The 144,179-nt window shown below is 40.8% G+C and overlaps 6 protein-coding genes and 3 long non-coding RNA genes across 16 annotated transcripts; 4 read left to right on the top strand and 5 right to left on the bottom strand.

Moving 5' to 3' along the window:
• Positions 1 to 5,140: 5,140 nt before the first annotated feature.
• On the bottom strand, positions 5,141 to 6,270 carry LOC147144743 (uncharacterized). Its single transcript, XR_015087585.1, has 3 exons — positions 5,702 to 6,270; positions 5,433 to 5,559; positions 5,141 to 5,330 (listed from the first exon to the last, which is right to left on the bottom strand). It is a non-coding gene; the product is annotated as an uncharacterized LOC147144743 (long non-coding RNA).
• Positions 6,271 to 13,043: 6,773 nt separating this feature from the next.
• On the bottom strand, positions 13,044 to 16,362 carry kcne4 (potassium voltage-gated channel, Isk-related family, member 4). Its single transcript, XM_086035498.1, has 2 exons — positions 15,055 to 16,362; positions 13,044 to 14,510 (listed from the first exon to the last, which is right to left on the bottom strand). The coding sequence occupies exon 2, from the start codon at positions 14,481 to 14,483 to the stop codon at positions 13,953 to 13,955; it is 531 nt and encodes a 176-aa protein (XP_085891624.1). The 5' UTR covers positions 14,484 to 14,510; positions 15,055 to 16,362; the 3' UTR covers positions 13,044 to 13,952.
• Positions 16,363 to 16,516: 154 nt separating this feature from the next.
• On the bottom strand, positions 16,517 to 38,424 carry acsl3a (acyl-CoA synthetase long chain family member 3a). 3 transcript variants are annotated; one of them, XM_086035491.1, is made up of 15 exons: positions 38,407 to 38,424; positions 32,667 to 33,086; positions 30,912 to 31,089; positions 28,118 to 28,227; positions 27,772 to 27,910; positions 26,247 to 26,397; positions 25,589 to 25,712; positions 23,657 to 23,728; positions 21,760 to 21,899; positions 20,566 to 20,738; positions 19,977 to 20,051; positions 18,972 to 19,160; positions 18,269 to 18,383; positions 17,943 to 18,100; positions 16,517 to 17,862 (listed from the first exon to the last, which is right to left on the bottom strand). In XM_086035491.1, exons 2-15 carry the CDS (start codon positions 33,039 to 33,041, stop codon positions 17,705 to 17,707), a joined length of 2,157 nt encoding a protein of 718 aa, XP_085891617.1. In that variant the 5' UTR covers positions 33,042 to 33,086; positions 38,407 to 38,424; the 3' UTR covers positions 16,517 to 17,704. The 3 variants fall into 3 exon arrangements, with proteins under 3 accessions (XP_085891617.1, XP_085891616.1, XP_085891615.1); XM_086035490.1 differs by lacking the exon at positions 38,407 to 38,424 and adding an exon at positions 37,463 to 37,658; XM_086035489.1 differs by lacking the exon at positions 38,407 to 38,424 and adding an exon at positions 33,257 to 34,200.
• On the top strand, positions 37,579 to 56,341 carry farsb (phenylalanyl-tRNA synthetase subunit beta). 3 transcript variants are annotated; one of them, XM_086035486.1, is made up of 18 exons: positions 37,579 to 37,826; positions 38,818 to 38,873; positions 39,290 to 39,444; positions 39,548 to 39,620; positions 39,712 to 39,827; positions 40,920 to 41,070; positions 41,148 to 41,256; positions 42,745 to 42,815; positions 42,892 to 42,953; positions 43,927 to 43,978; positions 44,070 to 44,131; positions 44,299 to 44,506; positions 46,943 to 47,023; positions 47,103 to 47,195; positions 47,299 to 47,416; positions 47,764 to 47,916; positions 54,855 to 55,002; positions 55,312 to 56,341. In XM_086035486.1, the coding sequence occupies exons 1-18, from the start codon at positions 37,790 to 37,792 to the stop codon at positions 56,069 to 56,071; spliced, it is 2,505 nt and encodes an 834-aa protein (XP_085891612.1). In that variant the 5' UTR covers positions 37,579 to 37,789; the 3' UTR covers positions 56,072 to 56,341. The 3 variants fall into 3 exon arrangements, with proteins under 3 accessions (XP_085891612.1, XP_085891611.1, XP_085891614.1); XM_086035485.1 differs by lacking the exon at positions 37,579 to 37,826 and adding an exon at positions 38,085 to 38,219; XM_086035488.1 differs by lacking the exon at positions 37,579 to 37,826 and adding an exon at positions 38,085 to 38,219 and having other exon boundaries at positions 54,855 to 55,020; positions 55,312 to 55,460.
• Positions 56,342 to 57,274: 933 nt separating this feature from the next.
• On the bottom strand, positions 57,275 to 70,911 carry sgpp2 (sphingosine-1-phosphate phosphatase 2). 2 transcript variants are annotated; one of them, XM_086035494.1, is made up of 5 exons: positions 70,552 to 70,908; positions 67,699 to 67,860; positions 60,639 to 60,818; positions 59,132 to 59,221; positions 57,278 to 57,938 (listed from the first exon to the last, which is right to left on the bottom strand). In XM_086035494.1, exons 1-5 carry the CDS (start codon positions 70,774 to 70,776, stop codon positions 57,396 to 57,398), a joined length of 1,200 nt encoding a protein of 399 aa, XP_085891620.1. In that variant the 5' UTR covers positions 70,777 to 70,908; the 3' UTR covers positions 57,278 to 57,395. The 2 variants fall into 2 exon arrangements, with proteins under 2 accessions (XP_085891621.1, XP_085891620.1); XM_086035495.1 differs by lacking the exon at positions 67,699 to 67,860 and having other exon boundaries at positions 57,275 to 57,938; positions 70,552 to 70,911.
• On the top strand, positions 70,689 to 77,537 carry rnf228 (ring finger protein 228). The gene is made up of 3 exons (XM_086035497.1): positions 70,689 to 71,019; positions 72,145 to 72,212; positions 74,934 to 77,537. The coding sequence occupies exon 3, from the start codon at positions 75,358 to 75,360 to the stop codon at positions 76,123 to 76,125; it is 768 nt and encodes a 255-aa protein (XP_085891623.1). The 5' UTR covers positions 70,689 to 71,019; positions 72,145 to 72,212; positions 74,934 to 75,357; the 3' UTR covers positions 76,126 to 77,537.
• A 3,361-nt stretch (positions 77,538 to 80,898) lies between these two features.
• pax3b (paired box 3b) lies at positions 80,899 to 107,085 on the top strand. Of its 2 annotated transcripts, none has more exons than XM_086035493.1 (9): positions 80,899 to 81,232; positions 81,479 to 81,714; positions 81,825 to 81,882; positions 82,104 to 82,247; positions 96,849 to 97,048; positions 98,042 to 98,207; positions 98,298 to 98,506; positions 101,172 to 101,456; positions 104,177 to 107,085. In XM_086035493.1, the coding sequence occupies exons 1-9, from the start codon at positions 81,148 to 81,150 to the stop codon at positions 104,192 to 104,194; spliced, it is 1,401 nt and encodes a 466-aa protein (XP_085891619.1). In that variant the 5' UTR covers positions 80,899 to 81,147; the 3' UTR covers positions 104,195 to 107,085. The 2 variants fall into 2 exon arrangements, with proteins under 2 accessions (XP_085891619.1, XP_085891618.1); XM_086035492.1 differs by having other exon boundaries at positions 101,172 to 101,451.
• LOC147144750 (uncharacterized) lies at positions 93,969 to 112,651 on the bottom strand. The gene is made up of 3 exons (XR_015087433.1): positions 112,544 to 112,651; positions 107,818 to 107,940; positions 93,969 to 94,101 (listed from the first exon to the last, which is right to left on the bottom strand). It is a non-coding gene; the product is annotated as an uncharacterized LOC147144750 (long non-coding RNA).
• Positions 112,652 to 112,689: 38 nt separating this feature from the next.
• On the top strand, positions 112,690 to 120,516 carry LOC147144751 (uncharacterized). 2 transcript variants are annotated; one of them, XR_015087379.1, is made up of 3 exons: positions 112,690 to 112,785; positions 114,565 to 114,730; positions 120,347 to 120,516. It is a non-coding gene; the product is annotated as an uncharacterized LOC147144751 (long non-coding RNA). The 2 variants fall into 2 exon arrangements; XR_015087380.1 differs by lacking the exon at positions 112,690 to 112,785 and adding an exon at positions 113,032 to 113,174.
• Positions 120,517 to 144,179: the final 23,663 nt, after the last annotated feature.

Genomic DNA, 144,179 nt, shown 5'->3' on the forward strand with positions numbered 1-144,179 from the left:
TAAGATGAGAGCTTTGTTGTTGAGTGAGCGGGTGTTAAAGAGAGCCAGTTTGAGGATATGCTGCTGTACGAGTGGGCGAAGATTTGGGTTTGGCATTTCAAATTATTTTCTCTCATTATTGTAGGGGCGGAAAGGTCTGGCTGTGATGACGGATTGAATGGAGTAGATGGTAGCAGGAGGGGGCAGTGACAGTCACAGCTTGTGACGGGGGGCTCCGATAGGGGGAAGTGCTGTGGGGTGGTAGAGTGGAGGAGGAGGAATAAGATACAGGTGTGTGACTTGTAGATAGTCATGTGGAGTGATGAGCAGCATGCTGGATATTTGATGCCAGTATGCTGCTGCCCAGCTTGTTGGGGTGAAAACCGTCCACCTTTAAGAGGGACGGGCGGTCCCAAAATAAATTAAAATTGTCAATGAATCCCACACTGTGTGTCCTGCAGGCGGTTTGGAGCAAGGTGTGCAGGCTGAGGATGCGGCTAAAAATGCCCATACCCATGAATTATTTTTTTATTTATTTAGTGTATTTCAGTGGTGTAGGAGTTCAAGATCTGCGTGTTGGCTAATGTTAGCCCAGTCATCATGTCATGCGGGCGTCTGCCAGCTTTTAGCAGCAAGCAGCAACAGAGAGATACAGACACACGCAGCCGTGCACACATATAAAGAATTCCTGATTACCTGTGTCTCATTTTCATGACCTCGACCGTATGCTGGCATCCTACCACATCACAGACAGGAAGAATTTCTTCAGATTTGATTTTTTTAGTAAAGAGTAATGAGAATAGTGAGGGGAAATGAACCAAAGTAAAAGTACACATTTAAGTTAGGAAAAGTAGCCAGAAATATTAATAACAAAGTCAAGTACAGATTTGTGAAAACTTTTCTTAAGTACAGCAAATGTTTTTTGTACTCTGTTACATTGCAAGACTGAGTAATTGTGATTCAACAGTGACTCACCATCAACAACTTAACTGAGCAGGGGCTGAGAAACTCAGTGTGGGGATGGTTATTATGTAAATAAGCCACTTTGTGACACCACAAATTGGAACAGCTCGTTCAAAAACACATTTTCAGTAACAGGCAGACAAAAAAAGATTTACTTACTTTGCTTAATTTCACACTTATTGAGCGGGCAGGGAGTCCAGAGCCTCAACTACTTGTGTACAAGCAATTAAAAGTCAAATTTGACCCTTTAAAATACATAACCCAGTCAGCCTAATTCCACTCTCCCGCATGACACTCATCCTCCTCCACACACTCACATTGCTATGTGCACGTCAAGCTGGAGCTGTCCGGCTAATTGCTTGTGGCTGTGCCTGTGGCGGGATTACTGGTAAACAGAAATCAATTAACAAGTCACTTCCACTCACACTGCCTGCGCAATAGAAGTCATCGGCCTCTTCTCTGCTCATTGAAGGATTTTTTCAAGACACTCCTAAATGTCTTTCCCACGCTGACATCCATTTCCGTCCGGGAAGTGGTGCATTCACTGCCACTTTATGACCCATTCTCATTACAATGTCTGTTGGACTTCCACCATCTGACAATATTGAATTAGAAAATTGTTTCTTCTGTTTAGCAATAGGGGTGTAATGGGAGGAACACCGAAAAATCCATCCATACCTGTTCTTCAGCAATTGTTGTCATTAGGATGACTTAAATGTATTTTTCAATGGCAGTGGAAACAGTGTCCTCTGTTGCCAGGAAGAATTTGGATACAGATGTTGAACTGGATCTAATTATGTGGTGACGGAGTACCAGATGTGGCGGGTGAGTTTATGTTGGAGCACTATCTACATATAAACTCTCATCTCTCCAGATGGAGAGCACTGGGCTCTCCTCTCCTTGCTGCTACATGATGTGCGTTTGTCCCCTGGCAATTGGCCAGCTGCTCTCCATTCATTATCATCGGGCTTGACAGCCAATAATTCTGTTCCTTAACGCAGGTTTTCGGAGGCCTGGCAACCATAACGTTCAAGGAGGTGAGTAGAGGCTGTGAAAGGGTCTGAAGCATTTGACGTCACACTCTTCTCTTTTCTGTGTGCGTGTGTGTGAATGTGTGTGCGGGAAAAGGTGTGTGCATCCCTTTTTGCTCTTTTGTGAAATGTGAGCTGTGAAAACAGATTTGGTAAGAGACAGATCATTTCTCATCCACCTAGGAGGACAAGGAAAGGGGTAACAAAGTGCACGTGTCACTCTTGCCTAAAACTATATATATTTTTAAACATGGTTTTCAGTTTCCCTCCAGTATGTCTTAAAAGGAAGAATGAGTGCAAAATGGGCTAGACGGTGGATCTGAACAATTTCTTTTAAATGTAGCGATTTTGAACATTTGATCAAGTTCATCTTGTGTAACTGCACTCTCAACATCCATTTACATGTTGTTTCGTTGTTCTAATGAAGAGAAGACATCATCCTTGCAGGAATAACTGATTTGTGAGCATGACTCACTTGCTGAGACTTTGTGAGGCGAATACAGCGCTTCCAATCAGAGCACTTTGGTTGTTTTTGAAAAATGAACTTGGCTAGCCCATTCATCCTCCAGAAGCGGCCAACCACTCAAAGGCAGAGAGCCGCAATTTTGACTGCGTTACTGCAAAAAGCCACGGGATACACATAAGCATATATATACCCTCTGACCTGCATTATCATCTATGGTGGGTGATGACTAATAGTATCTTTAATTGTCCCTTAAACTGGCGAGCCTCATGAGCCCAGCGGTTTCTAAGTACCCAGCGAGAGACAGGAAGCAGTACTAAGACTGTGGCTGACTGCTGCATCCATCCTGTCATCCAGTGGCCAGACAGCTTCAGGAAGCGCAGCCACCATGACTCATAGGTCATATTGTGCATACTGTTTATGAACAGTAAAGTTCAGGGCATTGCGTAGGCAGTGGCACTGTGTCAAATGTGTACATGCATGTACGAGAATCCCATTTGTACCCAAGTACAATACATTATGTAAATTAGGCTCTATGTCTGTGTTGCTTGAAAAGCACACTCCTCTGGGAGGAGTTCTGTGACAATAATAAGCTTTCTGCCATCTATCTATATCCTATTATCCCTATGCGCTAGGGAGGTGACTTCAGTCAAAGGCAGACTAGACGCTGGACTAGTCGCCCATACATCACAAGGCAGATGCTTGGGTTTATTGCACCAGCTGCTCTTCTATAACCATCATTAGCCTGCAGCTTGAAGTATTTAAGGCAGGTGTCACCGGAGTGGTGCCCGCGGGCAGGTACCCTGGTCACCAGCCAATCGCAGGGCACATACAGACAAACAACCATTCAAGGCAAGGCAAGAGAAAGGTCTGGCTATTTTTGGTAGCATGTTTTACTGAAGGGCGGCACAGTGCTCGACTGGCTAGCACGTCCGCCTCACGGTGCAGAGGTCGTGGGTAGCTGAGTAAAATTAGGAAAGGAAGGCAGTGTGCGAAGGCAAACTAAAAAATACACGTAAAGGTTTTTATTTTATGTTGTCATTTCACCCTTATTGATCCAGGTAAGGTCCGCTGATAGTGTAGTGGTACACACGCCCGAGTTGTGTGCGGGCAGCGTGGGATCGATTCCCGCTCAGTGACAGTGTCTATGTGTGCCCTGCGACTGGCTGGCGACCAGTTCGGAGTGTAGTCTGCCTTCGCCCATTGACGGCTGGGATAGGCTCCAGCAACTCCCCGCGACCCTGTTTCGGATAAGCGGTTTGGAAGATGACATGACATGATCCAGGTAAGGCAATTGAGAATAGATTCTCAATTTCGTCACTGTCCTGTGAAAAACACTTATCTCCAATTTTGGAAACTTTTTTAATTTTCACTTTAATGCGATGTCTGTAACGCGGGAACATGATTCAGGTAAAAATAAGAAAATGAAAAAAAAAATGGAGATGCGTGTTTTTTACATGACAGCGACGATTTAATAAAGGCCGGTGTCGATTATTAATTTTCAACAATTTTGATCGTTGATGTCATCATGAAGAGTGGACTAATCTTGGCAGCCCTAAATAGAGATAGGCAACCTTTCATGTTCACATTCACATTGTCAGTGAGTGACAACTGAATCCAACTCACCTGCACGGAAGTGAGGTGAGTGACCCACTACACCATCAGTGATTGTACTCGCTGCAGGTTATCGTAACCTTATTGTAGTCATTACGTCCCATGGTTTAGGCTCTGGTTCTTTGTGTTCTGAACTCAATGATATAATGAACATTGGAAAGACACTTTGTTCCCAGTACTAACTGACACCACCAGGATGATATCAGTATCCTTCTGCCACAGAGATGTTTTAATGTAGCATCAAACCTGCATCTTCTGACTTTGAGGCTGAATTTGTAGTCTTGCAAATACTGGTGAATGCACAAAATATTTGAAATCTCTCACATCATATCCCTTCTTTTCCCCAGACAAGGGCTCAGTCTATCAATATGAGATTATATGCAGTTACAGCCTGTGCTCCACTTGCTTCTGAGTCTATGAACTCCCCCCCCCATTTCATATCACTATATGGATAGCTATCACTGTGAATACTGAAAAAGAACGGAGAGGGGATAAGTAATTTAAAAAAAAAAAAAAGATCTCCCTTGTCACACTTTAAAGCTGCATTTCAGATGATGTCTCACATTCTCATATCAAAATTGCTGTCGCGCACACGGCTGTGGTACAACACATTCATTGCAGAAAGTGTTTTATTAGCGTTGCCGGCACCAGAACGAGACCCAGTATTTTTTGTGTAAAGTCATATTGATGCCCACAAAAAAAAAAAAAAAGACAGACAACTCAAGAGAAAAATGACTGCAATTATAGTTAGTCACACTGAAGGGACATAGAAGAGCAAGGAGGGGTGTGTGTCTGTGAATGGTGGTGTGTGAGTGCAGGAGAAGTGTACGTGTGTATGCGAAAGGCGCATGACTCACTTACAAATATAAGAGTACCGTTCACTTAACTTGCATTGAATAGAACTTTTATTGACATTGTTTCACTGCATTTAGATTGCATTGTATTTTTCCCATCATTCAGTTGTAAATATAGAAATGAACACTTTTTTTTTTCTTGTGCTTCAAGAGCTTTTGGTTCGGCTAGTAAGCACTTCTCACAGTCATGCTATTTGGAACATTTAAAGAGGTGATAAAATGACTCAAATGTTTTATCCATGCCTAAAATTCTTGGTGGCACCAATGTGTTTCCCCTTGTGTGATGGTGCTACTGGTAGCGCCTTGCCAGCTGTCCCAGCCGGACCGATTGCATCCTCCAATGTCGCCACGACAATGGTGGTTCCCACCTTGGTCTTAGCATCCACCATGGCCCTGTATTCTTCATTCTTCATCGTCAATCCCCACCTAAAAGATTAATATATTGTACAAACAACAAATAAATTGTGAAACCCAAAATAAAAATGGCCATCCATGTGGATGTAGTTCCGGCCTTGAAACTTGGCTCACCATCCTTTGTTCGAGTGTCATCAAAAACCAGCATCTCCAAAACGGGTCGCGACCAGTCAACCAACCACATGTGGAACGACAAGCTGTGCTGTGCGTGGTGATTCACTGCAGGTGGGTGGAGCTCTCACTGGGCATGTCCAGAATAGTTGCTTGATTAAAATTGCATCCCTTATGTGGTCTAATTTTGGAAACAAACCTACGTCCCCGATCAATACAAACGCTCACTCAAACGTACACGAACGTACACACACGCGAACGCATGCACACACCAGCTGAGTTGGAGTTGGCCTGTCACTAGGTTCGGCCTCAACAGGACTTCACACTGGTGCACAGCTGGTATCCATGGAGATCAGAGATGGCTCTCAGGCTGGATAAGCCCCTGTGGAGCAGTTTGCTTGTGTTGTGTGATTGGGCGTCAGACGCATGCGAGGCATGAGGTGCCACACGTGCTTAATGCTTTCAAAGATCGACTGAGCCTTTTTTTGTTTGCTTTGGTGATGTACAGTACAGATGATTGATAGATGAGGTCAAACAGAGGTCTCAGTGGACTGTGGTGTATGTGAGGATGATATTATGAGTAGGGAGCGGGTGGAAGAGACCGTCGTGAGGAGGAGGAGGCATTCACCGGTGAGCCGAGGAATAAAGGTCAGTTGCAGCAAAACAGAATTTGTGTGGGAATGAAAGGGAGGCCAGAGGAATGGTACAAGGAGCATGGGTGGTGAATGTACAGGAGAACTTGGGACCAACCATTCATAGCAAAGGGGAGTGTCGAAGAGATCATATAGACAGAATAGCGTGGGTGTAGGGCAAAGTGGCCGGTTATTTGTGACAGACGGCACCACCTACAGTGAAAGGAAGGACGGTAGTGAGAGCAGCCATGTTGTATGCTTTGGGGACGTAGGACGGACAAGAAGACAGGAGACACAGCGGAAGGTGGCAGAGTTGAATATGCTAATATTGTCTTGGATGTTGACAATGATGGATGATTATCAGGAATGACCTTCAGAGGGACAGCACAGACTGCTAGCTTTGGAGACAAAACGAGTTGATATTGACAGGCAGCAAGTGGTCGAGTTAATGCGTCACATGGACATGTGCATGCTGTGTTGCCGGTTGGCAACTGAGGACAGATGCCATTTACTGCAGATAAAGGACAGGGAGAGCAGTAGAAACAGGAAGTCAGCAAATGCAATACACACAAGAAGGAACTCTTACTCAGAAAATATCACTGACACTGAGAATGAGTAGTTCTTTTTGAAATAAGGGCAATTGTATTAGTGAGAAGAGAGCAAGGAGCCATTTTTTTTTCTCTCTATTGAAAGTTCAGTGTCTCAATTGCACAAATGAAAAATGTCACGGTCAACTTGTCTTACCTCCTGTCTGTCTTGACTAATACAAAGCTCATACTGCACAGTCTGTGTTTTGATTTGCAGACGTTGCACGACGAACAAAACTTTATCAATTCACATATGATAAAAGTGTATTTTCTCTCTAGCCTGAATACAATGGCGCTTAATCCATTTTCATTTGCATTGTTGAGCAGAGAAGATGACAGAGTTCAACACAGAAAGAGCAATCCAGACAATTTTCAAATCAGACTCGATGGTGATTCCAGCAGATAAGATGGATAGGTGCCACTTTTGAAGGTGCAAATGTCTAGTCGTGCCTGTTTATTTTGCCTCTTTTTGGGTGGAGCCGATATTTCAATTGCATTTATAGAGAACAAAGATGATTGTTATTCATTGTCGATAGAAACCACGAATGAGTAACTGAAACTTTCACGTCCCATCCCACTCCCACAGAGAAAATCCCATCCCATCCCAATCCTGGACCATAATAAAAAAATTTTTTTTAAATCTTGTCCCGTCCTACCGTAATGAAAACAACTCTCATCCCGTCCTGCTCCTCATTCAGCATGAATCCCACTCCTGTCCTGCTCCCATTATGGAGGTGAACTACAAATAAAATAATAATAATAATAATAATAATAATAAATAATATAATAAATAATGTTGCATTTTACTCATTGATTGAACAGTCTGTCACCCCCTTTCTCCCCATGGACTCTCACTATTTCATGCAAAATTTTTCCATACTGAATAATCCCGCTCCCAATGCTCCCATGAACTTTTTATCCTGCACCATCACAATCCCGTGATTAAAGGTAAAATTGACTCCCATCCCGTAGGAATTCCCCCAGAAATGTCAGCCTCTGTTGCAGTGATTCTCAACCAGTGTGCCATGACACATTAGTGTGCTGTAAGTATGCCGCGGGAAAAAATGTAAATTATTTAGACAAAAATATGTTATTTTCAAATAATTTTTGGGGTAATTTGTTAATTTATGTATGCCTCACACATATAGCAAAAAGGCCAACAAGTTAAATGCTCTTCCACTAGAGTTAAAGGTACATACATTTTTTTCAGAGCTGGATGTTCCTGTCAATTGTGCGCATCATCATCAAGCAGTTCACAGCACATGGCGATATAGCCATATAGAGAAAAAATGCTGAAAGATCTCAATGAAGAATTGCTCAAATGATAAAGAGACTTGAACCACTTCCACACAAATTCAAGACACATGGCCCAAGAGTGTCTGCTGCCATTTGAATGAAAAGGGACGCCATGGTAGGAGACCCAGGAAGACCCTGCAGCTGACAAAGTCACATAAAAAAGCCAAATCAGAGTTTGCCAACACTTACCTGAAGAAGTTCAAATTCATCTGGAAGAATGTCCTGTGGACAGACGACACCAAAGGCGGATTCTTCGGTAAAGCACATCAACAAAAATGAAAGGCCTTTAAAATGAAGAACACGGTCACTACAGGTAAACATGGTGGTGGTTCATTGATGTTTTAGGCTTGCTTTGCTGCTTCTGGTACCGGAAACCTTCGCTGTGTGAATGGCATCATGAAATCTGAAGATTACCATGGCCCAGTATCAGAAAGCTCGGTCTCCATTAGATGAGAGTTGGCTTCTTTTTTTTCCTCTTTTTTTTCTCCACTGCCAACAGAAGAAATAAACAAAGAATTTATAATTGCTAAATAATTCTGGGAGAAGTGGTGCATTATCTGACAGGAGCACAGGGATGCCAATCTTTTTGGCCATGACTGTATGATGTGCTGAGGTATCACAAATATATAAGCTGTTATATACTTGCTTTAAATTACATGTTGAAAAAGTGCTGGCATTGCCACAGACAATGTTTTATCTCATTACCAAAAAGAGATACAGTCTGGATCCACCACTTTGAAAACATGCTTTAATATTTCAGATGATTTACTTCATCCTTTTACAAATGTGGGAGCAGAGACGACAGGCACACACGCATGCACTCTGTGGAGACGTTTTTCATTGGTTATAAATAATCTTGGACACTAACTCCCTAGTGACTGAGATAAACTTTGATAGTCTACTTCCTGCTTGGTGCTAATGAGGCGGATGGTGATCACATAACATTATTCTCTTTTTAATGAGATATGCAGGTTATATTGCTAATCTGCAATGTAATGTGAGAAAGTGCTAAGAAAACTACTGACATCCTTCCCAGCAATTACTTGCAAGGGAAGTGGCTAGTATCTACGAAAACCAAAGTGCATTTCAAAACTCAGCAAAAGAGAGTATTTCACAGAATGTAACGTGTAGGTCAATTTCAGAGCAAAGTTTGTCTTTCTCTTTTGCTAAGTAAGGAGAATAAGGGCCCAGTGCAAGTATACTGTAACGCAAAGTTTTCTCTCTTTTGGCATTTTGGGGCAGTTAGAAATGGCCGTTTGCGTCGCTGTGGGACCGAACACAGCCGACTTAACTCCCGGCTAATCGAAGCGGGTCCCCTCCTTTCCTTAATAAAAAAAAAGCAAACAGGTCAAATCATTTGTGTATGACTTTAAAGGGGCCATGTGGAAAATGTACTTTTAAGTATCTGAATACAAATAGTTGGGTCTCTGGAGCTCTTGCCTGCCTACCAGGTGTGATATTAATAAACCAGGGAAAACGTTGGTAATTTCCTGTGGGATTTTGTTTAAAATTATGAGCAAATTAGGTCACGTTTCAACGGTTTCCTCTGTAGGTTTCACTGTATATGGGTGGCAACTCTTGCATCACTGCTGGAAGTTCTAGTAACAGGCCCAAAGCGATAGCAGTTACAATGCATAATTCACCTTAAGCATCAATTTTTGTATTTATTATGCAGGTGTGTTTGTTTACAGCCAATAGATGACCATGTTGCGTTCGCTATAAAAGATTAACACAGTACACTGAGCATATTTCCACTCAGTGTCCTGAATGTGTAACCACAGTGTTTGCTTCTTTTGCCCATCTTGACAGTGAACTATGGTCGAGCTCATTAGTAAGCAAAGAAAAATTGGCAGGAAGGAGCGACACCTCCCACAGACTTATTAAGCTCCAGACACAATGCCAAACAAATCTGCAATCAAGTATTTTCAGGCCTGGATCGGATTAATTACAACTAGTCACTCAGTCCCACCTTTGCACTAGTCCGATTCTGTTATAAAATGGACAGCTCATGCAGTGGGTGGCTTTTTATAAAAGGACTTCATTCCTTATGTGTCTGGAACAATCACAGCCGACAAAAAGTTGCAATTCAACCAAAATACCCACAATTTACCATTGTTCTGATGTATTAGTATTCATGGCCATTCAATCAATACCTTCACACTTTTATTCATATAGAACCAGTGCTAAAAGTGGGTACCGGCGCTTCTCAATTTTGGCCTCTAGTGTGCTGGGACTTTTTACGTCGTACCGAGACTTCACATGAGCCTGCAGTATCCTTTCTTGTTCTGTTTATGTCTTGTGCTTAATGATAATCATCAGAGCTGGTCAGTCCGTCCCGGACGGACACCCATTTTTGGGGCGGTGGATGGGGGGTAACACGTTTGAAAAAAAGCGGCGGACTAAGCAAGGGCGGAAGTGGATTTTAGTCCCGCCCCCTAATCGGCCCTCGCGCGTGTGACGTGATCGCGAGGTGGCCAAAGTTCATCTCAACCTACTCGGCCAATGGCTTCTTTAGGCTCCTTTTGATGAAATGATTTTATTTTTAATTATGAACATGAGAAAGCGTCGTGCGATTTGAAGAAGTGGGTCACAGAAGCATCCTAGCTGAGTTTGTGCGGGATGCGGTGTACACCGTGGGCTGGTCGCCAGTCAACGGCAGGGCGTCACCATTCATGATACTTTTAATCTTTTGAAATGTGGGCTTCAACAACTTAAAAAAAAAAAGATTTATTATATAAGCTCACATTACCCCTGAGGGAGAAAAGAAGCAAAAGCTTATAAAGTGAACCCTTAACAGAAAGAAATTGTTCTGTGTGCATGTCGTGTCTGTATGCGTGTGCATTTGTGTGTGTGTGTTGCCCACCGATTCACACTGGGGGATACTAATAACAACAAGAATTCTGTGCCACGGTGTAGGAGTAGCTCTGCGTGTTCAGTTAGCTTCATTACTCTCATCCTTCTTGGCCTTGTGCACTTCGGCCAGAGAAAAACTCTTGGACTCTCTGTCCTTAATTGGCCAATGTTGCACACACATCCACACACGCAAGCCCCCACACGCACGCACACATACGCACTCTTACAACTGTTATTGGACAATAAGAAGACACGGCCGTGCACATATATTCTTCCTGCTACAAACTCAACAGTGCATCACCCTTAGCTTCCTTGCAGAGAATGATTTAATGTTGGTGTGTGAAGGGGTGTGCGTGCGTGTGTGTTCTGCGTGAATTATTCAGCGGTGTTTATGTTGAAGAGGAAATAGATTCTGAATGCTCCGGGAGGTCTAGATCTGCACCACGCTGCCTGGGTGCCTAAAAGAGGCATAGAACAAGAGAGATTCCTCTTCTTTGCTTCTCTTAGTGTGATCAACTTGTCCGATTGTAATGACATAAGACAGGTGACAGGAGGAAGAAATTCATATGGCTGATGGGTACAAATCAGTTTTTTGATAAAGGAATGAATTTGTTCATCCTGTCTCAAGGTTCATATTAGCACAGCAAATACAGCAAAGTGGGAGTTTACCATCGAGTCAAGTCAGATGTGAACTATAAATGTTTTTTACCAGAGGTGGGCATTCTGTCTGATCGACGATCCGTCACTGAAGGGCGCCAATTTTGTTGACGTTAGATGATAGATGGGACAATCTCATGATCTCATGAAAATCTCATGAATGAATTTGTTGTTGGTCTCAGCCTGACTAACACAATTCTCTCTTTGATGCATACCGCCACCTGCTGTACATATACATATATACGTCAATGCAGTCTGGGTCGCGTTTCCGTCTCTTGTCAGCAAAACGGGCGTCCATCAATGATGGACTGTGAGGGCTGTTCGGATTTAACCAGGTCAGTGTTGATTACACAGACGGACAAAAATCCACTTCCATCTGTTGTGCTTGGTCGGTCTATTTTTTTTAAGGTTCCCATCTTTCATTTATCGCCTACAAAATGGGTGTCCGTCATAGGCAGACAGACGGACCAGTCCGTCACATAGGCGTAATACCCAGCTCTGCAAATGGCATCGTGAAATGTCAAATGTATGTGAGTGTAAAGCTGTTTGAGCAGCAAGCTGACAAATTATGATGTACATAGTGCAATCCATTTACCATTTTAATCAAATCAGTTCAGATAATGGATGGATGGATGGATGGATTTTTCATCTGTTGGACCTTTTTTTTCCAGATTGACCATTGACGGACTGTCGGACCATTGATGTTTACTGACGGAAGCACGGTTAAAATAACATGACGGACTGACGCACTGACCGACAGACAATTCCAGTTTGGTTCAGCTTGAAAAATAGACAGAGTAATAGACAAGTATGGATGGCCCCCTGTGGCCGGCCCATGGCGACGGGTATGGTGGCACCTCTTAGAATGGAGAATCCTGCGTTATTGAAGTTGGTAGTGGTGCAAAACTGCACTGCAGGCTTACCTTATATCACTGATTGGAAAGGGTAAAATGATATTGGTAACACTAACACCACTTAGTATGAGGCAATCATATATACCGTACATCTCTACATCACTACAAACTACAACAAGAATATTGCAAAATAAAATCATTTCATCAAATGAAAACATCTTTTAAAGTTATTTTAAAAAGATCTATCTATCTATCTATCTATCCATCTATCTATCTATCTATCTATCTATCTATCTATCTATCTATCCATCTATCTATCTATCTATCTATCTATCTTTGTAAAGGCGGTGTAAACCGTTTATTATTATGTTCAGTACATTCAGTTCTTTATAAATGCTTTGCGACGTGCATTTCTTCTCTACTTTGCATGGATTAATGACGTGTGGAAGAGTTCCAAAAATAACATGGACACAATAATTTCTTCCTTCTCATTTGACCCTCATTCTTGTTACTTGGTTCATTGAATAACCACTACACGACTGCCCCCTATTGGTACCCATGGTGTATAACAACAAAACGAGAGCAATAGACCTCAGACAAGCTGTACTGTATAAAGTCAATCATGAATTTTTCTCCCTACCTCTTAAATTAAGTATTACATTGTGATAAATGCTAACATTCACAATGTGCACTAGTGATCATGCATATTTACAACAAGAATTATCAGAGCGCATATCAGAAAGTTAAAATATACATTTAATGACAGACAGACAGACAGACAGGTCTATTCTTTCAAGTGCGTTCCAGGTGCATTTCATCACTAGAGCATAATAGAGAAAAGGAAGAAAAATCAGTTTCAGTTCATTGAGCCAAAAGATGGCCGGTAGCATATCCCGCAGGATGAGTCATCAGCCCAATCTAGAGGGGTTTGCATAAAGTCTTCAGAAAATAATAGAATGCTGTGTATCACAAGTGAAATGGCATTTCAGTAAGCACAGCAGAATTGCTTGGATTGTTTTTTCCGTACTTAGTATTGTTGTGCCAAGTCGGGTATTGCATACAATTGACATTAAAATTGGATTCCTAATTTATTATTTTGGCACTGGAGTACATTACAGAGTCTTTACTTTTTTGCTTTTACTTAAAGGGGAAGTGAACTGTTTTTCAAGAGTATGTTCTATGCAAGCCCACTAGTTGAAACAAGGCATTCTGATGAATATAGCGTTTGTGGAATAAGAGTTCATCCACACGGCTGACCTGTTTTCTGAAGCTGAGCCGTGATTGGTTACCTGAGCCCTGAGCAGGTGTGATGTCATTTTGTCATCAATGGTGAGATGGCTAATCAGGGGTGGATTTTGCTGCTCAACTCATATTCCACAAACGCAATATTAATCGGAATGCCGTGTTTCAACTAGTGGGCCTACCGGGAACACAAACACATACTAACCAAATATGTTTGGGTTGATTTCTTCTTAGTACTTGACTTGAATCAGAAGTCCCCCTTTTACCAGCGTCTTTGTATGGACACAGATATCTGCCCTTCCTCTGAAGTAAGTGTGAGTTTTGAACATCATTTGCCTAAGGTTGTCGTCTTGCGCCACTGAGTCGTGAGAGGGCTTGTGAGATCCTTCCTTTCCGTCCTTTTCAGCCGGAGTCCTCCCCACTGTTCTCCACTGCCCCCTTGTGGGTCTCATCCGAACCCTCCCCGGTGCCGCTGTCCGACTCCTCCTCCTCGATGGCCAAGCGCGTGTCCGCGGAGGAGCACAGAGAGCTGACGCTGCTTTGCTCCGTGCAGAGCGCGCACGCGAGCGGAGAGGGCAGCGCGCTCTCGTGGCGAAGATGTCCGAAGGGGTTGCCGTGGTTACCAGAGAACGGCAAAGCCAGGTTCAACGAGCGCACTCCTGTGTCGGCCTCCCCCGAGAAGGAGAGGCTGTGCTTCTTCAGGAGCGCGCCCCACTCACGTTTCTCCTCTTCGTGGACGAGGCGCGTGAAGATGTTGGTCCTCCTCTTCTCCTTCCTCTTCGAGTGGAAGTAGCCCAGCATGATGCCACAGAGGAAGACTCCGTAGAAAGAGATGACGATTAAAATGTATAAGTAGGCGTTCCCGTTGCTTTGCGCCACCTGTGCGTGAAGGGAGTGTGTGGAAGACTGCGTGGAATTCTCCAGGTGCTCCATCTTGTCACAGAGGCGTCGGTTGGTAAACTAGAGAGAAAATGAAATCCATTTGGATATATGAATTTTTGACCCGCAAATATGAAAAAAAAAAAAAAAAATTCTAATAATATTTATATAGCGATTGTGTCCATTTTTTGGAGACAGTAAATAAGGTTTATTAGCTGACGCAAATACACGCACACAAACACACACATATATACATACACACACACATATATACATACACACACACACATATATATATATAATGTGTGTGTGTAGGTGTGTGTGTAACCCATGTAAACAGACATTCATGCACAATTGTGCACTTCATATTCTGTAGTAAATATGAAGTACATAAAGAAAACTATTTGATGGATCACACATGGATCTTAAATCATCTGTTGTTGACCTTTATAATAACTTTACCATATCTGTTTTAAATACAGCATTCAGTTTCATTTGCTCATAGGTAGGCTATTTGTGCGGAGTAAAACTTGCCAGTATTTATAAGTGTCAATAGAGTATAGATTCTTTTTCATATGACCAATATCAATGAGTTTTAAAAATTTAAGATGAATTATTAACTCACCGAAACGAGGGATCAAATTTCATGAGCCTTGAACGACCAGCGTGTAATTTCTTGGAGCTCCTCTGGAGTTTGGCAGATGTTCTCCAAGGATTAAATTATATATACAGAGTCGCCACCCCCTACCCTAACTGTGAGTCACGTGGAGAGGGCTGACTGTAACAAGGCTTATATCTGTGCCTGTGGAAAGCTTAACAAAACACAACATGTCGTCTAACTTAAACAGCTTTTAGAAAAAGAAAACATCCACTATCGATCCACAACTTTCTAGTGCGAGACAAAGATATTTTCAGAATCATTATTTTTGGCTGTACAAGGGTGGAAGACATAAGAAACAGGTCTCAGTACAGTGCAGTGCTACACTACTGACGACCACAAAGGAAATGCATTGTTAAATGAATACAACTCTTAAGGAAAACATAATTTTTAAAGTGTGAAACCTAAATCTTTGATTCTGTAGCAATGACAATTTGGACAATAATGTGAACCAACACACACAATGTATTGTCATTTGTATGAGTTGTCTTTTAAAATGAAATGGGGATTCTTTCAGCATATGCAGAAAATTCTTCATTTTATATAACAATCATGATACACAATTGTTTTAGATTTGAGCTTTGCAAATTTTTTTCCCCCTTAAATCTAATCACCATTTTCAAACGACATTTTATGTTTACTTGGGTTATCTTTGACTGATATTTACATTTCTTTGGTTAAACATTAGTGGGGAAACTATGTTAAAAAGTAAGACATTGAGAAGGATGCCCTCCTCAAATTTCAAATACTACTGCAAACACTTTTTCACAGCACTGTGGGAGGAAGTCAGCATACTCAGCCTGGTTCCATCCTAAGCAAAAATATTATTCTCTGGTGACTTTTTGGTTCATTCACACGATAAGAAGTAAAAGGCTATAATTCTACTTTGAAGGCTCTAGTGCAGGGATAAGCAACTTAACTGAGGGGGTCACAAGTTTTCAGCAGCGCTACTTTTGGGGAGGGCACATAGGTCCACGCACTTCCAGACCAGATGCAGCCCATTACAAAAATGCCATTTTCAATCTCTTGGCTATATTGTTTTATATTGTTTATATTTGTTAACCCCCTCAAAAAAAACAAAAAAGCTTGATAAACCTTCAATATGTGCTTTAGACAAAAATGGGGTTGGCTCCTCCAAAATCCAGCCCACAATAAAACAAATACGTAAATCAGTGGATGCCAAACCGCAAGTATGCATAGGTCCACTGCAGCAGAGGAAACATGTTATGTAATTTCCCAGACAAAATTTGGGCGGAAAATTAATCAGTGTGCGCACGGACCACATGCGGTTGCCCATTCCTGTTACTATGGAATATAAATCAGTATTCGGTACACTGTAAATTCAACTTCAACTTGTTCATCTCCCAAATGCTTCCCACTGAAAATGTCCAATGGCTAAAAAAGCAGGTTGTCACATTATTACGCTGAGTAGTCGGAATATGTTTATTTCCTTTGGACTTTTACAAAGAAAAAAGGAAATTATAAAGTAAATACAGATTATTCTCACGAGCCACGTCTCCATTTACAGTAGCATATCGTGATAAAGATACTCTGTAATTTTATTACGTTTCATTACATTATATTCCATCCTGCAGCACAGCTAGAAAAAAAAAAGAAAAACTCATAAAAGGTTATAAAACTTTATCATGTTCCCTAGTACATGTACTGGTTAAGTTTAAGTCTCAGACTGGCCTTAGCTTATACTGGAGTCATTGTCTTCTTATAAAAAAGAAAAAAAAACGAGGGTGTGTTAAAAAGGGTTAATTCCTGGTGTTTAAAACATTTTCTGTAATCAAACGCCTTTCTTGGCTATGAATTAGACCTTTTCATGTTTGCACTGTTCATCAAAATGACGCTGGTTACAGAATACTGGAATACACATAAACAAATGAATTCTGGAGTGTGTGTTCGGAACACTGGAAAAGTACACTCTGTTATAGTACAATAGCTGACCAGACTAAACAGTCCATCTGTTTCCTACTTTGAAATAATCCCATTAGGTGCAAACTACTGCACTTCATACACATTCATAACAACGTGCTATTAAACAGTGCAATTATTCAGTGCTTTTGGAATCTATGTGCTAAACATGCTTGACGACAATACCATCATTGAGTTTGAACGCGTGAAATCAATATTCAGGCCAAAAGAACAAAAGACCTAAGCGTCTCCTGACCTGCAGGACAGACAAAATTATAATCATTCTGCGATTCCCAAAAAAGACGAATGTACAATCCTGTGCCAAAAATAAACAAAGCGTGCAATCAAATGCAATCGAAAGCTTCTTGCTGTGGAACTCGAGCGAGTTCAGCAGACAGCAACATCTTAGCGCAGCACAGTTTGTTTCATAACTCGCATCTGAAACAATAAAACACTTGACACGAAGGTCGTACACATGGACAAGAGAGGAAAAGGCAGCAGTAGACAAGTCGTTTGCACTTCCTGGAAACTTCATGTCTATAGTAGTATGCAATCACTCTGCTTGAGCTCAGCTAAAAATTCAAGTAGGCGTAATCAAAGTGGAGCTGGGGAGAGAGTCCAAAGATAAAACACAACCCATGTATTTTGGTACTTTGCACATTTCTACTTTGTGCATGAACTGCCATGGTCCATGACATCATTTCCCATTGTACATCCTTGCAATCTCATTCCGGTAATGGATTTCCAGCTCCCTTCGCTTGAGCTTGAATGCATCAGTCACTAGTCCCATTTCAGGAGTCCACATGTCTGGACTCAGATGGATCTTGCGAGGAATCTCAAAGCGTTCGAGTTGGGCTGAACGACGAAATATGGCTATTATCAGCACACCCCCGCAGGAGAAAAGAAAAATGATTCTGGATCACAAGTCTTCCTACCTGCTAGAGCGGCCTCGGTGACGACCTTGAGCACCAGCTCTTCCATCACCTTGTTTTTACAAAGCTCCTCGTGTGAGCCGCTGATGCCATATTGGTCAGCCAGATCTTGCAGCTGCTTCTGGTTGGGCACCACAAAGGCAATCACGTATGTCTGATCACTGCAGTGGGAGAACAAGTCAAACTCTCCATTGAGTCTCCTATTTTAATGCTTATGTGACAGAAAAAAAAAAACACCTTACAAGCATGGCTCAATACTGCACCTCTAAATGTGCTACCATACAGTATAATGCTGCGTGTTGGTGTACAAACGATGCATCGCAGCTCACCTTCTGGCATAGGCACAGATGTTGTCAACCAGAGCACAATTCTTTAATCCAGCTTCCACTTTCCCCAAGGGGACGTATTCTCCTATCAGCAGCTTCACAAGGTCTTTCTTACGATCTGGAATGACAGGTAAGACAGCTAGTGTTGTAACACCGCATGTGCAAGGACGCTGGCATGTATATCTCATGGTCAAGTCATCCATTATTTTCCTGTCCTTTTCAAATCCTTATTCAATCTAAAAGTGCTTTTTTTCGTGGCCATTATTTTCCTGTCCCTTTCAAATCCTTATTCAATCTAAAAGTACTTTTTTTCGTGGCCTAAAATTCAGAGAATGAATGGCTGGATAAAAACACCGAATATAGTACAAAACGTTTGTTTTGCCGCAGCGCCAGTAAACAGCTGCGACCAATTCTGGAACAAACAGACTTTGACAACTACTGTACAAAGGAAAGCTTTGAGTGCACTGTTTTCTGTCCGTTAAACCTGAGTCCAATGGTTCCGGATCCATTAAGTCAAGCTTATACATTGTAAATCTATATGATTATTACCAGTAGTAGTAAGTACCATGGTATTATTGTAACTAGTTGGCCTGATTTGCCAAGGTGGTTTTCAATAGGGCACAAGGCAAATCAAATGAGTCATTTACCACTAAAAGACAACTTGGAAAAAAAATCCAGTTCAATTTATACCTTCCTTTTATCTCACCAATGATCTTGAGGCATCCGTCTTCATGAAATTCTCCAATGTCCCCAGTGCAGAACCATCGTTGGCCATTCTCATCCACAAAGAAATCACTCTGGTCACCCTGGTTCTTATAATATCCCATAGTTACGTTGGGTCCACCAATTAGAATCTCTCCTCGTGGGTATGGCTTGTCAATGTGAAGGTAGCCCCCTGACAACACAATGTAAAAGTTATATGTTTGTGAATGAATTACATATATAATGACAACATACCGGGATGTAAAATCCTTCCCGTAAAATCAAGTGAGCCATAGACTCAGCTTTCTTTTAATTTTTGTTATCAGTATTTAGCAACAGTATTATAATACCCGACGCAAAATGTGTTCCATTTTCGACAGGAATGGGAAAGATAAGGTTCAAGGATTTTCTCACAGGGTACGAATTACATTTATATTTGAGGCCCACATTTTAGGGTAGGCTTTTGGAACGCTGAATTGATGCAAAATGAACGTAAGAAAAACGTGTCGCAAAAATGCAAGTTGTACAATCATCCTGGACAGATAAATAAAAGTAATCAATGATGGCTCAATATTGCCCACAGTGGAACCGCTGAAGTCAAACACAATCTGTTCTGCGATGTCCAACTAATTGAGAATGATTTTTTGTTGCAAACATAAAACCTTTACCACAGCCAATGTTTTGCAACATTTTCCATTTTAACATCTGTCACAAAATGAGCTACATGTATATTGGAAATCTTTACTGTTCAACCTGGACGTTTTTGTGCGACTGTAGGGGCATTTTTTTTTTCAAATTAATTTGGTCAAATCCAAGTTGTTTGACCCACAAGGTATTTGACTTTGGGAGAGTCCACTTTATTGCCATGTGGAGAGTTTGGCAACTCCTGACCACAATTTGCGTGTGATCCATGTGAGATGGAAGAAAGGCCAGAGACATTGTACATGTGCGTGTTGGCGGGTCCGGGAGGGGTTATTGGGGATTTTCTGACCCATACAGCCTCACTCACCCTCTACCCAGTCTTTGAGCTTGATCTCACAGCACACGAGCGGCCCTCCCACTCGCCCAGAGCTGTAATCCCACACTGAAAGAGATAAAATACACACACGTAGACACAATCAGGAAGCGCACGCGCATCAAGTAACAAGCTTTAATACCATAGCGACATGACCCGTTGGCCCTATGGTAGCGCCATCCCAGAGGAATGTCCAAACCAGTGGGCTGCAGGCTGATTTGTGGTTACAGTCCGTCTGGGAAAAGCTAGTCATATTTCAATCTGCGATTTCAAAATAAATTGGTAGGGAAGACATTCAAAAGGATGAGTCACAACTGGATGACAGAATTTGCTTTGTGTCACTGAATACAATATGCACATTATGCCGATATGCGCAGTGTCAACTGTGGAAATTGTTCATTAGTCATGTAAACCCAATTCCAATGAGGGTGGGAAGTTGTGTTTTTAAATGAATTGTATTCTGTGATTTTTCATGTTTGACAACGTCCCGAAATATTTAAAGACCATTTTTTATTCTCATGCAGCATGTATGTTTACCTGTGATACGACCAGCTTCACAGCTTTCAGTTTCTATTTTGCTTACCCTCGCAAACTGTTCCAGCCCCACAGGTCTCTGTCAGGCCATATCCTTGACCCACGGAGCAGCAGAAACACACATTCATGAAGCGTTGGGTGGCAGCGGAGAGTGGGGCTCCACCCGAAAATAACACGCGTACACGACCTCCGAGTAGAGCACGAACCTTTCTGAAGACCAATCTAAATGGGCACATGAGAAAATTGTTTGTAAACATATACTAAAAGTATGTATTGTTAGTATGTAGTAGGGACGGACCGATTATCGGCCGGGCCGATTATCTGCATCGATATTTGGCTTTTTGACAAACATCGGCATCAGCCTCTTTTAAAACTCTGCAGGCCGATAATAAATCAATTTAAAACTGTGGATATCAAAACAAAGATATGTGAAAGTTTAACATTGCTGTCATTTTGAAATTTTCATTTACTGTCGAAAACTACATGGAGCTATTGTTTTAAGTTTTCCTTTATCATTTTTAAGACATGCTGACAATCCTTGGTGCTCCTTGAACCTTTTGTTAGAATTTTATAACAGAGATGTAGACTGTCAAAAATTTCTAGTAATAATGATTTTTTTAATAAAGACATTACAACAAAGTTGAGTACATTTTTCTTTAGATTTTGACTCCAATAATTTCCCTTTTCACTGAAAATGAATATCGGCTCCAAATGTCGGGTTATCGGCCTCCTTGACTTCTAATCTAATAATCGGTATTGGTATCGGCCCTGAAAAAAGCATATCGGTCTATCTCTAGTATGTAGCATTGCCATTGAAATGCACTGTGATGCTTCCTATAAGGTAACATCTTAGTATGACACAAAGCAGTTTTAAAACGCTGCAAAGAACTAGCATCAGGTAAAAGTGAACATCACCATCTTTGTGGAGGCAGAATTTTTGACATGGCTCTCATAGTATTTCATGCTGCACAAGTATCAAATAAAGCGACCAGTGAGACTAAACTATACATTACGCTGGTCAACAGTAACTTTTCATCACTCTGTGTCCCTAAGTGTATATTTAAAAAATGGGTTTTCTTTTTTCTAGCACATCAGGATTTTGAGATATTTTACATTTTTCGTTTTGAAAATTGACCTACAGTATAAAACCTTGTGCAATATGGATTCTGATGAAAAAAAATGTGTGAACAATTGTTGGCCAGTGTCATTAGAATGCCGTGCTTCTAAAGAAACGCATACATACATGTCACACAGAGGTGTGCTGTGACCTTTGGCGAGCTGATCCAATTTGTAGTTGTAGGCAAGAGTGAAGAGTGTTTGCTGGACAAAGTTCATCTCCTCAACCTTGGCCATCACATTCTTATAAATGCGATCCATGATCTCCTGTCATCAGGCGGTATATGGATGGAGTTGAGACAGTGACAATAAGAGATGTGATGAGTGCTTATGACCATGAGTTAGTGTGAGAACAATACAGAAAAAAATATGCCCTAAAAAAAAAAAAAAAGACAAAACGTCTGGTCCTTATGGGTTATGACAAGGATGGGCAACTAGGGCCCACAGTTTGATTAATAAATACACTTCTTGAAAAACATACAAACAAAAAAAAAAAAAATCTATTTTTGGGGGGCAGGGGGGAATTAGAAACATGTTTCCTCTGCTAGAGTGGACCACTACATACGTCGCAGATTCTCATATACGCTTATTTATTTCAATATGTTTTTCTATACATGTTTTTCCTTTTGATTTTTTTTTTGGGGGGGAGAAGAGTTTTTCAAGGTGAATGTATATTGGAGGTTTATCAGTGAATTTTGAAGAATTTTTGGGTTTAACCTCTCCACGAATAAAATGACAGTACATGTCAGTGGATTTCAATTGTATGTGGATTTTCACTATTTGTAGGCCGGCGTTGTCCCTACGCCGCCAGACTAGCGGGCGTCCACTGAGTTTTAAGTTCATCATCATCTACCATTAAATGGCAAACATGGTTTAGTTGTGCTTGCATCTGGTCTTATCCTGCCCTGTACTACAACGTGAGTAGGGCTGATAATTTTTCTGGTGGATTTGGAATGACAAGCAGTACCAACATAGTACCTGTGAGTCGATTTTTGTGAAAAAATGAGTTCTTGCACTCAATGTTGGTGTGCTGTTCAGCAGTTTTGAGCCATCCCTAATTGAAAAAAACCCCAAGACAAATCATGTTATGTGGTTATTTTTTGAATGTCCATGCATCAGGTTAGGACGTGTGTGGTGCTATGTGTGCCCTACACCCCGTAGCACTGATGAAAAACTGTGGCCCCGTGCATCATATAAGTTGCCAATCCCTGGGTTAGTATGTCTGTTTGCCTGCAAAGCAATGGCAGTGGGAGAGGAAGTGCGCGCAGCATCCGTCGTCATATCACGGCTAACAATTTCGTATGAGTCTTTGTGAGGATGCGTGTGAGCAAGAGTGCATTTCGTGGGGATGACCACACGGGGCTTTCTCACGTTCTGTTCACAGCTGTGAATGGTTCCAGAGACTGGGGGCCTCTGCCCTTTGCTCTGCGACCACTGGGAGATGGGGGTTGGGAGGGTTTGTTGTATATATGAGTGTGCTGAGACAGAAAGAATACAGTGGGGAAAAGCATGTCGCCTGGAACTTGCCTGTGTGTAGAAATTCTATTGAAATTACCCATCCGTCTTTTGCTATATGGCTTATAGTGTTCAGGGACATGGAAGACCTCGAGTCTAGCCCAGCTAACTTCAGGCAAAAGCTCAACAACACCTTGGATTGGTCGTCAGTCAATCAAGGGCATTCACAGACATAGTAACCATTCGCACTCAAATTCATGTCATCACTGATGTTGGAACTGAATCCGTACTCTCTGCATGTAAGAATTATGACTGAAATCAGGTACCAGCAAGATACCATCTGCTCCATTGGCAATTTTTAATATGAAAGTCTGGAATTACAGAATTAGAGGCAAATGTCGCAACTGCTTATGTAATTGTGCTTGTAAAATCAAATTACAGTAGTTAGCTTTTAATCACCTGTCAAAAAAATACAGTGGATTTTGAATCTCACACACAAGATTGCCGGACTGGTAATAATTCAGCTTTACTTGCATTATACGGAATATGACAAGGTGTTGTGCACTTACAGGGACAGCTGCCATTATAGTGGGCTGCAGGATGGTGATATCTCCTTTGGTGCCTTTCTTGATCTTAGCTGACTGAGATAAAAAAAAAAAAGTACATATGTTAAACGTTCTAAACACACATGAACATGCCACTATGAAGAAAGAGGCTGCCAGTTTAGTGCATCATTTTTTTCATGTAAAAATCCTGCCAAGGCTTGTTGTGCTGCTGTATTTTCTGCCAGCTATGGCAGTCTTTTAAACTGTACATATTAATATATAGACATTTTCGGGACAATTAGCAACACCCTTTAGTTCACCCCAAATTGTAATTATTCATCTAATAAAGACATTTTGTTATGATACCAAGTTTGTTGGAAAATCTCAAAGCAACCTGTGATCGAGCACGCAAAGTTTAAAGCACTATGACAGAGGTGTCAAACTCAAGGCCCAGCGGCCATATCCGGCCCGCTAAATAAATTTATGAGGCCCACTAAAGAACTACTTCCTAAAGAACTACTTTCTTGCTCAAATTTGGACCTAAATGACAAATTTCACACTGAGATATTGCAATCATTTTTTGTTACCAAACCCCTTTTCAAAATGTAGTCATCCATAAGCTTCTTGCACTTATCAGCTGGTATTTTCTCTCACACTTCCTTTGCAAATTCTTCAAATTCTTGAATATTTCCAGGGTTCTTTTCCCCAATGGCAGATTGCCACTCATACCAAAGATTTTGAATCAGATTTAACAGGACTCTCACTGCTGGCCATTTCAAAACAGTCAATTTTTCCTTTTTAACGATTCCCGCATGCTTTTGAATGTAAGCTTTGGGTCTTTGTCTTGCTGGAGGACCCACGATCTTCGACTCAAACCAAGATTTTGACACTGAGTAGGACATGTCGCTCTTGAATGTCTTGATAATCCTCTGGTTTCATGATTCGCGTGTTACGATCAAGGCCTCCAGTGCCAGATGTAGCAAAGCAGCCCCAGAGCATTATGGATCCTCCACCATGTTTAACTGCTGGGAGGTTCTTGACAGTCCCATGCTTGTAAAACCTCTTAATGATATTATAAACTGTTGAAACAGTGATACCAAGGTCTTTGGTGATGGCTTTATACCCTTTGGAGGTCTTGTGTTTGCGAATTATCGGACCTCTGATGTCCTCGGACAGCTCCTTTGTCTTCACCGTTGTGATAAAGGAAAAGGGGATAACGCGGGGCGTTGTAAAACATGAAAGTCATCATTCACTGATTAATTTATCTCACATGGGCACAGACAATTTATAATAGGATTTTCTGTTGTGATTTACCCAAGGTGAGTCACAATGTCCATGCTGATTTACAGGAAAGGGTGACACAGCACATTTTAAGTGTTCATTTTTTTCCTCCCATTGATTATTATTGTAAACTGTTGTTTAACATTTGCTCTTTTGCATAAAACACAAGGTCTCTATAGAAAAGAAAATGTTTCACTTGATTCATTTTTTTCTGAAGATATTCCACTTTGTGCACTTTAACTTCATGGGTGCCAATAATGGTGAGCAGGACTTTATGCAGCCATAACAGCCCTCTGAGAGAAACCATAACTACCATGTGGCCCGGAACAAATACATTTTTGGACACCCCTGACCTATGGGATGGACAAGATGGAGCTGGGCCCCTCTTTACATTACAGTACATTAGTGACTCTGACCTCACAGGAGCGCAATTTGTTTTTGTTCTAAAGTGGAGTCTTGCTCCAAATGTTCTTCCATTTGCAGTTCCTGAAAGTAGAGCAGCCACGTGTCTTCATACTTTATGTCCATTTAGTGTATAGTGTACATATGTTGAAACTAAGCTGATCTTTCATGACAAGTTGCAGGAAATAACCACCAAATATGATCTTTTAAAAAAGCAATTTTTTTCTCATTAAAAGTTGATAAATGATCAAAATATGTGACAAGTGACCATACCTGGTCAGACAGAGTCTGAGGTGAAGAATAGCCAATCCTACAACCGTGAGAAATGCAAACAAGCTCGGCACTCAGCTCCAGTACATGGGCAAGAGGAAGGTAGCCAATGTAAGTGTCTTTCTCACTGTAAACAGACCAATATTCAGCCCAAGTTGTTCTGTCTGTTAATAACACATGCCAAAACATATTGGACCAGTGAGGCATTTACATTTTCTGTAGACTAAAAGCATTTGGGTTTGATATCCAAAAGATGAATATGAGACAAGAGATCAAAATTTCTGGCCGTGAAAAAAACATCGGTCTATCTCTAATCCAAATATGAACCTGTATCATGTTGTGATACTTTCTGGTAACATGAAAAATCGGCAGGTTGAAAAAAATTGTGTGTAACAGACACAAATACCTGAAAATAAAAGCTTAAATGTTGATCTCTTGTCTCATATTCATCGCTTCATGTCAACCACAGATGTTTTCATTCGAAAGCAAATATGAAGGACTTCGCCTCTCTGTTTCAATACTCTTTTTGGGGAACAGGGGAGTGTATATGAGAATGTCCAGAGTAATAGCAAGCAAGGAATGAGTGTCTTAACTGACTGTCATGGGCAATCGCACTAAGACGGTATTGAAACCAAACATAACAGTATATAAAACTGTGCACCTTAGGTTAGGTATCCGTTCAGCCAGTCCCGTGGTGGCCGCAATGATGTTGCTATGGGAGATCATCGCACCTTTGGGAATACCTGTGGATCCACTTGTGTACATGATGACCGCAATGTCGGAAGCGATAGGCGGATTTTGCTCACAAAGTGCTGAAACACAAACATAACATTAATATTCAAAGGATGTTTAAAGGTATATTAAAAAATTGTATATTAAAAACTCCTTGGATGCATGAGCACATCTTGAAGAGATTCTTTATTCTTTTGACACTGTGGTTAATACTAAGTCAGTCTTCAATAAACATACTCTGAGCTGTATTTTCTAGGTAAGATTATTCCACATCACAGCAACCTAACCAGGCTGCATCGGGCTCAACTGCTTAAAAAAAAAAAAGGTGTGACAGGTTTCTAAAATTCTACATCCAGTGCATATCCTTACCTTTAGCTGAAATAGGAAATGGCATGATGAATGTCACAACAACCAAGCCCAAATACTGTTATATCAGGTTTAAATTTTCAAGATTTTGAGATTTTACTTGAAGGAATCTTAAAAACAACAGGCCTTTGTTTCCTACTTACTTTTTTTTGTTGTAAAACATGCCAGAATGGATGAAATAATAAGAAACCAATAATGAAGGGCACTTTACCCAAAGGCAAGGATGAGTCGGATGTGAAAACGCATGTCAACACTCTGGGAAATGGAAAATCCAACAATTCCTATGAATCTTGTCAAACACCTCTAATTTGATTGCAATTTGATATACAAACCAAAATTATACGTAAGCACAGCTGGCCATAAAGAAAAAGCCAGATGAAAGAGAGTGAGGTTCTGTTTTTCCCTCAGACTGACATGTAGGCGTTAATGCTCGAAAATTGATGTCATGTGAAGTTCACAGTCCAGAGTGTAAACATAACTGCCCTCCCATCCTGTGCTCCATCTACACTGAATCTAATTCCTCCTATTCTCTATACTACACAGCTAAACCGAATTGCCCCTATTCCCCATAATACATAAGCATAACAGCGCTAATCCACTGGGATGCCTACAAAAAAAAAAAATACAACTGCAAGAGGGAACATATTCCTTAGCCATCTATATCGCTTGTAATGTGACACAGATGTGTACACTTCCTAATTCACATGACCAACTGGGACAGATACCAGTCCACACCAAGCTCAACCCCCATTTTAGGCTAGCTGTTTTAAAAGGAGCGGTAAAGTGTATGTATGTCAGTCATAAAAAATAATAATAATAATTTATATTTGAAAGCAGACACAAGGAAAGCGTACTAAGCAAAACTGGGACTATAACTAGATTAGATATGCTTGTGGTATTGGTCTTTGCTGGAATTGCAAAATGAATCTGTAAAGGGAATTTAGTCCGGGATTAGTGTCAACCAATAAAAAACATGAAATAGGAGTGCAGGAGAGATGCCAGTGATTTGACTTCATAATATCAATAGGGAGGTTGACACTACAAATAAATATTCTACTACAAGAAAAGTGTTCAGCCTGACTACTTACCGTTTTCTGTTCTGAGGCCAAGCCTCTGCACATCGGCCATATTGTGGATACTAATGCCACTGGGATAGCCGGGCCATGAGGTCAGAGTGTTGTCCACTAATATGATGCACTGCAGCTTTGGAACTTGAACTAGAATGGCCTGTCACACATGGTTAAAGTTATATTGTATTCGGAATAGGGTTCAGAGAGCAATGCATTGGGAGATGTTCCTGTAATGTTGGAAAAGAGACATGCTCGTATACAGTATACTTTACAAAAGTAAATTTTAACAGGGGCATTTTGTTTGTGTCCTGCATCACTCTACCACGCATTGCCTGAACGAGTGATTTTGGTGCTGTCTTCTAACCTTGAGTCTGGTCTCTAGGAGCTTTCTGCTGGTGATGATGTGAGTAATTTCTGTCTCATTCAGTCCGTGAGCAATGGCTCGACCCCCCAGTGTTGAATAGAAAGTAGCCACTGCAAACAAATTTCCAAAAACAACAACACAATAACTCAATAATAAAATATTCTAATAGAACAATTGCTATCAACCAAACTTCAGCAAGCTCTTTCAAAGTAGTGTAGAGTGGAACACTGTACCGGTAATAGTGCAAAAGCCTCCATAATGCCCGATTTCAAAAGTTGACTGATGACTACTGTGCTGCATGCATCTATCTATGTATCTATGTATCTATGTATGTATCTGTTACGTATGTATGTATTTATGTATGTATGTTACGTATGTATGTATATATTTTGATATCGCAAAGGATATACAGTAATCATAGGGACAACAGAGAGGGCGAGAGAGAGAGAGAGAGAGACAAGAGTGTGTTAATGGCCCTAAGGCTAACACTGAGATTTCAGGGACGGGGCTTGATGACATCACAGTCTTGCGTCATGGAGCAACAGTAATATTTCCTGCTGTGTGACATTGTGTATGAGGCCATGACACCTCCAGCCGTGAGATCTAGATTCAAAGCAGCATGTGTGAGACTTTTTTTTTTTTTTTTTTTTTTTTCGCCAAAGGGAGCTGCTTTCACTGTGAGGTTATTTCAATTTATTGATTTGATTTATTTGATTGATTGATTACTCATTTATTGGTGTAACTTAATGTTGCATTTCATCAACATATTAGCCTTGAATGAAACACAGTGTGCGACTTACTCAGTGAGAGTAGATAATGCTGCTACTGCGGCACTTTAATTCATAAAATAATGCGCAGTATAATCACATTTCCACCACTTTGGACAAAAATGCACTATATTGTGACGAGAGCATGCACGCACAGAAACACAAACTCACACACAGAGTTCACTGGGGGCCTTTGGCTGACTCCTTGATGGCTCTATCAACATCAGATGCTCACGTAGACTCACTCAACACTGACTATGACGCCATTAGCCTTCACTTGTTTGCCTCTCTTTCCTCCCTGCCGTTTCTTCCTCCCTCGCCCCCTCTCCAACCTTTAACTCCACTCGACATGTTCGCTTTCCACTGGGGTAGAAGTGTTTGTGTGTGAAAGTGAGAAAGATGCTCTCTAAAGATGCTTTCTGGCTTGTGCTTGTAGCATATTTTCAGTGTGACAGTTTAATGGAGCATAAACTAAAGAGCGCATTCGAAAATGAAAGATCCTTCAAAGAGAATTACAAAGAATTAGTGAATTTAAAGTGCAGCCGGGAATTCTTAAATAAATAAAAACTATTTTCAACAGTCATTGAAGAGTAAAGACGTGCCGAGTCGTTACAGTGCAACAAACGCGAACATATTAAAACTTTCTTCTGGAGATGAGGTTTAAAACATTCACCAATTCACACATTTCATTAACTATTATTCTGCAAGTCGAATACTAAACAGATGGTATAATCACAGAATGGTGTGTTCTATTATTACCACTGCTTAAGAGCAAATGACATCGTAATAAAACAGCAGGTTTCCATCACAAAGTGGATTTATGGTGACCAACTGGGGAACACTGGTTACTTATATAACAGTGTAACAGAAGGGACAAATTGACCTTATTCTGTCTTGTCATTTGCTCGCACGCATAAAATCACAATATGACCACCCAGACACACACAAACGCACTCCGTCAAGAGTTTAGTGGGAAATGGTTTAAAAAACAAAGCGAAAAATTAGAAATTTGCAAGCACAAAGAAACACATGGGAACTGAATCCACAGTGCCTGCACTGAAGTCAGGCGAGCGAATCACTGAAAACCGAAAGAAGCAGGCGAAAAACTGACTCCCTGAGCACATTACATTACATGATAAAGCAGCCGGTGTTTTCGTAAAATGCATACATAAAACAACAATTCTTTTTCAAATACTTTTCCTACAAAATCCAACTAAATTCTACAGAAGTTAAGTAAAAAAAAACATTTTAGACTATGTGGAACATGCTAAGTGCGAAAAACCTTTACAAAACACACGGTAGGTTTTAGAGAACCTAATATGCAGAGATTGGCACTTTACCCTATTTTGCCAGTCCGTCCTTCATAAAAATTATCATCTGTCCTCACTTTCCGTCTGTCTGCCCCCCAAACACACAAAAAAAAGAAGCGTCATTATTTATTTAAATAACATTATTTAAAGCTCAATAGCTGATTAATTTCCTATGCACTAGCACTTACAGGCTGGGAATATCATGAGTGGACTGAATTTTTAACAACTGTTTAACCAAGATAGCACTTAGCTGCCAAAACAAACACCCACTTCCGTCCTTGCTTAATCCGTCCTTTTTGAAAGACGCTGCCAAAACAAACACCCACTTCAGTCCTTGCTTAATCCGTCATTTTTAAAAGACTTCTCGTCCACAAAATCGGCGGACCGTTCTGTCCCTGGGACGGGATGCCCATCTCTGCTATTATGAAAAACATAAATAAAAGTTGTGGAAGATCATGCCCCATTTACTCATCAAAAGACCTTTTTATTATAAGGGGAAGTATACAATTCTAAACATTTATAACAACATTTTGAGAGAGGCCTACAAATGTGAAAATACAGTGCTCTGTAAATACTGAGTATTCAAAATCTAATAAGGTGCTAACAGCATTCTGTTCACCTTTGTCCTCGTGTTCGCACACAATCAGTACTCTTCAAACGTTGCATGTCGGCTCATCCAAACACCAAAGCCTTTTTGTATGAATACACACAACTTACGTGGGAAATTCTGCATGAAGCAGGCCAAGGCAGCTAGCATCCATTCAGCCCGTGTCTCACAGAATATGGCAATGTTGTGTTTCGGCTTCTGCCCCAGTGCTGCCAGACCACAGCCAAACTGGGATGCTGCAGAGAGGGTCTCCTTATAGGACAGCCAGTGGTACTTCCCAAGAACCACCTACAGGAGAAAGACCGGAGGTGGAAAGAGAGAGACAAAGAGACGGACGCTTTTAATTTCATGAAGTACAATGTTTAAGAACACAAAGGTGAGGAGAGGGGAGGGGAAAAGAAGATGGAAGGAAGGCTTCCACAGTTACTCTAAAAAAATAGCTAAAAGCAACTCTACAAATGGAACATTGTAGCACACGCTACTTGCCACAAGATTTGCAAGTCAAATCTAAATTCATCCGCCAGCTGTAAAATCCACAAAAACAATAAAATCACAGTTAAGATATGTAACCGATAGCTGGTCAAACATTAACAAAGACAAAATAATAGACAATATGGACTGGCTATGGGACCATTACATCAAACAAAGTGATTGTGAATGTGTTAATACAGCTAAAGAATACTAGTACAGTATCGATATGAGTGCAACGTGGCGAACGTATAATTATGTTGTGACAGAGCAAGATTGTATGACTTGACTTAATGAACCCCGTAATGACCCAACTTGAGACTTGAGATTTTGTGGGGACTCGCTTGATTTTTGAGACTTCAAGGTTAAGACTTGAGATTTATTCATGACATATTATATACATCTCTGTCATGATGACATTACGATACCCATCCATCCATTTCCTGTACCACCTATTCTTGAGAAATCCAAACACTGACATAAAGCATAAGTTGTTGAGCCAACAGTGGCCTCTAACGGTTGATTAGGAGGAGTGCAGATTGAGGACACAGTGAGGACTGCTGCAAAGTCTCCTAAGAGTTGTAAACTAAAACCTGTGTGTTGTCTTACAACAACTCATAGACTTGAAAAGATGACAGGAGTCATGCTCTTGGTTCTCAGTTGCAATGTAACTATGCCAATTATTATGCACTTGGAATAATAAAGGAACTTTTTCCCCCCTTCTTTTTAACCATTAACTGTTGTTTCTAAAAAGGTGTATTTTTGTTATAATAATATTTTATTATTGTTTTTGTTGTTTTAAAAAGTGACAGTTGTTTTATTTGTTGTTATATTTTACATACCGGTACATGATTTCATGCTTGTTTAATGTTTCAAAAGCAGGTTTTTTTTAAGCGCTCTATGAATACAGTTGAGTTGAACTCAACATAATTGTGCTACTAACATTCAGTCACAGTTGTTATTCATTCTCCACATTTTTATTCAACACTGTTACTGTATCTCTCTTAACTTTACGTTTCAGCTTTGAAATATGACAATCTCTAGATTCTTTTATTATTGGTGGTTATTGGGTGACACCACGATGCCTTTAAACTGCTTACTCACATGGAGACCAAGCTCAAACTGCCCACTAATTCTGTGACAAATTCAATTCATAATTCACTTCATTTTTACTCAAAATGGGAAGTGGCCAGCAAAGACACGGATCCCAAAGTGTTCGAGACATTGTGTATTTATAGTATCAAAATCAAAACAAATGTCTATATGTTGTAAGTACCGGTAAACATGCAGTACGTCAGAATATATTTCCTTATTTTTAAATAAGCTTCTCTTAGGTTTAGAATATTGCATCACTTGGAAACTGTACAACTGTTACATTCATTCCACGTGACTTTTACCTTCTTGAAATTCTTGCCGCTGCTCTGCTGCTCATCTTCCTCGCTGATCAACTCTCTTGAGCCGAGACATTCTCTGTGGGGGAATCTCATGGCTGCATGTTCAAAGACCTTAGGCAGGGTGTCCAGTCCCGGGTAGAGCGATCTCACCACGGCCTTCGTAGCTTTGACTGCTCGATAAGGTCCTTCATGTCGCCCCAGCACTGACTGAGCCTTTGGTCTCATTGCACGCTCCTGCTCAGATCCATAATGGAAATGGTCAGGTCTGGAGACCCAAGTGAAAATGTAGTAGGGAATGAGGGTGAAGAAGGAGTATATCGACACCACGAGGTGGAAGGCGAGCCGTAGCACGGGGTTGATTTCTTCTTTTTGTTTCATCTTGATTAGAATGTACGGCAGCTAAAAAGTAGGTGCAGACAAATCCTAGAAAATATGTGACAATTAATACACAGTTCAACATCCATTCCTTATATTATCAAAATAACTCAAAATGTAGGACCGCATACTGTTCATACTTCACTAGGCCCTTAGCTCATGTAGCTTTACATTCGGTGAGGGTTAACATGTCACAGAAAACAGAACATATAACTTACTTTTTGAAGCATTTGAGCTAAAACAAGAGAGAGACTATACTTGGTGTTTTACAGTACTTCCACCTTGCATCCGCGTGAGAAATAATTGCATTATGCCTTCAATGATAACAATACGCTCTAACAAAGACATGAAAGAAGTGACAAGACAAAGCTGTAAAAAAAAAAAAAAAGACATGAAAGTGAATAAAGTGTTATGGTGTCAAAGAGGTTTTGAATTGAGCGTTTCTGACACGGTATGAGTCACTACAAGGGAACAACAGATGCATACAAAGAGAGGATAACCTCGGCAGCGCGGACTGCCAGGTCAAGTTAGCGTGCACAATTGAGAGTGCGCTAGAAGGATGAAGCAACGGCTATAAAATTCCTTCATTACGAAAGGTGTGTGCGTGCACGTTCATTTGTTTTCAACAATAACAATCATCCTCATCAAAAATATGATGGCTTTGGTCTCACAGCATATGTGGGAGCTGTCCACTGTTCTGAAGATGTGTTGCTACAAGTACTCTATGTAACAATACATTTTATGCTGTGCATATAACGAATGTACAGACTAGTGATCATAAAACTACTGCTATGGTAGCATCACACAACTTTTCCCTGGTATCACAAAAGCACTGCATTTAAATGACATCTGTAGCTTGAAACTGGACCTTCATAATATGCAGATTGATCTATTGACCTGTCATTCAAAACAAAGCAAATATTCACTTTACAAGCAACGCTTAGGTTAACAATGCAACTTGCGCAAGAAATTGACCTGGATGTCACTATTTTACACACAACCTCCAGTCAGTTTGTTTGAAAAAAAAAAAAAACAATCATAGTGCAACATAAATCAAACATATATGTGTTAAATATGAAACGCATTCAACTACTGATCACACAAGCAAACAAGTGATTGACAAGAATTAATGACCTTATAACTTAATTAATTATAGGCATTGTGCCACGCAATGCACTCTGGAAACCGACCCCCCCCCCCCCCATTCGCAGGGAATAGGGACCAGGGCAACATCTACTTGATGGCCACTGAAAATGAAAGGGTGGGGGTACGATATTTTGTGCTTCTGTGGCACACCACTACCGCCCCCCCCCCCCGACCAGTGGCACTAACTGCTTTCAATCTGGTATTAGAAAACCACTGCCCCCCGTATTTACAAAATTGCCTTGTGCAGCAGTTTGCTTTTTATGTTGCTACTGCAAGATGCTTTGTACAAGGACATTTAGAGCTCAGCTTGTGAATTCTCTGTATTACTCAAAAAAATAGTGACAAATTCCTTCACAAATCAGAACACCAGAGACAGATACACAGACACAAATTTCATTTCTTGTATTACTAGCACGGGTGGAAATCTCTTGCTACCTCACTTTCCTCATTTTCGATTAATCGGTTTGAATCCATTTTTAATCGATTTTTTGATTAATCGGTACATCCCTAGTTGAATGTGATGTGTGGTTAATCCTAAACTACACACACCCCAGTTAAGAGAGTGTGTGCACACTTGTGCGACCAAATTGCTTTGTAATTTTGTTGTTTATGCTTCTCCTCTCAAAAAGATTAAAAACATATTCAGTTGAGCTGTACAGGTTTTAGGTCACATCAATGGTGGAAACAGTTTTGAAATGATTTACTGTTACCTTTTTTTTAATAGCACCAATATCTGGAATTTGAACAAGCGTTGTGTAGACATTTTAAAGCCACTCATTCCACTATAAAGACAATACGAGATTGTGAATGGAGTTGTATGTTGTACTTAATTGTAGGCTACAAAGCTATGGAGTAAGCGGTATTGCAAGTGGACTACATAACATCCAATTATGTTCATTCACTTTAACAATCACAGTGGAAATGCTAAATATGTGGTGTATTTAAGACAAACAAGCTACTGGACCAAAGGTCAAAACTGAAAACTGCACCACAAGATTCCATATGAAAGTTTGACCCTAATCTCTTGCCTTTCGTGAAAAATCCTCAGTGTGCAAAATGTGTTCATTCAATGGCTGGCTTTATACAACCTCTTAATGGATTAATGAGAAATATTGTGACATAGTCTCAAAAAAGGAGGGTGTATGCGAGCATTATGTGTTTGTGAGTAAGGGAATACTGTTTCCTATTGTGTGACTGCGGTGTTTTGTGCATCATTGGTCCATTACCCACTCAACAAGGCTGCAGAAATGTGAAAATGGTGGCTGGATAGTGGCAAAATGACAACATACAATTTGGTCCCAAGAATACCCCACTGGTTGTCAAAAGAGAATGTGTATTAGGGTGAATGAGCTAAATCAAGATCACTACATTATCTTAAGAAAAAAAAAAAAAAAGAATCCAGAAAATATATAGAAAGAATAAAGAAATTAACAATTATACAATACATCACAGTCATGAAAACTACATTTAAAACATGTTAATATAGCCAACGGTGGAGTAAATTCTTACTTTAGATTAGTGTAACTCACATGGTGTGAACCTGCCAATTAGTTATAATGGAATACCGTGACTGGAGTTCACGCTTCATGTCAACCCGCCCAACCGATTGATGGATTGATTAGATACTTTGTAATCATTTAAACTGAGAAACTATAGATAATATGGTTATAATAAGATAATATCCAGCAGCTGAAGGCTTCGATGACACTATGGGCTAATCGGTCCCTTTGGTACAACCAATTTCAACGGTTTGGTCCGTATTGCGGGCAGTATGTCAGGTACATTTCCAGTGAAAGTTGGACTCCGCCAAGGCTGCCCTTGTTATGAGGCTTGGTCATCCAGGAGGGGTTCAGAGTAACTGATCCTTCACATCAAGAGGAGCCATATGAGGTAGTTCGGTCCTCCTGGACACCTCCCCGGGGAAGTGTTCGCGACACGGCCCACCGGGAGGAGGACCTAGAGACCACCTTGGACATGCTGGGGAAAATTGAGCTGTTTCTCAATATCAAGAATCCAGAGTACGGTCTTGGTCTTCCTAGGAACATACTCATGAACGTAATTCCTAAGAACACTAGTCTCTTTTTAATTGGCTCTGACACATTTCTATAATTCATCACAGTTATACAGTATCATGTGACTAAATTTTAACTTACAAACGTTGAGTCCTTTCTGTCATCTCAACCATTCTGAAAACAGCACGAAAGGCATTTTGGGATATTTTCCCAGCTGAGTCTTCACAAGTCACCAACCGATGCATCCTTTGGTTTATTCCGTCTTTTCTTGGTTTATGCGTACTTTCGGAACAAGACTTGGGCTGCGACTGATGAAGTTTCACAAGATTACGAACGTCAGAACGGACAAGAATGTGAATTGATAAACGGCTAATGTTCCCGGTTAGTCTGGAAACAACTCAGGAGTTTTTTTTTTCAGAACAGCTGGAAGAAGTTGCTGAAAGAGGGAAGTCTTCCCTGCAAACGCTGCAGCCCCCGCGGCCCGAACCCCAGATAAGCAGAAGATGGATGGATGGATGGATGGATGGATACTTGTAATCGGACTTTGCTTTTGGGATGCATTTTTTAAATTAACAATTGCATATTTTGCTCCACTTGTCATGGAAAGAAACTTTAAGTTGAAACCCATTTGATCAGATTCCTTGACCCCCAAAAAGGTACAATTTGATACCAAAGTTGTGATTACTGTATATTTTTTTTTAATAGGCATATTTTAGGTGCATATTTTAGGTACAATGTGTGATCTCAGTTATGTCTTTGGGTAAATGGATTTCTACGACCCTTAATGACATGCCAAAGGGGACCTCTGCATCACGATTTGAAGTCGAAAGTCACAATACCTCTCTACTACATTGGATAATTGTAGAAATGTGCCAGAACTCTTAAGGAGTATGTGTACAGGACTGAGTGCCCAACCTGATGCTCTTCGCATACCCACTACCCAGGAAGTAGCTCTACTGAAAAATAAAAACAGTTCACACCAGGCAAAAGCTGGGTACCGGTTTCTCTTTTTAGATCAAAACATCTCAATTTGAGCAATAGTGAGATTTTTTTTGTTTTAAATCATCTTTGCTTGAAATCATACTCTAGCCAAGGTGGACATACTCTAGCCCAAAAACCGAGTCAATAAAATCAGACTGAGCAAATAATCAGCAGTCTGGATAAAACATTAATTAACGTATTCACAGGAATTTTATCCACCTGCAGCAGAACGCACATCTGCAGGTACAGTAGATAAGCAACACACACCGGCAAAACAAATCTCACCTTTGAGTGTGGCAGTTAACGCAGTCTCCAGTTCTGGCTTTTCCCGTCAAGCAGCACCACACATGAAATTATTTCACGTCGTGTTGCTGAACGGGTACGCACGGAGGGGAGGGAGAGCGACTTTCGTCGTGCTATGATTGGACTTGGAGAAGTGGCGCGTGCTGACTGAGGGCCGGGCTGGATGAGCGCAAGGAGGGCTGGAGGAATGCATGCACGGGTTACCTACGGTCACACGAGCCAGGAGGCTTTATCTCAGCCTGCATTGCATTGTGAAATTATTTTACTTCATGCGTCATATGGCGGCCCGGTTTTAGTTTTTGCAATGAAATGAAGGCTTTACTGTGCCGCCTCAGTCTGTACGCACGTGAGTTTCAATTGACATTTACCACACAATTTCCCCTTTTTGTCCATTCGCGACCCCGTCCTTCTGGATATATGGTGACATCCACAGATATATTTTGTTGAATTTAATTTCATATTAAATTGCTTAACCTGATAAGCTTGACAACCATCAAAACATATAAATGGTTGTTGCTTTTTTTTCGTCTAGTTTGTACGTTTAACTCTTGTTGAACTGGAAATACTGGTTTTGTTTTTTTTAATTGTCCGTGTGTGCAATCAGGCACCTAAACAGACAGCTAAAGCCTTCTGGTTGGGTCCTTTTCATCGTGGCTAGGAATAGGTAGCTAACCAGAAAACATGCCGACTGTCGGTGTAAAAAAAGATCTTCTCTTTAAAGCGTTGGGAAGAACCTATAGTAAGTAGTAACGCTCATGTCTTAATTCAATGAAGAACAACAATACGTGTTTTACATGTTTTCTGCTACCCGAAACTTTACCTCCAGTATTCTGAAGTGCAGCTGATAGCAGCTCGCTAAATGAATTGGGTTAACTTGTCTCGCATGAAGTAATTTACAATATAAGAATAGTTTACATGAAACATACCTTTTAAACCAATGTGTCCTCATTTGGGTGAAACAGCAAAGTTGTTTGAGTACTTTGTTGTCTCTTCTCCGGTGAATGTCAACGTCATTGCGTCATCCTTAGCACGTCATTAGGCAAATTTAAGGTTAAAGACAAGTTGAAGACGCTCTTCTGTAATGATTTCTTTCCAAAATATGTTTTGGATATCCATAAATAAATAAATCCATAGAAGTGTTGAAATTAGCTTTTTAACTGAGCATTCCAGCATCATATTGCGGTGCACGTTATACTATACTATGGTAGAAAAAAAAGTTCACTATGCAGTAATGAGCATTTTTCTAATGTGGACGTTCACTCGGAGGAGAAAAAAAAAATAGGACGTTTTACATTATCATTGTCTTAAAATTAATGCCTGGTTTTATCTTCGTTCAGCTGATGACGAGTTTGACGAACTGTGTTTTGAATTTGGACTGGAGCTGGATGAAATTGTAAGTAGTGGATTTTACCTACTAAGTTTGCGATTATGTGAGTTGAGTTGACTGAGTACAATTTCTTAGCGTGGGAACAAATATGAATTTAATGGCTCTGATATCCACAAATTAAAGAAACTACTTGACTTCGCATTCTGAACTTGATAGTAATATATAGTTTAATTTAAATCACTTGTTTGAAATCCTTGACAAATGGTTAGTAACTGAATAGCTAGTTGTTAGATGGGGGGAAAAAAATCATGAATGAGCGTTGAGCATATACAATGTTCCCGGAGTCATCCAAAATCGTTTGTTTGATGCAAATGTATTTTACCACAATTGCAGTTTGAAAAAGTGCATAGCAAAGGTTTGTGGAGCTTTTGGAATTGAACTCTGATATGTTTCTAAAGTGTGTGTTACTAATTCTAATTCAGACCTCAGAAAAGGAGATTATTAGCCGTGAGCAAGGTGATGTAAAGGCAGCAGGAGCATCTGATGTTGTCCTTTACAAGATTGATGTACCAGCAAACCGCTATGACCTTCTATGTTTGGAAGGTTTGGTTCGTGGGCTGCAGGTCTTCAAGAATAAGTAAGAATGATCACATTGGTGAACATATTGTTGTATTTTCTGATACTCAGCCAAATGTTAGTTGTCAGTGTGCACAAGACATAACAATTTTTTTTTTGTCCAGGATGGAGGCACCTCGTTACAGACGCATTAGCCCTATGAGTGGGGAGCCTCAGAAGCTTGTTATCACCAAGGAGGTGGGATTGCTATAGTCAGAATTTTTATTCAAACAGTGATTCAAAATATTATGTCACGGTGTTTCAAGTTGGATGTTGTTGTCATGTGCAGACAGCAGCAGTGCGCCCCTATGCTGTGGCAGCAGTTTTAAGGGATATCACATTCACACAGGAGCGCTATGATAGCTTCATCGAGCTGCAGGAGAAACTCCATCAGAACATCTGCAGGTGAGGTCGGCCGTAATACTGTACAGCACTTTTTTGTAAATTAATTTAAGTTACTAATTTGTGACGACATCCGTTGTAGCCCCTTTTGCACTGGTCTGCTTGTTGCTGTCTGTTTTGTGATACCGATTCCGAATAGGGAGTCGAAATTGACCCAATTTGTGAATTGTTAGACTGTTGATATGATAACTTCATTATTTTTCATGAAAAAGTTAACAAATTCATTCTCGAAAAATATTAACTTTTAGCTGCTGACAATTGCAAAATAAATAAAGTATCCCGTTAATTAACGGTGTAACTGTAACTATGGGAGAAATCAAATATATATCGTCGTCCGCATAGCATAATTACACAAATAACTGAATGCACTTCTGTGCTCGGCTTGGCACATTTTCAATCAATCACATTTTATTTATATAGCACTTTTCATACATGAAAATGCAGCTCAAAGTGCTGTGCAATAAAAACATCCAAAATACAACATAAAAAGAAGACCCGCTCCCTCCCTCCCAAACAAACACAAAGACATATTGTATATCCACAAGCACATCAGCACACACACACACACACACACACCCACACACGCACGCACGCACACACACACACAAACACACATACATGCACGCAACATGTGATAAACGTTGTTAAAAAGACATGACAAGGCACAGAGAAACCATGTGAGGAAAGGGTACTCAAGGGGAGCTCATCCACGCTGAGAGGAATGACAGCCCACTTTCTCGATGAATTTTCCAAACAATTAGTCGGAGGAAAAAAGAGAAACATGCATTGCTTTTCACTCATTTATGTTTTGTGACAACCATCTTTCTTCTGTGAAGCAATTTTTGAATTTGAATGTTTAGTCATCTTTGATTCCACTGCAATGTTTTGGGGTCTCTCCATTGTATTGTTTCAGTACCAGTACACGATACAGTATCTTACGGTGTTTCAAAGTCAGAATTTTTATATCATGACATCACACCATTAAAAAAGGCATTGCAGAACTAGAATGATGTTTTGAATGTCTTCCTTTGCATGTTCATGCTATCCTATAATATATCATGCCACAAGTAAACCTTCATAACAATCCTTGTGCAGAAAGAGGAGCCTTGTGGCAATAGGGACTCATGACCTCAACACCATCTCAGGTCCTTTCACATACACAGCTAAACCACCTGGAGAGATCAGCTTCAAGCCCCTCAACCAGACCAAAGAATACACTGCCACCCAACTCATCAGCCTCTACAAGGTTAATTTGCTGCTTAAACAGGTTTTTTTCTTTTTTTTTCTTGCTTTGTTGACCTTTTTTGTCATTTCTTCACTTAGACTGACAGCCATCTGAGACATTACCTTCATATTATTGAAGACAAGCCAGTGTACCCCATTATTTATGACAGCAATGGTATTGTCTTGTCAATGCCTCCCATCATCAATGGTGAGTATTTACTGTATGCTACTACTTTAATTTTCCTAAAATTGCAAGCATGAAAAATGTCACCTTTTAAAATACAGTAGGCTGTTTTGATCTTTGATTTAAAAAAAAAAAAAAAAAAAAAAAAAAAAACTGTCCCATGAAAATAATGCAACTCTGTCGCCGTGATTTGGACTTTTTTTTTTTTTGCATAACTAGATTCTCAGGATTGTCTTGCATGTCCTGTTCAGCATCTACATGATAATACCTTGTAACACAAAGTTCTACTGAAAACCACACCACACCTTCGCCAGTGACTGTATTTGAGATGAGCAAAGACCCAATGTGCTAAATAGCTCAAAGCATGTGGTTAAATTCAGCATTAAACTATGAATTGTGCTGATTTCAAAGTTCCGTAGTTTCCGGACTACAAAACGCATCTGATTAGCCGCAGCAGTTAAATTTAGCCATGAAAACACATTTTTACATATGTTGGCCGTTTCTGATGGAAAAAGCCTTGGGTCTCCTCCACGTTATCAGCGGGGATATTTGCAAAAAAAGGTCACAGATGAATTTTTTAAAAACGTATGTTTACCTTTAACACTGGTAGATGCTTTTTTTTTCCCCCTCCAACAATGCCGAATGCAGCTAGTTACACAGTGGCGTCTCGGAACCTTTCTCAGTAACAGCATTCGGGAAACAAAACATGCACGGTTTTTTTTTTGTTATGGTTCAGTCCAAGATGGGTTTGAATTTATCGCATGGCGTGTTGGCAGGTCTTAGTGTACTTGGAAAAATAACTGCACAAGGCCCGAAGATAAACAATAATACATTTCTCCGTTCTTTGTATTACTGTTTAACTTATTTACTTGTGCAGTTCATCCCACGTTCTATTTACTTACAAAGGAAGTCAACCCAAACATTTTTTTAACATTAATATGTTCTATGTGCCTCCACTAGTCTAAACATGGCATTCAGATTAATAATGCTTTTGTAGAACATGCGTTAACCATCAAAATCCACCCGCGTTTAGCAATTTCACGGGGTGGCCATTTTGTCACTTGCTGTCGATTGAAAATGATATCACAGTTGCTCACGTAACAACCAGTCACTGCTCAACTGTTTTCTGAAGCTGAGCCGTACCGTAATTGCATCTTACCTGAGCAGCTGTGATGTCATTTTCAGTTGACAGCAAATGACAAAATGGCCGCTCCCTGAGATGAACAAAAACGAGTGGATTTTACTACTCAATCCTACTCGATTTCTGCTTTGTGTAACCATTGTTTGCCCTTGCTACACATCAGTATTAGCTGACTTAAAATATCTGCTCATCGCAGGCCTATAGATTTATTACTAATAACTTTTGTCCGTTTTCATAAAATACGATGCTCTAAAACAACTATTTTTGTTTTTATTGGGTGTGCAGTAGGCGGGCTTTTAATTGGACAACCTTGAAATTAATTTACAGTATTTGTTCAGCTTTCATTTATAACGTTCTACTGGTTTTTGCAGGAGATCACTCAAAAATTACCCTGAAGACAAAGAATGTCTTTGTTGAGTGCACAGCTACAGACCTGACAAAGGTATAACTGAGTCTCCAGAGAAATGTTGTTGTTCGTGCAGCATCCTTACAACAATGAACATTTGCTTCTTCTCCAGGCGAAGATTGTGTTGGACATGATGGTGACCATGTTCAGCGAGTATTGTTCACAGCCTTTCACGTAAGTTACAAGTTCATCAACTCACAAAATGTAAACGTCATATTTAGTGGTAGAATGTGATGAATGCAACTGAAAATGCAAATGAATGAATTTAACCTCTACAGCCTATTCAGCGATGTCACAGCAGCTGCTCCGCATCAGCTGTCAGCTACACCTTATTCAGTAGTCTATCTAATGTACTTGTAAATCTCCCCGTTTGCATTGATGTCCTGAAGCGGACATCCCTGCTCTGTGTCAGATTGCTTAACATTTTGGAAGTTGTCAATCATTCTTACCATCTTATCATCCGCAGCTATTTCCACTATCTATTGGGCGTAGGTCGCTCACCTGTCACGTTAGCATATTTTCTAGAATGCTATATTTACACAGAAACTATCATTATAAACGATATCATTGCTGTTGTTTTTTGTATGCTGCTGATATTATGATGTATGTTAAATCGAGGATAGGTAGTCCTCGATTTATAAACGAGTTCCGTTATTCAAATGCCGGAGCAACTCTGTCCGCGCATTCATTTAAATGGGATATTCAGAATGTTTCAGAAGTCAGAATTTTGACCTTAACCCAAATATTGACTGCATGTAAACATGGTCACTATGGTGCTGGTGACATGGCAGAGGAGGAACGGGCGTCGTCAAGTCGAAACGTCGTAGGAGTTCCTGTATATGCTTTTTAAGAGCACATAACTGTGTTCTCAACAATATTGAACATTGCCATTGAAATGTAGAACAATAAATACAATATTTTACATAAATTCACAAATGGAAATGAAACAGACTCTGTTCACTAAAATCACACTTACACGTTTGCGTATGTCAATTACCTGCTATTGACGGAAGGGCCCTTTTGTGCGAGACTACCAATCCGACCAAATTTTACTGGTTAGTGCAATTCACATTTAATAGCAGATCTGGTTCGAGTTTTTGTATTAATTCAGATTTTTTTCTATTATTTATCCCATGTGCTCTTTCAGTGTAGAAGAGGTTGAAGTGGTGAATGCTGATGGCGCGACCTGCAAATATCCAGTACTGTACTCATTATAGTTATCCTCCATGCACACATTACTCACAATTCCCCTCTAAATTCCCAGCTCTCATTGTCTGCTGTATGTTTTAGGAGCTGGCTTACAGGAAGGAGAAGCTGTCCTGCAAGTTTGTCAATCACAAAGTTGGCATTAAGTAAGATGTTCAGACACCCTCACAACAATCAGTTGTTGTTTTTCGGGCTTGTTTTTGCAGTCAATTTCCTAATGCAACGTTTCAGCATTTTTACTTGGAAAAGCAGAACCTGCTCCTCAGATCCTCCGGCAGTTGACATGTGGATGTATTTTGCTATGTCTTCAAAGCGAGTCGACGGAGAAGATCGCCCAGCTGCTAACTCGGATGTGCCTGCGCTCTCAGGCGACTGGTGTTGGTGACGAGATCGAGGTTGAGATCCCACCCACCCGCTCAGATGTCATCCATGCCTGTGATATCATGGAGGATGCAGCCATGGCTTTTGGCTTCAACAACATCACCCGCACCACGCCACAGACCTACACCGTTGCCAACCAGGTACGCAAGTTCGCCATATGTGTACGACAAGGATCACCAATATGGTGCCGGCGGGCACCAGCCCCCAACAACCACGAGTAGCCATAGGGTCTGTTGCAAATATAGCTCACCAGTGATGGGGCATTGTGATTTTCTAGGAATTTTCTATGAATGGTCACTTGAAAATGTAAACAATGGAAGAGCTTTATAGAAATAGCATCGTATACAGTAAAGAGTTAAAAACATTCGTATATACGAACGAACGCTGACTGATGTCCATATTGTAAATGTTATAAATGTTTGTATAATGCTGTATTGCATTTGCAATACATGTCTTAACCGCACACCACATCATACTGTACAGAACTGTAGTTCCCCATTCTGCCCCAATCAGCGGTGAGCAGGACCGCTTCATCAGTCACTTATATACGATGAGAAAAAAACACTCAGTCAGTTTGCCAGCCTCCTTTCAACACCACAAATAAGTAGGAAGACCACTTGGCCGCCGAAGCCTCTGCAATGCCTTTGGCAGCACCTGATTCCCCAACAATGCCTTCCGCCTCAGCAGTCTCACCTGAATTTGCACTCTGAGAGGAATCCACCGAAGATAAGAAATCTCCGACAACAATCTCCCCGATGCCACCTGCCGATCGCCAGCATTAAATTCTCCTTCCTCCTCTGTCTACGTATGCTCATCAGATTCGCTGGAATGCATTGCTTCTCAGTTATTTTCTGTTGCACCCAACCTAGGAGGAAGAAAATGCTTTGCGTCCGCCATGATGATAAAAGTGGTACAAGCACACCTCTGCATAACATTGTGCCCTTATTAACTTTAAAGGAATGAAATGCATTAAAGAAAACAAAAGAAAGAAATGTAGATCAATTTACAACATCCAGAATAATTTTCTTAACATTCTGCGGTTGGCTGGCAACCAGTTCAGGGTGTACACCGCCTACTGCCCGAAGACAGCTCGGATAGGCTCCAGCACGCCCTCGACCCTTGTGAGGATAAGCAGATTGGATAATGGATGGATGGATTTTTTTAGTCCCTATGCACATTCTGACAAGGAGTGCACCACTGCCACCTACACGAGTGGATCTGCAATTAAAGTTTATTCTCATAAAGCAAAAGAAAGCATGTTCCCTGGGGTCACACGCACCCTACTATTTGAAAAGGACTGCTCTAATATTATGTACTACTGTGGTGCTTGTTGACTTCATTCCCCCATGGAACTAATAGTTGAAGGGTGTGTGTGGGATTGAGTATATTTTGCAGAGCTGAGCATTCCCCCTATGTGATGGACCGGTCCGTCTGTCCGCCATTTTATAGGCGATAAACAATAGACGGCGAAACTTAAAAAAAATTCAAAGATTAAGCATAGTCGGAATTTCTTTTTTTTTCCCGTCTGTCATCGTCTACCGTCTATTTTCACGGTAAGGCTTCAATGGCCGAGTTTACGTTGGCCATGGCCAAGGCGTCTGGGTTCTAAAAGGAAATGCATTTAGTCCGGCTGCGGTGAGGCTTCTTTGCCACGATGAGTCTTTCCTTTCAAATATCGTTCGGGGTCGGGGGGTAGAAGTTGGTCAAATTTTGTAGACGCAAACGGAAGCCCGTTTAAAATGATAATTGGACCGGCCTATAGGCAAGTTCTTTTTGTTACGGCTGGACAAAAAGGTGGATAGACGGAAGACGATAAACGGACTGTGAAGTTTTAGTAAAATGCCCAGCTCTGGTATTGTTTTTATTTATTAATTTTTTTTAATGACCTCAAATGGCAATTACCAGAATAGATTTAAATTCAATATGTACTATAGCGACTCTGGAACAATTGAGCTTATGAACAACCTCTCTTAATGTTTGTGTCTTGGGGACCTCTTGTGTTGGTATTTATGTTTCTTAATTGTGAGAAAGCATTAACATAATCTTTACATAAATAATTGTCATCAATAATAACTTCCGCTGTCACTAATATCTATTTAGGACTGAATATCCTATTGATTATTGTCAATTTATAGTGCAATTTAAAACCAACCATCGCTTCATACTAAGTGCTGTACATGGAGTAAAAATTAGACAGAAAAACAGTTGAATAACAAAAACAGTAAAACTATAAAACACTAAAATGATGCCAAATCTCATGTTGAGTCAAAAGTTATACAATATATAAACATGTTTGAACTTGAAGACAAGTTTTTAAAATGGAATTAAAATTAAAATATATTTTTTGAATTCCATCAATTACTCGGTTATTTGCACTGCCCCTCATTTTCAGGTAGACTTTTTGTAGTTGATCCCCCTGCCCCACCTCCAATGCAGCCATATAACCATATATGACATATAATAGCGGTATCTCTCAGCTTCAAAACGGTTGGTGACCCCTGCTTTATGTTAACAAATATAGGCACAACTAATGGCAATACAGTCAGATATTTGTGTTCTTCTCTCTTTGGTAATAGTTTCCGCTGAATAAACTGACAGAGCTGTTAAGGCACGACCTCGCAGCTGCCGGTTTCACGGAAGCCCTCAACTTTGCTTTGGTAAAACACAAAACAATTCAGAAACATGTTTGCCCGCGTTTAAAAGAAGAGTAACGCAATCTCCTAACTTCTCCTTTAGTGCTCCAAAGAAGATATAGCAGACAAGCTTGATAAGAAAATTTCAGAGACGAAAGCAGTTCACATCTCCAATCCCAAGACTGCAGAGTTCCAGGTAATCGATATTGAATACAAATCCCCTCCACAAGAGTGCGCTCTCTGACTATTGAAAAGATTGTAGCCCTTTTCTTAATGACACTTTTCTGTTTCTCCACCAGGTGGCGCGTACCACCCTGCTGCCAGGCCTGTTGAAAACAATTGCAGCCAACAGGAAGATGCCACTGCCCCTCAAGCTGTTTGAGATATCTGACGTAGTGCTGAAGGATCACACCAAAGGTTGGCGTCTGACTGTGTGAAGTGATTAACATAGTCATGCTGAACAATCTGCACATGTTACAGAGAAACAGTTGCCTAATTGATCATTTTGTGAGTGAGGCGATGTGAATTTTGATCAAAGCTAAACCCTTTGTACAGGGATTTGTCGCAAAATTATTCACACAAATACATGAGTGATTTTCATGTGTATTTCAGATCCACATCGCTATATATTTTTTATTTTTTTATATTTCTTTGTAATGTTGCGTGTGTATTAATAATGACTCATGATTTGTAAGTATTCGGTTCTTCTTGTGAAGTGTTGATTGTGCATTTGTGGATCAACGGCCTATCCTCCCTCCAACCAGATGTCGGGGCGAGGAACAGCCGACGTATTTGTGCTGTGTACTACAACAAGAGTCCAGGCTTCGAAGTGATCCATGGTCTGCTGGACCGTACCATGCAACTGCTGGCGGTGAAACCCGCCCGGGGAGAGGGCTACCACATCCAGGCTGCAGACGGTAAAGACCTTGGTCTTCCTCCCACATTTCAAAGACAAGCATGCTAGGTTAATTGAGTGCTCTAAATTATCTATAGGTGTGAGTGTAAATGATTGTTTATGCGCTGTTATTGGCTGGCGACGAGTCGCGAGTGTACCCCGCCCCTTTCCCAAAGTCAGCTGCAATAGGCTCCAGCACACTTGCGACCTGAATGAGGATACAGTACTCGGCTTATTAAAGTGGATGGAGTGAATTGTGTGAGTTGTACATATTGAATATCGTTGCTGTCCGGAGGAAATCTTGAATGTCCAATTATGGTCAAATTCTTTTATTTTTTTTTTTTTTTAATTAGTATTTCACAAATGGTCTATCATCATTAAGTCTGTTATTGTTCCACAATATTAACCAATTCAAAGCAGTAAAAATCGCTTAACAATAAATACAATGCCGCTCTTGTTTGAGAAGTGTGACAAAACTACCTCAGTTCACACATTCTGCGGAAGCTGTGTGGTGTAAGTGTTGCCTGTATTTAATGTCCGTATGGTTTTTAGACAGTAAGTGAAAATATTAAGGTTAGCTACATTTAAGTTGGCTTTTTTATTTAAAATCCATCATTTTGATACTTTGTTGCAGAAGGTCCCTTGTGAATCACGGAGGCAAGTCTCCGTTTCATATTAATATCAGTTGAATAGACAAGGATTGTTCTCTCATTGTTTTATTTATTGCAACACTCATGGCTTAAGACCTTTAATAAGAAGGTGTTTGCGATGATAGAGGACAGACATTTTATCTGGCTTTTTGCACGGTGGGAGCTTGGCATGACAGCAGGCTTTTGAAATGCTTGGCTGCCGCTGGCTCCTTTTTTTTTTTACTATTTTAATCAATGACATGATTTTTTTTTCATTAAAGCATATTAAATTAGCGATTGAATGTATTTTTGGGTAGCATTGTGTTGATTTGAGTGTGAAATGGTATACGATGGTATGATACGACTTGAACGAAGCGTTGTCTGGGAACTCAACCAAGCAACTATGTTCTTGTAGATAAAGGGTCTTCAGTCCTGTTCCTCAGGGTCCACTTTCCTGCCTATTTTCTATCTCTCCCTGCTGCAACACATCTGATTCAAATGACCAGATAATCGGCAAGGTCTACAGAAGCTGGGTAACGATCCTGATCATTTGAAACAGGTGTGTTGCAGCAGGGACAGGTGGGAAAACAGGCAGGACAGTGGACCTCGAGGAACAGAATTGAAGACCCTTGTTGTAGATGAACAGCAGAAAGTTAACCGATTGAGGTTTCATCTTCACCTGACGAGGCTGATACGATTTTGGGAGACTTCAGACCTGGTTTGCTGCGGGCGTCTGAATCACATGTGTATTCCCTCCCCTTCACAGTCCTTGTTTTCACACCTGGCCCAGTCATTTATCTCTGCTCCTCTTGACAAGCGTGCTCCAAGGGCACACTGCAGGATATCCGCACAGCAAATCAATTGGGGTTAGGTATCAATGTGAGCATAGGTAACGGTAGTTGGAATTCAAGAAAGAGCAGCATGCATGATGGAAAAAAAAAATCAGAAGGGGTGCTATCAGTGGAGCTGAAGGTGCTATCAAGAATGATCAAAAAAGCATGTACCGTAACAACTAGGGATGTTCCGGTCACGCCTTTTTGGCGTCAGTCATTGGTCAACCCAAACATATTTTTTTCCAAAATATGTTCTATGCAGGCCCACACGTTGAAACAAGGCATTCTGATTAATATTGCGTTTGTGGAATATGAGTTAAGCAGCAAAAGGCACCCGTTTTTAGCCATCTCAGGGGGCTGCCATTGTGTCACTTCTGTCGACTGAAAATGACATCACAGATGCTCAGAGCTCAGGTAACAGCCAATCACAGCTCACCTGTTTTTTTAAGCTGTGCCATGATTGGTAGTTACCTGAGCCCTGAGCAACTATGATGTCATTTTCAGTTGACTGAAGTGACAAAAATGGCCACCCCCCAGATGGCTAAAAACGGGTGGATTTCTCATATTCCACAAACGCAATATTAATCAAATGCCATGTTTCAACTATTGGGCCTGCATAGAACATATTCTTGAAAAAAATATGTTTGGGTTAACTTCCGCTTTAAGTATCTGCCGATACTGAGTCCCAATCAGAGTCCCTTGGCAGTGCATTAAGAAAAAAAAGTGGACATCTGATTATTCTCAAATTGATATGAAAATATACAAATATTTATATTATATGGACCATTCTACCAAATCGGTGCCAATTTTGTAATACCAGTACTCTCAAAATAATCTCAAAGTTCAATATTTTTTTCCTCTTTTTGTTTTTAAGAAAATTTGATGAGACACATGTTGAACAACTCAATGCGAGTTGGTTCATCTCAGAACTTGTTTTACCATGTCAGTTTTTTACATGTCATGTCAGTACTTAAACTCTTAGTGGGTTTTAGCCATGATGTTTACTCTAATTGAATGTTGAACTTTAAACACATTACATGTCAATGTGCAGGACGCTTTATAAAAATGTATTTTCATGTAATTGCCTGGGGATGGATGCAAAGGGCACCAATTTGGTTCAATGGCCCATATAAGTAGTACCATAGAACGATGGATTTTTCTGTTGCACATTTGATTTAATGGTAACAATACATGTAGAACATTATTTAAAGAATTGTGCCGGCTAAAATGAAGATCCCACATGTTGCATGTTGGGTACGTGCTTGACTTCTCTCATCTATAAGCAACACTATCGATTTATGACCTTGTTAAATGCAACCAGTAGGGAACGATGGTGTTTCGCAGGAGACTTCTTTTTATCAGGCAAAGCAGACTTATTTAATGAGTTAATCTTTTGGCTTGCCTGTCCCTATGAAGAAAAACCCACCGCTCTGTCTCAGACCAGACTGTGTGTGCCCACGTGTCAGTAATTACATCGCCACAAAAAAAAAAAAAGAAAAATAAATAACGTTGTATAATATAAGACAAAGCTACTACTGTTCTATTTGGCAAGATATTTGCACATTTGCATTATTTTGTAGTTTTGTGACCTTAAATGTTCGGAAAATAATAAAACCGATCTTTTTCACCCGATACCGGATCACCAGAAAATCACGTGATCGCCCCCGGTTTCCGATCGCATGATTGTCAGATGATGTTTTCCATCTCTCTCTGCCGTAACACATCCGATTCAAGTGATAAGATAATCAGCAAGGGCTACAGGAACCCTTTTTGTGTGTGAACAAACAATTACAGAAACTACCAGGGTAGATAGCAAATTTCCCGAATTAGTTGCTGCAGTCTGAAAGGGGCTATTGTTGTCTGTTTCTGGTCAACCCCCGTGCAAATTTCTGCTTTGCATTATAGAATTGTTGTCCAATGTGTTTCTATTGTCCAGCAATAAATTGCACATTATATCTCGTTGGACCCATCATGGACATACGAGTGTGTTGAAAATATTGCCATAAAAGTGAAATATGTCAATAGAGAGATGTAGTTTTCAGCTTTTGAGAATTTCCCAAGATAAACTAGTTAATTACTACCAATCAAGTCACATGTAAAATTAATAAAGGCTTCCTTTAATACTTTTGTCATTCTTTGAAGCATTAATATTGTATGGAAATGGAATGCCTTGATTTTAGCAAGGTTATTAACAGTCATGGCTATGAATGCACAAAATGTACAGTATAAAGATGGTAAATCTTACAAGTATTATATTGTGAATATATGGGGCCAGTACCGCTTCTGACAGGGCCATCGCCCAAAAAGGCTTAAATGTCAAACGCTGCATAACTCTAACTAGGAACAATAGCCAAGGATGGAGGATGATCAGTGGCTAATTTCCCCCCAATAAATCTTGTGTGCCAGAGGAGACAAATTCTGCAGTGCTCGCCAGTCAGGCGTAGACCTTATGGACTGACAACCGTTCACTCTCACATTTACACCGTCTTTGAGTGGGAACTAAACCGACACTGCCTTCACCTTAGTCAGGCGAACAAAGTCAATTCAACTGCAAATTCTCTTTGTGATATCCACAAACATGCGCAGAGTGCTAAATTTGCTGATAATACTTGCAGAGTGCGCTGCTGGTCTTGAAACATTAACTTTACATTTTTAGTATCTGTATAACCTCTGTTGATCCAGGTTGGTTAATGAGGTCCGCCAGTGTGAGCAGTCATATTCGAAACGTGTCATATGAATTGTACATGTAAAATTAGATGTAGACATTACATTGAAATTGGACATAAGGACCTGCAATATAAATCTAGCCGATTATTTGCTTCAACTGCACTTAACCAAGACTTGGCTAAGATGCACCTGTGCAAAGTGAGTACGCTTATTAAAATGTCTATTTTATTTTCAAGTGATTATCTCGAGTCTTATTTGAGTCTTTCTTAGTCCAGTTTTCTAAACCATCACAATGTCCTCTTGTAACTGTGAGCACTGCCTGTAGAAAAGGGGTTGGAAAGTGGCCTGGTTAGATTTTCAATGACTGACAGGCCAAGGAAGATGTTGCAGAGCTATTTCTCCTGCTGCCTTGGCTTTCCGTTCAAAGTTTGAGTGTAACCCTTTGATACGGGAACAGCTTTTCTTATCTTTTTGCGTATGTACTGTAAGCAGGTTCTGGGAACCCATTAGTGGACCTTGGTAGAATGCCATGTCTCTTGTGTGTGGGGGGGTGTTGTTGTCATAGCAACTCCTGTATCATGTGAAATCCATCTCAAATCTGTCTGATTTGCTGGCCACTATTTTTAAACGAGCTGAGCCAATCATTGGTCTCACTGTTCATGGAAGATGGCATTAGCACAAATTGATATTGTACTCATTGTACCCGTTTGATTTATAAAAAGAAATCTTTGTGAAACTGACAAGGTAGGAAATCCAATTACGGTTACATGGCCTTATAAGTATTGGCTATAGAGTAATGATGTGTGACATTTTTTTAAATAGCTTGCTGCTCAGTGATGTTGAACTAAAGACATCTACTGTACAACCCAGCCCGCCAAAGCTATGCAGCTCTAATCACCAAATGTCTGCAAGCGAGTCCCCCGCGCTTAGGTCTCAAGCTTTGGATTTAAAATGGTTTAGTGGAGATTTGAGCAGTGAAAGAGAATGTTGGAAAATGATTGACTAATTAGGGAAAATAGAAGTCGTATGAATTTAATGGCCATTCTCACAGCTGACCTACTGGCATTTTGCTTCCGTACTTTTTCATATGTAGTACAGCTTGTTCATGACTTATTTTAACGGGGGAAATGCAACATGTACCTTCCTTAATTGTAATTCTTATACACCAAAAAACACATTTTAAGAGGGATGCGGTTGTTGTGGAGATTTCATATTGTATGACAATGAGAACGAGAGCAGAGGTCATTCACAGTGTCTGTTTTGCTCTACTATAAGACGGGTAGCGGTTAGCCGATGACATGTCAACCACGGTAATGCTGTAGTAAAGTCCTAAGTCATAGTTACAGTGCTGATTAGTATTAAAATCAACAGAAAGCACAGTGGTAACTGAGTGTGACTTCTTGTGCCGACGTATTCTTATAACACATACCTTACGTAATCTCGAAATGTCATTTGTCGGTCCCAAGAATCACCATGTATATGTAACGAAAGCTTATGGCTCACTTCAGCCTGGTCGGCATTGCAAATGAGAATCTGTTCTCAATTACTTTAGCTGGATAAATAAGTAAAGGTTATTGTCTACAATTACGTATGCATTTCTAGTTGAATAAGAGATCATGTAGTGCATGGGGTGCTCACACTTTTTCAGCATGCGAGCTACTTATAAAATGACCAAGTCAAAATGATTTACCTTCCAGGTAGAGTATGTTTTGCATATTTGTAGTGGGTAGGTCCTACCTACTACAAAAATGCAAAACATATTTATTTTCAAATACATTGAGGATTCTTTATTTACAATGTATGTTGATGTACCTAGCATAACCGCATGAACCAATGTTGCACAACACAAGATAATTAACTATAAACATCTATTTTTTTGTTTTTTTTTGTTATGCCGCCCATTGATTGGATGCGAGACTCCAGTTCCTTTTACAGATATTTATTGCCCAGCAAAACGCCGTAAAACGCCAACACACCGTTAGAACTAAAAGTTCAGACATACAACACATTATATTTATGACAAAGGTAGCTTTTCTTAGCGTCAAAGCTAATCACGATAGACAATACAAAATAGTGCTGACCACTTTGACCTGCTTTCAACCAACGGCAGTCTTCTCCCAGAGATAATCCTTACCGTCAAAAATGTGATGCTTCAACAAACTTGTTATATTAACTTTGTATATCCACCCAGCTTTGGCAAAACGAGGAATGACGAGGAAAAAGTAAGCAACACGCATGATGAATGGCGCTACAAGTGCTTCTCGGTCCCTGCGTAAAGCGTACTGAGATTCCGTAAAACGCAACTTCCGGTATGACATTTTCAAAATAAAGGCATCGTATTTCAAAATGGAGATGGCAGCAATTACAAATGTCATGCGATCTACCAATACTACCTCTGCGATCGACTGGTAGATCGCGATCGACGTATTGAGCACCCCTGATATAGTGCATCTCTTAGGCATTCTCTGATTTAGCATTGAAGTACCAATAAACGTGTAGCCCGAAAAAGTAACTCCTCTCTTTCCTCTTGGAAAGTTAAATCAGCAAACCTGTACAGATATGGCTCAGGTGATTGATGCATGGTTGTACTTTCTTTTGTGAGAAAATAGCCCATCATCGTTGTTTGAGTGGGCAAATTAAACAATACTGTGAAGAAGGGAAAAAAAAAAAGGTTTGCAAAAGTGTGATGTCCTCATTACAGTTTTTTTTTAGCTGTGGTGGCTGAGCCTGGAACACATTTTATCCCCCGCCATAAACGAGGGTTCACTGTAGTCACAAGCGCGGAATCAATTGCATCAGTACTAGTGATTACCCTTTCTCTTTTTTTTCAGATTCCACTTTTTTCCCCGGGCGCTGTGCAGAGATCTTTGTCCATGGAAAAAGTGTTGGACATCTTGGGGTGCTCCACCCACAAGTCATTAACAACTTTGAGCTGACGATGCCCTGCTCCGCCCTGGAGATGGACATCGAGCCTTTCCTGTGAATTCCTCTTTTTCTGTACTTACACTTACTTACAAACTAGCATAAGGCAATGACATTTACAAGTTGTAGTAGCAGACTTGGATTTGGAAGTATGCCAGTGAATGACGACAATAAAAGAACCAGCAGCAGAGTGTTGAGCCGTTTCGTTTGATATATCATCATTGAGCCTGTTTGCTTCCACTTTGATTCACTCTGTCATGTGTGTGTGCGTGTTTGTCAACTAACTTGTCCGCGTGCTCTTTTTCACGTGTTGCATGTGTCTCTATTCTAAGCTCATGCTGTTTTTGTTGCTTGTGGTTTTTCTAGTGGCCACACAGCTGAAACGCACCTCGCGCATGAGGTTCCCCTGCAGGAAATAATCAAACACAAGTTCCCCGCTGAAGTCAAAGCCCCACAAGGTGCCACCTCCTCCAAAACTGTGTTTGGAGACTTGAGCACACCCAAGGGTCTCAAAGCCCTCAATGATTTCCTGCTTGACAAAAGCTATATTGAAGGCTTTGTTGCATCTCAAGCTGACGTGGCCGTCTTTGAGGCCGTCGCCTCTGCTCCGCCACCGACTTTCTGCCATCTCCTGCGCTGGTACAATCACATCAAATCCTTCCACGGGGAAAAAGCTGACCTCCCTGTCGTCAACAAGCAGTTTGTGCTGCCAGATACCCCTCCCACATCTACCAACAGCGACGAAGACCTGGACCTCTTTGCCTCAGACGATGACGGGGACGGCGCAGAGGCAGCGAAAATGAAAGAGCAGCGGCTTGCGGAGTACGCAGCCAAGAAGTCCAAGAAACCAGCAGTCATTGCCAAGTCCTCCATCCTTCTGGACGTCAAACCCTGGGATGATGAGACGGACATGGTCAAGATGGAGGAGTGTGTCCGCAGCGTCAGCATGGACGGGCTGTTGTGGGGGCAGTCCAAGCTGGTCCCGGTGGGTTATGGAATCAAGAAGCTTCAAATAGGATGTGTGGTGGAAGATGAGAAAGTCGGCACGGATCAGCTGGAGGAAGCAATCACCGCCTTCGAGGAACATGTTCAGTCTGTGGACGTGGCTGCCTTTAACAAGATCTGAATGATACAGACACTTGGCTACCCTTTACTTTCACGCAAATGGTTTCAGTTCAAATGGACACATAGGCAGTTTGTTTCTTCAATTAATATATATATTTTTTTTTTACCTCATCAATGACATCTCAAATAATACCAACACTATGTGAACCAGGACCAAATGTGTGATGCAAAATGCATCTGATCATTTTCTGCTTTGTCCATACTGCATACAAATTTCAAAGTGTTAAAGATTCCCATCAGAAAACAAGTTAATAAAGCTCTAAACTTCGAATGCGATGATTTTTTTTTTCATTTGCCTATGGTCTGAAGCTAAGGGTTTTTCACTCCTTAAGTGAAGTTGATAAGGAAAGCATGCCGTGCAGGTATCTCACATATTAAGTCTTGCACTTACAGGAAGGCCAGCATTCCTTCAAGCTCCACTGTTCACCTGAATATTGTCAATGTAGACGATGACTTGCTGAAACCTGCAGGATAGTTATGGAAAACATCCCTCTGAAACACATTTTCTGTTAAGACTGGTTCTGTTTTCACGCAATCTTGGCTCTGGCCCTCTGTTTGAGACACATTGCACCAACTTAATGTCCAAAGCACTGCCATGAGAGCCTCGTGTGGCAGGACAGTAATTAAAAAAAAAAAAGAATCATAAGATAACTTTTTGTTGCGCAACATGTGTCTAGTCACAAACATCCTTTTGACAACTCTCACAGTAAAACACTCAATATCCTGCCACAATGCAGTTATTTGCTGAAAATTTAAACACAAAAAGAGCTATATTATGAAATTAAGAGTTGACCCACTGGCCTTTGCGGGTGGTAAAGTATTTTTTTTCAACCCCAAAACATTCTTCAAAAAAACACTGAAACATTGAGTATATGTTTTCCACAGAAAACGTGGGGTGGGGTGTACTCGCCCAAAAAATCCACGTGCTGAACTGCGAGTATGCGGGTTCGACTGTTAATTCAGAGGTGTTGCAACCTTTTCGAGAAACTAAGTCTCAAGGGACCAAAATTATCATTTCTACTAACACTGATATTTCTATAAAATGGCCTGCATTTGCTCAATAAGTATGACAACAACAGAAAAACATCCTCAAAACAATCTATAAAATGGCCTGCATTTGCTCAATAAGTACGACAACAACAAAAACATCTTCAAAACAATCTATAAAATGGCCTGCATTTGCTCAATAAGTACAACAACAAAAAACATCCTCAAAACATAGGCATTTATTACACTTCAATATACATTACATTTATGACTGCAAATGCAGATTATAAACATTTTTGCTGAGTATTTTTTTTTTTTTTTTTTTTTAGATCTATCAATCATAGACCTAGTAGAATGAAGACTCTGTTGACAATTATAGAATGAACTAGTCCAATGGCTGTATATGTGGCAAACTTGCTTGGTACTTCAATCTCTTTCCGCATCCTGGCACTTTGGTCATATTTTGGTACTTTGTACCACCAGTACAACAAACGCAGGCTGACTGCTTTCATAACCTGCCGAGTACCCACTAAAGCTCCCACGCCAACGAGGAAGCGGGCAATGCCAGACGCCACTGCGTATCTTGTCAGTGTGGGTAAGGCCACAGGGAGCGCTCCTCGGGGCTCAAATGTCTCCCCCAACTGTTTGTTCACCCAATATCCAACTGAGCAGCCAGCCCCGACTCCAAGGATGGTGGTGGTGTCGCCCCGCGTGGTGCTGTAATGGTCCAGCTCTGGGTATGTGTAGCTGAGGAAGAGGGGCAGCATCAATGCCACGATTGGCGACACGCTGCTGGTGAGCTGGAACTGGTCGAAGGCTTCCCAATAGGGGTGAGTGAGAAACATTAGGAGGGCCGAGATCAAAACGCCACAGATGACATCCTAAAGGAGAAATAGTAATGTTAATAATAAAGACTAAATAATTTAAGACTTTGCATTGATTTACTTGTACTCTGAAACAATCACAAGTCGAGAAATTTTATTTTCATATAAACACATTTCCATATGATACAGCCCGGAATACGATACCCGAGGTCCCATGTTCACCTAGTAAGCCATGTAGACCGTGTGCTTCTCCTGCGCTGAATTTAAAGGCAACGAGAGGAGCCGTTTCCATTGAACGGAAGCAAGTCGGCTGTGTTCACACCCACAATGGCGCAAACACCTGTTTCCAACTGCACGCATCTGCAAAAATACCAAACTAGAGAAAACTCCACCTGGAGTTGGCCCAAAAAAAGGGCCACTGAATCTGAAGAGATTTGTCAGTGCTGTTTCCTGTCTGCTATCATTTGGAGATAAATTAAACTCAGCTTCTGTATCCATATTTGGCATAGAAATTACCTCAGAACAAATCAGAGATTTAAAAATGGATCCTTTATTGTTGTAGTAACTTATTCGACCCCTTTGCACATTTGGTTAATAGGCAAAGCCACAAACTTTAAGTTTGCTGTTTACAGCAAATGAAACGATAATTTAAATTGGTCAACAACTAATAGCCACTAAAAAGTGAGTGTTTGAGTTTGTACATTCTGTGCCTTGTGATTGACTACAGACCAATCCAGGGTGTACTTTCGCCTAAGGTCAGCTGGGATAGGCTCCCATTCACCTGCAATCCACACGAGGACAAGTGGAACAGGAAATAAATGGAAGGATAATATTCGCTAATGGATTCTCCATAAGTAACAAAATGCAACTTTTGAATGAATAATGTCTCTTACTTGTTCAAAATACCCGAATGAAACACATTCATAGGAATGCACGTCTTTCCAAAACAATTATATGCAAATCGTAGATGAGATTTTTTTTTTTCTATATACCTTGGAATTTTTGTCCATTCATCCTTTCGGCAACGCATCTGTAGAGGCTAAGCCAAAATTTAAAGCCGCTGTGATGTCATACCAGAAAGTTGAAATTCTGACATCATTCCTGATTATCGTTAATAGCCAACATTTTTTTTTAAAAACCTTGCCAGACAGTTCAACCCGATGCAAATGAATAATCTATTTTGCATTGAGCTTGAATGTTTAAGGTCACGTGCGTGAGAGACTGAGCGAGCGTGAGGACGACGAGCTCACCAAAACCGAGTGCATGCCAGTGTAGAGACGACTCAAGCACACCATCGTCGACAGTGTCACAGCCATCAGTAGACCCACCTCGAACTGGAACTGCCGTGATAAAACACATGAAGCAGTAAGTGAACATTATGAGATAAAGACCAAGAATGCGGTGTAGCAGGTGTCTTGGGAAGTCACGGGTACAACATTTGCTTTAACTTTTGGCCCCGCCTCCTGCCTTCCTCATCAGATTGTGATCAAATCTCCCATACGTCCGTCCTGTTCCAAAGTGATGTACCACTGCGCCATTCGGCTGCATTGCTGTAGTGACCGTTATTAAGTGTGTGTGCTTCACTCCTCCGCTTCTCCATCATCTATCTCTTCCCAGCTTCTTTCTACCTACGGCCGCAGGTTTTGTTTCTCCTCCATTTCAATAACAGTGACAAGAGAAGCCTCATGCATTCATCTACTACCCCCTCCACTTCTCTTCCGTGTCTTTTCATGTCTGCAAGCAGCTGGAAGCCTATTCACTGGTAGTTCATGAAGAGAGATTTTTTTTTTTTTTCAATAGCCACAAAGGAGACCAGAAACAGGAGGGGGTGGCCCTGTGATTGACTGTGATGACCTCCGACCTGCTCCGGGAAGTTGCCCTGAGGCCTTATAGTGATTCAGGACCTTCTGCAAAGGTCCACGGCTCATGTGAAGCAATGAATGCTCTTTGTTTCAGAGAATTTCGGGTATTTAAGGCCAAATTTAATTGCTATACTGTACAAGAACGTGTTGAGCTTTTGAGAGGATTTCTTTGACCTTGAGAAAAGCCCGGTACAAAATTGCGGTCGCCATTAGCAGAATTAAGCCAATCCACAAATTACCTTCATATCCCAAGAGCCCACAATCTAACTAAATGATTCGGTCTCCATCTTCATAAAAATAGTTCATTTAAACCTTTGACCTTAATTAAGGAAGTCCATGATTGAGCCAGTGAGTGTTTTATTGACACATTGGTGGACTTAGAGCCATAAAGGGGCGAAGGAGTCATGAAGAGGAGGAGGCGGGAGCTTGCGATGTGGACTGACAGTCATTGACTCCCTGCAGTCCATCAGGAGAGCAAACAGTAGCTTGACGGCTGTCGCTGATGGAGACGGATGGCAACTGCAGGCCCCGCCCCCCCAGCCCTTTGTCCAGCCCCCTAGTTTGGACTGTTTGATAGACAACGGAGTCGCTCCCCATCTTCCCACTTGGATAACAGTGATTGACGCTTCCATCCACTGGCCCCAAAAGTGTCCCTGCCCCACTACCCAATTTAATATAGAACACCAAAACTCCAGTAAAACTTCTGTTAAAGTTAAGTTAAAGTTAAGTTAAAGTATACCAGTATACTGTATGTCTCTACTGTATATTCAGGTTTTCTCCCAGTGCTTAAAAAGCCTGGCTGGCCACCTGCTATATTTAATGTGTTTGCCGTTTTTCTTTCTATAGAAGTCAAGTCTGGCTCACCCTTTTCATTATTGTTCTGCGTGTTTTTCACCTGGATTCTGGAAGGGGCGCTCAGCAACAGTGTAAAGGAGATTGCTGTGGCAGCCATGGCATGGGTGGAAGGCAGTCCATACTCTGCATCAACACGCATCTCCAACTTGACCACAGGAGGGGAGCTGGGACGGGGCAACTTTAGCACATCCTTCATCACCTGGCCGATGTACATCACCAGCTACAAGTAAAGAAATATATTTCTTTGTATGAGTGGTGTTAAATGAATGGATATTTTCTTGTTGTGGATAGGAAGAGCATGAAAATACAAATGATATATAAATGGACACTTCATTCGCTCGCATGATGAAAAAGTGTGAGCAGCAGCTGGTGTTTAACGATACTGCAGTTTATTGAGAGATGTTGCTGTACCTAATTGCGGTAAACAATTGAAGCAATACAGTTTGACACTGCTGCAAACTACAACGACAATTGAAAAAATGTTGAAACTTGTTTTAGTCAAACAAGATTCCACAATTTTGATAGAGCTCTTGTATTGGACATCAACATAATGTTTGACTGGTTAGTGTATAACATTCATGCATTTCAAGTACTACTTTTGTCAGTGAACTTGAGTTTTAAAAAGGTAGAACTTCTAATTGCGGCTAGATGTCATTGTGATTGTGTACGTCTACTTAAAGCGGAAGTCAACCCAAGCATATTTTTTTCAAGAATATGTTCCCAGCAGGCCCACTAGTTGAAACACAGCATTCGGATTAATTTTGCGTTTGTGGAATATAAATTAAGTAGCAAAATGCACTTGTTTTTAGCCATCTCCGGGGGTGGCCATTTTGTCTTCTGTCGACTGAAAATGACATCACAACTGCTCACAACGACCAATCACGGCTCAGATTCTGAAAACAGGTCAGCCGTGATTGGTCGTTGTGAGCAGTTGTGATGTCATTTTCAGTCGACAGAAGACAAAATGGCCGCCCCCGGAGATGGCAAAAAACGAGTGGATTAACACTTATTCCACAAACGCAATATTTATCAGAATGCCCTTTTTCAACTAGTGGGCTTGCATAAAACATATTCTTGAAAAAAATATGTTTGCGTTGACTTCCGCTTTAATGGAGTGTCTGGTGATCCTGTATGTACTATATTCCATTTCCTGCAGTATTCTCTGTACTATAATGGAGTTTCATTTCCTCACTGTTAAATAACAGTAATTGAAGCTGTAAAATTCAAGATGACATAACTGTGAACAGTAAAAGTAAAAACCCCCAATCAGGCCATGTTCTAAAACTAACCACAGACTCATGAATAAGTGATTACAATCTCAACTTAAAAAGAAATGGTCTAAACCACAAGTGCTGCAGTCATAGAGTACAAAAAGATGCTGAATGAAGGGGCAGAGGTTTGCCCTCACAGCATCTTTACACGGTGGGTTCAGAGTTCAGCCATACTCGATGCTGTACATCTTGACACAAAGAAACAAATAGTACAAGGTGTGTGTTCTTTGTGTGCACAGGATGGTCGAAGGACCATTTGAATGTATTTGCTCTGCCAAAAGTACCGTCTCCTCTCTTCTCTCTTCCCAGGTGCCCTTAGAGGAGCAGCACACTCAGCTCAGTTTTATTTAAAGCGCTGCCTTTTATATTTAATGAATGGCTGACAGTGAGGGATAGTGACGCAATGTGCGGACTGAGGGCACAAGGCATTAATGTGAGTGTTTGAAGGGAGAAAGTAGAAAGGTTATTATCAGATGTGCTAAAAATGTCATCAGAAAATTCTTGTTGCTATTGAAAAAAGGCCTATTCTACCTTCTGATGTCATGCAGGATTACAAGAAAGAAAAAAGAGGCATCTAATAGAAGCTGAGATCATAAGCCTCAACAAATTTCATTCCAAATTATTGTGCAAGTAGGAAGTTAAATAAACGTTAAGTTTTAGTTTTTCCGAGGACGATTCTGCCGTCTATTTACGTAGATCGCTGCTACAAATCTCAGGCAGGTTTGACAATTAATGTTCCTAGTAAGCCGAATTAAAGGTGTTGTAAACCTGTTTTCTGAAGCTGAGCCATGATTGGTCATTACCTGAGCAACTGTGATGTCATTTTCAGTCGACAGAAAGTGGCAAGATGGCCACGCCCCCGACAGACAAAAACGGATGTTTTTTGCTACTTAACTCATATCCACAAATGCAATATTAATCAGAATGCCGTGTTTCAACTAGTGGGCCTGCTGGGAACACATTCTTGAAAAAAAATGTGTTTGGGTTAATTTCCATTTTAAAGGGATTACTGCGACAATATATAGTCAAGGAGGCGTTTCTCAATGCAAATGAGGCTGGACGTGCGTGAGGGTGGCAGTTTTGAACAGGTGGGTAGGATTTATCAACGCACATTACTTACTGGTGTGCATATGACAGGTGTCCGCGCGTTTGATAAATACAGATTTTTTTTTTTGTACTTAGGCACACTCTAAATTTCAGTCGTATTAATGAATTAGAACCAGTGTTTGATAAATGAGGTCTCTGGACTGGACCACATTACACATGTTACAAATGTAAACAAATGTGAAAAAAAATATAAATACTGTCAAATATATAATAATAATTACATTTCACTTTGGAGACAATTTGAATATGGGAAAGCAGCCCTTAAATGGCAATTTATCTGAGAATAACCAAAAAAGCCATGTCTAGTTACACTGCAAGAAATGAAGCAATTTTAATCACCTTGGTTCTGACACATAATGTATTTTAACCAGTGATATTTATTATGACTGTGTGAAGAATACGTCAGTCTCATGTTAATTAAAAAGGAACGATGATGAGAAATTCACCATTTCACCCCCCAAAAAATTCACAATTCTATTCACAATAATATCTGTTTGTCTCCAAAATAATACTTTAATTTTCATAGAGCAAATAGCATGATCGCTCATTATATTTAATATTACGACCACGCAATGCCGCATTTAAATACATAGTAAACAACATTAATGTCAAATGAAATATTAACTGGGTGTGCAAAACCGCTTCCATTCCCCCATTTTGTGGTTGTAATTCTATTCCACTGTACAATATTATATTTACAGTGAACAACACGACAACTGCCGGTACTCACAAACACAGAACTGGTACCATGAAACAGACAATAAATAGAGACCGGCCAATGTTGAGCCCATTAAGCATGCCTCACCTCATCTATTCACCGTGGCTGCATTCACACAACATCCCATACTGTGTGCACAGTCGTTCTCTGCGTCCCCTCCTCTGCATTCAAACAATGCAGCCCAAGTTTGTGCATGATACCCTCACTCTGCCTCTTTACACCCAGCATTTGTAGAAGTCACAATAAAAAGCTGACCTAAGGACCGTCTGATCACATTATGAGGTGAGGAGAGTTCAAAACACAGCGAAGTGTGTCCATGTGTGCGTCTTCTGATTGAGGTCAGTGTCGAGTTGGACTTTGATCTGTCAACATCAAGGAAGAGAGTGAGGGAAGAAGGATGTGTGTTGCGTTAGACTCAAGAGACCCATCACAGACATTTAGCGTTTTTTTTTTTTTTTAATTGTGGCTCCCCCCAGAAACAGCACATGATATAATTTAGCTATGCAGTGATTTAATAGTAAACTTTAGCTCGAGTCACACTGGCGATAAAAAAAATGGTTTAGTTATTGCAACCACTAAGAGCATGCTATGACCCACTTAGAATATTCAAGAATTTATTTTTAGCTCTTCTACTGGATCTCAGTAGATTGGCTAGTACCGGAGGTTATAATATTGTGTTTGTTGATATAATCTAAATCAGTAGAGAGCCTGTGCTAGCATATGACAGCAAAGTACAGAATTTGGATAGGCACCAAATGACATGCCTTCATTCGACTTCATTCATTAGACCCTTCCTGCATCTACTCAAATTTTGAAATGTTTTCACCTTTCCCAATGCACAGTAGGTGCCTGGCTTGAAATGGCTATTCATGCTTTTCCACTGGCATTTTCATTTTTGGCTTTTGCATTTTCCTTTTTCCATTGGCAAAAGCTACTCCTGTAGTATTACGAGAACCAGGTCACCTGGTTCTGTCGATGCCATGTGGTTGATGTCATGCACATTGACACCCTGACATTTGCCGATCCATTGAAAAATTAACTTGTAATTAAAAATAATGACATATGTAAAAAGATTAGAAAATAGTAAATACAAAAATAATATATTTGTTCACTTTTATTGTTATTAGCATGTCTTGCTTTGACTGACTGATAATATTGAGACTTACATAATCTTCTTGTCCCCCAAGAAGTTCTTTTGTTTTTAATAAGAAAAATTGCAATCTAAAATGTTGTACTGTACTTAGTAACAATGATTAAATAGAATTTAAAGAATTAAACCGTTTTTGCCACATGTTTTGCTTCAGTTCAATGAACATTGTTCAGCTCCTTCTGGTGTGTGTACTTTGGCCACCTGCGACCATTCATTCATTCATTCATCATCCATACCGCTTATCCTCACAAGGGTCGCGGGGCGTGCTGGAGCCTATCCCAGCTGTCTTCGGGCAGTAGGCGGGGGACACTCTGAATTGGTTGCCAGCCAATCGCAGGGCACACAGAGACAAACAAACATCCGGACTCACACTCACACCTAGGGGCAATTTAGAGTCTCCGATTAACTTACCATGCTTTTTTTTGGGAATGTGGGAAGAAACCGAAGTACCCGGAGAAAACCCACACAGGCACGGGGAGAACATGCAAACTCCACACAGGGAGGCCGGAGCCGGGCTTGAACCCACGACCTCTCAACTGTGAGGCGGACGTGCTAACCAGTCGACCACCGTGTCTCCCCACCTGGGACCAGTATAATACAAATATCATAATGAAGCCACTCAAACCTCCTCAGTAAGCCACAGTAATATTAGTTGTTCTTCATAGAGGATACGAATATAATCCTATGAGTATTGTTACCATATATTATCTGTCTGAATGTGTTACACTGCTGTTTGTGTTGAAATATCCGTTGCTAACAGGGTTATAACCAGAGGTGGGCATGTTACTAAAATTTCCCGGTCCGTTTATCGCCTTCCGCCTGCAGCGTGGGTACCCTTCCGCCGTCCGTCCATCTGCCTCTTTGTCCGACCGGAACAAATTGCAATCGTCTCTAGGCCGGTCCGCCTATCATTTTAAAAAGGGCTTCCGGTCGCATTTCCGTCTACAAACTTTGACCAACTTCCTAAGCCACCCCGACCCCACCCCAGTGGTGCCTTGAGATAAATGCGTACTACAGAATCATCGAATGATTTGAATAGAATTTGTTTTACCAAAGTTCCAACAAATTATCATGCATTATTCAATGTTTGTTTGTGCACACAGAACGTAGCCATAAAATGCGGGAATGTACTTCAGTTGTTTGCCTGAGTTGTTTTTAATGTGGAGGAAGGTGGGGCACAGGAACGGCATAATAAAAAGACCCCCATGAACATTACATTAGTCCATAAGCACAATGGTGGGTCATTGTTAAAAGTGCATGGTGATGCGCCCCCGGGGATGACAGCCCAAATGGTCCACCAGGAGTGAGAGAGAGCACAGGCCAGTGATGAAGCCTATAAAACACTCTGCTGGTACACCAGGGGGAGGAGAACACAGAGGAAAGCTGGTAATGGCTAACTAGAGGGAGGAGAATTTGTGTGTTTTGCCTGCAAGATGAAGAGAGGGTACGTGTTTGTGTGTGTGTGTGTGTGTGTGTAGCAAAAGAGTTCACACAGGGGCCTAGTGTAGCCAGGATGGCAAAAAGAATGCTATCTCCTACCCTTAGGGGGGGCAAACAAGGGGTTCAGGCACAGGGCACCCACTAAGGGCTCGAGGCAGGGACACAAAGAGCAGAAAAACACACCGCCTGTCACACTCTAGTTTCACCCTCCAAAATGTCCAAATCTCTTTTTTCTAGCAACATTATGATTTGAGGCTCTCTTGTGTTGTGACATCTTCAAATAGGTAACACATCTGAAAAGGTAAAGGTCTTTTCCTTCTGATGTCCTCATGTATGGCCTCTCGGTCAGGGGCCTGATCCGTCTGGCCCCAGCGGACCCCGGCCTGGGGATATATTGACATGCATGGTGTCATAGACAGGTCACTGGAGGGGGTGGAAGGATGAAAGAAGGTTGAAGGGTGAAGAGGGAGACGGGACTGCAGAGAGAAGAGAGGATGCTTTGTGAAACTTGGGGACATCCGACTGAAGGCTAGCACAAGAGCATTCTATGGTTGTCAGACCTCTAACTTGCATAAGAGGTGTCAGAAAGGTTCCAGGGCTGCTGCAACAACAGATACAGTATATTTCCAAATACAATATATTCAAGCCCAAGATACAAACTATGAGTTTCCTCCTCAGCTCTTTTGCAGTCAGTGAACATTTTTCCACATGCTTTTGCATACAAAGCCTCTGTGTCAGGTTGTCAACCAAAAAATCAGAGTGAGTGATAAAGAGATGAATGACATCGGACTTGCTTGGGAGGGTCATCACCATTTGTGTTGAGTCATGGAACTTTGAGTACGATGGACTCCACCAAAAACAGTAAAAAAAGCTAGATAATCAAAGGCCAAAGTCAAAGTCACGTTTCACATCCTTCGATGTCAAGGGGCATCGGTCACTGTGAGTTCTTGCCACAGGGCCAGACGACCAAGAAGCCGGTGCACAAAGAGATACTGTGGCGTTTGCTTCATTTAGTGCGCAAGAGGAATCGAGAGTTGTGGCAAGACAACTCGTAGCTGCTTAACCATGACAATGTGCCTGCTCGCAATGCCCTGAGCAACTGACAGTTCCTGTCCAAGAATATCATTGCCGTACTGAAGCCACCTCCACAAAGTTGACTGTAATGACAGAGCTGCAGAGCATGGCAAAAGAATCCTTCCAAATGTCTGTCACTTTTCCTATGCATCTGGTCATGTTTATCTATACATCTAATATATATACACAAAAGCTGTACTATGGTTGTAGTTTGTTATGGTGTGGAACTGTTTTGCGTTATAATTAATGCTGTTCCTAACATGATTGACACATGCACATCCAACTACTTGAGCTCAGTATCATGTATACAATATATTGTTGAGTATATATTTTCACTCACAGTCCACATATTAATGAGGCGTCGACAGAGGAAGGGGTCCATGTTCCAATGTATACATGGCAGACAGGTGATATAAAACACTTCGTGACCAAGGCCTGCCGAGAACAGAAAAAGGAAGTGCAGCAGCCAGTTCCTCACTTCATACTCAGGAGCGCTGCAGCCCTGTTATACAACAAACAGAAATGAATATGACATTGGGTCAACCAATTACTTTAAGGTTTCATCGCATCTATTATTTAACAGCTAAAATAACCATTTGCATTATCATATCTGTTGATTGGAAGATATAGTAAAAGTACTTGCATTCTGAACTTGAGAAGAACTACAGGTAGTGTAAACAAAAAAAAAAAGGACGGTTAAAGACCCTGTAAAGTGAAAAAAAAATTGTATTGACACACTGCAAGAGAAGAGCGTTTTCACAAGCCTGCCAAATTTGAATGACTAAAAAAACAAACAAACATCTTGACAAGTATATGAACTCACACTTCAAAATGTGCCTGTTAGCCCTAGTCAACAGCTAGCATAGTACAGAGTCAATTTTTAAAATGCCTGTATTTTGTGGACCCACGCGCAGTGCATTGAGCAAGGCGGTGTTGAAAACGACGGCCCCCTAGCTAGCCCGCTAGCTCCTACTAGTTGCTAGCTGGCTTAGTGGGCCGGCAGCGAGACCTTCCAATTCGTCACCGCGCTTGCTCCATGCACGCGTGTTGGTCTACGTAACATAGACTGCAGCCCATATAACGTAAAACCCATCCATAACACATCAGGGAAGATGGATTTTTTTTATCATCGCTTCTTAGCAAACTGCATGCATTCAAATGAAATGAGGGTACTCAGTACTTGTATTGTGTGGAAGGGCCGACTCATGCCAAGTGTGTAACTCTGACTTGTGTGTGGTGAAAAAATGTTTAATGCTTTCTCTCAATAATTCAGGTACTATTTTTTTCTCGGTTTTTGGACGTTTTCAGCACTTCTCTTCAAATATATTGAATGTATTTAAAAAAACAAATCAGGAAAATGACATTACATTACCGGGTCTTTAAAAGAAGAAATTAGCACTGATTCAACTCCTATACTAATGTAAATGTAAAAAAAAAATACAGACTGAATCTACAAAACCAAGACGTAAAAATGATTGATGACAGTCAGTTATATCCAATACCCGTATACATTTCTGCACAAAAATGGTTTCCATCTTTTATTAACTTAGATCGTGCTTGCACATATTATTCAAGAAAATAATAAACATCAATTGATTACTAGAATAGCATTTGATATCAAGACAGTCTGTCTGCTGATGTTGGTTGAGGCTGCCTAGTGTAAAACACTATGGTAAAGTTAAACTGAGATGATCAGATCTACATTCACTTTTTTACAATAAATGTAAAATACTGGGTTTAAGTTATGTACATGGATTTACACTTTACCATCTGACCATTTATGAACTGTGTTGTCATCTACACTTGGGAAATATTGTGAATGAGAACTAGGTCCTGTACTGTATGTAAGTGTTGTGAATGTTGCAAGGTATTTGTAATTTTTGTTGGGAGTGTTTTTCTAATAGTGTACTGCACTGTAAAGATAGTTTTGGGGGTGGAATCCAGGAAGAAATGATGAAGGCCTCTGCCAAAGCTAATGGAAATCATAATAAATTAAAAGAAATAAAATGTACTGTGAAGAAAAAGAAACACATTTCATGTCACATATTGTTTTTCAAAACAACTAGCTCCCACAGCTTTGATCACGTTGCCAACTGAATAACGAAGTAAATTCGCAAACGCTTATTGAGAAAACGCGCCATACATGTACATACATGCTTTTTCAGATTAGACTGAGAATTGTTTGGTTGCAGAAGAAGATGATTTTTAGGCACAAGACACTATGCATTCACTACAAATAATTAAACATGAAATAAAAATCTTAAATAAGGTAATGGATGGGGAATATCTTGCTTCTCTAAACCCGCTGTTATAGTTGTTAATGCTTCCTAGTTCACAATCCTCCATGTCTCTGTCGTCCCTGTTCCCACCTTATAAAACCCCAAAATATCAAACAATCAAGAGCACAGTCGCATTAACTTTCCATCTTTCTTTTAGCACCATTTTTATGTTGTATCATATCAATTGTGAAGGTTTAAAAAAAGCTAATAAGCCTATTTTGGCAAAGAAAGTACAGATATATATCTATGATACATCCATCCATTTTCTGAACTGCACGAAGGTGATGGAGCCTAACCAGCACTTGTCGTCAGCCAGTTGCAGGGCGCACAGACGAATAGAAATATATTCGCGCGGTAACAGATATAGATGTTTTCAAATGTAGGCAGTAAATGTAAAGGTTGTATGGAAAATAAATACGCAAAGTAGAGATACCCAAAACAAAACTCTACTTAAGTGCAAGAACGAGTATTTGTACTTATAGTTACTTCCCACCACTGCACATCAGCTGATGGGATCAGTTATGTTGGGGTATGACAGTCAACGCCTGTTTACCTTCAAACTATAGTTTTCTGTGTCAAATTAAACAAATGTATTTTATGGAGCACTGGCTGATCACAAATAATCCTTGAATCAATTTCTATAAATCCACAACGTGTTGACAAAAAGGCAGACAGGCAAATGTTGAGCCTTGTCTGTGCAAATGAGGACCAGGCTGAAAGCAGAAAAAGCAAGACTAACAAGAAAAGCCAGTCAGAGTCTGATTAACAATTCGCGATAAATATAATATGGACTGTTTTCCTTGTCTGTTTCATAAACTAACATAACGACACGAGAGTTGTATTTGAACGGTTACTCCGGGTTAACGATGGCTTGGTTCTAGGAGCACTAACTAACAGTACAGTGCTGTACTTACGTTTTCCTTGTATTTATAGTTAGAATTGCTGTCCTGGTGGTCCCATGTCGTTTTACGTACATCACGTGATTGGTGAATTTGGTCGGGATCTCCAGCGAGCGCCACCCCTCGACTGTGAGGCGTCGCTTGGATAAGGTAAAGTCCACATCGTCTCTGGAAGGCCGCCACAAGGTCCGAGTTCTGCAGGTACACCAGGGCCTCCAGTTTGGCCGGGGAACAGATCATGTGCTGCTCAAATGTTTTGAAAGTGGCTTTGAAAAGAAGCTACACCTTGACTGATGCAAGCGGAGCACCTCTCACGGGTGCGGCTGATGTAAGTCACAGGTGCGCGCGTCTGGGCGGTGCTAGACGGGCTTGGGAAGAACCGGTAATCGTGAGTGGTTGTAAACGTTGGTCCGACCTTTCTTCAAACGTCTGGGAGTGTTTAATGTCTGTGACGAGCTGGGAAAGTAGACTCGACCTGTTCAGGTAGTTTTTGTTTTGAGGAGCTTTATTACAAAGCCACATGGTGGCATACACTGACATTTAAGTAGTTGTGTAAAAATAAAACCTGGTAAAGTTTTAAATACCCTACTGATTACTGATTAAATACTCTGGTCTTAATCTGAAATGTACTTGAGTACAAAATATAAATGAAACTTTTTGGGGTCAAATATATACCATTCTTGTTTTGATAACTTTGTACAATGACAGTAGACTTTTTTTTCCACACAAATTGATTCCCTCTTCTATTTGCGTCAAGTTTGAGGTGAACGCAGAACAAGTATATCACAAGTTCCCATATCTTTCCTAATGGGAATTTACAAACAAAAGACAAGCTTTATTAGCTATTAAAGAAGGAAGTCAACCCAAACATATTTTTTTCAAGAATATGTTCTATGCAAGCCCACTAGTTGAAACAAGTCATTGTGATAAATATTACGTTTGTGGAATAAGAGTTAGTCCACCCATTTTTAGCCATCTCTGGGGGCGGCCATTTTGTCACTTCTGTGGACTGAAAATGACATCACAAGTGCTCAGGGCTCAGGTAACGACCAATCTTATCGTCAAGTCTCATCCATGGCTGTGTCATCACTGTATGTCCATCTCTGATTCTGCGGCCACTCCTGAAAATATGATTACATGAAAAAGTATTTATCATGCCAAGTATATTGTTTGAGATGATGGTAACTTATATATCATGTAATAGTGTAATTAAATTACTAAAAGAACTAAATGATAACATTGATAAATGTGGCTCTTAATAAAATCTACAAATCCTAAATGAACTAGTGTTACACTTGCTATATCCTTTTGATTGAATCAAGACTGCCACTGTTCTTGAGTCTTGACACAAAGCACTTTGTTGCTTTATAATAAACGAATATTTCAAAAACCCAAAATGTTAAAACGCAGTAATATAAAAAATAATAACATTTAAAAATTTATTTAAATTAATATTTCTCTCCCCGTGTTGTTGTGTGTGGGTGTCCATGAAACAGAGACACTTAACGGAGAGTTAATGTTTTATGAAACAGTAGCAGATGATATTCAGCATGCACCTTAGTCCTGACTTTGGCACAAAGTGCATGAACAAACTCATTTGATTGACAGGTGAAGGTTGAGCAAGCCATGTTTTCAGTGCCTTCAGCGCACTTGGACACACATTCTACAAATGGAAGGTGAGCTCTATTTTTCATTATTTTAGAGCCTTATTTTACAAATTAGGCATGCTTGTTAACAATACTCTTATCTGTGTTAGGCAGGCCTATGTCAAATTTAAAAGACATTTTTTCAGTCCTTGGTTTGGTAAGTGTTGACTACACACATAAGGATTTAGAATTTCAAAATCAGCGAACAAGTTTAACATCCGATCGTTTTCCGAGCGGGAAAATGACTCCTAATAGCCCCCTCACGACAGGATAATTGTTCAAGATAATCTTTCAGAGACATCTGAGTATCCGGCTTTTGCTGACCTTGATTGCAGGGGGAGGGAAATGCTCATATTTCTCCTGATTGCCAGTATGTGCGTACCCCGCTTTAAACGATTTTCATGTTCACAAAATGCAAAAAAAAAATCACTGCGTGTGGTGTCCTCAAGATGGCCAAAAAACACACCGCACACGTAACGATATCCCCACTGACATTAGGGATTTTTGTTGCCCAAACCAGAAGTCTGGCATGGTACCATGACTGACTATGCAGTCAATAAACCTTTCAAAACCCGAATACTGCCAGTATTCGGGTTTTGAAAGGGCATGTAAAAGTGTGCAAAATCCCGAATATGCTCTTAGGCTAGGTTCACGCCGGAGGGAAATCGGAATTTTTTTATGACAGTCTGAACGGCTCTATTAAGATTTTTTTCTAATCCAACCCGGGTCGCTTTCATATGTGGTCCTAGATCGGATATATATCCAATTTTTTTGCAATGTGACCGCAATCTGAACAGCCAGGTCGCATATATCCGTCTTTGATGTCATCAAGCGCCCCGCACAGCTTGATTGTCCGTGAATCTGCAAAGTTGTTTTGCGTAACAGTATTGACTTTAAATTTAACTTTAATTTAATTCCACTTGAAACATGAATCCTAAAGTGGATATTGTGGTTATAGTACAACCAAGGGGACGGCAATGACATGACGTCATCATTAGTGACGTCTCCATTAAATAAGATTGAAAATCCTCGCCTCATTTTCCCAAAATACTGTATTTCTACCTTCTCCCGAATCGCTCCTCTGTAGATATGAGATAATAATGTGATGCCATCTCAGGCTCTATCGTAGAGGCAAAGCTGTAATTTGTTGCTGTTGTACAGTAGGTGTAGCATCGCAGGCAGGACCGAAAAAAAGTTAGGTGGCGTTCACACTCACACTTTTAATTTTGGATTCCCACCGCACTTCTTCACCACCATTAAATGTACGTCACTGTCAACCAGCTGCATGCTCGTTTGTCCTCGGGGCCCAGCACACACGGTGTGAAGTTGGGCCCAAAAAATCTTCAGAGCGGCCGGGATCAGGCTGAGCACACCACACATGGCAGGATTATCTGATGAGATTATCTTTGGAGCCATTACGAGAGTCGGCCCCGACCTACGATTGTCGGGAGGGGAGATTTGGGGCTAAAATCGGGCCGACTATCCTGTTGTGTGAACCATGCTTCATCGAGCCGAGCCGGCTTGATGGAAACAAAAAAGCATATAGCAGCTGCCGGTGTCTATTAGCCTCTGGCTAATAGCTATCTAACAATGATAGTTATATTTCAATATAAAATGGAGGTTTTCTGTCATGTGAGTTAAACGTGAACAAATGTGTTTTAATGTTCGGTAAAAGGGACAACACTGGACTACAATGAAGTGAATTGATTGTGGAAAGATAAAGATGATACCTAGGATTAAGGGCTGCTCGATTAAGCAATTTTGAACCGTAACCGAATTTTCTGGATAAAACGATGTTAAAAAACGTTCAAATCGGCATGTTCAATTTTGTTATTTTTGGTGTATCTAAGCCACTGTAGTTTCCTCTGCATTTCCGCTTCCTCCTACCAGCACGCAGTCCGAAACAAAGACAACATCCATGGCTATACCGGCGATTCTGCTATTTGCTCAGGCAAGTGAGCGTTTAGTTAATAAATCTCGCAAGTATAGATCTTTAGTGTCGTGTGTGCCCCGCATGTAGAATACAACCCGTGAGCAAGTAACTCGACGTCTGAAAGGCGTCCCTTTTTTTTCTCCTCTACAACGGACCTCTGGTCCAGCCGAACTATGCATCCGTACTTAATCTTGGCAGTGCATTGTATTATTGCGTGACAGTTTTGCACTAATCATTGATTTATGTTTAAGTAAGACCAGGGAGAAAGGTGAAAGGCTAGTCACTAGCTGGTTGGAAAAATGACTTGCTGACAGACTGTTTGGTTTACAGACTTGACTGTCTACCTTTTCTCATGTTGATGATTTCGTTTCAGATGGTTTATGCACTTTCTTCTTTCATTTTTGGTTTAATTTAAGAACAGATCTGAAATCTATTGTGTGAGTAAAATGCTGCTAATCCCAATGGATTGTGCTGAGTGTATTAAGTTAAATTGACAGGCATTTTGAGTTCAAAGAAAGAAAAATTAAGTTTAAGTAAAAGACATTCAAAATACTTCATTTTTCATTATTCTTTATTTTACAAAGAAATCGTAATCGTAAAATCGGGTTTGAGAGAAAATAATTGTGATTTTCTTATTAGGCAAAATCGAACCGCTCTACCTAGGATTAAACAGTATTATTACTGTACAGTGGATTGCATTTTTGCACAGTGTGTACAACCAGATTATCTAGTGGACAGATGGCAACCGAGAAAGACGTTAAACACATTTTAATTAAGGATGTATTTTCAGATCTACAAACTTTTATTTTTCATCGTAGGTGCATTCTGTGTTGAAGGAGTCCTCCGTACAGAAACGTGAATTAATGCCCCAAGTGAACGCGGAACAAATACATTGAATGTGACTGTTCGTTCAACACAGTGTCTACACGGCCGCCCCCATCATGGTGGGTGGATGGATATAAGCCTAGTCAGTCACTCGGTGCAGCATTACATCACCCGTTCCCACACGGAGTGAGACCGAAAATAGGGCATTGTAATATTTAAGCGGGAGCGCGAGTATTTAGGTCCGATCTGCCGACGCCCCGCACGCGCTGCATCAAGGAAGCAGACACGGTACAGTCTGCGGGGATGATGGCGTTTCCATGAGCACAGCGGAGAGTAGGGGATGGGAGGGGAAGGGGAGATGAGGATAGACGTCAGCATCTGTCCGCCAGCTCCCTTTGTGTTCAACGGAGAATGTGAATGGCGAAAGATGACATGGCAGAGGTAGATTTAGCATCAAACGGAGCCGAACCCCCCCCGCAGCCCCCCTCCGCGTTCCCCTACGAGGAGTACGAATGCAAAATCTGCTACAATTACTTCGACCTTGACCGCCGGGCGCCAAAGATCTTGGAGTGCCTGCACACGTTCTGCGAGGAGTGCCTCAACACTCTCCATCTCCGGGAGGAGCGGCCATGGCGCATCAGCTGCCCTGTGTGTCGCCATCGGACGCCGGTGCCGGATTATCGGATACAGAACCTGCCCAACAACACCAAGGTGACGGAGGATTTCCCGCTCTATATCGACTCCGACCCCCTGCCCCAGGACGCTTTGCCGCCGTACCCTCCCCCGCTGCATCCGGCTCTCGTCGCCCTCCGCCGCGAGGAGGCGTCGGGTGGCAGCCAAAGCCAAGCGACCCCGTCCACCACCGTGTCCACGGCCACGACAATTTCCCAAGACTCGGTGCGCTATGACAGCTGTCAGAGTTGCAAGAGAGTGGCTTTAACCACCGGCTGCGTGTGTGTCATTTTTTCTTTCCTGTCCATGCTGGTGCTGCTGTTCTTGGGCCTGATCTTTGTAAACAGTCACGGCATCCCTCCCCTGCCGGCGGGACCCATTTGCTTGTCGGTGGCCAGCATTCTGGCCATGTTCTCCGTGGTGGTCACGTGGCTCATGTGCTGGCTCAAATACAGACCGGAACATGAAACGGGCCGCTCATCTACCGCCGGTAACTCTCGGAGAAACGCCTGAGCTGCTTTTGACTGTTCACGCGAGCTTGTGTGGCTGCGTCATGTACAGACTGACAACCCCCTTTGCCCCTTTACCTTTTCTATGGTTTTGAATCATCCTAAATGGCCTTTTATCGGTATAGGAAATACCCAATTGGCCACCCTGATCCTGAATCATCTTTTCCTCAACTTGGAATGACAGTGTGACTTGATAATTTATTTGAACCACTCCTAATGTTTTCAACAGATGTGTTCGATTTAGCGACCCTAATGTCTGGTGCTTCTTGCAGCCTCACATCCCTTACTTGTTACATATTTTCCCACACCACTTATGATAACTGCCCATTGCAAATAAGTGAGCTATTGGTTGGATGTTATGAGCTCTTTATGCACACTTTTCCACCTCTTCCAGCTTTAGTAACTTGCTGCATATGCCACTGTCATATTTCCCCTCAGTGAAAATTGCACCTGCAGGGTTTCCTATTTTTTGTAAAGCTTGCTCAACGATAGATTTGGATTTTTTTTTTTACACTCTGTGCTTGTCTATGTGCACGATAGGCTACTGAAAAGTGAGACTTTGCTTTCTGATTTAGATTTTTTAATGCTAGGGACGTGTTTCTCTGACTCTTGTGCCTCACCTTGTTGCTCAATGAAGCAGCAACCTTTACTGCAATCATCAACATGATGTGCAGTCCCACTGCAACAACACATCCACTGGGACCGTTTGTAGAGTATATATTGCGGCATTTCGTGCACCACAGTTTAAAAATGTTAGCAACATGGTGTTGCTTCACAACCCATTTATTTTGTTTCGTCAACTTGATTTTAAGATGCCTAAAGTTCATTCTTCAGGTCAAAACATTGTGTGTCATGACAAGTTTGAACTCATGTACATATCCTGGGATTGTCTGTCATGAATTCTACAGATATCTGTATTTTAAATTCTTGCTAATACAATCAGCTAGCTGTAATGTGGCACTCAGTAAGGCAACTATTTGAGGATATACTTCCTTAAATTTACAAGGTGGACTACATGGAACACGTGGAGTGTAATCCTATACAGTACTGATAATATGATCAAGTCCCCAAATCCCAAACTTTGGAAATTCCCATGAGACACATAAGAATCAAACTGTGACTTTTCAAGCCTTACTATACCCCACATCTTTTCCAACATTGATTTCAGTCGTCCCGCTTAACCTTCTCCCAAATACTATTGAAGCACTTTCCCCCCTTTTTTGACAAGTATATGGGGTACATTTTCAAATGTGAGCATAATGTATTTATTTCCGAGGACCTAGAAGCTATTGCTGGCTTTTCTGAGAGTATGTGGTTGTTGTTATTGTTAAAGTACCACTTGCACAGACAAATGCTCTTTGTGTTTTGTTTTGCAAACATAAATACATTTCAATAATAAAGCAAACATACATGTAGACGAAATTGTTTATTTATTTGTTTTGTTTGTTTCTTTCGTTTCATTCTTTCTTTATTTCTTTTTTTTTTTTTACAGATATTACGTGAATACGACTTTAGTTTACCATACTTGATCTGACGGTGTACTGGTGATAACTGAACAAGATCTACTTGACGCAGGAAAATTCCTGAGGTGTATCAAATACGCCCTCTACCGGAGAATTTGATACTAGATGCTAATAAAAATGCCTCAAATTTACACGCACTCAAAATAATGCATAGGTGTCAATGAAATTACTTATAAAATGCTCCCTCCTAAATTTCGTGAACGTCGTTGATTAGCCCTGTCTAATGTTAAGTTAATGATGGACAACTAATGCCAAATTGTTGCAATAATGCACACCTCATAAATTTAAATCACCACACAAGACCGGTACTTCCCCAATTCGTTCAAACTCCCAGCAAAAACAAGTAAACAAGTCTACTGTCCAGAAGCACATTTAGCCAAGCTGTATCTATCAATTCGATACACTCACACTGAGTTCTGTGAAATGGATAAGGGTGTCGTTGAAAAGCAGCCATGGCCAAATGCCATGAGGAATGTTAAAAAGGGAACTAGAAAGAAAAGAAAAGCTCACCCGATTGTAACTACTGCAAATATGACTATGTCAATCAACGACTTGGATTCCATGGAAGTTATCAGACTCACACTTTCACATGGTTATTTTCTCACCCCCAATCACTAATACTTTGCACTTCCATGATTTAGTGGCATCTAACAATCGCTAACATGCTCTTTTCAGCCCATGAATTCAGTCTCTTTTTAGTTTGACTATACTTTAGAAATGATGCATGTGTAGTTTGTAGTATTGAAATACTGATGGGTGTTTCCAATGCACCCATTTTGCAACATACGAAAAATCCTCCTCCTCCTCATCATCATTATTTAACTATTTAGTTGTTGCAGTCATGTTTACCTTTCCATTAAATATGATCAAAAATAACATTCATAAAAATTCAAACGAATCTATGGAACGTCTAAATGATAAAGTTTTGGAAAGAACCGTTGTTCGCATTTTTTGTTGTAATGTAATGTAATAGGGGAAATATTCAAATATGATTTTGAAAAAAAGAACATATATAAGAATGTATGACAATGTTTAACCATAACTGAAATTAATTGAATAATAATGTGCTTATAATTAGCCTCCAATATAATTAGCCTGTAACTCATTTATTTCTCATCAAGCCAGAATTCTGACTTTGAATTTCTCCCCCTTGCTAATGGATTGGACACGGAGATTCGATGTCGTTTTAAAAGTCCGAAGTATATGCATCATGCCGCATGGTTCCCATTTGCCCCCTCTGTTTTCTTCACTCTTAATATCCAATTTCAATAAGACCACCGACTCCCCAAATCGTCACGTTTGTAAGCGTCACGAATTGGGGGTCTCTCGCCTTCTTTTGGTTAGAAACAATCAGTCACACACACATTACCATTTTTAAAAGCGCGTTTTATGGTTGAAATCTTTCTGTACAAACCGTGTCTGTAGCCTATTTTGGCAATCCAAATCCGCATTTTTAGAACATTATCTCGTTGATCACAAATGAGTCAAAACCAAACTCACATTTCCTCTCTCTTTGAAGCCATGTTACTTGCAGGGTTCCTAATCTTGCGCCTGAAGGTAAGGACGCCCCCAGCAGGTGAAAGACCCCCGTTAGCGCTACTTACTTTTTCAACTTTGCGCGCACCCTTTGGCTGTGCGCCTTTTGAGAGCAAAGACAACATTTGAAGTGCATTTGAAAGTGAAAAGCACTACAAGAAGCATGACAATTGAAGCTGAAATTCAGTGGGAACCCCGATCGCGTAAAGTGAATGAGGCCACTTATTGGTGCAAGCTGAGTGGGGACATGAAAGGCCGATAACGTGTTTGTGACATTTTTTAAAGCCCAAAATTGAAGTTTTGTGGTGTCCGCTTAAAGCTGACATGAAAGTGTACTCTTTATTCTCCTGAATTTGTTGAGTCCCTGATGGAAGCAAGAAGACACAGCTTGATCATGTGTCCCAAATCACAGAGATTAATTCAATTAATATAAATCAGATGTATTCCCTACGAGGAGCAGCCTGGATACATTCAAAGAAAAGCACAAATCAAAGGATGAGCGTGACCTTCTTTGCTTGAATTGATACAAGATTTTATTCTTCAGTAACTCAGCCGCTTTATTTTTAGATTTAAGACTATAAGGCAATGGGAAGACCATGTGTCAACTCTATTGTCTCGTTTGAGGATGCGACTGTCGTGATTATTTGACATTTTGGGACACATGGACACTTCCACAGACTGTCTTTACAGCCGCCTTGGCGTCGTATCCTGCTGTGGCGCACGTCCCCCTTTCAGTTTCTTCTCGGCTGGTTGGAGCTGAGACTGAAAACCACAATAAATTCCTCGAGTTGCGCACACTTCAGCACCATTTGTGTCAAATACAAGAGCACAGGGTGGGAACAAATTAGAACCAGTGTGGGTAGCAGGCGTTAAATGGCTCAAATGTCAAATGACGCAAGGTGACAATCATCAGTAAAATAACTTTTGTGTGTGTGTGAGTGTGTGTGTGTGTGTGTGTGCGTGAAATGTCTTTTTTGTTTGCGTTGTGGGTTTTATAAGACGTTTAAGGTTGGAGATAGTATACTGCAAAGAGTTTCAACACATGTTCCTGAAGATTAAAATTAGTACAGTGATGTGCCAATACAGTCCTCGTGTAAAATTTGTATGTCATAACAACAGATGAATAAAATTGAAAAAAGTAAAAATCATACTATAGTTTTGGATTTAATTAATTGTTTTTTTTTTTTTTATAACTCAGGACACACTGTATGCTCATTATGCGTAATTTATTATAGAGATATTTAATATTTTAACTTTTAAATTTACTAATTGGAATTTTGACATACATTGCTCTTTTCTTTAACGAATCCTGTTAAGTACACAACCCCGTGTTAGGAGAAAACATTTTTATTGACTATAACAGCCTACGTTCAACAAGTGTCTCGTCGTATTTCCCGCCGTGCAGGCTCAAACACATTTTGCGTTTTGGAAGTTGCTTATACTTTTGTCACGGGCTGTTGCTTCACTGCAAAAGACGACCCTGTCTTGTTGGTGCAAAACTGTGACGACGTAGGAGAAAAGTTTGTAGATTCAGCCAATCATCGTAGACCTTTGCTTTGCCGGTCTGCCCCCTCGACCAATCAGAGCCGGGAGCGCTGACTGGCTGTGTGATGAGCTCTACTACATTGACGGTGTCTTCTCACTTTGACCGATATCAACAAATAATAACAACATTTTGCCTTCTGGACTCACCAGTTGTTTGTTGCATACATTTTCAATCAGAGGGGACAGCGTGGAAACATTCGACAACCAAAATTGCTTTTTTTGGGGTCTCTTTTGCGGTCTTTCATGCTCGGAGAGAGGTGGCTGTCCTGGGACACCCCGGCTGGTGCTCGCTTCAACAATATAACTGACCCATAAAGTCTGACGGTTCTCAGGCTATAGACGGTGACCCGGAGGTCCTCTTTCTACATCTTGGTCAGCCTATAGCTTGGAGGGGTCTGTCTATCTTTGGGTTTGGAGGAGGTATGACCGCGCTGGCTGGGTCTATTCCCAGGATGATGAGACCTACGCTGGCTCAGAACTACCCTCGCAGTGGCTTCCCTTTGGAAGGTAAAGCTTCCCCAGTTGTCACTAAGTTGTCATTAATTCTCTAAGAACTCGACTTGTTGTTTGCTCACAGGGTGAAGGCAAAACTTTTCACTTGCAATGTAGGCCTACAATCGACTTTGTGGCATGATTTGTCGCCTCATTATAACGCTGCAGTTTAATAGTCCCGCGGTAATAAATAAGATGAATAATATTTAAAAATATATTTATTTTGAACTATCTATTTATTTATTTCATTCGACTATGTAGTGTCAACTCCGCTGGGCCAAGGACGAGTAAACCAACTCGGTGGAGTTTTCATAAACGGCAGGCCTTTGCCCAACCACATTCGACACAAGATCGTGGAGATGGCCCACCACGGCATCAGACCGTGTGTCATCTCCCGGCAGCTGCGGGTCTCACACGGCTGCGTGTCCAAAATCCTGTGCAGGTACCAGGAGACCGGCTCCATCAGACCCGGAGCTATCGGGGGCAGCAAACCAAAGGTACATGAAAAGAAGTGAGCAACACAAAAAGTTTAGGCATTCACATATTGATCAGCATCGCCATCCACGCGCACAATCAATAAACTCTGAAACCTTTCTGACATTTAAAGCAAGTAACGACGCCGGACGTGGAGAAGAGAATAGAAGAATGCAAGCGGGAAAACCCGGGTATGTTTAGCTGGGAGACTCGGGATAAATTACTGAAGGGTGGGATATGTCACCTCGACAATGTCTCTTCAGGTAAAAGGGGCAGAAATTAATTAATTTATTATTATTATTATTATTATTATTATTATTATTATTATTATTATTAGCAATAGTAGTAGTAGTAGTATTTGTCGATATGTTATACGTAGATGAAATAAACTGCCCCATCCGTACTTTTGCAGTCAGCTCCATCAGTCGCGATATGCGCAGCAAGTTTGGAGGTAAAGACGATGAAGAGGAGGATGAGGATGACCTGGAGAAGAGCGAGCTGGAGGAAAGTGACCGCAGGGCCAAGCACAGCATTGAAGGCATCTTGGGAGACAGATGTAAGTGACTTTCTCAGCTTTTCTTTCGAAAATATGCATTTTTTTTGACTGTGTCCCAGTATTCTTTTGTATATGAAGTTTAACACTTTTCTAAGTTGTAGAGCCATTTTAGAAGAGAAAAAATAACGAGCACACGTTTCTGTGACCTGTCACTGAACGTGATGTTGTTGGATGGGGGTGCAAGCGTTTTGAATTCTTTATCGACCATGTCTCCACGCCTAATGCTTTTCCCATGAGGCCAGACAGTAAATCAAACAGCAGGTGATGGTTTAGGGCTCGCAAAGGGTGTGTGCGTGTGTGTGTGTGTGTTTGCGTGGATGTATGCAGCATTTTCTTTCACTCACTTTGCATAAACATGTACTATCCACCAACTTCGACTGTCATAAAGTATTTTTGTGAAGCGGATTTATTTTACACGGAGCTCTTGATACCTCGTTGAAGAATGCAAATATAGCGAAACCAACTTGTTTAGGCTTTTTCTTGCCGATGGTCTATCAGATATTAAAATAATAGAAAACTAGCTATAATGTATAAAACCATATTTATCTCTGGAGAAAGAATGAAAATAAACCCTGAAGCCCAAGAACCAAATAGTCATGACAAACTTGAATTATAATTCTCGCCTAAAAAGTTGTTGTTGTTTTTTTAAACAAATGTGCCCTGCAGTGGCCCTTTTGTGGCATGTGTTTTTTCCATGCCCCAGCCAGCTTCTTTGTGTGAGAAACTAATAGTTGCCCTGTTGCCATGCAGGTGATTTTTGTTCAAATACCTGTTCCTTACTTTCCATTGATTCTCTTTCTATTTTGTCAACATCGAAATGCCAACATGTCCCGCAAGGTTGAGTGAAGTAGAGGATGAGAGATAAAGCGCCCTAGTCTGAGGAGCCACAATTGTCCCCCAGATGAGTTGATCAAACATTTGTTCAACGGTTTCCATCAGTGCACAAAGACGAGCCAGCGCGCACAACGGGGATGAACTTGGGAGACAAAGGCGCCGGAGTCCATTCGGGCCTCAAGCTTGGGTTGTGCGCGGACAAAAGAGCCAGCTTGGAAACACATTTGGGTGCTGCTAAAGACGAAAAGGGGAAATCTGTTTAGAATTCAAAAAGGAGAGAGGACAGCTTCTCCGTCCTGCACGGCAAAGCCCGACAAAACATATTATGAGGCCGCAATGATGGATGAATTATTCAGGGAGCGCTCCGGCCCTGTTTTAGGAGCCGTTCACCAAAAGAAAATGGCCACTTTCCCCTACAAAATGTTTCCCTTTTAGGCTCTTCTATAGAGGCCGGCTGCCAGTCAGTCACAACAATAGAAGCCTCAGAAATCCACTCACGTATATAGCCTGGAGAAGCGCGCGTTGGTCCCCCACATGCACATGCGCGCACATATACTCGCGCCAACACAATTTAGTAAAGCTCTTTATTTTAACTTACAATTGTATAGGTTTAAATGTTCAACAAGCTCCCGTGAAATTAATATGGAAATTTACATTTTACAACAGTTAAGATGCACGTTTTTATCTGTTGCTTATATATGTTTGGCAAATTATTTTTTCTGATATTGTGTAGGCCTGTACCGCGAAGTGGTAAGTGTTTCCTTTAGAAAAACACCAGTGCCAAGGGGATCAGTTGCTATTTGTCACATATCCAGACTAAATGGTCAACCAAACAAAGCCCCTGCACTTGGGAGGGTGTGCTAAGAACCAAGACGTCTTCACTCAAAAACGTATCTATTATTGATTCCTTTGGTGGATGTCGGCCTTTCATCCCCCGAACATTAATAATGTCTTTTAAACGATGTCGATAATTGTGCTATGACACATTTAATGACGAAGGGAGTGTATTAAAGAGCGCTGGGTGAATAGCGACCAATGTTCTCTCCCCGGAGAGCCCAGCTCTGGCCCCGGAGCGTATAGCTTCACAATTGGGGCAGGCCACCTTTCCCCATTGACCCCCTCCCTCACTTGCCGCCTGCTCCTCAAATCTCTTCAAGCAGATTAAATTGACTCTTTTATTTCATCCTACTTTCATCTTGAGAGCAACTCCTCCCATCTCCCTCTGTTTCCTATTCTTTCTCTTCTGCTGTCAGCCCTGTGTCACCTGCAAAGTTAGTCCATTTCTTTTATACTTTTTCATCGTGTTATTTATTTACCGTCGTATTAAATCATTGTCTAAAAAATAAATATCATAAAAATAAATGTATATGTAAACATGCAATCCATCTGTTTGCATGCAACTGAAACAGTTATATTCTTTAGAGTCTAAAGTCAATCTAAAGTTTAGACTAACTGGCCAGCACATAACTTTATTTGACAAGGAGTAGTGAACTAAAGGGGTTCTAAATAGAACGTGACTGTAGAGCAGCCATGACATAACAACAACAACAACAATAATAAAAAAGATAAATAAATAAAGTAATAATAATAATAAAAGTCCAATAATGTTAATCAGAGTCAAATTATTGACATGAATCTGAATATTTGGTTCTAGTATTTCAATAACTGCCATTTTTTCCAAAGTAAAATTCATTAAAAAAAAAAAAAAAAAAAGAAATATATATATTTTATATTATTAATCCAATAAATATTAATGGGACAATGTATAGAATGTTTTGATTTTTCAATGATCATTCATTTTAAAACCCCACTATTAATTTCAACAATATGCCAAAAAAATATGCTCTATCACAGTGGTCCCCAACCATTCGTGTAATGAAAGAAAGAAAAAAAAAGTACAGTACTTCCAGTTTATTTATTATCCGAGGCTGAAAAACATTTTATTTTGAAAAGTGACCGGATTCTCTCCGTTACATCCCTCTGGCTCTTAATGTATGTCAAGTGTTCTTTGTCGCGTAACGCTAATATTAAATGCACAAGCTAGCAAATGAGTAAAATAAACAGACGTATTTCGAAAGTTTCTTCCCCCGGAAGGGGAATAATTACAGGGCCGCTAAGGGTACAGACTTGTATAAACCAGTCCGTGGCAGAAAAAAGGTTGGCGACCACTGCTCTATCACATCAATTATTTTTATATAATCGTAGGTGAAGTAATCTCTAATTATATTACATAGGGCGCGTCTCCCCTACAGGAGGCTGCCATGTTTTGCTGCCATCTTATCTTTGTGCTACAGATACTCGAAGGAGACAAACTTAGCGAACGTAGTTCGTACGCATCATGACTACTGCATGTGTAACAAATATACTTCATGACTTGAGGGAAGGTTAGCACGTCTGCCTCACAGTTCAGAGGTCGTGGGTTCGATCCCGGCTCCGGCCTCCCTGTGTGGAGTTTGCATTTTCTCCCCGTGCCTGCGTGGGTTTTCTCCGGGTACTCCGGTTTCCTCCCACATTCCAAAAACCTGCATGGCAAGTTGATTGGACTCTTTAAATTGCCCCTAGGTGTGATTGTGAGCGCGGATGTTTGACTCTGTGTGCCTTGCGATTGGCTAGCAACCAATTCAGGTTGTCCCCCGCCTACTGCCCGAAGACAGCTGGGATAGGCTCCAGCACGCCCCGCAACCCTTGTGAGGATAAGCGGTATCGATAATGGATGGATGGATGGACTTGAGGGAATACTAGAAGTCGTTTGGGATGACATTTTTCTTGCAACTCTGCTGAAGAAACTTGGTAGGCTTGCGATGTGTGGTCTCTCCGAGGCACCGTAGTGTGTTTCAAAACGCACTCGCTTCCATCTTAGGTCGTTGGATTCCATTAGTTGACCACTAGATGACACTGAATTTGACCCATTGTCCTTTTAAAAATTGTATTTATATATAAGCAATGAAAACGGCAAATTCACGGGAAATAGATTTTAGCTGTAGTCGGCAGTAATCTCTGTTTCCACTTGCTTTCTTGAGAACACTCATACTGAATGAATGTGCGTGGCACTCAGCCAGAACTACAGATCATGTGATAGTCACCACCAGTCCCTTATGAAATTGTCTATACACTGTGTGTTTCCAAAAGAACCGCCATTTTAGAAATCACCTAAGATTTTGTCAGATATGAATGCATTTGGCAGTAAGGTTGGCCCTCGAGCTCTAAGCATAAGCGTCATAATTATTGACCCTTGAGACAAAGTAGTCACAGTGGGCCAATCTTCTCCTTACTCCCGCTTCAAGTTTTCACAGTGTGTCTTTAAGAGTCCATTCTTCGTTAGGTTTAATTAGCCAGATAATACAGAGGAGTGTTGTTGAGGGGCTGATACATTTCCATTTTGTCGTGTGCACACACACAGACACATGCGCACACAGGCCTCTTTGCAATGCAAACAGTCAAAGGGATCACTTTATTTGGCGAAAGAGGATCCTGGAAAGGGCTAATTGAATAAGCCCAGGATCTTTGAAAAAACCCTTACCATGGTGAGCGCAGTCATCATGTCATAATTAGGTTTATTGAGGCGCATTCCTTCAATCTGCCTCCATTCTGCCGGGCTCATTGTAACCAGGGTCTGGGCCAATGGCTCGGGCACAAAAGGGAACCATGAGCAGACAATACATGAAAGGGCCATTAAGATTTAGATGACTTTGTCAAAGAAACTGAGTAGGACTTTGTTTGTGCAAATAATGTGGGTGTGTATAAATGACTTGGCTGGAGGTTTGCCGTGCTGCAAGTGTAACAGGTTGGCATACACTGGATCAGTGCCAAGGGAGAGGTGGTTTGAAAAGAGAAGAACTGGAGCACAGAAGGCACGCTGTGTGTCACTGATGCCGTTTAACACTCTAAAAACACTTGGGTTAAAAATAACACCATTTTGGGTCAAAAAAGGACAGATACACTATTTGGGTCAATTTGACCCAACTTTCTGGGTTGTTTTGCAGAAAACAATTGCAAAAATGGGCAGTTTTGTGCAAAACAACCCCCAAATTTGGGCTGTTTTGTACAAAACAACGCAAGAAGGTGGGTCAAATTGACCCAATTTGTGGATCAGTCCATTATTGACCCAAAATTGTGTTATTTTTAACCCAACTTTTTTTAGAGTGAAAGCAACAGTCATGTGCAGTTATGTGGATGAATTCAACTTTACATATTGTAACGCTTTGCCAATTGTATTTTAGTCACAACAGATGCAAAAGATGACTCAATCCAAACAGGGAACAACGTTCCCCTGAATGCTGCCATACCGATTCTGTCTCGTCATGACGTGACAAAGACAGGACCAATAAGGTTTCTGAGGATCTTATAATAGCTATTGGCTATTAGTGTCTTGAGCCAAGTGTCTGGTGAAGAGGGCTCTGTCTGTCCATTGAAAGAATGAATGTGTCACTCATGAGTCTCTGGGCATGAGGGCAAAGGAGGGGGGCACCAGGGCCAAGTGGCGAGCACCAAATCACTCTCCTCTACCCCGGGGGCTCTCTAGCCCACTCTCCTCGTCCCGCAGTCCTCCCTCTCTCGTGAGTTTTTTCTAATAAGCCCATGCATGATGACTATCCAAGCATGAAAACATAGTTATCCTCAAATGAATGGCTCCTCTATACTTCGTTAAAGCCCCTTTCTCCTTTCACTCATTTATTATGACTCACTGATATCAATTCAAAGAGCAATTAATGAATGCAAACCGACTTTGAAGACAGGCTGTGCTTTTTGGGAGGGTGGTGTGTGTGCAAGAGGGTATTTTGGGTATTCCCCTCTTCAAGACTGGCTCTCGTGCCCCAGCCTTCACCGCGATGTACTAGCCACATTGAGCGGCTACTGAGCATGCCCCAAAGAGTAAAACGGCCCAATGAAGGACAAGTAGAATGTTTCGCCAATAAATAAGGCTTCTTTTTATCTGTTGCAAGCTCACAACATAGGCACAGCAACTTGGGCATGTATGGCTGAGATAGGTTGTTTGAAAATATGCATGTTTGTGTTGATGTGCTAAAAGAAAATGTGAGCAATTTTATCCGTGGACAACTTAAAATGTACTTTTCTGTGCGTCTGATTGGTTACTCATGTATATGTGTGTTTGGGTTGGTTAAAGGTTAGGGCCAAGAGTCAAAGGTGAAAGAAGACAGTCAATGCAGCATCTTTGCTGTTGGTGTTGGACAGGCAGCTGTCAGTCACCTGATTGATGATTCTCAAATAGTTTTGCGGCATGCCCTAGTCATCCTGTGTAATAATCTCATTTATTACAAGAAAAATAAAATAAATAAATAAGGCAAGAGGTTGTGTGTCCAGGCTCTCCAGTGGAAAAAATGGCCCATTAAGGTGAACATCTTAGTGCAGGGATGTCCAACTCATTTTTGTCGCGGGCCACATTGGTTTACTTCGGAGGGTCATCATGACTGTGAACCCAAATAAGTGCATGGTTGCCTCATATTAGATAAAAAACAAACTGATGAATAACATGCTCTGAAATCAGAGGCCAGTGAATTTTTTTTTTTTTCTTAAATATTATTATTTTCTTTAACAAGGGGCATTGGTAACAAAATACTTGAAATATTGCTTGTAACATTTTAAAACATGAAAACAATTTGCAAATTTGGTGTTTTACAATACAATACAATACAATTTTATTTATATAGCGCATTTCATAACAGGTGGAGCTGTAACAAAGCACTTTACAAACAATAATCAATAAATAAATGATAAATAATAATGATACACAATAAAAGGCCATAATACACAGTGTTGATCAATGAATTAACATATAAGACTATATACACCGAAAAGAGCCGAAAGTTTCAGGTCTGATCAAAAGCCAGCGAATAGAACTGTGTCTTCAACCGGGTTTTAAAAGTGGATAGAAAGGGGCCTTGCCTGGGTCTGATGTACTAAGATCGCAATTAAAGCAGGTGCTAAATCGTGTGTTCAGTCACCGTTGGCAAAATATATAAAAGAGGTGGGACTAACCATTACTCTATATGTAACGCTGATTGTTTTCATAATGTAACATTTGGGAAAGCACTGCGAGCGCAAAATGAACTCAACTCTACTCAACTTTATTCATACAGCACTTTGAAAAACAACCGCCGCGGAAACAAAATGGTGTGCATGAATAAAATCACACATAAAAATAAAACAAACACCCATTTACCCCAGGGTTCACCCAGCACTGAGAAACCCGAGGAGGGAAGGGGCGGCGGGGCCATAATCCCTCATATGAGCCAGTGTCAGGTACCAGGCCAGACAGGCATCAATGGGATCCAGTGGAACACGAGGCTACACCGCCTGTTAGCTTGCTGGCTTTTTTCTATACAGTTGTTATTTCATCCGGTTTCGTCCCCACTATGATCGATGGAAGAAGTGGCTTACACCTCTTCCTGTCTTCCTTGATCCTTTCTTGCACTCTGGTGTGGGCTCTCTTGCTTTGGTGAGTCCCACTTCATCTCTCCTCCAGGGAGCGCGCAGTGAGAACACAAAGTAGTTCTTCGCAGTTGTAGGTGAGCATCCTAAACAAACGGCAAATAAATGCCCTCCAGCGCTGATATTCTCTGCCAAGAAATATCGCAACAAAAACACTGTAATAGTGCAACCAGTAAAGCAATGACACAAGAAAAATACAAAATGTTAAAAAATTGTGAAAAAAAAAATCACAATTAAAGAACTGCTGTTACAGGCAGCTGACTCAAAGCACCTTTTTTGATCAACTCAATTAAAGAAAGAAAAATATAAGTTTGAAGTGATGGAATTGGAAGTGTTAGTGGAAGACAAACGTATTACTGACTGAGTAACCGAAAATAAATCTATCGCACTGATAATTTTGGGTGTACCAGCAACTACCTAAAATCCATATTTTTGTTTCGCCCTGAATGTGTGTGGAATGGATGTGTGCCCATACTGCGTTTAAATCGACTCTGAGATGGGGCAGCACCAATTTTCATAGTACAATGAAAGGACCCAGATTCAAGGAACTCCAGAGTTGAAAGAGCGATATGGCATGACTCCCTCTTGTGACTACCTCCAAGTCAGCTCTCAAATCGTTCAGAAACTCGAAAATTGTACTGATGAATAGACGATATGTCGCAATATTTTTTGTTGGGGTTTCCAAAAGGTTTACACTTGCAGAAAGATCTTTCCCGCTGCCTCAATTTTTTTCGACACAATGTTGGCACTGCTTTGCATGCTGGTTTGCATGTGCATTGTAAGCGTGCCATGTAAAGAAGCAAAATCACCCAGCACAATTTGGCTCAGGTTTGATAAATCACATTTTGCGTGCGATCGTCATCTAACTGTGTTTACATACACCGGCCCCACAATGAAGAATGAACTGTGTAGTAATGTGTTTGGCAGACAAAATCGTGGTTGCCTTGAATTGGCAAGCTGATCTTGTTAAGTTATAAGGTTTGCGCCCACTTTTGCATGTGCAAAAAGTTTACTAAATTGGGCCCTGTATGTGTAATTATACCATTTCTATTACAACAAATGCACTTTCCTGGATATTTATATGTATACTTTTGCTAAACTCTACAAATCAATTTTGTGTATTCTGAGAAAAATGTTTAAAAAAAATGACGTTCAGATGAACAGACGTTCATTTTATAATCTTAAAATTCATTGGCTCATTGTGAACATCTTCAAGTAAATTTAAATGATTCTTCACACAATGAATGGCATGAAAAGATGAATTATTTTACATTTGGCTTGTTTTGGAAAATAGTTTTTTTTATGGATGGATATAACGATAAAATGCATGGATCCCATTCCCTAGATACCAAAGCGGCAGAAATAAGCAAGATTAAATTTACCTATCGCAGGTGTCGGGCCAAAACCTCAGAAATCACATTTTGGTGAATTTTATATTTCTTCCAAAAATATGTTCTATAGGTCAGTCCACACACATTGGTGTTATCTTTACACATTATTGACCAATCTAAAGTGTTGAAAACGGCTAGCTCTCTTTCACGATGCAAAACAAATGTGCCATTTTCGGGGTCTCCTGAAAAGTGACTATTTTGGAGGTACAAGGTTTTGGCCCGACACCAACACTATGTAACGAAGAATGACAGTTAACATGTAAAGAGTTCACCTTGTTGGCTGTTGACATACCTTCCCTCTCACCTCCATGACCTGAGTGGCGAGACAGATTTAAAAGACAGCGAACAGGAAGGTCATAGGGCAACGTGAGGTCGCTTTCTCTCTTAGCTCACAGGAAACAAGGTTAGAAACATGTTTAGTTAAAATTGACAGGTAACCATTTCCTGATAACCCCCCACCACTATTTTTTAACAACTTCCATAACTACTCCATGATCACACTCCTTTAAACCAACCAGCCTCTCTTTTTGCAACAAGGATGTGATTGATGACACTTGGCTACCCACGCACATAATTTGTTGTATCTTCAAACAGTCCACTTGTGAAGGTCACAACTGATTCTTAGCAAGTCAAAAAATGCAAAAAAAAAAAAGGCCAGCTCCAAACATACGATCTTTTTTCTAAACCAGTCAGAGAGCGTCACAGATGGGCCCATAAGCTGCCAGTAAAGCCATTATGTAATCCAGCATCTGCCTTGGTTGACTTCTATATACTGTTTAATGCAGTCAGCCAGTCACTTAGTCCCCCGGCGCCTGAATAGAAGCGGCATGGTTGTCCCGCCCAAATAAATGCTGCGTTTGTCTCCTCTGCCTTTTGTTTTGTGTGATTTTGGGAGGGGAAGGTGGAGAGAAAGGGGGTGGACAAAGTGTCACCGCCTCACTGTTAACTAAAGCCCCAGAAGAGTTCCTGGGCTGTGCAAAGACGGGGTGTAAATAATCCACATATGGCTAGTCAATTCCCCCAAGTCCCAGAATTCAGGCTGGACACGTCCCTTTTGCTCATTTTCTCTCTCTCTGCTTCTCACGCACGCATGCATGTATGTTCAACCAGAACTCTCTCATGTCTCAGTGGACATATTGTAGCCTTTGTGCACACCCCATTCTGCACCCCTCCAAATATATAATACTGAGGTCTTTCCAAGAGTCTGTTCCAGCTAAATCCTCTTCTCTCCTTCTGGTTTTCCCTGGCGTGATGTGACAGGAGACATTTGGGGTTTTCTTGGCTCCAGAGTGGTTGTTTTGCTTGGGGTCCCATGAACTGTGCCTCTTGGGGCTAGAGTTTGAGTTTTTAAATTAAACAGTTTTCTTTTCTCCTCTGACCAAAGCCCCCCCCCCCCCAACCTACCTCTCCAATTGCTTCTCCTATTTTGAGATGATGATCCTCAGCTCCTCAGGTCATATCCACTGAGATAATGATACCCTTATAAGTGTTGTATTTTCTTCATATTTTGACAAATAAGCCACCGTCTCCTTTGGTATAAAGTGGTGCAACCATATACAATTTGAAGTCAAGTGATTACTGGGGCTGAGAGTGCACTATTTTCAAGATGATTTCTGGCAGACAGCAATGTGTGGGTTGGAGAGGGTAATTTGATTGGGCAAGTCTGTTTGACGGTTCCAAATTGATGTGAACGGATCTTAAGGACAGCACGGCAGTGACGGAAAATGGGGCTCTCTCAAATCACTTGCTTACAAAGTTGGAAAAGTTCCTAGAAACGGGACTCTAAAAACAGTTGGGTTAAAAATAACACAATTTTGGGTCAAATGGACCGATATGTGATTGGGAGGACGTCCTATATCCTGGCATTACTTAATTCAAAATGTAATCTCATTATGTAACCTCATTAGATGTTGTTTTTATTTATGTTACCTCAGATCTTCTTAACGTAAAACAAGTGCTGATTAGCTGTAGAGTTGTTTATACTTTTATGGTTCTTTCTCAATACCAAGAAAATTGTGTTTTCATTGTGTTGCATCATTAGGATTTGGCAAAAACTATAACCAGCACAATTTAATGGAAGTGCAAGGCGTGGAGCAACATATCCCATTTGAATGAATGTTGCAGATTCGAGGCTTTATCACACACTTTTGTCAACACTACAGACACATTCAACATGTTGACTTCTAATCTTTATGACATTCTGAGTGCCATTTTTTTTTTCTGTACATGTGTGCTCGATGATTGGTAAACCAGTCATAAATTAAACCGTGCGCTCTAGAATGTAATTGTGTAATCAGATTTTCATATTTGACTAAATACATTGCCATGCTTTTATAGACTATAGGTACGCTTATTTCATGGTGCATGATGCTTCGGGAAGCATATTAACTTGCTCACCCAAAGGAGAGAGATAGAAGAATCGTCCTATATTTTACAACAACTGCTTCCAAAAACCAACACAGAAGCTCAGACACACTATCCCCACGGGTACATTTACATCAGCAACAACAGACCCCAGAGCCCCCATCACCCCCTTAGGTGCTTGTACAGTTTCCTCTGAAGGAAAGAGTTTTCTATGAGGGGGAGGGCTAAAATGCCCCTGGCTGCGCCCCCATCCCTCCCCCATTTCTCTCTATGCGCCCCCTCCCCTATCCAGCTCCCCCATGGGGCAGGTGACAACCCTCTACTGTGAAGGGCTGAGGGAGCCATGACGGATTCCACAGATGGAGCGTGGAAATCGCCGGCAAAGACTTCAGCTCTTTGCAGCAACAAAGGGCCAGAGAGAGCGAGAGAGAAATATGGCTGGAAAAGAACGATTGGGGGAGACAAAGCAAGACAGTTAAGAGAAAAAGGACAGGGAGCAGTAGGTATTGCTTGTTTAAAGATGGTCAACATTGTGTTTGCAAAGTTTCTCAGAACTTTTGATGGGATTTACCATTTGTGCCACAAATAATTAAGGTGTTGGTTTTATTAACATCACATCATTAAAGTGAGTTTCCCCACACAGGACTTTCTCAAACAAACTACAGCATTTTCACATTTTGTCCGAGTTTTTAAAAGTGAACACATCCAGGTTATTGGATTGGAGACCAAATTCCTTCTGCGCCATGGTTTACTCATCGGAGCCATCCTGAGACTGTTGTCACTGACTGATTGAAGCAGGAAGACAGTTGGTGGTCCTGTGTGGATCAACAAAGGAATAAAATAAAGCTGCACCCGTTTAAAGAAGTCAATACTTTAAATAAATGTCAAAAAGAGCAATGACATTTTATGTTGTGACTGTGCCGAGATGACTAAGTAAAGCCATGCGTCATAGCGGCATATACAAATCAAAACAGATTTTGATCTATTCCCGTTTGAAAAGAAAAAGATATACCATAATGTGCCATCATGTCATCATCACCTGGGATAGCAGACGCAGACAGAGTTTGGAAAACGATTGGATTCAACCCTATCTATGTACCTGAGACTTTAGTGTGAAGTTTGAAAAAGTGTAGAGTCCAGTGTCCACCTAACAATTCAACACACTGGAGCTAAACAAATGAGCCAATTTGAGCCGTCTACGAAAGATCAGATTATGGATCGTTCACGCTTCCGAAATAGGTGCCACTACGCCGTTTCTTTTGAAAAGTTCTTGAAGCTACTGTAGCAGTTATAACTGATAGGTAATTCCAAAATGATTAAGGATTTTCCCAGCTACCTCCACTTTCCCAGGGCCCAAATCCCTGTGAAATGCTGAGGAACGTGCATGCTGCTAAAGTTGGGTGGGGTGGGCAAAAAGAATTCCATGTGGCCCTGCTGGAGGAACCAAGAATGTGTGTGTGCCTGTGTGGTTGTGCGTGCGTAGTGGGGGTGGCTTGGGTTGCGCAGGGGGTAACAAAGGCTTCATCCCTTGTTTTTTTGCCAACCTGTCCAAAACTCCAAAGGTCTGTGAACCGCACCCCAAATTCCAACAGGCCGTTATATTTTTAAATGTTTTATATTCATTTATGTTTTTGGGTGGCCCCGTAAGGTGAACAGCCTTAAACTGCTCAGTTGTTGTTTTAGATTAGACAGCATTAGAACAAGAGTATGGATGGGAGAAACAATGATGGTACTGAAAAAATTGCAAGATATTCTGAAAATGGCTCTCGTTCTCTTTCTCCCCCTTTTGAAAATATTTTACTTATTACCTCCCTCATGAATGAATGTTTCTTTACCACCTTGCCTCTAATGCATGTCTCTCTGATGGGGGTGCAAGGATCAGTTTCACACAGGGGGCCCTCATCTGGTTGGATTCCCTTGTATTTTATTGTTGTTTCTGAGGGGGAACTAATACAGTGTTGCACACAAAACATTGCCTAGGCTAAGGGGAATTAATTAGGTGTAACACAAAAGGCCTTGGGGTATTCATAAGGATCCCATAGTGTGTTTGAAAGACTAAAGCACATTAAAGCACATTGCTGGATTTTAGCATGTAAATCACAATTGAATTAACAGAGATCAGAAGTAGAGGATAGGAAAAAGAGAATTTAGGGCTATCAGGATCAACAGTGTAACTACTGCTTAGGCCCTGTCTACACGTAGCCGGGGTTTTTGAAAACGCCGGATATAAGCCTCCGGTTAGCCATATCATCCACACGTCCCCGGAGTTTTTTCAGTGAAAAAACGCAAAACTCCGGCCGCAGTGGAGATTTGCGGATATCTACGGATGCGCGTTTTGCTGTGGACGGTTACACCCGGAGATTTACGTCGTCACCGTGCGACAATGCTTTGACGTCCTTGCGCGACTTGTGTTTTCATGCGAGTCAACATGGATTCTTGCGGCGCTGCGTTGGTTATAGCCATTGTCGATGCGCTTTCTGCTTACTAATTTGTCCGCAACCAACCACTGCTTCTTGTTGAAAGGTTTAAAAGCAATTCTGACCTCTTGTCGGTTCTCCCGAACGAGTTTGGAGCCGTGTTTTTGGTTTCGTAGAAGTGACGTCAAAAGACGGAAGTTCCTTCTGAATGGACAGTATTTGGCTAACCACTGCCGCCTAGAGGCTTGGCATGCATTTGAAAACGCACTTCCGCGGTTTCGTGTGGATACGTTTTTTTTAATGTGTATTCCAACAAAGGCGGGGTGAGGATAAACGGTTGTTAAAGAACCCCGGCTACGTGTAGACAAGGCCTTAGCCAGACTGAACGTCACATATCGCAAAAAAAATATTAACTTTTTTGACATTCACAGTAAAAAAAGTACTATTGGACATTGAAATGAGAAAATTTGCTGTTTTGTTAACTATACTACTAGTAGGTGGGTCATACAGGCAGGATATCACCTGTATACTTCATTTATATATTCTTGCTTTATCAAATATTGTTTGATTTTATTGCTAGGTTTTCTTGAGATTGGTGAGTGGACTTGTAAAGTGAAGATCACAAATGACCAAGTTATCTGAAGAAGCAATGTTCATCTGGCGTGGACGCTTTCTCTCTCTCAGTCTCTCTCTCTCTCTCTCTCTCTCTCTCTCTCTCACACACGCACACGAACAGCCCCCCCCCCCCCCCCCCCACACACACACACACACGCAAACAAAGCTAAAGAATGGCCCCTAGATCCAAATTAGCCTTTTGTGTGGCTTTTAGTCCATCAATACCCCTGTGGAGCCGTGGGATTTTCTTCTATAGGGATTATTCACTCCCAATATTTCTCCTGAATGGAAGTCTGTTTGGCCACAAGACCAAAAGGAAAACTATCACTTGACAGTACGTGTGTGTGGGGAGGGGACTTTAGCGTAATCAACGTCGCACTGTTTAATTTTGTTTGTCGATTCTGTCTCTTTTCAAGTTCCGGTGGCCACTGTGACACCTTCGTGACTCTTTTTTTACATATTTGCCTGTTTAAGCATCTGATGTAGGGAGAAAATATTGAGTGTTTTTTTCTGTCTCTCCTGTTGATTAGCGAGTCACTCAGATGAGGGTTCAGATGTGGAGTCAGAGCCTGATCTGCCACTAAAAAGGAAACAGCGGCGCAGTAGGACCACGTTTACGGCAGAGCAGCTGGAGGAGCTGGAGAAGGCCTTTGAGAGGACCCACTACCCCGACATCTACACCAGGGAGGAGCTTGCCCAAAGGGCGAAACTGACGGAGGCCAGGGTGCAAGTAAGAGACACACAATGGCCACAATATTAGTTATACAATTTCAATCTGATGAGATCCAGCATTTTATCCCCCCAAAACACACTGGTCAAAAACGTTTTAGTAATTTTCTTAAACAGAGCTGCAAGTAAACATTTCTAGATTAATTTTTGCACCGAATCCTATTCTGCCCTGTTTTTTTCTCTGGCACATCCGTTTTTGATAATAATAATAATGATAATAATAACAATAATAATAACAACAACAATAATAATAATAATAATAATAATAATAATAATAATAATAATAATAATAAAACAGTAACCTAATATGTAATAAAGCAATATATTTTGTACCGGTAATATTTATGAATTAAGGGTTACGTTCAGCAACAGGTGGCATTTTATTTTCTGAAACATCATCGTTATAAATTACAACACCTGGTAAAATCCATATTGTGCAAGCATAGGTCAAACAAAAATATTTCAATATCCTGATGTGCTACACAAATGTAAAGACATTTTTTAAACATATTTTGGGACACAAAGCCATCTCTGATTAAAATTTGCTGTTGGCCAGTCTTATTGTCATATATATAATAATACATATCTATAAATCAATACTTGGTTATGATGGTGTCAATAAAAATGAATTGCTATTTCACTCAAGGCCTACTTGTGTAATGGAGATCATTTAACCATACAATTCAGTGTATATGCATGGGTATATTGAGTCATTCTATTCTATACTTATATTTGAAAAAGGTTTTAAAAGTCAAATTGATCAATTTAAATCTTTACAACGATTATTCAACATTGGGCTTCAAATCAGGGAACCAAATCTGTGTTTTTACCTATTATTTTCACTGGAATAGACAAAATTATCCTGCCTATGCGCCATAAAGGAAGTTACGTTGCTTGACCGTGTTAAGCTGGATCCAGCGTATTGCTTTTCATAATCAACTGAATATGCAATTCAATACACTCACATATACTAACAATGTCCCAACATTACTAGGTATGGTTCAGCAACCGAAGGGCCAGGTGGCGGAAGCAAGCCGGGGCCAACCATCTGATGTCCTTTAACCACCTGATCCCAGGGGCTTTCCCACCTTCAGCCATGTCCAGCCTTACTCCTTACCAGCTCTCTGACAGCACCTATCCCTCTGCATCTATAGCGCAAGGTACGCGCACAAGGTCTCAACACACAGATTGATATTTGTAGCTCTCAAATGATTATTAATAGACTACAACGTGAACCTCGTTCACCTTAGAGCCGCCCAGCACGCTACATCGGCCACAGCCTCTCCCGCCGTCGTCGGGCCACCAAGTGCCCAGTGGCGGAGGCCAAGGTGAAGGAAACTCTGCCTACTGCCTTGCCTCTGGACGCCACTCCTTCTCAGGATACTCGGAAAGCTTTGTGAGCCCTGGCGGCCCAGTCAATCCCATGAACACCGCCATTGGAAATGGACTTTCAACGCAGGTGAGACTCTCTTATAATGACAGTGTTCTTGACCATGTTGCCCTTTCACCACTGTGTGAGGCAGTGGTGCCCTGTGCCTCTGGCTGTCAAGGAAACAGATTGGCATGAAATGAATGATCCAAAATTGGCATTGGCTTCCTTCTGCATAATTTAGGTACAAACACTTTCCTTCAAATGAAAATCACCACTAACAGCGGATGTCACACACAGAAATCTATCTACTCCAGAGATGGGAAATCCAGGTCCTGAAAGTAAAAACCCTGCCACAGTTTGTCTTGCACCACAGGTGCTTCTAATCAACTAAGCTCGTTTCCCTGTCTGTTGAGTAGAGCACCTGTGGCTAAGGCCAATCAGTGGCAGGGTTTTTACTTTCTGGACCCGTATTTCCTGTCTCTGATCTACTCTTTTGCATGCACAAAACATCCAATCCAAAGTATACTAGAGTATAACTAGAGGTGGGTAATCCAGGTCCAGAAAGTAAAAACCCTGCCACAGTTTGGCTTTAGCCAAAGGTGCATCTACTCAACCGGCAGGTAAACAAGCTCAGGCAGGTAAACAAGCTCAGTTGATTAGAAGCACCTGTGGCTAAAGCCAAACTGTGGCAGGGTTTTTATTTTCTGGTTTTTATTTTACCTACCTCTGAGTGCAACAATATTGTGCATCAAGTGATAGAGTACAGTTTTCAATCGTTACCACACTCTAAAAACAGTTGGGCTAGGAATAATATAATTTGGGGGCAAAAATGGACCGATCCACTATTTGGATGAATTTGACCCACCTGTCTGGATTGTTTTTGCAGAAAACAACCCCAAACATTTGCTACTTTTGTCCAAAACCACCAAAAAATGGGTCTGTTTTGTGCAAAACAATGCAAGGAGGTGGTTCAAATTGACCCACTTAGTGTACGGACCATTTTTTACCCAAAATGGGTTATTTTCAACCCAACTTTTTAAAAAAATGCAACAAGTACAAACATAGCACAACAAACACTGGACCCTGTGCCTCGAGTGAAGTCCTGTGACTGCATTCTTAAAATGCCTCCCCTGATATTCCCTCTAGTGATAGCAGAGTTCTTATTCATTTGTATGTTTCATATGACGAGGAAGGGATATTTAGTCTCAGATGTTCTTCCCCTTTGTCCCAACATTTTTCTCTGTGGACTCCTGGATACGCTGATTCAGGCCTCTGGCAACGGTAGCGTTCCAATATGAAACACCCTGGAATGGCAAGTCAGCAGCCCTCTCATGAGGCAGAGAGAGGCTTAGGGGAAAGAAATAGACATGATGGCTCTAGCTGGGATATAACACAAGCATTAGCGTCATTCGTAGAGTAGAACTTTGCAGTTATCGTGGCGGTGGGTTACTATATCCTGCAATATTTTTTGGCAACCGTTCCTGCTCTTTTTCTATGTCCAACAATCCTTCCAAGCACAATTTCATTTTTTTTTCTGAGGAAAATGTTACAAGGGCATGAGAGGAAACACCGCTCCTCTCTCCAAGTCAACATGGACTTGTCCCTCCTCTCCTACTTGGAAATGATTTAAGCAGTACCATGTGTGTGAGTTGATGTAGAATAATGTGTCACTTATAGGGCCAGGAAGACACATAGTGCTGCATACCTGCTTCTTATTAGGCTGACTCTAGGAGCCCCGAGCCTTTGCTCTGATCAGATGTAGGGTATATGATACATTTAGAGCTTGCAGGTTTACTTACACCATTGTTAAAAGATGAGGAGCACAGCCTCAATTTCTCATTAAGAGATTACCAATTTTTACTGGAATATTTAGTGCGCTTTCGAGTGGGTCGGTCCTATCAGTCCCATTTGGACACCAGTTGAACTACTTTGCCCTGCAGCTCTTTTCCCTACTTTGCCGGCCAAAGAATAGTCCTCCAAATTCGATTATTGTGTCGCTAATAAAGACCAGGTCAAGAACTAATGCTTTTCTCAGGCTGCAAATTTATTCCAAGGTTTGAGCCAAGCGAAGCTTACAGGCGTTTTTTCTTTTGAGATCAGAATGTTTTGTTTTGTTTTTTTCACTCAGAGACAAGTAAGCTTTCGCTACGATGTTTTGGGAGCAGTGGAATTTTAAAAAAGAGGGGGCTGTGGATCTCGAGCAAATTAGTTTATTCTCAATCTCTGAATCTGAGTCAGTAAGCTTTCGGCGTTTACTTTTCTTTCTGTAGCATTGTGTATCAATGCATACGACGTTGTCACGTTACACCACAAACTCCGGACCGATGCCCGGAACCAGGTCAGGGAATAGAGTTGGAGCCCCCTGAAATCTCTTTTGTCCACTTTGATGTGAAACGTGATCCAGCCCTCAGTAAGATCATAATTTGGCTCTGCATCGATAATCCTTACCTTATTATTGTATTTTGCTCTCAATTAATTGCACCGCATCATCAATCAAGGTTTTCAACTGAAATATTTACTTCACAAGGCCTGGCATGTGTGATTTTAGTGTTCGCTTAATTTGATTTGAAAGCAATATGCATCCAGAGTCATGTGAAGATATCTGATCTCTGTGGTATGAATGTATAAGTATCTGAAATTTGTAGAACAGAAAAAATGCCACTACACATGATGAACACAACATACTTTCATATTCACAGATTAGATGGGCATTATTCTCAAAGCTGTGTCCTCTCATCCGTCTTTCCAACAGGTGATGGGTCTGCTCAATCACGGCGGGGTTCCCCATCAGCCGCAAAGCGACTATGCCATCTCACCTCTCACCGGCGGCCTTGAACCACCGGCCGGCATGGCCGCCAGTTGCAGCCAACGCATGGATCACATCAAAGGTCTGGAGGGTCTGACCAGTGTTCCCTCCATGTCAGCTCTGCCTTCCCTACCCAGCTCCCAGTCCTACTGCCCTCCCTCCTACAGCTCGCAGGGCTACACAGTCGACCACATGGCGTCCTACCAGTATGGCCAGTACGGACAAAGTAAGGTCAATAGACTTCATTTCATAATTTTTGTTCTTTCACCACTATTAATTAGTTTGACATGCTTCACACAATAAACTTGTGATTGCTAGTCTGATCTTTGTCTCAAAACAAAGATCAGCTCATACATGCTTTCAGTTATTTTCTATTTGTATTTTTCAGTAAAGTCACTGTGTAAGCATAACAGATATTTATATACACAAGATTAAATAGGTCCCAGTGAAACGCTTGTAACTGCTTGGAAGCCACTGGATTTCTTCTATGAATGAATGAATGACTAGATAGCTAGATAGCTGGCTAGACAGCTAGCTAGCTAGCTAGATAGATAGATAGATAGATAGATAGATAGATAGATAGATAGATAGATAGATAGATAGATAGATAGATAGATAGATAGATAGATAGATAGATAGATAAACCTCTTGAATCATCATTCTTGGTCATTTTGGTCAGTTCAATGCTTCCAAAGTTCCTTTTCTGTTCCAGCATGACTGTGGCCCAGTACACAAAGCAAAAGTTTGAAAAAAGAACATTATCGGCCCACATAGAGAGCCCTGACTTCAACCGTATCAACCACCTTTAGGAAGATTATTAGGTCTGAATGAACGGACAAAATGTGAAAGATGTTATTGCTACAAAGACAACAACACATTTTCTTTCATTTTCACGTATCATTTATGTAAATACAATTGCGTCTATATAGTGCAGCTGCTGTCCTGCTTGTTAAGGTGCAACCCTGCTCCATTCTCAGGTTTTGGGGGTAATTGTGCATGTCTGATTGCCACTGAAAAGTAATTCGCCCAAAACTGTGACACAGTCATTCAGTAGAGTCAGCTCACATCACGGAAAAGTAACGCTCCAATCGGACTTGAGAGTCCTACTCAGCGTGTTTGCCCTTTAAAGAATATTCACTTGTTAAGTCATGAGAGGGTCTTTTCATTTCACATTACTGTTATGAAAGTCTTGCAGTCAACCTCAAACAAATCAGAATTTGCAAGGCAATGTCGTTTTCTGTTATACTATGATTACAGCAGCCGGCGTTTCCAATTTTGGTCCACAGGGGGTTGACCAATCAGTCTCATCCAATAATCTTGTTGCAAACCCTGGACAGGGCTCTTCAAAGAACGTGAAAGTGAGCCAAAAAGTCTGAGCACGTGTAACTTTGTGCGGCAGCAAATATCAAATGAATATCTAACTTAATATATAAGCGTACTAGAACACGTGTATACATGTTTTGAAATATTCCGGCAAAATAACAGAGCAAAAAAAGAATCGCACGTGAATAACCTTTAGCCTGTTTGTGTTGTACATGTGCCTAAGAGCGCAAAGGCGGTCACCGGGACAGCACGTATACTCATACACCTACGCACCGTTACAAGCCCGACCCGTCCATCTTGATGTGATTAATCAGTGGGACTGGATAACCAGCGTGCAGTTGGGTTTGGAGCTGCAGAAGAAAGGTCTTTTCTGGAGGTGGATGGACCTTAATAGCCTCTGGCAGGGCGACTATTAGAAACAGGTGTGAGGACTGAGGTCAGCTGGGGAGGCAGCATTTAGCAATGCTGCTTCAGGTTCCAGTGTTAGGGATGGTGCTTCGATCCATAGTGTTACACCATTTGATCACATGAAATTAATCACCGGATGGCTGAAGTAAACACAGAAATCCATTTTTTTCTTACTGTTTTGTGGATCCGAGACTTTTCGTTGTTTGTGGCCTTTTGGGCTTCATTATTCATAATTCAATGGTACCTTCATCTACTAGGGCCCAGTTTATTATTTTGGCTTCGTGTATTGAGCTTTGTGTTGCTTCAGAACATCCGGCCACCATCAGTTCATATTACTGTTGTCCCCATACCAACATTTTAACTTTGATACTATAACCTAAAATACCTCATTACCGATACAGAAAATTAAAACATCAGTAAAAAGCAATTAAATGATAGTTGACAGCAAAACAACTTGAAATTGGTTTTATCTGTATTAATAAAAAAAGATACTATAAGGATACTAATTTCATTTGAATACTTATATCTGATTTCATTATGAATTGTATACAACATATTTTAAATTTAATATTTAATGCAGTGATGGAATTTTTCCGGTGTGATTTTGAAATGTACCTCTGTATTTGAATGCTTCTTTTGTCTTGTTCCAAATGCAAGTGATGGCAATGTTTACTCGAGATATGATCCTCCCCGTTTCATAGATGAGCAAATAAGGTTTTGTATATTACAAATGATAAGACGAATATTTAAGTACAAGAATCTACCTTCCGTGTTTCATGCTAGCGATCGCGCGAAGACCCAACTGGCCATTTTGTGTCTTACAACAGTATGTAACAGTATTTATAATTGAATGAATGGATAAGCGCCCACTCACTCCGTCACCAAAATGTACTGAGTGGGTAGCACAAGCAGGGTGTCATGAATTTGGTTGATTGAGGATGCCCGCTCAAAAGGTGCTTACACCGACTTGTATGAAAAGCAACTTGCTAGTAAAGTTAGACAGCTGTGCACGTGGCAAAGTTCAGACTTCACATTCAGACATTCAGACTTGGGCATTGATTTATTACAACAAAAATTATTTGTTTGTGGACACGCTAAGCAGAAACCCAAGCGTAAATCTGCACCTTTTATTGTCTTTCTCTACAACATTTGATTTCAAATCTGCATTCTTTGGTGTTTGTCAACATGCCTCATCCTTTATTGTATTTATAATTTTTCAGGTCCCCTTCCTTATCTGAGGCCTGAGATCGCCTGACCCAAAGCTTGAGTCCACAAAGAATGAAGACGATCATTCGTCGACAGGACCAAAACGCATTAGAATATGTTCTCTGATGCAGGACATTACATGATTATTTCATGTGAAGGACAAGCAGACAGCTCAAAGAAGGGAACACAAGAAGGAATATGAGACCAAATACTGTTCATGCACTGTGGACATTTCTGCATTTGGAGTGCAAATGGGCAGCACAGTTTTCAGCGCTTAATTTGGTCAGTTCTGCACATGTGGCACTCTAACCATCTTGACTTCTCAGTGAAGTCCACTATAATTGTCGGCCCCCTCCCTGTTGGGTCTTAAAATTTTGAACATTTTTTTTCTACGAAGCTAAACCCCAATGTATTGCCGCAAGCCGGCCAGCCATTAATGTGTCTTGAGGCAACATATTTACACATCTTAAAGCCACATGAAGGTGTATGAAATTCCTTGTAATGCCAAATTAATCTCCCAAATCAATTCTGCCCGGCGGGGTGACAGGAAACGGGCTTTGCTGATTTTATCTATATGGCATTTATTTGAGATCCCACACAAGCCACACATGAAGAGAAATTTTTAGAGGCAAAGAAAGGAAACATGGGGAAATTAATATGTGGATTATATTATATCAGAAACGCTAACATACACCACAGCTGTAATGCTGAGGAAGTTCATTTAAACCTCCAACTAAGCACTCTCACTCCTCTTTGGTCTTCCTTTCTGTGTCTCATTGATGTTTCGGACAGCGAGGCACAGATCTTGGCCTTTTGTAGTAGTCGAGAAGCCTTACAGGAGGTCAGGGGTGACGTTAGGGAAAGTGACAGATGAGAGAGCAGTGGAAGAGAAGTGGTTTTAACAAAAGGGGAGGGGGTGGGTTGTTGATAGGCAAGATCGATCACAGGCTTAAACCCTTTTAGAGATCTTTCTCTTGCGGGAAAAAGCCACCAGGTCACAAGTCACGACACAAAACACTTGAGAAAGCAAAAGAGCAGCAAAGTTTAGATAAAAGATGGACATGCATTTCCCCCGCTTAGCAGAAGTGCCATATATCATATATCGCGGTCAGCAACATCATTTGAGGAAGTATTTGTCCTTTTTGACACTTTTCACTGTTTTCAGAAGATTTTTTAATAGGGAAAAATACAAAAAGTTAAGCACAATACAGTGGTCCCTCGTTTATCATGGGGGTTATGTTCCCAAAATGACCCGCAATAGGTGAAATCCGCAAAGTAAACTTTTTTTTTTTGCGATTATTATACCGTGTGTTTTCAGGCTGTAAACCTCACCAAAGTTCAAACCTTAGTAAGAAAAAGTATACTTCTTTATTATTATTATTATTATTATTATTATTATTATTATTGTTATTTGTTGTTGTTGTACTAATTACTAATATTGTTAATATTGTTTTGTAGCGAAACAAATATCTTTTTAACCTTAACCATAACCTTCCTGTTATGTTGTGGGTGAAACTGAACCATTTAGAAATTCCAGGGAGAAAAAAGGGATTAAACTTTGTCTGCAGGCTGCTTTTTTTAAATTTTCATTTTTTAATATTAAAAACGTTGCGTTACAGTATGTGATATTTTTTTGCTGATTAAACATTACAGCAGGTCACACTGCCCCATAAACATTGTTAATAAATGATCACAACAGGAAGTTAAAGGCCCAAAAATCTATTTAAGTAGAAATATGTAAACATTTTCATACAAATAATGATCAAATATTTTGAAATAACATGAAATTATCAATTTTGACTCAGCATATCTCACGCTTCCTCTGATTGTCGTCCTCCATCCAGACGCTGTATAGCGTTTTTTTTTCCTATTCTCCTTTCTAGGTAGTTGTTGCCTCTTTTTTCTCTTTTGGGCAATTAGATGAGGAGAAACCGACATGCCACCTTTGATTAGATTTTAAAACTTTAAAATCGAACTTAGAGGGTCCTATTCTTGCACAGCTCACTGGACTTTTTGGGCCATTCTCACCATGGTTGCCAAGCGATCAAGTGTAAGTTCATCCTCCTTGTCTTTATTGACACTTGTGTCCTCTTCTTCTTCACTAAATCAAATTTTAGTAAGCCGAATACAGTCTGCGCTAGACTGGAGGAGATGTATTCAAATTGGTCAATGTACAAGGTGGTGTGTGTACGCTGTAAAAAACAACATGCTTAATTGCGCTGTTAAAAATACAGACTCTCAATTAGGACGCAATATGGGTTCATACGCTGTAAAAAAAAAAAAACAGCATACAAAATAGCACTGTAAAAAAAATCTGCAATGCAGCGATTCCGAGAAAGGTGAACCACGTCATATAGCGAGGGACCACTGTATTACAGTATGCTCAAACTGGACTATGATTTTTAAGAAGGTAACTATGACAAATTATTTTCCAAAAATCATTATTGATGATGAGAAGTTTCCCAAATGAGTAACGCCAACAATATCAATTTTCAAGTAATTATAAGATATTGCTTTTTATGTTCATTCCCACAAAAATTCTCATAAAAACAATATCCACTTTGATGAGCTCTCTATTTTTAGAGGCCGTTAATTAAGGAACAGCACGTGTGCTTTAATGTGATGATTAGAACACGACAAATTACATTTGAAGGACAGAGGCAAAATTGTTACGTTATTAAAGTGTTGGACCATTCTGTCTTTATTTCCTATAAGTGCAAATATCGATAAGTGAGAGTCATTCCAAATATTTTTGTCACAAAGCATTCCAAACGGCAAAAGGGGATTTTATCTGTCACATCCAATTAAAAACAACAACCACAAAACAAGTTGCCCACATGAAAGCACTCTATTGTTTGAATATTTGGCAGAATGAAACAGTTCTTTTAGTCATTGTATGTTTCTGTATTATGAAGTGGTATAACATAAGGCCATGTATGTGTATAAGCACATTATCATTATTTATAATGAAATAAAAATCCTGAAAATGCTTGCTGCTTTGTTCAGTGTTTTCTCCTCCAGACTACTAAATGGAGTCTTTGTGTTTATTTTGGTCATATTGTGAAAATAAGCCAAGTGACTGTGATTAACTTTAGTGAGTCCATTCAGAGACAAATATGTACTTTTGAAGGCACTCATGTAAACCCCCCCAACCAAAATAGTCCCACCAATTGGTGATCACCACACATCCAAATTGACAATGAACACAACTGCCTTTCTCACGGAAGACTGTTGACTTCGGCAGCTGCATCAGTGGGTATTAATACGCTCACTGCCCCCATGCTACTGTAACAAACTGACTTTTGTTTAACGACATCTAATATGAAGCGAACAAGCCTTAAAGCGTTTTGGACAAATCCAATTCCACATCCACACACCCACTCTCGCTACATACACAGGGCCCCTGTGTGTGTTTGGGTACCAAAAGCATTCATATATCATTTTCATGGTCAAATGTAGTGTTGTTTCTCTGCATGTGAATGTGTATGTGTTCATGCAGCCTGAGGGTGTTGAGTCTAATTTTAACATCCTTCTGATTAATTGTTTCTGCTAGCAGGCCTCAGCTTGGTTCACACTATCCATTGCACATTCTGTAAACATGGTCTAAGTCAACATCACTTCCAAAATCACCCTTAGTTTTGTTACATAAGCTTACCAAGGAAAAGCCAGGATCGATGATGGGCTCTGTAGGCCTTCCGCGCTCACAAACATCTTCATGCATTCAGATGTGCACACACGTTGGCGCAGAGCCACATCTGCACCCACTCTGTTTGTTTTCCTATCCGATACAGAAATGAAGACAAATCACAGATGCGAAATTCCAAAGCTAAGATTTTTCCTAAGGAACCCCCAGATGCACATCCTGAAAAGGGAATTTTCGAACCACAATTTTCCACATTTAGCTATGTGCCCGTGTATGCTTTTGGTGCATTTGAGATACGAGTGACAGGATGTAAGAGTTTTTCGAGTTATGAGCCGTCGTTCGGCAGATTTTTTGCTTTGACTTGCGTACGCAGACTTTCGATATGAGGGCTGTATGATGGCAGTGAACTCAACTTACTTGACAATTAAGGAGCGCTTTGGCAAATAGAGAACATTTCTCAAAAAGAGGCGTGAAGCTGTTGACCACCACTCCCAGTCGAAGTTTACTGTCAAACTAAACATAAAACAAAGACAGTTACACCTTGCGAATACAAAACAAACGCGGAGCTTAGATTTTTAGGCACATGCTAAATAGCATATATGGCTATGTTCACACTGCAGGGCATGACGCAAATTCGTATTTCTCATTAAATCCCATCTTTTTATGCACTCGTTCACATTACAAAAACAAACGGAACGCGTCCAATTCCATGATGTGACACGCATTCACACAAGTCATGAGGTCGAATGACACACACGAAAAAAAAAACACCCATGTCATATGGTACAATCCTTACGGAAGTAAATATGGTTCTATGTGTAGGAGCTCATGTTATCATCTCATATCGACAGAGGAGCGAGGCGAGAGGAGGCAACGCTCCTCCATCTCCTCATTTCATGGAGACGTCTAAAGATGACGTCACGTCATAACTAATGAACCGTCTGCGTGGCTGAACCACTTCTATCACCACAAATGTCCACTTTATGCTACATGTTTCAAGTCAAAGTGAAGTTAAATATAACATCAACACAGTTACTACAACGTGGCAGTTTTGCAGAATTTTTAAAAATATTTTTCAATCTCCCAAGTACCGGCCACCGCCTGTGCTGAGTGCAGATTTGGCTTTTGATGACGTATCAGTTGGATGTGCACAGATAAGCGTTCGTACTGCAGATGCATCGCATGCATATCTGAATTATATCGACATACGAAAGAGGCCGGTTTTGAAAAAAAAAAAAAAAAAAATGTTCTGTTCACACTGCATGGAAAAATATTGCCAAAAAGTGAATTGTTGTGGTGCAAGCCTATAACCCTTTAAAAGAAGTGAATTGAACACAAATGGTGCAGCAAAACAAGTAGACAGACAACAAAACAGTACTCACACTCATATATTCTATATCCCCTGCAAAGGATGATGACTATAAGTTCCATAATGTTGAAATGAGAGGAGTTGAGACATCTCACAGTATATATAGTGTTCATTGTTCATTCCATGGATATATCTGACTGTCTGTCTGACTGCCCCCGGATAGCCAAGGCGGGCACATCAGAAGGAGCAGGACAATAACCATTCAAATAATGCAGTGTGACAAAAGCTGTTTCATGTTTCTTAACCATAATTCTAATTATGTCTTTATGGTAAGTTTTATAAGGTACAATAATATGGAGTGCTATATTTCCCCCTCATTAAAATAAACATTGTATTTTTTGGGAGGGGCGGGATGCTGGAACAGATGCTTTTCCATTAATTTCATTGGAAAAAGAGGGGTTTGAGATGCGAGCGTTTTAAGTTACGAGCGTGGTCATTGAATAAATAAAATTCTTATCTCAAGGCACCACACTAATGTTTTCTATATATTTCTACACCTTATGCTATGACATGTTTAAAAATCTGTCAAATTTCATATAGAGGTGCATCACATCTAAGCTTCCTGCCATCACACTCTCTCACACACACACACACGCCATGTAACACATTTGTAATTGTGTATGTGTTGCCATGTGATCCTGTATCCCACATCTCAGACAACCCCCTGGGGTCAAGAATTTGTTTTCTTCCTCCTGTGTTCTAACGTACCTCCTGATCATGCCAGCAGCTGTTCCTGTCATTCTCACTGTGTGTTACTGTTTAAATGTGTCTTACACGGGCATTAGTGTGTTCTGTCTAAACCTCTATTGACGATATCATTGCCGGTGTCGCCACCAGGCATCCCGTGCCTATGTATGGTATGGATTGTGCCTTTAATGTGCTGACACAGTGGCTAGAACGGTCCTGTGTAATTTTCTGGAATATATTGTCATGAATGCACAATAGTTTTCAGTGGTCTGCAACTGTCATTTTACTATGCATTCATTTACTATTATTTTGTACCTTTCATGTAACTAAATTAGGTGATAAGAATGAACATCTTTGTGAAAGGCAACATTTGTCATACAGCCCCTTTGCAGAAGGATGTGTGTCTGATGAGGGTATTTTAGATGATGTGATACAGGAGGAATTGTTTGAGGTGTCCTTATATTTCAACTTACCATCACCCCGCTGTACGCACACTTAACCCCCTGACACGCTCAAGCATTCACACACTCTGTCATCACAGGTCCTGGTTGCTGCTGACCTAAGCATAACACATGCTGGGCACAACTTAACCCCCAGACCTCCCGGATGGAAAACATACTGACACGGGAGAAAGATGGCATCTGAGGAGAAGGTGACATCCCATTCCTCCAAAATATGTCGTATCAACTTTCCTTTTACCTGTACGGGAAGGACAGCATCCCATACCAAGGCAAGAATTAAATGTGCAGGCTTTCCAGCAAGAAACCTTCACTTTCAGGCCATGATGTACCACTGTTTGTGCTGTAAAAATGTTTGATATTTTTTTTCTTCTCTTTTGTCTGGCAGGGATGATTAAAGTTGTGTGTCTACTAAATTTACTGCTCCACTGCAGCATGATTTACTCAATTACAATTAAAAGAGGCACAATGAGAAATAAAGAGTTTCTTTCATCATCCCAAGTAGAAACCCGTCTTTGTTCAGCTTACAGAAAAACAGCAGTGGTAAACTTCACTTTTATTGGGGCCATCGGTGCTACAAAAGCAGCCAATGTGTACACGATTGCTTCTATTCAATTTGCTGTAAACTCAGCATTCTTATGTGGATGAAGCAAATGTAAATGTAAATTTGGGATGACAAGTAGATGCGGAGCAATGTTATTTCTTTCATGGAAAAAGGGTAATGAGAATTAAATTCACACAGTCAAGGTGTAGCAAAATATTGATGCATTTTTCCCTTAGAGAAAAAGTAGCATATTGAGCTAAACTTAACATGTTGAAATTAGTAGATAAAATAGTTTACATTTGAATATATAGTTTTGCTTTCTGTCGTTCCTTTTTTTTTATTTTTATTTTTTTTTAAGAAAATGCATCTTGAACTCAGTCAGTCAGTTGACGGTTCATTTGTGCACACAGAATTTTAGATGGATGAGCATTGCAGAGATACAAGTGTAATGCAAAACACCCTCGGTCTGCTGGAACGCCTAATGCAATGCGGTCTACCAAATTCACAAACACTTACCAGATTTGCCCTGGCACGAAAATTAAGTTGTGCCTGCTTTTACACCAAGCACATGGGTGCCTGTCTATGAAAATAGGGCCGTAATGTTCAGACTGATAAAGTTTGTTGTAATTGTTGTTGTTTTTCTTTGCAAATATTCAATACTTTTTAATTTGATACATGCAACACGTTGCAAAAAAAAAGCTTGTCTCTGTTACATCACCTTTTCTTTTTACGACACTTAATAAGCGTTTGCAAACTGAGGAGACTATTCTTTGAAGCTTTGTAGATGTATTTTTTAACCTCTTCTTGCTTGAAGTACATCTTCAGTTTGTCAACAGTCCAGGGTCCCCGTTGTCGTATTTTGCGCTTCATGAATGTGCCACACATTTTCAATGGGAGGCAGGTCTAGATTGCTGGCAGGCCAATCTAGTACTCCCACTCTTTTATTATGAAGTCACACTGTTGTGACACATGCAGAATGTGGCTTAGTATTGTCTTGCTGAAATAAGGAGGAACATCTCTAAAAAAAAACTTGCTTGGATGGCAGCATGTAGCTCCAAAACCTGTTTGAGCCTGCCAGCATTAATAACTTATTCATTCCATGAGCACTAACACATACCATCACTGGCTTTTGAACTTTGGGCTGATAAAAATCTGGATGGTCCTTTTTCCTCTTTGGCCAGGGTTTCCCAAAGCAACTAGTAATTTGGACTCGTCAGACCACAGCAAACCTTTCCACTTTGTGTCACTCCTTCTCAGATGAGCTTGTGCCCAGAGAAGTCAGCAGCATTTCTGGGTGTTGTTGATATACAGTGATCCCTCGTTCATCGCGGTTAATGGGGGGACAGAACCCGGCGCGATAGGTAAAAAACCACAAAGTAGCGTCGGACTTATTACTATTATGATTATTATTATTATTATTTTATATGATATTTATTGTACAGTTTTATTTGGGGGAGTGGGATTTGCGCCTCTGTTACGCGGTTGCAAACCCCGACATGGTTCCCACACCTCTAAATACTTGTTAAACAATCAATTTAACTTTAAAAATGGATAATGAATAATAAATACCAAGCTGCAGGTGATCAGAATTTAGCTTCAACCACGGCAGCTGACGATCACGATGGAATGTTCGCTAAAAACGATGTTAAAGTTGTCATTTTTATCATAAAATTGACTTACCTTAACTAGAATGCCATAGTGTAATTTATCCAATCCTGCACTTTAAAACGCTTGTCGTCGTCGTGAAGAGTGAAAGTAAAAACGGCCGCTTGTCTTCTTCTTCTTCGCTTTGTTGCCTTCTACTTCACTTAAAAATGAAGAAGAGCTTGGCCACCGGAGGGGGATAATGCATTAACTTTATCTCTGCACAATAACATCAATAAAGTCCTTTGGACAAAATGCAACGCGGGATTGTAGTTAAGGTAAGCTGTTTTAAGACAACCTCAGACAAAACTAACAAACACTTTCACACTTTACTTGGCGATGTCTAAGTCGTCTGTGCCGCTGGCCAGCCGGGAGCGCGCTGCGCTCACGACATAAACACGGCTGTTGTACTGTAGGCTACTATCCGATTTTTACAAAACTTTATTAGAGAAAACACATCATTACAAATACGAGGAGAAAGTATCCGGCATGACTCTGACTTAATCAATGGCACATTTGAATAGTGGACGAGACTAGCGAGAGGCTGCGGTGATGCGCACCCAGTCAGCTCACATATAGTACACAGTGGAAAAAGTAAATCCACTTGTGCCCTCGTTGGTCGAGCTCGCGCTGGGAACCAGTCACCGCCTTTTATGAGTGCCTGCAGGTATGTACAAAGCCTCCGAGTCAACTCATATCTTTGAAGCAATGCATCTTTCTGCAATATAGCTGCCGATATGGCTGTGTTGTTTCATTTTTAATTTGTTATGAATGCTTCTGAAAAATCCGCGATGCTACGAGGGCGCGAAAGTTGAAGTGTGAAGTAGCTGTATGGCTTTGGCTTTGCATGGTAGGGTTAAATATGCATTTGTACATGTAGCGACCAAGTGTGTTAAGTGACAATGGTTTTCTGAAGTGTTCCTGAGGGCATTCAATTTTGTTGTTCTGCCTTGCCATTCATGTGCAGAAATTTCTCCAAACTCTGAATCTTTTGATGATATTATGGACCATAGATGATGAAATGCCTAATTTCCTTGCAGTTGTACATAGAGAAAGGTTATTTTTCTACTATTGGGCTATTTGCTCATGCAGTTGTTCACAAAGTGAGGAACGTCACCCCATTCTTGCTTATGAGCCTTCTCGAGGATGTGTCTTTTATACCCAAGCATGACACTCACTTGTTTCCAATTAACCCGTTGACCTGTGGAATGCTCCAAAACAGGTGTTTTTTTTTCTTTAGTTTTTTTTTTTTTTTCTTTTAGCATTCCTCAGCTTTCTCAGTCTTTCGTTGCCCCTGTTTGTTGGAACATTTTTCAATTGCGAATTAGTGTCTTCATCTCCTAAATACTTTTTGAGTGTTATTAAAAGGAAAGGTGGTAAACATGCCAGCTTGTTTTGGAACATGTGGGCATCAAATTCTAAAAAATGAATGACAACAACAACAATGACAACAATCAATTGGAATATTACATCTCTTATATTTTTAGCGTTTTACATTGACTATACAGCGGGTTGAAAAGAATTTGAAAATCATTGCATTCTATTGTTATTTACATCGTACACAATGTCACAACTACGTTGTAAGTAATTACTTTTAACACTTGAACAGCAGTTAAGTCTTAATGTGAGGCATCTATCAGTAGTCCCCATCTGCCCTTTCTGAACATAATGTGTTTATATTTTATTACTTATATACAGTAAATTATTTTTTTACACTTGTATGAAAACAAAAAGCCATTTTTGCCGGTGCAGTTAATGGTATTATGGTGGGCCAAGGTTGTCCTCTCAAAGGGATTCCTGTGAACACCATCGTCTTCACAATTTCACTTATCAGAATGTTTGTACTCTTTCTGGAATACACTTATATGCTACCAGATGGCACCAAAGTCCTGAATCTAGTAATTGGTGCTAAGGAAGTACTTTGAAGTGATACATCTTGACTGACAGACTAATAGCTTGTTGGGGAGCAAATGGGTTTAACCTGGGTTATAAGTGGATGATACAGAGAGTCTTCCCTCCTCCGCATTTTTTATAGAATTTGCATGTTTGTGTTTCAGAATGAGATGCATTGGGGAGACAGTGATGCAGTTCGGAGAGATACTGCTGGTGGAATGAAGACGTGGAATTTTGAAGGAAATTACGGTTTGCAGAAGAAGAGCATTGCCTTCCACCGCTCCCAGAGCTGACATTTGCCCGTGGCGCAAACACGTGTTTGGACACGAGGTGGGTTTGATGCAACCACAGGGTGTCTTGTGTGCACCACATCTCATGTTAACTGTAGCAAAACAACATTAAAAAGCTCATAAGCCAACATGATGTAAATGTTTTTAATTAGATCGGCTCATGCTATATAGTATTGATTGCAGGAACATACAGGGGATCTTGGGGAACATGGCAAGTTAAAAAAACCACACTTCCTGTCAGACCTCAATTCTTCTCAGTAATCTCTTCTGACAGTCATCTGGACTAACATGGAGACATCTGTCGGCAAGCCGTGCTTTTTGGATTTACTTCTGTCTTGCATGATTTAACCCAGAGATTCTGTACAAAACATGCAACTATTACTAAATCAAAAGAAAGAACACAATGACACTATGAAATATCAAAAATCCAAATCCCAATCCCATCAAACACAAATAATAAAACATTTACAAAGAAACACAATTATACTACTGTAACCCAGATGACCCAGTTTCAGAAGTACAATTGAATGATCTCTTTTACCATGATTTAGAACAGATACTTCTTAAATCTGAGAATGGAGCTGAAGGGGGTTTTACAATTATTACCTCATTAACGCACTCAAACAATGATGATGATGGACAGTAGTTTGTATTTGGCGAAAGTAGCCTGATCATTGGAGCAATGATAACACAGTAGTCGAAGCATTTGGGGTCCATGTTGCTGCTCAATGGTACTCAAACAACCCTCAGGCAGAACGGGAGCTCAAACCTGAAACCTTGTATGCAGCCTCTCAAGACACCAATGTTATCTTGTTTGCAAATGTAATGTTGTAGTACCAATCGTAGCTTCTTCGTCCCACATAGCAATACTCACATTTATTTATTTTGAAGAATGACCCATTTAGCATTGTTAATTCAACAATTCATCAACTTATGTTCAAGAATTTAAAAAGAAAGAATACAGCTGCATCGTTCATCCACCAAAAGCCTTATCCAAAAAAGACAGTGTCAAGAAGGTATATCACACACGTACATATACATACATACATACATACATACATACATACATGCATAAATACAAACATACATGCATACATACATACATACAGACATACATATAGGACTGGGACGATACACTTTTGTCCCAGTCCGATACAGATCCCAATACTTGGGTTTCAATCCGCTTTGTGTGTGTGTGTGGTGGTATATATATATATATATATATATATATATATATATATATATATATATATATATATATATATATATATATATATATTTTTTTTTTTTTTATGGTTTAGTTTAGTTGGTATCACAGAGGGAAACTCGTACTATTTTTCCCCCCTGGAAACAAAGGCGAATGACAGACAATGGATGGGTACCCACGCTGCTGACGGATGACGAATGACGGACGCTCATATACGTATACGACACAAACAAGGCACAAACAGTACTGGCTATGAGTTGATAAACGACACTGATGACATCTGCTGGTGATTCCACGTCATCACAACGCTCCCCAAGCCCCATACTTTGAGATCAACTGCACCAGACCCTTGAGCAGCAAATGCACACCAAAAATGAATTTATCGAGTTAAGCCGTGGATGGCGCTATACCATTGAATTATAAAAAAAACTCGTTAACATGAGGTCGGCCTCAAATGAGTTAAGTACGGTAACAAAGTTTTGTTACTTCATTACTTGATACCTCTGTTTAAATGTTACTGCAGGAAGATCTCAACTTGCAGATGATGTAAAGTTGGCCCCTGCGAAGTGGGCACTCCTTGTACCCGTGCCCCTGCCCCCATCCCTTCTCATTTCAAAAACATGTTTTTTTGGGGGGGTTAATTAGAGATTGAGTTGTCCACAAGTGTGAATGTGAGCGTGAATAATGTAGGTGCCCTTCAATTGTCTGGCGACCAATTCAGGCTGTACCCTACCTCTCGCACAAAGTCATCTGCAATTGGCTTCAGCTCAAGCGCAACCCAAGTGAGGGTAAACATTACAGAAAATAGATGGATAAACTGAATGAAAGAGCAAGCAACACATTGAGTTACTAAACCTCAGTGTCTCTTAAAATACTCTCCAGGTAGCTGAAAGTTTCACAGCTTGATTGGCGTGTGCCTATTGTGTGGTATAGTTCTTGTAATAATGTGTTTGTGTGTGTGTGTGTGTGTGGGCTGGGGAGGAAGGGTGGGGTTGGTTGGCAATGAGAAAATGAGGGAGAATTTGGTGTAGATTTGCACACGTGGCTTGCCAAGAAGGTGAAAGAGGGTTTGCACAGAAAGCTAGATAAAGAACAAGCAGGAATTGAGTTCAAGAGGAAAGAGGCAAATGTGAGTAATGTGCTCCTTCTACCTGCAAAGAAAAATAACTTTCTTCCCTCAGCTTGTCTGCAAGTACTCAGGCATTGCAAGTATGCAAAGACGTTTGGGGAGAGAATGTGATGTAGGAGGCTGGAAGTGGAAGAGCAGCTGAGGCTGTCCGGTGCTCATGAATCAGGCTGAGGCACCATGAAGTGGTGGCCCCTCATCGGAGCCAGATGGGCCCTTGGCCACACACACGCATGAATGCACACGCAAACACACGCAGACACACACACAATAAGGTTTGTCGTTAGTTGAAGAAATATGCATAGGCGTATTTAATTGTTTAAATATATTTTTTATTGAGCAGCAGCAAATTGCTGGTCACAGGGGAAAGGGCATCACACACGTTGATATATTTCCATCCTATTATTTTCTCAAAGAAAGGCTTTATGAAAAGGCTGACATGCATATACGGGATTTCGTGAAGAAAACTGAGGATTCTTTTTAACATCTTTTAAATGGTCATTTAAGAAATTAAGCATGAGTGCTACAAATGTAAAAATGTAGACTTTCCACACGTGATGTTACGCGAAACTCAATAGCAAAAAGTGCTTTGCTTTACAACAACTTTACAAATAAACACTGTCAAGCTAAAATATTCGTACTGAAAAAAGTGTAGGCAAAATGTAAAACAGCAGATGAGTTAGAGTTGAAATTGTTTGAAACGCACATGTTTTGGTTGGACATTTACATATTTAGTCCAATGAATGGCTGCCTATAGCCCATCATCCTTGTCGATTTGACTTAAGTGTGCTGAACTGTGACCAATTCCATACCCAGATGTGAACTCATATGATCTGATTTTATTTGGCACAAAGATTCAGGAAAAAGAAACATTGAAAGATGAAGAGATACTTTTATCTTTTATGTAAAAACTTCAATTATATTTATATTCTAGTGTGTTTTTTAATTTTAATGAATGCACACTTTGTAAGTAAACATCGCTTTAAAATGTATTAAACCAGCTTCCCGCACCATGAAGTGCTTGAATGCCAAGTCTTTTCATTTCTCTCAACTTTGGACATTTTACCACAATGAACAATTTCAAATTGCATTCCCACTTATGAAGCAGAAGCAGAAGACATTAAACAAGCACAACCAACAATAATTTGATCTCAATTGAGAAACAAAAAAAATGTGCTTTTCTCTTTTCCCCTGGTTTTTACAAATATGGCGTGCACACACACATGCACACACACACACTGGTTTTGAAAAATTATAATTTAGAACTAAAATATAATTTTGTTTTTAGAGCTTCTCCATCAATTGACCACTACATAACCATAAATAAAAGCTTTAATAATCACATAATTGGGGTCTAAGTAATTTGCTCATTTTTTTCATATTAAAGTAGAATGACTACAAATGCATCAGTTTTAATGATGAACCCCTTTGAATGTTTTTAACAGCCATTTGGACACCTGACCAAAAGTTCCACTTTCATACAGCGAGTTACTTTTGATTACTAGCATTGAAGACAACTTTGTAGAGATGTTTTGTTTGCGGTTTGTTTCATTTGTCAACCTCCAGACACGTGCTTGTGTGAGAGGATGATAAATCAGTGTGAAAATGCAACATCTCATGGGAACGAGTCACAGTAATGTAGGTTGTGTGTGGAGTGGGTACTAATCTGGTCCTGCGTGGCCCTCAAAATATATTAAGACATGCACCATCCCAAAGAATCAGGTGTGATCTCTCTCTCTCTCTCTCTCTCTCTCTCTCTCTGTCTCTCTCTCTCTCTCTCTCATTAAATTTGTATAACTTGTATAACTTATAAAAAAGTTATACAATACATATTCTATGTTATTTTACATTTTTATAAATTATAAATTTGACATGTTTAACTTGTCAGCCTGCGTACCCACATATTTGCAAAAACACATACTGTAGAAAACTAGTTGGAAATACGACAATTGTAAATCTGCACATTGTGCAATTTACAATTCTGGTGCATATTATTTTTGAACATGTATGTTGGACATATTAAAGCTTTACTCTGCCAACTCTCCCACAATCCGCACACCCGAAGTCTTGGATAAGTGGTAAAGAAAATACCGTAGATAGATGGATGAAAAAAAATGCCTATAGCAAAGTAAACAACGATACAACGATCATGACAACGATACGATTTCCATATCACAATAGAAACTAGTTTGGTGGCTACCGCAGTTTTTTTTGTTTTTTTTTTTAATGTTGCTGTTCTGGTTAATACACCTCTATAGGCCATTAAACCACGATGATGTTTTTAATGCTAAAAAAATGATTATTACGGCCATGTCATGTCATCTTCCAAACCGCTTATCCTATATAGGGTCGCGGGGAGTTGCTGGAGCCTATCCCAGCCGTCAATGGGCGAAGGCAGACTACACCCTGAACTGGTCGCCAGCCAGTCGCAGGGCACACATAGACACTGTCACTGAGCGGGAATCGATCCCACGCTGCCCGCACACAACTCAGGCGTGTGTACCACTACACTATCAGTGGACGATTATTACGGTTATTCATGAATTTTTACCTGAATTTTTACGGGAGGGGGTGGGAGTGGGGCAAATTGAATCTTCTCAGAGAAACCCAGTAGTGAGTTGGCGAAAACTGGTATTTATCTCTTTATTAGATAGTATAGTCTCTTCTTGTTTTTTGATCCAATGATTTTCTTTTAACCGTAGTGTACAGGAACATAGATACACGCAACTGTAAAATATTTACTGGAGCATACTTTGGTTGAGGCTGAAAAAAACAAAAAACAAAGACACGCGTTCGTTATCAGGTCACATATTGCCACACACTGCCCTCTGCTGGTTATTTTAGGCAAACACACACTGGAGCCCATAACGAACCATACTGGACAAAAACGATGCCCTCAACTTTTGAGATACAGTATTTGTTATTTATTTATCAGCAGAGGTGTCGAAATTAGTCAGGCAGAAATATAGATATTAGGGATTAAGGAGATTTCTGGGGAAGTTGAGGAATCAAAACTACGTAAAGTATAAAAGTAAAAGGGATGCAAGGGGGGAAAAGTTATAATTTAAAAAATGCCTGCTTATAGTGGAGGTGCAACATTCATTAGTAAAAAAAATAAATAAAGATATCCTAATTTTAAGACTCCATGGCAATTAATTTGAACGTTATGTAAAAAAAGACAGAAATTGACAAATGTGATATTACAAAACTGTACAAGTGTATATTTAAACTTAACTATTGACTTTTTTCCAAGTCTTGATAATGTGATTAAGCTTTGCTTTCCTTGACAAATATGTAAATTAAATCATCCATTTAAATCCCAGGAAACCTGATTGTTCATCCCAAACCTTGGCAACAACACCAGTCACAAAACTGTCTCTGTCAGTGTGGCAGGCCCCTGACAGTTGCCTGCAATGAAGGACATCTTACTTGGGAGAACGTGATGACGACGCTAAGGGCCTATAACTGAGAGGAGTTCCTGAAAATAGAAGAGCAGAGCTAACCAACCATTTTGAAACTGAGAGCTCCTTCTTGGGTACACTTAAAAATGTGAAGTTCTGCATTGCCCAGAATCTGAAGGTCTCCTGAGACCAGACGAGCAGCAGTACTGCACCACTGCTGATAAGTGGACAGAAGAGGATTCAATAAAGATACAAAATCCCATCTGACCATACCCCACAATGCATTCTGGGTCAGCTGGGAAGAAAGGAACTACACCTGTAGACACAACTAGGTCCTCAAACGTCTGCCAGAAGCTCGTCTTCCTCATGAGATTGTAGCCATAACTCTTACGCCAAACCCAGTAATCAAATCCTGTGTTTCATGATTCTGACTAATGTGAAATGTTACAAGTTTAATACACAGTTCTCGAAAAAAAAAAAAATACTCAAATTGTCTTTGCTTACATGTTGTAATGCATGATGATATTCATCCATGTGAAGACAGTGATCATGCGAAAGATACGTCAGAATAATTAGGAATAATTTTTAAAATTCTACAGCAGTCAAATTGCAATGTCCCATCACTAGTGTACTCTTTCAAACAGGCCCCTGTGCTACTCATATGATCCTTGGGTGTAACTTTGCCATACCACAAATGGAATGGTATGATGCGTAAGTTTGGAGGGCTCTTACCCTCCATAAGCAGGTGTTTGGGCCGTTTATTGGCTGGGATTCCCCGGGAAATACCCCAACTGAAGGTTTCCAAAACGTGCTGAACTGCTTTGTGGAAACAGGGACCATTAACACAACTAAAATAAGATTATTTGTTTTCGGCAAACAAATAAATAAATCACATTTTAAAACGGTAACCTCCATGATGGGCACCATCACATTGGTTGGACTTCACCTATTCGCCACAAGATGGCAGTAGTTATCTATTGTAGTGCATGAACTCATTAACCTTCATGACTGCGTGGGTGGTGAATATGTAACTATAGGGTGGAGTGATCGTTTGCGTCTGACAGTCTTACCCCCTCATTGCTTTTTAAACATGCATGAACAACGACTCCTGCTTGTGTGTGCGCACGTGCGCGTCTGTGCCTGTCATTCTGCTGTGCACGGCCACCCTGTCTTGACTGTTAAAGGGCAACCTGCTTCTGAGCCCTTACTTCTGGGAAAACCTTCCAAATATCAGAAGAGGCAGAAGGACTCACACTCTGTACTACTGTACACAGAGACAGATACATATTGCTTCAAATTATGTACTCAAGTAAAAAAAAAGTACTGACTCTGAAATGTACTTAATGGGGTACTTTGCAATTATCAAAATAATCTTTTTTTTTAAATCATATTTGCTAAAACTGACATCATGACCTGACACAACACTAATACATGGCGATAATGATCCCTTTGCATCTAATCCCATTTTCTATATCCTCCTGTCTAACACCACCTGCAGTCATTTTTGAACCACTTATTATCACCATTAGGGTTGCAGGTGTGCAGGAGCCCATCTCAGATGTCTTCGGGCGGTCGACAGGGTACACCCTGAATTGGCCAGATTGAATGGAGAGCATCTGTGAATAGCAATTTTCAAATCTTGTCACAGATGCTCATTGGGACTCAGGTCTGGACTTTGACTGGGCCATGCTATCACATGGATATTGTTAATTACACATAAGTGGGCTCTATGTACAAATTTGATGACTTCTGAATTGAGAAAGCCTGGATGTCAGTGGCCCGTCTACATTCCATCCTATTGACCGTGCCCCCTGGCACCTTACCTAAAACCAACAGTCCCCAACGTGGGTTTTAAATTGGACAGTGATTTTAAATTTGACCGGCAAATCAGTGCTGTTGTTAAATTCAGCTTCCTTTCTCAACTGAACTTAGAAACAGTAAACCATGCCTTAATTACATCTCGGCTAGATTGCAGAAATGCGCTTTACTTGAGTCAGCCAGTCAAACAAAATTTTCCAGTTAGTCTAGAATGCTGCCCCTCGCCTCCTAACTGGAGCTCAAAAGAGGGAGCATTATAATGCCAATTCTAGCCTCCCTTCACTGGCTCCCAGTGAATTTTAGAGTTCATTTTACTTGTATTTGCGACTGTATTATTGTGCTCTCATGTCCCGCTAGCCTGAAGCAGATATGGTTGATCCCTCCAACCCTAGCCCTAATGCAAAGAGTAAATGTGGGTTCTGATCAACTGGAAACATAGCAACAGACATCATCTGACATGTATGCACCAGCTAATCCTCCTCTCCGCCCTCCCCATTGACCTTATCGCTTTGTTTTTATTTCATCATCTGACTCACTTTGAACATATAAACACAACTTCATATAGCAATGATCTAAATGAGGAATGAGCGAGAGGGGATGAGTGGAAGAAGGACGAAGGAACAAGAAGGGGAGGAGGGCAGTCTCAAGTTTAAACACCGTGATGGCCGCCTCTCCATCATGTAAAGCCCTTGAGGGCTTGCTGCTGAGTAGACCTACGTTGAGCGAGGCCCTCTGAAAGATGAATTAATCATTGGTTTTTCTTCCACGCAGCGCTTAACTTGTTCCCCTCCTCTCCTTCATCTCTCCATAAATACTTCCCCCTACCTTTTTCTTTATTTGCCATTTCTGTTTGTGTCATTCTAGCTCTCCCTCACTTCCTTGCTCCACTTTTCTGTTTACACACTTCTGGTTATGCCCTTCAATCACTTTTTCCATCTTAAATCATCCCCTTGCTTCCTTCCCTTCAGCATGCTAAGGTACATCTCTGACCCACTTTGAACTGATGGGAAGCATAAGCAACAACAAATGAGGCAGAAATGAAGGATGGAAGAAGGTAAGGAAAAAAATGCTCTTCCTCGCCCTCCTCTTCCTCACATGCATGCTATGTTTAAAGTAAATATTTTTACAACACCACTCTTTGCAAGGGCTTCTGGGATGGCGCTTGCTACATGCTCTCATTGCTTGATCAAATATTCATATGTCCTGCCATCACCCTCTCTTCCAATCTCTTCTCTCAAGAACTTGTGTGTTCATACTCCGGATTACACAATTTGTAGCTCTGTCAAACTCTGTCACATAAAATATGACTGTACTGTCTCTCTCCTATGTGTCCTTTTCAGTTTAAGAAACAAATCCTGGCATTGAATGTGTCTATTTTTACCATACAGAATTGTTATTCTACTTTGCTCTTGCAACTTTTATTTTGTGTCTAATTCAATGGTGGCACACCATTTAGTTTGAGGCTGTAAACTTGACTATGGACTATATGCACACAGCACTTTCACGTTTGATGTCACAAGGCACCGAAGCTTACGGTGCAGGGTAGACTAGACACTATAGTAGATGTGATGTAACACTTGCCTTACTTGGGTGATCTTAACCTTGGCACTTATTTAATAGGTTTGCATGTAAAAATTACACCAGTACAAAAGTGCCCCCCCCAAAAGACTCTGTCATGATTTATGGTCTTTTTTTGTGATTGGATTTACGACAAATTGCCCCGCCCTTTAGGGGCATGGCTTATGTTATGTTTTCGGTCTCAGTGGTCTAGGTCACGGGAGGGAGGCAAGCGTGGTAATATTGCTCGCTTTGTCAGTTCTGTTGTCTAAAACGGCGACCGATCGCCACCAAAATGCAAATGCACATCACTACTCTTGTCCACTTCAACCTGTGAAAGTATAAAAGTGTTCTGCACAATAGTTTGGATTTATTGACATAAAATGTGTTCTCATCATGATCACCTCCACAAAATCAAAAATACCGTGGGGATTGCTCCTCCACTTTCACAAGCTGAAGCGGACAAGAGCATGAATGCGCACACGAACCCCGACTGGTTAAATTCTGGACATTTAGCGACGCTATACTCGTGTCAACTCCCAGGAGGGAGACGGCGGCTTGCAGCGAGCAGCAGGGCAGGCAGATTGGATCCTTATACCCCCACCCCCTTCCCTTCCCAGCTAAAGGTAGGATAGCGGGACGGCTAATAGCAACAATTAGCTTCAGGCCGTTAAAACAAAAGGCGTTAGCACAACAACATTAGCTCCTTACTGTCCAGCCAGCGTGTGGAGGTGAACATGAGCCTGTGTCTTCATGTCGCGGGGTTGCCTCCCAAGCAGTCGCATGCGGTGTCCAACACTGCTTGCAGCCGCCACCTTCTGCCTGAGTGGAGCGGCGTGAGAGTGAAGTAAGCCCTCAACGAACAAGCGGTAATGTTCAACGAACAAAAGGTTCCAGAGAGGCTGACTGCACAGCCGACTGTGGCCGCATTGGAACACATTGGAACCATTTCGGCAGTTTCGTTCCAAATTGGACGGCGTGTTGTAGGCCGAAAAACTGGGGCCATTCCTCATCCAAATAAATGTGCACATCTACTTATTCCCACTTCATTCTCTGTAAATATCCATACTGGTGTTTAATGCCTCGCCCATCCTAACCGTGATCAGCAAAGAAGCAGTGTTTTTTTTTTTTTTTAAGCAAAGAAGCAGTCTGCGCTCGTCCCAGCATAAAGCTATGTAGCTCTGCTGACTTCCACATTTCCTCATTCTCGTATAAATCAGCCACGGAGAGGTTAATCGTTTTGATATGTTGAAGTGGGCATTAGTAGGAATGTCCACATAAATTTTGGTGCCAATTGATCACCGTTTTTGGACGTTAAAAGCAATGAAAGTACAATGATTTCCAATAGAGAGTTGGAATCGGTTCCTCCCGTGACTCCGACCGAACAAGGATATAACGGCAGGGGCGCGGCCATTCATAACAGTTTTTTTTGTTTTTTTTTTACCCTGTTGACTTTTCTCAAAAATCAATGCTGTCGCTGAAAAGTGGTTGCTATGGAAACCCAGCGGAGGATTAAGACATTCATAAATATTTTTATATTTTGTAATACAATAAAATGCCAGCATGAGAATAATATTCATACAGACGCAGGAAAAGTTGAAAGGCCAGGAACATTGTTAATCTATGCAAACAGAGTAACAATAGCACATAAAAAGCTTGAGAGCTGTCAAAATTAAGGCTGGGAGTTCTAGTTAAACAAATGGCTTCCCTGTGTGCTTGACAGCTGCATTATTACATCATCAGGGAAAAAATGCAGAGAACAGACTTCGGTGCTATCTAACTACAAAGTTATTGCTGCGCATGTTAACAACCCACTGCTTCTGCTGCTCATCAAAGCGGAGAAACACCATATAACCGGGTAGGCACACAGCAGTGATAGCTTGATGTTCTGTCGTCTCAACTCTTCTTCACAAATACGCGCAAACCTGAAAAATACCCCAAAAAGTTGACAATTGATAGAAGTAAAACGGCTTCAAAACAATGGCGCTTGGCATAACCGGAAGGTGCGTTGCCCTGTGAGATTTTACCGGAAATGCGTCACACCATTCCGTGTTGAGGATTATTGAATATATATCCCCTTCAACCCTGATTTTTACGCCGACAGAAAGCAACGGCTCTGGGTTCGGAACATAATCTTTGGAAATGATTATTGATGTATTTTGTGAAATGATAAATTAAGTTTGTTAGTTTGGAAAAAAATTGGATGGAAGAAAATGAATATGGAAAAAAAATTGATTTTTACATTGCTGATGTTATGCTAGCTATTTAGTGGGTGTTCATATCCCTGTTTATGTTTTATATTCTGTATTCTGTTTAAATATTCAGTTTATTTGATTAAATTCTTACGTGTTCTTTTCAGTTTCCCTCTTTGTTGTTCATTGATCTTAGAGTTTGGTTTGCTGTTCATCTATTCAACACTTCTGAGAAGTAAACCCAGAGAGGGATCGGTACACTGTTTGATATTTTTGTATTATCCATTGCCCTCTCTCTCTCTCTCTCTCTCTCTCTCTCTCTCTCTCTCTCTCTCTCTCTCTCTCTCTATTTCTCTCTCTATATATAATGTCTTTATGTGTGTTTGTATTTTTTAAGTTTGTTTCAAAACCTTAAAAAATGAAGTGCTCTAAATATTATGGGAGCATGCCTAAAGTGTATTTTAATAGGTTATTTCTATATCGCTTGGTCTGGAAGTAAAGTAGACGCGGCATTACTGTGACTTGACTGAGTAAGCCTCCTCTTCCAGTGATGTTTCAGTTGATGGCAGCCACATTTTTCCAATGGATCTTACTCAAATTTGATCAACTTATGTACTGTAGGTCACCTAAGGTTATGTGCCAAATGTAGACTACATCTTGAAAATGTTATGATAAAATGTTACGACTGTATTTCAGGTTACACAAATAGGATCAAAGGTAGAAAAAAAGAATTTTGTGGTTGGTTTTATTTTAGACAATTGTCCATAGGTGTGACTGTGATTAAGTGATTGTTCTCATTGTATATTTGTGCCCTGCCACTGGCTGGTGATCCCTCCAGGGTGTACCCCACCTTTTGCCCAAAGTCAACTGAAAAAGTCCATCCATATAGAAAACGGATGGAGGGAAGATCAAAGGTCTAAAGGGCTGCAGAACACATTTAGTTGGAATTGTGTGTAATATTTCCAGCTACCATTATGTTCTCATGCTGTGGCCAGGGGCATTTATTTACTCAAAGGTAGATATTCTCATAGCTTCTCATAGCTGAACAGAAAGATTTTTTTTTTTTTCCTGCAGATTTTCCTCAAGGATGTTTCATTTAAGGCTTGTAAAATCTACTCCACTTCCCTTACAGATAAATCACAAAGTGCATGGAAGCAACCGGCTATGACAATAAAATCAGAGAACTGTAGTTATGACCATGAACCACCTCCTGAGCTATGAACTTCCTCACTGTCATTTTGGCAAATGTAATATCCAATTCCAAACTGATCTGCTCAGTGTTTTTTTTTTTAAGAGACCACACCACGAACCAGTATTCAGGCTGTGTAATTGCAGCCTTCAGACCCTGCAGAGCATTGCTGAACCGTCATTGCTCTTGTAAATCATCAACACTCCACTCACAGGAAGCCAGAAACCCTGCTAAAAATGTTTGGTCTAAAAACAGTACAAGGTAATACTATAACTAAATTGTGTAAGACATGTCCCATTAAGTATGATGTAAATAATGCCTTTTTCCATTTGGTGTTGATCATTCTGACTGCACTTCTCTGTGGAGAGAACGAGAAAAAGAGGGCAAGATGGAAAGTCAAATAATGTTAAGGGTCATATGAAGGGAGGCATGCAAGTCAAATGGATGGAGGATAGAAAAGTATATGGCAGACCCGCCTGTGCTGTCTCTCCTCTATGAATATTTGATGCAAAGGTCTAAAAGCAGTACTGCAAAGTCTGAAAAGGTGTGACAGCTGCTCAGAGGGGGAGACTTGCAGCCGCCATCCAGAAGCAAAACGAGTTTTGCTACTGAGGGAGGAGCTGGCGAAATGTGGCAAGAGATCACACGTGCGCGAGTGGAAGCGTTAGGAGGGGTCAGAGAGTGGAAAACCTAACTGAGCAAACCATAGAAAAGAGGAAGGTTGGCATTTGAACACACGAAAATACTGTCAGTTGACACAACATTTACAATGTATGTATACGGATAAAATGGTAATTCATTGAAAAGTTGTAGCGTGAAAACACCAAGTTTTGAAAAACTAGTTTTAAGTGAAAAATGACACAGTTATGGTTTCTGTCCAAACACAGAAAGCGGTTGTAAAATGTGACAAACAAATCTAAATGCCTGAACCACATGACTCTAAAATAAATTGGTCAATTTTAGACTTCCATACAGTTGCTTGGTTGGTGACAATTTTGAAGTGTAAGCACAATTTTTAATATAACGAGTTTTCTCTGTGTTGTAAACAATGAAAAAATATTTTCCATGATTTTTTTTTTTTCGCTTCAGATCACACCTCCCTACTTTACTTTGTATTGAAAATGAACAAGCACTCACAACATGGACTTTACAACCTTTGAAAATGAATGGAAATGTTTAACTATCTTTGACTTACCCAATTGCTAACCATCATTACAAGCTGAAACAGCAAGTTGAAACATTTCAAAAATTTTAATTTAGATGTTGTCTATACACCAGCCCTTTAAAAAAATGCAAGGATTTTTGGACCCCCATTTTTACTAGGTTGTGGTCATGTAAACGTACACAATCTTCATTTTGTTCCAACATGATAATTGGCAGAGCTGGGCATCATCTATCCATCTATAAGGTCTGGACGGTATTTCCGGCCGACCCATGTGGTCCCAGTCCGCCCCTCTTCGGCAACAGCCAATTGGCGTCGAGTACATAACGTTCATGGCACACGCAGATGCTGCACAAGCAGATGCGCCGCCAAATAAAGAAAAAAATTTCAAATAAAATCAAGACACACACACATGCACAGCGTGGTGATTGGTGAACAAAATGGGGCACATGTCATTGCATCTGTGGGACCAAAAGGTAAACCACACTGTTTTATTTTATTTTATGGTTTGGCTGTGCTTCAGGAGTGGGGCACCTGCGTGTGACGTGGTAATGGTTAAGTCCGTTCTCAATGCCGGTTGGCTGACTCGGACCGACCGGGCGGGTCTGAAATATAGACAAGAACGCATAGACGGACTAAAGCATAGACAAATGCCCAGCTCTGATAATTGGGTCCAGTCACACCAACAATTCAGCTGTACTTTGACATTAATTTGCATTAGTTTGCCATTCACATCCATATTCAAGGTTATATCTACCTCTCTTGTTAGTGGTCTGTCAGTACTTGCAAGTTGCCTCACCTGCCGTAAATATCCTCAATCTGATTCCATAGAGAGAAACACATTACTGTCCTCATTCAGGACAATTTCCCTCCCTGGGCTCTCCTTGTGAGGACGTGTGGTTATTAAAAAAGTGCAAGAACACAAAGGGTCATTCGTACTCACTGACACACTGTGGGCAGGCAAGGCCGCTGAAATATTGATGCAAGTTCTCTCCTTGCCGTAATGAAAAATCATCTTCTGATAAATGTTTTATCCCTCCAGATGCATCACCTAGCAGGTTTGAACGGATAGCAATTTGTTGTAGATTCACCGTCACTCTGGGGTATAGGTCCAGTTGCGATTTGTTGCCCTCAAAGCGTTAATAAAGAGACAAAAGCAACTTTCGCGCTACTTGTAAAACCTTCCAGTTCTATGTCTTTTTTTTCCCCTGATCTGAATAAACGGTGCAGATGTCTTTGTAGGTATAGTTTTAGACCATGGTGCCAGTTTTGGAGGGTATTACACTATGCTGCGGCGTGACGTTTAACATCTGACTCTTTCCCTGTTGTGTTGAAAGCTATTGTCACAATATCATTCTGTCCGGCTCAACAGGAAAGCTTTTTACAGCTTCTCCTCCTGAAGACTGGCTGAGTTTCTTCTCCAGAATAGCTATATTGACCCTTGGCCTGAGCGATGTACCCAAATGGTTCAGGAGCAATGTACCCAAATGGTTCGGTCTATGAAATGGATGGTTGAACAGCCTGGTACCACTGCCGTTAAAATAATTATAATCTATTGACCCTCCAGTGCAGAAGGCTGGAATTCCTGGTGTTCCCGTTTGCTTGTAACACACTCGTATAGTCAAACAGCTCATCCCAAAGAGAAACGGACAGGGTTGCTGCGATGCAAGTTGTGGCTTGATCAACCCAAATTGGGTTGCCAGATGTTGTGAGAGCCAAAACACTCTAGGAACCCATCGTTGTTAATTTGAACAGCTCGAACACCAAATGTGCTTAGTGCTGCTTAAAGCTCCACCTTTTCTCCCTCTGTGCCTGGATAGTGGCTGGCCGCAGGACCGAAGGAACGTCGCTCTCCTCTGCTGTTCTGTCCACGCCACTGCCTTATCATATAGATACCGCGTATATAAATAATTAATTTTTAAAAATGCATAATGTGTCTTCTTCAAACAAAATCGAGGATCACGACCAGGGGTTCCCAGCCTTGTTAAAACTACTTATTTGGTAATAATGAAAAAACAACAACACCCTTTTATAGGTTTAAGACATCTAGGAATTATGGGCTGTGTAAAAGATTATTCTGTCACTCAACTATTCTCGGGCTGTGTAAAAGATTATTCTGTCACTCAACTATTCTCACTCTACAGCTTCACGCCAAATGTCCAGATGTACATAAATGGCCTCTAGGAGGAGACAAAGAAAAGATGTTAGACTTTGGGAAAACCAGTGGAAGGTGACTTTAGAGCCATCAGGCAAATATGAGTCATGCTTGTCCTTATTTCCCACAGTTGCCTACTAACGAAGTACTAAGGGCTACACTTAAATGGGAAAAGGGAAATGGCAGCAATGCTAATGGTGTTAATGGCTTTGCTCAGTATATAGTGACTCCAGTGCTTATGGCTCATCTTTGCGTTTCTGTATTGATTGCACTTCCAAATGCAATTTTTGGACTCTGTTCTATTTTATTTAAATAGCTGTTGCAGCATGCTATCACATCATCTGTAATAAGCTATTTGAGTGGGGAAAGCAATTGAAGTATTACATATATTGTATATTACACTAAACATTACCAATGAACTGCCAACAAACATTTTGTCAGCACGTTGTCATTAGGACAAACTAGATGCATGTTCAATACTTTAGCAGCACTGAAAATTCAAATGTCTCCGCAAATTGAGCGTTAAATTGAGGAATTAAGATTTCAGCACAAAGTCCATTGAAAAATGAATATGCAATATGCGAGATGTTTTATCTGAGGGGATCATCCTAACACATCCCTGCATGGAACTTGTACCAACTTTGCCACAGCTGGGTGGTTAACATTTTCTTCCAAAGGAAATTGCAGCCATGACAGCTTTTGTCCATTTTTTCTCACCTCCTTTATGTCACTAGCATCCTGTTTCTGGTCAGATGGAAGGTCGTTGTGAGGGAAGAAAAAAATTGGTGTGATGTGAGTTTAAAGTACTCACACTTAACACTTTCAGCGAGTGAAGTCAAGGAAGCTAAATATTTTACTGCATTAAGGTTTACTTATGAAACGAAATACCCCCTTTTATATATTATTTATAGCCACAAACCAGAGGCATTATTTGAGCATGTCAGTCATGCAAATAATTTCATTGTCCAACTGTCTAATTACCAGCAGCTTGTCAGGACCAAAAATGAAAAAAAAAAAAAAAAGAAGGCGGCCAGTGTCTGGAAACGACATTTCCATCCTCAGAAGGCTCTATCAGCATGAAAGCAATGTTGTGTGTACGTACTTCCACGCCCTCGCAATAAAACATTGGCACACTGTGGACATATTGACACAGCAGTGTGTTCAGGTTGGCAGTCATGCCCACACATTAGTGGGCTTGGCAGAAACATGATCTGGAAGCAACACCGATTGGGCCCTTGAGCATGGCGTCTAGCATCCCTTGGCATTTACGGTGCTGCTGTAAGGAGTGTGTGATGGATTGGGACCACAATATGGGCTCATGTACTCTGAGTGGTGCACGGCGCACACCGTGGCGACTGACAACTACATGAATAAAAGATTATTGGAGAAATCATTCTCTTGGTACACATTGGAGTGTGTTTACTTTTTTTGTTTCTGCTGGGAAAGATCTTTTCTGTTCTCCCCCTGGAACACACACCCGTACACTTGAGAAAATGTAGGTTTATGCATCCAAAGGCAAGCACAATATAACTATGTAATTAGCAGTGACAAATTGCATAAATGGGACAACCTGCTAAATGATTATTCCAGTGTTAAAGGTTACTGCAGTCATCTGAATAATTACATTTCCATGCTTTGGGGCCAGGCTCTGCTTGAGGAGGCGACAGCATGATGAGACAGGTGCTCCTCCTCAAGTGCTTTGGAAGAGACCTCCAGAATTTTAATGTTCTCATGCTTTAATGGGGGCATTTGCACCAATGGTCAAGGTAATTTTGCTTCAACATTAAGAAGAAGGATGGCTTGGTGCGCTTATATTATTTTTAATCTCTCTAATTGGACCAATAGTTCACAAGCTAATGTAATAAAAGAAGGTGGGGCAACTTATCAAGCAAAGGGATTGTAGGCAAACCAGTGGGCAGTGCAAGCCCCCTGGCGAGGTCCTCCTGCCACACAACTTCATCTTCAGCTCACTTAGCTAAATGAATAAGATGTTCAAATGTCACCTGGGTTATATTTCACATTTTTAACAGTGCGACAAAGAACAGAAGCCGGTCTTCCCTCTCGCTTAATGTGCTTTACTAATTATTCATTTATTAAACTTTTTTTTTTTTTTTTTTACAGGTATACTTTAAAATCATTAAGGGGGATTCCAAGCTTGAAATAAACCCTCCTCTGCAGGGTATTAAAACAGCATCTGTCCTGTGAAATGGGAGATTTACCTCTACTTCGAGAGGTATAAGGAAACAAGATCCACGAACTGTCGTCTGAAGTGGGGATTTATCAAAGTGTTTCTATTGATTTGTAATTCATCATTCAATCCAGGCCAATGGGCTAACGCAAGCGGAACAAGAGTTGGCTCTGGACTCAGATGATGGCTCACATATAATCAATGGCACATAATTCAGAGGCATCTAAAATTATTGACAGTGAGAGAGATACTTCTCTCTTTGTCCACTCTTCTTGCACAGTGAGGTCGATTAAATAGCACCCTGGACTTATCCAGGGATGAACAGTTGGTCAGAGTGGGCTAGTGTCCCTGTGGAGACAGAGGTGAAAGGGTAATATGGCCAGAGATTGAGGGCCTAAAGGCATGGCAGCGCACAGTTGGGCTTTCTTACCAAGAAGGGATAAGATGCAGAAAATGTTCTTATCAGGCGCCTCATCAACCAACAGCCGCAATCACAGGTGCAGTTTGGGCTCAGACGGAGGTCACACAATCAGCAGTAACTCAAGGCAGTGATCCAGTCTCCTTTTCATCTTCTCTTATTTCATCAGTGTGTGTGTGTGTGTGTGTGTGTGCGTGTGTGTGTGTTTGTGATGACATCCAATTGCCTTTACAAATATAACTGAAATAGAACTCAATAGAGCACACGCCTCTGCCAAGCCTGCACTGTTAACAAATGTGAAAAAGCAATTCGTTGAGTGCCATATTTGTGTTTGGCTGTCCACATGTTACCTGCCACATGTCGTGTTTCATGGAGGATTACAGAAGACGACGGCGCTCAAATGGTAACATGAGGAAATCTATTTCAACGTGTGTCTAATAACTGAAAGAAGATAGATATCGGATAATGGCATGGTAATTGGGGACCACTGGTCTAAGGCATTAGTTGCTACAGTTCATGTATTGGTTCCCATTACAGTTTGTTCATTGTGAATATTCATGTGGATTTGTGATATGCACAAAGTGCAAACCTTATCTTAACTGCAAATTGCTTATCGGGCACACTCAGAAAATGTGTTTCCATTTTTCTGCTGACGAGAATCACTCATCAAACACGTTCTCGATATGTCTTTGTCTCTAGGGTGAAAAATAACAGGAACAAATCCTGAGGAAAGACACATCTTCATTCCTTTTATCTACACCACTGGGCCACAAAATGAAAACGAAAATGTAATAATCTCTCACAACAAATTGCTTATTGCCGCTTTGCCACACTGTAAAGAGTAATAAAGATTCAGAGTGCAGTCTGACATCGCTTTCATTGTCAAATTTGCAATCTCTTGCTGCTTTCACCTACTCCGACCTTGTCCTCTCATATCCTATTTCCTCATCTGATGACTTTTGACCCCGGTGTGCTTGAAGACATTATCTGTTACCAAACTATTCAAATGAAAAGTCTCAGTCAAAACACAAAAGATTGCTCACATACAAATATGACACCTGGTACCTGCGGAGCTTTAATAACTCATGTGTTGTCGTGTTTTGAATGGCATCTCCAGAACTCTATTCTTGGTTGCAAAAGTTTTTTTATTTTATTTTATTGTGGGCAGTTTAAGGCACACCTGTGCACTAATCATGGTGACTAATCAGCATCTTGATATGGCAAACCTGTGGGGTGGGATGGATTATCTCGGCAAAGGAGAAGTGCTCACAGATTTAGACTGGTTTGTGAACAATATTTGAGAGAAATTGGGATATTGTGTATGAGGAAAAAGTTTTAGACCTTTGAGTTCGGAGCAAAAACAAAAGTGTTGCGTTGATATTTTTGTTGCGTATATGTGTTGACTGTTCTCCATGTGCTTGTATGGATTCTCTCCAGATTCTCCAGCTTCCTCTCACAGTTTAAAAACATTTAGGTACAATCAATACAGTAATGGTTATATTGGTGAGTGTTTTATGTGAAAATGTGGCGGACACTAACTACTTCGGTAGGTTGAATTAACCAGAAACATAGACCATATTAAAAAAAAAAATAATAAAAAATCAATGTCAATTTTTCAAATCAACAGGTGAAACATGTCTGTTTGTTCATGGATGATAATAAAACATTACAAATGAAATCTAATTGTAGATTTCTCATTGACACAGCAGTATAGATAATAATTATTTTCCCGGTGATGTTAAGTGTTTTACATGCTTGGTCATGAAGATAACCTTGGGGTGGACGGAGCAGTGTCTCTGGACACAGATAACAGGAATAGAAAGACAGGTTATTTATTTACAGCTTCAAGGGCTGGCCAAGATCCTCACACCTCAAATCAACTCGATATTGATCCAAATGCTCCACGACTGATTCAGTATGAAGTATCCATCCATCCATCCATCCATCCATCCATCCATCACCTGTACCGCTTATCCTCACTAGGGTCACGGTCGTGCTGGAGCCTACAGTAAGAAGTAGAACTACACAAATACGAGTAGCTACATTTGGACAATTTTGAACTATTTAAGCCTGCCATCTGAAACATCTGAAAAAAAACGTTATCTGTGCTTAAAGAGTAAAACGTTATTTGTGCATTAAGGAGTAAAACAAAAAGTAAGTAAAGTGCATGTAAACTTAAAGATATTTTTATTTCCTCTTGGAGATTGGATTAAAGGTAAAACATTTGCACAATAATAACAAAGTTGTGCGTATGGAGCACAGAAGTAAAAAAACAAAACAAAAACAAGAATACAGCTCAGTATTGAAAAAGTAAATACTGAATCGGTTGTTGGGTAAACAGAGATCATTGTTAACCTACCACAGAGTGGAGAATTACCGTTTAAAGACATCCGATATTAAGGTCTCTGTTGTCTTTGTTCGGGGGGGATAAAATGTAGCCTATGTATGTACCCCAACCAGAATGCACAGTCAAATCCAAACGAACAGATGAAATACAGCAAATATATTCTATTCCTGGATCCAACAAACAATACAGAAACAGATAAGGTGACACTTTACCAGCTCACAGATACTGACCTATTTTGTGCATTTCAGTCTAGTCAAGTTAAAACTTTACTGGTTGATTTCATTACCATGTCCTAGGGCCGCCAGTTGCCAACGATTGATCTAGGTAAAATGTTTGAACCATAATTCATTGATTTTACATTGTTATAAATGATTTTTCAATGCTCTTATTTTCTTCATATTGTATTGTATTGTATTGTACTGCATTATATTCTTTATGTACCGTGATATCTACCCATCCATACATTCATTATCCGAGATTCGTTGTAAGCCAAAACAGACAAAATCTGTAACAGCATACATCTTTCTTATGCAATGTGTTTCATTGCCATTTTTATAAGTCACATGTGATGTCACAGTTACCACACTTTAATTAACACTCTGTGATAAGACATGCAGCGTGCTGGCAGAATAGCAGCAATCTATCTTTCCTGTGTTTTCACAAGTGTAAATGTTTACATGTACAGCTGTGTTACTTCACATATAAACACACACATTCATTAGATGAAGCCAGTCCCATCTAGACAACCTGCAACCTGCTCGGCCTCTATCAGTGAGAGACTCTGCACCTGCACACTGGGCAGGTGTGTCTGTGGGTATATGTGTGAGGGGACCATCCATCCATCCATCCATTATCTGTACCGCTTCTCCTCACAAGGGTCGCGGGGCGTGCTGGAGCCTATCCCAGCTGTCTTTGGGCAGTAGGCGGGGTACACCCTGAACTGGTTGCCAGCCAATCGCAGGGCACACAGAGACAAACATCCGCACTCACAATCACACCTACCATGCACCTATCCAATCAACTTACCATGCATGTTTTTTGGAATGTGGGAGGAAGCCGGAGTGCCCGGAGAAAACCCACGCAGGCACGGGGAGAACATGCAAACTCCACACAGGGAGGCCGGAGCCGGGATCGAACCCACGACCTCTGAACTGTGAGGCGGACGTGCTAACCAGTCGACCACCGTGCCGCGTGAGGGGACCAATGCAGGCATATACAAAACCCAATTCCAGTGAAGATGGCATGTTGCGTTAAATGTATACAAAAATTGAATGCAAAGATGCCTCACCAACCCTCGCAAGTTAAAACTCCACCGTGCAAAGCAAAAGCCTTATATCAACAACACCCAGAAACGTCACCGGCATCTCTGGGCGCGAGCTCATCTGAGATGGACTGCCACAAAGTGGCAAAGTGTGCTGTGGTCTGAATCGTTTTTGCAAATCATGGACATGGTGCCCTCTGGGCCAAAGAGAAAAAGGACCAGCCTGATTTTTATCAGTGCAAAGTTCCAAAGCCAGCATCTGTGATGGTTAGGGGCTATGTTAATGCCCATGGCATGGGTAACTTGCACATCTGTGGAGGGACCATTAATACTGAAAAGTACATGCGGGTTTTGGAATAACATATGGTGCCCAGGGGCGTGCAAAGCACGGTAGACGGGTCGACGTGAGGGATGTGTGAAGGGGGTTGATGTCACGTGTAAGCATTCATTTTCAAGCATAAGCAGATTTTTAGTCAGATTCCATCTCACTATCAATGGCTGACGTGTAACCGGTGCCGTTTTGACTCTTGTAGCAACCATCTAACTAGGGATTTGAACCCACGCGGCCAGCTCAGGGGCACATAGCATTAACTGCTGAGCTAAAATCCAGGGAGTCAGGTCACTTCATAACCGGATTTGAAGGTACACAAAGCGAGCCTGTTGGACCTGACAAAATATTTAAATATTTTTTGATTGGGGTGGACGCACCAAAATCTAATCAAAATATATGCCCCCTCAAACCCAGCAGGATGCTCCTTCAACATTTGCGTTAATCTATTTTGCAATACCTTTATGTCGACCAAAGGTTGGGGAGGGCGCTGTGGATGCCCCCTCCAGATGGATACCCGGGGGTAAGGGTTAGGGTTTGGGTAGATTTAGGGAGAGGATTTAACCCACTGCCCTGTTGGCCCCGCCCTCTGCATGCCCCTGATGCTGAATCCCAAGCAATGTCTTCTTCAGGGAAGTCCCTGCTCATTTCAGCAAGACAATGCCAAGCCACATTCAGCTTGTGTTACAACAGTGTGGCATTGTAGTAAAAGAGTGTGAGTACTACACTGGCCTGCCAGCAGTCCCGATCTGTTTCCTTTGAAAATGTGATGGACATTATGAAGCGCAAAATGTGACAACGAAAACACTGTTGAGCCACTGAATGAAGTACATTAAGTAAGAATGTAAGAGAATTCCACCTTAATAGATTAAATTATTAGTGTCCTCAGTTCCCAAACAATAATTACAGGTTTTCTCATTTGCTTTGGTACATGTCTCAGATGCTAATTTTCATATCAATGTGTCTGTCACTAATACACATCAAAAAAGCAGGCTGTCACTTCATTGAACAAGTTGCAATGCTTTGTACGCCCATGCAAATGATTATGCGGCTTATGAATGTTGTTAAAAGTGGAATTGCAAATCCTTGTAATGTGTTTTTATTGAAATTTTACAAACATCCCAACTTCATTTGAATTGAAGTTTGTATATGCATGATTCTAGAATATAAGGCATTTTTTAAGATTGTTAAAGAAACACAGAAGTGAGACTGGCAGAGGGAGTCTGTGTTTTGGTATCACAGGTCAGATTGCAAGGGAGTAGGAGGCTGATGGGATCGTGACACAACAGCCATAACATGCTCCCTAACGCACACATAAACACAGACACTCCTCTCTCTCCCATAAGGAATGTAATTTTTCAGTCACGGTTTGACTTTTCTGTTTGAATTAGAGACACAAACATCAGCCAACCTTGATCAATGGTGTTTCTTCAGGGCCAAAGGATCAAGGGAACTGTAACCCAGTGTAAAGTGATGATGAAACAAAAATGAGATGGCAAGCGATCGGAAGCTAATTATGTCAATGCTATAACCAAGGGTTGTGTAGTACAATGAAAAAATGGTTGAATTTACTCCGTTTTATTTTGTGCAGTGTAAATAACGGAATTTTAATTTCGGCAAAGGGAATAAATGAAGTGGCACTCTTATCTCTTCGAATGAACGGAATGCACAAACACACACGCACACGAACGCACACGCGCATACCTATGCACCCAAGCAGACACGCACACACGTATGCGCACACACGCACACAAACTACATAGGCCTATGCATATTGTACCCCTTTGTCATTAAACAGCCACCCTCACCCCAACACCACCACAGCCACCATCCACGCACACACTTTTCAACTATCCAGGCGCTAGCTGGAAAAGCTGTTGGGTGGGGACAGAGGATGTTTATCCAAGTTGGGTGCCACTGAATGTCTTCCTCCCCCTCTACATCCATATGTACAAAGACATGAACACGATAATTGTGTCTTACCCCTGAGGTGTCTTTATAATCCCGGGAAGATGGGTGTAAACCTCCCATTAATGATGGGCTTTTGTGCGTGTGTGCGTCTGTGTGTAAATGTGTGTGCATGTGGCGAAAAAGCAGTGCAATGTTTTTTTTGCTAATGGTTTGGGAAGGAATACCTGAAATGCCTTCTGGTTAGCACATGTGCCTTAAACTCCAATGTTCCCGGCTCTGGCATTCCTGTGCAGTGTTTACATATCCTTCCCACATTTGTGTGGGTTTTCTCCAGGTACTTTGGCTTTCTCCCAAATTACAAAAACATGACACAATGAAAAAAATGCTGGGTTGTTATGCTAAGATGTTGGTAAAGTATTATTTTTAACCAAAGTTATAGATAACCAGGTAAACTATAACTCCTTATCATGTGTAGATCTTACCTTTTGTTGGATCAAAATTTTGACACGTGCTGAGTCAAATTCTCAACCCAATGTGCTGCCAGTAACCCGGCATTGACTCAGGCCCTTTTAGACCCTGTGCTATGTTAGTTATTTCATTCATTTAGGTTACTTTTAACCCACCAGCTTAAAGAGTGTAGGCTTAGCAATTAATATGTATGAACGGTTATTTCTCTGTATGTGTCCTGCAACTGCTGTCTAGTGTGACTCACCTGAAGTTAGCTGGGACATATGTGTATATGTGTCCGAAATATATATATATATATATATATATATATATATATATATATATATATATATATATATATATATATATATATATATACTCAATCACGGCTTTGATCAGAAGAAGTAATCTAAATATCTATTTAAACAATGTGTATATTGATTCTACAGTTGACCTCCGCCATAGCAAAAATGTATAGGAAAAAATTATAATTTAAACCAAAATAATCCTTTACAAAATGCAGATAAACTTAAAATATAACATGTAATGTTCACGTGTTTAAAACATCTTCGTCTGTGACATTAATGAAAAAAATATCGCCAATCATTGAGGTGGCCTGGGAATTTGCTAAAAGTACCTTGGTTCAACAGCTGTAAGCAAGTCCATGCACTTCCTTACCAGCTGCGCGGAGTCAACACCTGTTCCTTTTTGGATTCGTATTGGGAGCTGGCTGTGCTGTGCAAGCACGGTCTGTGCTGTGTTCGTGCACAGACCGTAATGATTATTTTGTCCTACATTGTCCACTTTTTACCTAGCGTGTATGTGACGTTTATGTGACATTCGCAAAGCCGTTTGGCTCCGGTGTAGATTTCCAGCCCTATCCACGCAAACTGTATTGACTCGATATGTAATTGCGTCACATTAATAATACTAATAGTAATAGCTCAACTCATGTTTATATAACCGCAGTATATCTCGTATCCTCGTCTCACAAAGGTTTAGGTTGTCTTCCAGCAACGCACCTATTGCATTTCCGTGTTTGTTCAAACAACGCGCCCGCCTGCTGGTTGCATCTGTGATTACCTGAATGTGGGTGGCCAGATGTTTATGTGGCTTAACCATAACAGTAATGCTATGTACATGCACACAGGATTTTTTTTGTCTTTTTCCTTTTTCTGAAATGAATCCATCAAAGGAGTCAGCAGCGTAAGCATACACCCTTTACAAAACATAGCATCAAATTGCACACAAGGCAGAATTTTTATTTTCGTATTAAATTCTTGTGTTAAATGTCATTCGATTGCAGTCTTGGACATAATGTTGTCATAATGTCTTGTTCTGACTGGGTGTGTTTGGGGTGTCTGTATCATGCAGTTAAAAAACATTTACAATGGAATGTCCTCCAAGCTCTAACTTTGGAGTACTGGCTTTATTTAAGAAAAAAAAAAGTACCACAAAAAGTCATTTTTCCTACTGGGGACCATTAAATATGTCAAATTCTCTCACTCAACTGAAGAATTATTGCACATATGACTCTCATGATAATCAAAAAGGAAATACTGGAAGGAAAGACTCTTTTGAGAGCTGTTTGTATCAAATTGATTAGAAATAAGTTGGCTAAAGTTTCTTAACTGTATAGTTACTTGGATTATTTGCTTTAAATCTCAGTTCCACAAATTAATGACAAGCAGATCGACAGAACTAATAATTAAACGAATTATAATTAAATTAAGCACGTCCGCCTCACAGTTCAGAGGTGGTGGGTTCGATCCCGGCTCCGGCCTCCCTGTGTGGAGTTTGAATGTTCTCCCCGTGCCTGCGCGGGTTTTCTCCGGGTGCTCCGGTTTCCTTCCACATTCCAAAAACAAGCATGGTAAGTTGATTGGACATTCGAAATTGCCCCTAGTGTGAGTGTGAGTGTGGATGTTTGTTGGTCTCTCTGTGCTCTGCGATTGGCTGGCGACCAATTCAGGGTGTCCCTCGCCTACTGCCCGAAGAAAGCTGGGATAGGCTCCAGCACGCCCGCGACCCTTGTGAGGATAAGCAGTATAGATAATGGATGGATGGATAATTAAATTACATGAAAATGGTTGATATGAAGAACTCTTCACTTCTCCTCACTTGCACACCATAACTGAGCATGACATCGTTTATCATCCATGAGTTGGGTTTTTTCTGGAGTGTGTTTTCAGTAGCCTGATGGATAAAGTTATGAGTGAAAATCAACAAATAATAGTCAGACATTATTATTTGTACTCATTGTCTGTATATGGCACTCCCATACAAACACACATTGTTTGATTCTTTCCAAAGTAATGCGAAATTCATGGACATGTTTAACTGAATTTCTCTAAGTCAGGAATGTCATGAACACACTTGCAAAAGGACTCGCTCTAAATCCAATAGTGCAGGATCGTGGCCTCTCAGCAAGACTCGAAACCCCTTTAAGCTAGAGTCTGAGCACAAGACAAAAGCTATGCGGCTTGGAGAGGATTAGTTATTTGGATAGAGGGAGACGGCGTCCCCGAAACGTGAATAAGTGTTAGGTAAATGACGAGGGAGGGCTCACGCAGAGCAGACGGCAGGTCTTTTCTGATGTTAACTAAGGCAGCACTGAAGCGAAGTGGGGGAAGTGGCTCACAAGATGTCAATAAAGAACACTTGGTTTTTGACACGGAAAATGCGGCTGCTTTTTGTGTCTGACATCCGCAGGGTGGCCTACAGGGAGTTCTGATCAACCGTGCACTCATGCAAACTTTCTCATACTGTATTACTGCTAAGAAATCTGAATGGCTTTGAAGAAAGAAAGTGCTGAAATAAATCTATGTCAAGCTTTAAAGTTGATGGATGATTTGACACAGTTTACTTTGAGTAAAATACATTTTATTATTGACTTTTTTTTAATTGTTATAATCAAATAATATAAAGAAATGCTTCCATCTTTCTGTCTCTGCAGTGTGCTGTGCAGTTAGGTGTGTTGCTGGTAGAGTAGCCTCCAATCACTTATCATTTAGGTTTAGCATGAATAATATGAGCTGTCATTTGTTTCTGTGCTTTGCGGCAAAGGATAGAAGCTCGCGAGAACAGGCTGGTAAATGACTTCAACCCCGGTAAAGAACTGGGTTATCATTAACAGAGGCGCAACACCGTAGCTCTGCTGTCAGAGCTCTCAAACCCGTGACGCATCTGTGACAAGGACATAAGATGTGTTCCACTTTTGTTTGGACGTTGTGCACTTAAAGAGAGGCTGCATGTTGGCAGATCAACTGTGCAGTTGGCTAGTTTTCTATTTTTGTACCACTTAGATTGATGGATCATGTCTTTTTTAGAACCATGCATCACACTTGCAGGAAATATGCAGACACATAACCACATATTTGTGGTTGCTGTTTGTCGGTTTGTGTTTCCCAACTCTGATCATTTATCCTGCCAATTGCATAATCTGTATTAATGAGGAAGCTACTTGCAAATGTAAATCTGCTGAGTAGTAAAGTTCAATATGATGTAGGCCTACAATATATTTTTTAAGGTCACTGGTTTATCACTGTTGACATTTTTTAAAGATGAGTACGCAATTAGAATGTCATGTCATGTCATCTTCCAAACCGCTTATCCTATATAGGGTCGCGGGAAGTTGCTGGAGCCTATCCCAGCCGTCAATGGGCGAAGGCAGACTACACCCCGAACTGGTCGCCAGCCAGTCGCAGGGCACACATAGACACTGTCACTGAGCGGGAATCGATCCCACGCTGCCCGCACACAACTCAGGCGTGTGTACCACTACACTATCAGCGGACTGCAATTAGAATGTTTTTTTCTGAATTGATTTGATTTGTATTTCCTAGGAAATAATAAATAAATAAATATGATCTGTTCCAGTGTCAATCGCCATCAGTCATTCATACATTTTCCACTTATTCTGTTGAGGGAGAAGCAGGGGCGCAGATGGGATTTTGTCAATTAGGGGCGACGGGGATATATCCCAGGTAAAAAAATGAAATCTATGTCGGTCTTACTTATAAGATTCATACTGACTCGAAGGTGTGAATTCGGACATTCTTGTTAAACTTAAATGCATCAGTAGTTGAAGCAGGACATGGACAAGCAGGACCGCCCGGACATGTACAAATCCTCTCTGTTTCACCGGAGCTCATTGCCGCCTTACGAGTGAAAGTTGAGGGTCGGATAGAGGTCGTTTTGAATATCGGGAGGACGTGTCCCCCCCGTCCCCAGTACCATCTGCGCCCATAGGGCCGAGTGTGAGCTGGAGCCTACACCAGCTGACTTGGGGTGAGACGCAAGGTAAGCTATACCGCATGTAGGCAATGGCATGGCTTCATATGGACAAACCATTCACAACGTCATTATCACACTATGGACAATTGTGAGTCTTCAATTAAGGATCTTTTTGGAAAGTTGGATGCAGAGCACCCATGCAAGTCCAGGTAGAACAAGCTAACTCCACACTTGAACAGGGATTAAAACGCACTATGATAAATAACTGCTGACATCCATTCATGCATTTTTGAGACTGTTTGTCCTCATTAGGATGGTGGTTGAGCTGGAGTCTATACCAGCTAGGAGCGGTTACAACCTGGACCGGTCGCTAGCCAATTGCGGGACACATAAAGGCATAAGCATTCAACCACATACAGTCAAATCTTTGGACAGTATTGATTGTTCAATTGAATTATCCAACATGTAAGCATGTTTTTGCAAGGTGGGAGGATGGAGATTTAAACCTCAGAACTGTGCGGTAGACATGCATCGAAATAGGCCTCT

Source organism: Filicampus tigris, chromosome 7 (assembly GCF_054856515.1).
Source record: "Filicampus tigris isolate MCC_2025a chromosome 7, RoL_Ftig_1.0, whole genome shotgun sequence".
NCBI classification, from domain to species: domain Eukaryota; kingdom Metazoa; phylum Chordata; class Actinopteri; order Syngnathiformes; family Syngnathidae; genus Filicampus; species Filicampus tigris.

Bases quoted from the DNA above. Each gene is read 5' to 3' on its own strand.
- kcne4 (XM_086035498.1), bottom strand. From the start codon at position 14,483: ATGGAGCACCTGGAGAATTCCACGCAGTCTTCCACACACTCCCTTCAC.
- acsl3a (XM_086035491.1), bottom strand. From the start codon at position 33,041: ATGAAACAAAAAGAAGAAATCAACCCCGTGCTACGGCTCGCCTTCCAC. The intron at 19,161-19,976 runs GTGAGTGAGGCT...TTGTGTTGTCAG, and splicing joins GCTCAAAGACTGGGTAGAGG to GGGGCTACCTTCACATTGAC. The intron at 17,863-17,942 runs GTAGGAAGACTT...TTCGTCGTTCAG, and splicing joins CACCGAGGCCGCTCTAGCAG to CCCAACTCGAACGCTTTGAG.
- farsb (XM_086035485.1), top strand. From the start codon at position 38,162: ATGCCGACTGTCGGTGTAAAAAAAGATCTTCTCTTTAAAGCGTTGGGA. The intron at 42,954-43,926 runs GTAAGTTACAAG...GTGCTCTTTCAG, and splicing joins TATTGTTCACAGCCTTTCAC to TGTAGAAGAGGTTGAAGTGG. The intron at 47,024-47,102 runs GTAAAACACAAA...CTTCTCCTTTAG, and splicing joins AAGCCCTCAACTTTGCTTTG to TGCTCCAAAGAAGATATAGC.
- sgpp2 (XM_086035494.1), bottom strand. From the start codon at position 70,776: ATGATCTGTTCCCCGGCCAAACTGGAGGCCCTGGTGTACCTGCAGAAC. The intron at 60,819-67,698 runs GTGAGTGAAAAT...CTTTACTTGTAG, and splicing joins GCCTCATTAATATGTGGACT to CTGGTGATGTACATCGGCCA. The intron at 57,939-59,131 runs GTGAGCTCGTCG...TTTCTCCTTTAG, and splicing joins CTGGCATGCACTCGGTTTTG to GATGTCATCTGTGGCGTTTT.
- rnf228 (XM_086035497.1), top strand. From the start codon at position 75,358: ATGGCGAAAGATGACATGGCAGAGGTAGATTTAGCATCAAACGGAGCC.
- pax3b (XM_086035492.1), top strand. From the start codon at position 81,148: ATGACCGCGCTGGCTGGGTCTATTCCCAGGATGATGAGACCTACGCTG. The intron at 82,248-96,848 runs GTAAGTGACTTT...CCTGTTGATTAG, and splicing joins AGGCATCTTGGGAGACAGAT to CGAGTCACTCAGATGAGGGT. The intron at 98,208-98,297 runs GTACGCGCACAA...CGTTCACCTTAG, and splicing joins CTCTGCATCTATAGCGCAAG to AGCCGCCCAGCACGCTACAT.